Raw genomic sequence first — 144,179 nt, forward strand, 5'->3', positions numbered from 1 at the left:
TCTTGACTCAGATAAAAGGTCCAAAATTTAATGTTCTATATACATATGTGGTTTTACATAATTTTTGAAGTATTTCTATATTAATCTCAACCATCTTTATTACAGTTCCTGCTCTTAAAATAACATTAAAAACCTTTTATATCATGATTATCCCTGGTTATATAACCTTATTGAGAAAAATATTTGGTTATTAAGTACTGTACCAGAGGGCTTAATTTAATCCTTAACTGCAAAGATTTGACACTAGTTATGATTGAATATCCAACTTATCAAATCAACAACAAGATTTTTCATACAATACAGAGGACAGTGTGAATGTGATTATTGAATTCTCAATAAGGTTTTTACTTAAAAATTACATAACAAGCATTATTCACAGTAGTTGGTGTGCTATCACATTGGATTTGATAAAAAATTCTTCATGAAGACACAGTAAATCAGGCATAAAGAACTTTAAGTATATAAGATAATTATTAAACAAGTGATGTTACACACATGGGATACAACAATTAGAGAAATACATTTCATGAAAAACTTAAAGACACTCTAACTCCAAAGCTTATAAAGAAAATGTTAAGATAATAGAAATATGTGGCTTTTTGCCCCCTCTTTAATTGCAATAGTCTCTAGAAAATAATCCCCTTTGAATTTTGGGAGATGACAGTGTTTTTCATGCCATGGCAGTTCATTTTCTGTAGTACATAAGGTAATAGAAGAGACTTACTAGTATATTACTAGTATTTCCTTTGTTTACATACTGTCTTTTTAAAAAATCTATTATTTTGCTTCATGCCATTTGAAAACTAATTTTGTGCATGACCTAATTGAATGTACTCTTTTTTTGACTTGTAACTTATAGGAAGTAGAAAAGTCATCTGTTATAAAATTAACTAGAATTGAAAAGCTTTCTAAATTGTAATGACTATTCAGATTTTTTGAAATGCAAGTGATTACTATTATGATTTATATCAAGTGAAACATTCTATTATTACACTAGTATGAAAATAATAATAGCCCTCCTCATGAGTTGTGACCAATAAGTGTCTTCAGATTTTGTCATTCTGATATTTCAGGTTTATGTATATCCAAATTATGTTTATAGGCATATTTACCTGTATTAAAACAATGTACACTGGGAATGAAATTCAATATCATTGTGCGTAACACATTTACAATTAACCCATCAATGATTTCTAACAGTTATTTAATATCCAAGAAATGCCTCAAGTTCTATTTTGCCAAGAATAAATAAATTCACGTATTAAACTTTTCATGGGTTTGCAGAAATTCAGAAACAATAAAAATCAAATGAATTCATATTAGATAAAATTATTGATAATAAATTTCAGTAACATTAATGACATTTTACATTACATCTTTGAAATATAAAAAAAAGATACTTATTTTATATATACCATAAAACAGTCACAACACATTCTTTTTATAAGACATCTTCTCATTTGTGTTATTAGCACATAATGAGGTAAGGAGTTGACCCTTTGTTCCATAGATTGGCAGGTTTGGGGAACACTTATTTCTTTACTTTGTTCCATTAAGGTAACCATTAAGATAAGATGATTTAGATCCAGACCTCTTAGAAGGATTCCTATATGAATGTATTGAGAGCAATGTGCACAGTCTGTTATTCCACTCCCTCAGTTTCTCATAAAAATTGGTGTTTGCTTGCTTTTCTTCCCAGGTAATATTTATTCTTAGAAACTACTTCCACAAAAGTAGCCTTAATAACTTAGTGGGGAAAAAGTTGGAAATTGGATGTTTTTTTTATTAGAAACTCGCCATCCAGGTAGCCACAAAGCATACATGGGCTGTAAAATCAGTCTTCTTTCACACTGCACTTGTAGCTCAGGGAAAATTGTTTCATAAACCGTAATCTCTTGAACTGAGATGACATTGGGTGACATTCAACACTGATACTCAGCCTCTTCTTTTAGACCTCCAAGCAGGCTGACAGTGGGGATCACAGTGGTCCCTATTGTAGATAGCTGTGCGTAAACACTTTATATCACATGGATGATAAATAGGTGCCAAGTAGTAATATTTGGAGCAGTGATTTGGTTCTCAATTTTAGGATGCTTCAGAATCACCTGTAGGGCTTTTTAACACACAGATTTCTGATACCACCCTCAAAAGTTTCTGATTCAGCAGATCTAGGATAGGGTGGAAATTTGCATGTCTAATAAAATCTCAGGTGATGCTGATGCTGATGGTTCAGGAACCACACATGGAGAATCACTGATTTAGAACAAAGGAATTCTGACTTCTGAGAATGTCCTTGGCACACAACCACAGAACTGTGAACTAGCTCTCTTCTCTCTCTTCCTCTCTCTTTCTCTCTCTCTTTTCTCTCATTCTTAAATGATAAAAAAACAACAACAAAAACCTTGATATATTAGGGTCTAAAGATTTAGCTCTTACTCTGAGATTTTACTTAGCTATTAAGGCATGTTATCAATAGTATCTGAAGATATCTTCAAACTATTTAAAGTGCTAGCTTCTTTCACAATCTGAACATTACAACTCCCCTGTCATGCAGCATAAACAATAAAAAAGATCTCAGATGTACAAAAAGGAGAAAGAAGAGTTACACTACTTTGATTTTATTGATATTGTTTTGCTAACTAGTAATATCATTTCAATAAACCTCATGTGAGAGTAGTTTTGCTTTAAGCAGTAAAAAAACACAAAGTAGTCCCCAATTCTAAAATTTGAAAATGACTCATGTATAATTTGGTTGTATTACTTCTTTCGAAAAGTGATGAGTTGGGTAAAAGCAAGAAAAGAAGAGGATAATTTTTATCTTCTATGGAAATCTTTCTTAAATATTATTTTCCATGTTTTTGTTTCAATAAATAAGAACACCTGCTCTTATATGAGAAGAGCAAGTTTTTACGAAAAGGCTTTTTACTTTCAATGTAATTTTGAAGGGAACATTTGAATCAGAAAAATTCTGCAGAAAAACAAATTTGAACTACCCAGTGCTTTGAACCCCAGAGCATACATTTGTACAAAACATACTGCTCCTGTTCATCTGTGTGTAGGTTAAGAGCAAGCCCCTCCATTAGTCTAATCACCTGGCTTTCAGCCACAGGCCTAGAGGCATTCACTGGCATCAACAATGTCGCTGTAATTAAGTAGAAACAAAAAAAGTGCCAACCTTGGTAGGAACAGCATCCTGGGTGTCGCTGCTCTGTCGGTGTGGGAACCTGCCCCCCCACCCCCAGAATGCTTTGCTGCCCTGCGGACTGCATCAGCCTGCTCCCTCAGTAGACCTGAGCTCTTTTAAAGGCACATTTATATCCACCCCCACCTCATTTCCTAGCACACAGCGCAGCTGGTGCTTTCTGGTAGGTGTTTGATCAATGTTTACGGAATTTAAACAAAGGCAAATGTTTACCATCAAATCTTCATGGTATTAACCTGTGCAATAGGGAAGCCAGCTGGGATTTAGTGGTCCACTACTTTTCTTTGTAAATTGCATTCTTCATGGAATCCACCAAGGCCGACTACATCATTTTCACTGGTTAGAAGAGTACAATGATGTGATTTTACCTTATTCTTAAATGTTGAAGCTAATCTTAGAAATGGAAATTATTATGTATTCATAGTTACTCCAAAATCTTTATGCTAACACTGTGTCTTACTGGCCGTATGTTGAGATGAAAAATGTTAGCCATGGTAAAGTCACAAACCTGAGAAAATTGTGTTACTGAGTGATAGAATTCATGAAAAATAAAGTTTAATAATATTTGTTTTTATGTGGTTTTGGAAGGTAGCTTTTGAGTTATCTAATATAATATGCTATTCTGTAAATAAATATTCTCTCAGATGTCACATCAGAATGACAGTCCCTTGTGATTTTTTTTTTTAATCAATGAAGTCAACTAACATGTCTTTAATTCAGTTTGTAATTGCTACTTCTTTTAGTTTCTGAAAGAAAATTACAGGAGAACTTTGGGAAATTTTTAGCAACCAGTTTGAATGTGAAATGGGAATAATTCGAATTGGAAATACTTAAGCATTTAATTCACACAAAGTATAATACAGGAAACTGAAAGTGAAATGGCCTGAAATAAATTCACTTGAAAGTTAAACGTCTAACATATTTAAATCAATAGTTGAGAAATTAGTTTAAACTGACTTTTATTCCCAAAGAGCAATAGGTTTTTCTTTTGCAAAAAGAAAACTGGGTCCACAAAGTAACTTTAGCTTCAGATCGGTCAGATCATAAAATTTCCGTGAACAGAGATTTAAAAAAAAAAAAAAAAAAAGAATCATTTTACTCAGGTATCCTTGTAATGTAAATCAATATTCTACCAGTTTTGAAGCAGCCCCGCCCCATTGGCTGCTGGGAGTGTGCTTATACTGGTGAGCACGACTTGCTCTGAGAGTTTTGATATGTTATCAAAGTTGCTGATCTGGGTGGTCAGGGACTTTCTGCTCTCTGTGCTGGTCCGCCCCCTGGCGAGCCGATCCTCCTGGCGATGGTGAACGCCCAGGCAACAGCATGAAAATGCAGCTTTAAATTCCTCTCGAAATTTTCCTGGCAACCGGGGGAGAATGAAAGGAAAAAGAATTGTGCGTAAATATATCTTAACAAATCATGAGTAGGGTACAACTGAGTAGCTCCCTTGAGCCAAACGAACAATGAGGTGCCACATTTTGCAAAGATGGGGAGAATAGGAAAAGGAAATTGCCTTATGGGAAGCTTGGTAGAGTCTTGAAACAATGAGGTATTTTCATAAAATAATGAGACTGCTTTTCATGCTTGTATTTGGAGTCTGTCTCATTCCTGAGTCAAACCTTATATATTTGTGAGTGTGGGTTACTTTTAAGTAGTTAACTATTATAAAAATGATCAGTAGAAGAATGTCCAGAAATATTTAATAATTTCAAAAATGATAAAACTTATGTTGCACACAGCTGAAACTATACAGACTTACCCCTTTTACTCAGAAGAAACTTTTCTACCGAAACAATTGAACAAAATATCTAGAAAAATATACTAAAAGACCTACAAAGCCCAAAGTTTTATAATCTGCATAGGCAGAACAACACTTAAAAAACACACACAACAATTTTAGAAGTTATTCCTTGTCTTTAAAATTACTGACACGGAATTGGAGAGGTAGGAAAATGAAACAATAACCTTTTTAAGGGTAAATGGCAGTGTTGGGAATTATAATTTATTTTTTTCTGAGCCTCAATTACCAAATTGGGTTATTGAGTGATTAAATGTGAAGATGAAGGTTAAGGGATAATACAAGAGCAGGAACATAAGTCCGCCATGATTATCAGCTCACTCTTAACCACATAATAGCATTTTGACTTGTTCTGTGGCTTCTGTTTCAAACATTTCCCCTTACAACCTCCTAATAGGTTTTACCTGCTTAGTGCAAGGCTCAGCGCTTTAGTCATCCCTAACCCCTTGCCAACTGCTTCCTCCCTGCTTTCTAAGTCACAGTTCCACACGCCCCTCTCCCTTCAAACAGCACTGAGCAGTCTTATCTGGTTGTCTCAGACCGAATGCAGTCTTTGTTTTGGAAACTGGAATTGGGTGTGTCAGGGAAGGCAATGAAAAGGGGCACCTGGTCACAAAACAAGCCTCACACACATACCACCTGATTTCCTGAACTCTGAACTAAAGCAGATAATACATATAGGGTATGTGCAATGTTTGAATAAAAAGTTATTTTTAAAAAATCAATTATTGACTAATTTTTATTTTTATAATCCAGAAGGCCAAATATGAAGTTACAAAATGCACATACTTTATTAAGTGTGCAATAAAGTAAGTTGCTTATCACTCCATATATAATTATCAGATATTTGGAAGTAGAAATGAAAAAGAAATAGCCAACCAGTTATAGAATAAGACAATGTAAAGACATAGCTAATTAAAACACAGTTCTAAAAGTCAATCAGACAAAAATGTTTGTAAATAACAATAATAAGCTAAATAATTTTAATCATTGTATGGATTCATAAACAGGTTAAATAATTTATAGATGTGTGTGTGGTGTGCCACTTAGCTTAGGTGTTATTTAGGAGGAATATCATTTTTTGTGGTCTGTGAGGAATCTTGAGAAAAACCCGAGATGTTACACACAAGATTAATGTGAATAGAAAAGTTCCTAAAAGTGGAAGGGTTTCAATTCAATCTCAATTAGGCTACAAATGTTGGCCAAGAAAATAATGTAGCATGGCTGTTTTATTTCAGACAAATTTATTTCACATTTTTAGAAATTAACCTGTAATGTAGGACAAGCAAGATTCTGTGGTCTTCAGGTCTCAATTTTCACTTTCTTCCTATTGCAACATTTCTTCTAAATGTTATGGGTTGGAGGGAGGGTGGATCCCGTAGATAATTTTCTCTATTAACCTAGGTAGTGTGTTCCTGCTCATAAGGGGAAAACCTCAAGACAAATCACATCAGTAAAAAAAATTCTCACTGTATAGCACCTAAGCTCTTCATCGAGTTCAAGAGTGTTCAAAGCCTCTGGTCATTTCCCTCACCCTTGGTTAGAACTATGGCTTATATAGAAGAAGCAGTTGCAAACTTACCACTGAGAAAATTATAAATAATTGGGTTCGCAGCACTATTGGCATATACAAGCCAGTGTGAAAATGTAAACCAGGCATATACAGTCTCTCTGTTTTCTGTGTGGTTAAACATCCCAAATACTCTGTAAGCAAAGAAAGGACAACAGGAAATCTAGTGTGATTCTGGTGAATGAATATCTTTTCAATAATTATATTATGCAAGAGCAAACAAAAAAGATATACATTTGAAGAAAATGTTTTGTGTGGTAAAGAGAAAATGATTTTTGAGGTTATTTATTTATTTTGTGGAAAAGAGCAGAATGCTCAAAAAATTGAAAATATTCTAAATTAAACATGGACTTTCTCCTTAGAAAGCAATTTCCTTTCCTTGAAAAGGAAGGTATTTAAGTTGGAAGAATAAGAGAAATACTGCGGACGTGTAGGTATTTGGAAGTAGCTTAAGGAAAGTACAAGTGCTGAGATGCAGGAAATCCAAATGAGCATTCCAGAGAGCAGTAAATCTAATTTTCATTGAATTTAGACTGACTAAAATGAAAGTACAAAAAGAAAGAAAGAAAAAAAGAAGAAAAAAGCGAGGAGAAAACCCATCCATTTTCACAGCATATTTACAAAGTTCTTAGGGGCAGAAAACGTCATTTGGCATAAGATCACAATAAATGTGTATAGGATTGCTATGGGCAAGAAAAAATAAGAAGGAAATTATGGAATGATAGGGAGAGTCAAGTCGCTCATTTATTTGTGACCCAGTATATGTCTCAAGGATCCAGGCGGCTGAAATCTTTTACATTTAAAACTGTGCCTGCAGTAAATAATGTTACTAAACAAAAGTGCTTTTTCCACTTTTTCGCCATTGAAAAAGCCACGAAGCAATCAATAAAAGGGCCAAAGAGAATGAGAAATCTTTGCAGCTGATTCTACCACCTTTTGTCTGCGCGACTCCAGCCAAAGCTCTCTCCAGAGTCCCCAGCTGCGAGGAACATGATATTGACCATGAATCAGGGAAAAGTGAGAGCAGCAAACCTAGTTGTAGTTCTAAGTCTATTATAAACAGAATTAGAATTACTTTGGGACCAGTCGACGTGCAACAGTTCTGATGATTCCCAATAAAGTTGGCTGGCGATGAAGTTCAAGTGTACCATTCATTGCTCCTGCATTGGCTGTGTTTGTGTTGATCAATTGTGTTAACAGTGTATCTGCAGGGTAACACATGACAGACTTTCCCTGGCTGAAAAATTTTGAACTGATTTTTTTTTAATTAATATTCACCCTGAGTTTGATTCGATGACTTTAAGAAATGGATTTTCTTTCTTTCTGTTTAAACATTCAAACACAGTATGTGCCATGAGTTCATTTTCTGTGCATGTGCTCACACATATACGTTTAAGCATAATTAGAATGCTAACAAAACATTCTTTTCTCTTTTTTAGCCTTTAGATGGAATTCTGTCACAGTTCCCCGTGTCTTTGAAAACTTTGGAAAACCCATTTGTTCTGATCAAAAGAGAACTCCAAGCTGTAAATGAGTTTTTTTGCATTAGAACTTTTTTTTCTGCAATTAGATTGAAGAGATCAGGGAACATCTGCTTTGTGTCTGCCATTCAACAGTGAATTTGCATGCACAAGAGCATTTACAGTCTGAGCACTCCAAAAGGATGTTTGCCTTACCTGCTGGTAACAACACAGTTATCAAGCCTGACAAGCTATCTAGACAGAGGGCTTCAGTTTTTCTCTGGCTTAAAAAAAGAAGTTCTTAAGAAGCAAGAAATGGCAGTTCACTTTATTTTCAAATAATAGGTAAACTGTACCTCTTTAGCACGTTGAGGATGCTAATTGGTAGATAGCAAATTGCAAACACCAAAAGCACCACCATCAGCATCCGGGCTGTTTTTCGTCTGGCTCGGATCTGCTTTATTTCAGCAGCCACGGCGCTAATCCTGGACTTGGTCTGCTGTCCTGACCCTCGAGGCTGTGAAACAGGCTGCAGGGGCTTCCATTTCTTCTGAACCACAGATGATGTTCCAGGGATCTGAAAGAAGCGGAGAACATCTATTGCTATCTGACTTTGGAAAGTTCCACTTTGGAGAAGTAATTATATGACAATAGTAAGGAGCGTGTCCCAGACACCCATGGTCTGAGAGGTTCAAGAGCCTGTTTCCCCTAGAATGTTTGAATGGAGCATGTTCTTGAATAATGCATCCAAATGCCAAGTAGGAGTTTGAATAGAAAAGAAAAATGTGGAAACACCACACATTTGTCAAGGTCTAAAGAGAGCTACAAATGGAAAAGATATCTCTTTATTAAAAGAGAAGTCATATATCCAGACAATGGAATATTATTCAGTGCTATAAAGAAATCAGCTATCGCCCTAGCTGGTTTGGCTTAGTGGATAGAGCATCCTGCCTGCAGACTGAAGGGTCCCAGGTTCGATTCAGGCCTGGGGGCACATGCTTGCATGACCCCTCCCCCCCCCAGTAGGGGGCATGCAGGAGGCAGCCGATCAGTGATTCTCATCATTGATGTTTCTATCTCTCCCTCTCCCTTCCTCTCTGAAATCAATAAAAATATATTTTTCAAAATAGCTATCAAGCTATAAAAAAAGAGAAACTTTAAATGCATATTACTAAAAGGAGCTAATCTAAAAATGCTGCATATTATATAATTCAATTACAATATACCTTGGAAAAGATAAAACTATGAATACACTAAAAAGGTCAGTGATTGGCTAAAGGGAGGAGGGATGAATAGGCAAGTATAGAGGATTTTTAAAACAGTGAAAATATTTTGTATGATGCCATAATAATGGATACATGTCATTATATATTATACAATGTATTTGGATATAGTGTCCAAACCCATAGAATGTACAGCATCAAGAGAGAACCCTAAGGTAAACTATAGACTTTGGGTGGTTATGATGTGCCAGTGCAGGTTTTTCAATTGTAACCACTCCTCTGGGGGATGTCGATAATGGGGAAGCTGTGCCTAAGTGGAACTGGGACAAGTAGGAATTCCCAGTATCTTCTAGTCAACTTTGCTGTGAGCCAAAATTGCTCTAAACAAAACAAAAACAAAATAAAAACAAACTTTTAATTAAAAAAAAAAGAGGAAAATGAAAACTGGGTAAAACAGTAAAGAGATGACAACTCCATTATCGTCTTAGGAATCCTGGTTCAGCTCAGATACCTAAGTTTAAAGAGAAGGAAAAACACAGGTAACTGCATTCAATCCACCTGAATGGATTTTCCATGTATCACTACTGCCATCTGCTGCCAGCTGGAGAGATAGGACTTAACTACCTTTTGCTTTTTATTAGGTTTTTCGGCTTCTCAAGTTTGGCCAATGCAAACCTTTGAATGAAGGGAATAAAAAATATTCTTTGTTGCTTACTATGTATTGTTATGAAATTATTTGAAACCAGTTTTATGGTTTGGCACTTTAACATGAACACAAAAACACTGAGAATCCCTTGTGGTCTTATATTAACATTTCAAATACCTGGAATTTGTAAAGACAGTTATACAACTTGTACTTTTCCATTTCTTTTCAAAGTTACTTGATAAAAGCAGGGAGTCCCTCCAAGTATAATATTTTCTTAATTATAAGCTCATGGAGATTGATAGGGTTTAGTGAGCAAAACAATAAAATTCAGCATGTGTAATTTTTTAAAAAGGAAAATGTGCCAGCAAGCACACCATAAGGCCATCTTAGTTCTATTAAGATCATTCAGCTGTTGCTTTTATGTCTGTGCGGCAAACCCTGACAGATCAATGTGTCCCTGTGGCCTCTGCGAATGGATGTTGGATGGGTTTTGTTGCTTTGTACATCACAAGAGCCAAGCGTGTTAGATAATTTCTAATTTGAGAAGAGACTTTTACTTTGATGCTCACACAGATGAATGAGCATGATGCTCCTTTTGGCCATAACTATTCTCTCAAACGGAAGCAAAAGAAGTTAATAGAAACCTGCCCTCAATTAGAAAAAAAAAAAAAAAAAAGATAATGATTTATCTTCTGATTCTACCTATCCTGTCATGAAGACTGACCTTTTCATATAGGCCCCCTCAAAATTCTTACCATTGGTTGGCAGGAGGCAGGAGCTGAGAATCTTTCCTATTCTGTGAGTCTCTTTTTAAATAGACATTTAAAAATATAATTGAGAAGAAGCTGCAATGGAAAGTTCCAGAAGACCTTTAGTATGAATAACTCTATAAATGTCTGCTAAATGGCCTTGAACTGTTTTCTAAATGATCTCTGAGAGATCACTTGAACCTTAGCAGTTGTGTTACTGAGTGCTCCCCTGAAGGAGAGGTTCAACAGTCTGCATCTGATGACTTCTGCAGCCATCAGAAACAGTCCCCATGATGGGGATCTGTCCCAGCGAGCATGGCGCTGGTCCTTGTCACCAGAAAAAACTACAAAAAGATGTGATAACATCTCCTCTTGTTTCCTGGCTAATTTAGTTAAAGGTTTGTCATTATGTCTGATCTTTTAAAAGAACTTCCAGTTTTATTGATTTTTTTGTTTTTATTTTTAATAAAGTATGCTTATTTATTTAGGTGCAGTTGTTATACAATATTGTATCAGATTCAGGTGCACAGCATTGTGATTCAACATTTATAGACCTTACCATGTGATCACCACAATAAGTCTAGTAACCAGCTGTTACCGTATAGTTATCACAGTATTGCTGACTATATTCCTCTCCACCTTTTTTCACCCATCCCTCCATCCCACTCTCCTCTGGCAACCATCAGTTTTATTTTTTTTAAAATGTTCATTTCCTTTCTGTTGACTTTATTGCTGTGACATTGGTTAATAAAATTATGTAGGTTTCAGATGTACAATTCTATAATACATCATCTGTATATTGTAGGCTCATTACCCCAAGTCAAGTCTCCTTCCTTTACAATTTATCCCTATGCCCTCCACCACCTCCCCGCCCCCTCCCCAATCACCACTAATCTTCTGACTAGTGTTTCTACCTACTGCTGAAAAGGGGGGATTAAAATTTTTAACTATTACTGTTGTCTGTGTCACTTTGAAAGTTTTATTTCTTTTATTATACTTTATTTGCACTCTAATCTTTATCATTTACTTCCTACTATTGGCTTTCGTTTTTAATATTTTTTTCTATTTATAATTTCTGAAGGTAGAATGATATATTCCTAATTTGAGATTTTTTTTTAATACAGCAAATTACAGCTGTAAATTTCCTTCCAAACACTTCTTTGGCTGCATTTCATAAATTTTGGTGTATTGTGCTTTCATTTTCGTTCATCTCAGAATGAACAGAAGTATTTTCTAATTTCTCTTGAGATTTCTTCTCTTACTGATGGGTTATTTAAAAGTGTAATGTTTAATTTCCATATATTTGTGAATTTCCTAATTTTATTTCTATGGTTTATTTTTTGTGTAAATCCATGGTAGTAGAAAAATGTACTTTTTATTATTTCAATCATTTCATTAATTGCGAGAACCAACTCCAGCATGTAATACTTACAAGAGTTTTACCAAAAGGTTGGTGAAGCTTGGGGAGCTCAACAGGGTTGAGTCACATGTAGTTTACCTGTTGGAAACGGCTAAGAGGCATCTCCCCCAAACCTGAATAGGATTGTTAGCTGCCAGACAGCTCAGGGCATTTTATTGCCTCCTGTTGGCCAAACACCTGAACAGCTGTAGGCTATTCCCGAAACTGACAATCTCTGTAAACCCTTTGATACTGTACCCTTTGAAGTGTATATTTCCACCTTGCCTTGGGACAAATTGTGTTTAACAAAAGCACGGGTCCTTAGTCAAGGGAGAGTCTTCTAGCTCCTTCAGCTGGAAGCTCCTCTGACCCCCAAGGCCTTTCAAAAATACCTTTCGTCCACGGACTCCTTCTTAATCATCTACGCACAGCCCCTTTCTCCAGAATGCTGAACCCTTTGTAAGGCTGGGGAAAAGAACCCCGGCAATTAATGTACATTTTTATTATTTCAATCACTTTAAGTGACTTTAGGCTTACTTTATGGCCTATCATATGGTCTTACCTGGAGAGGATTCTATGTGCTCTTGGGATTCCATGGGCTACTGGGATGAATGTGTATTCTGATTTTTGAACAATTTGTTGCAGATATTTCTAGGTCCATTAGGTTGGTAGTTTTAAGTCTTATGTTTCCTTATTGATCTTCTGACTAGTGTTTCTACCTACTGCTGAAAAAGGGAAATTAACATTGTTAACTATTATTGTTGAATTGTCAGTTTCTCCCTCCAGTTCTGTAGTGCTTGCTACATGTGCTGTTGGTTTCAGTTGTTATGTGCAGAGAAGTTTAAAATTTTTATATTTTCCTGATGGACTGACTTGTCATTATGAAATGTCCCTGTTTATCACAATAATTTTTGTTAAAGTCTCTTTTGTCTCATTAATATTATGGCTACTCCAGCTTTCTTTTTGGTTACAATATTTTACATATAACCTATTTTTTTTTTTTTTTTAACATGAGCTGTGTCTCTTATAGATAGCATAGAGTTGGATCATGGTTTTTTGCTTGTTTCACATATCCAGCCAGTCTCTGGAGTGTTTGATTCATTTATATTTAATGTAATTATTAAGAAGATATACTTTACATCTGCCATTTTGCTACTTGTTCTCTCTATATAGTATGTCTATTTTAGTCCTCTTTTCTCCCATTGCTGCTTTATTTGTGTTAAGTAGACATTTTCTAGTATAGCAATTTAATTATCTTACTGATTCTTTCTGTTTACATTAATGCCAACATTTTTTCATCTACTTTTCTTATTATGGTTAAACCTACATAACAAAACTTAAAATTTTACCATTTTTAAAAATAAGACTTAAAATATTATTCTTCAATTACAGTTGAAATACAACATTATTTTATTTTCAGGTGTATGACATTTTATTTTCAGTGATTGATGTTTATATACCTTTACCAAATGATCATTGCAATAAATAGTTATTATAAGATTACTGACTATATTTCCTGTGCTATATATCCTCATTTACATTTTTATAACTGGAGATCTGTACTTCCTAATCTCTTTCACCATTTTCACTCATCCCCCAAATCATCCTCCCATCTGGAGACCATCAATTTGTTCTCTGTGTCTATGAGTTTGCTTTTGTTTTATTTATTTTGTTTTTTAGATTCTAGTTAACATTGGTCTTAGTAATATTTTGTTGGATATGTCTCCTAGAGTTTGCCCTAGGAGACATCAAACTAAAAAGACATCAAACTAAGTGGGACTACATCAAACTAAAAAGCTTTTGCACCAAAACAAACAAACAAACAAAAAACAACAACAACAACAACAAAAAAAAAAACACCTAACAATAAAACACAAAAGCAACCCACTAAATGGGAAAATATATTTGTAAATGATATATCTGATAAGGGATTAATATCCAAAATATATAAATAACTCAGACAGCTCAACATCAAAAAACAAACAAGTGATTTAAAAATGGTCAGAGGACATGAATCGACATATCTCCAGACAGCCAACAGACATGTGAAAAGATGCTCAACATCACTAATCATCAGGAAAATGCAAATAAAAACCACAGTGATATATCACCTCACACCTGTCTGAATGGCTATCACTAATAAATCAATAAACAAGTGTTAGGGAGGATGTGGTAGAATAAGAACCCTAGTATATTGTTTGTGAGATGGTAAATTGGTGCAGCCACTATGGAAAACAGTATGGAGGTTACTCAAAAAATTAAAAATGAAACTCGTATGACCCAGAAATTCCACTTTGGTTATTTACCTGAAGAAATCCAAAACACTAATTCAAAAAGATACATTCACTCCTATGTTCATTGAAACATTATTTACAATAGCTAAGATATGGAAGCAATCTAGGTGTTCATCTACAGACAAATGGATAAAGAAGATTGAGTACATATGGACAATAGAATATTATTCAGTCATAAAAAGAATGAAATCTTGCCATTTGCAGCAACATAGATGGACCTAGAGTATATTATGCTAAGTGAAATAAGGCAAAAACAGAAAGACTAATACCACAGATTAATTCTAACTTTCAATAATTTGCAAAAACTTTTCTCAAATATAGTTTAATTCTCTTTTTTCTTTGAATTACAACTTTTTAAAATACATTTTTATTGATTTCTGAGAGGAAGGGAGGGAGAGAGAGAGAGAGAGAGAGAGAATGAGATATCAATGATGAGAGAGAATCATTGATTGGCTGCCTCCTGCTCGCCCCCAGGCATGTGCCTTGACCTAGAATTGAACCCTGACCTCCTTATAGGTCAAACCACTGAGCAACACCAGCTGGGCTAAATTACATCTTTATACATTGTAAGCTGAATCTTCAGAGTTTTATAATTATTGCTTCATGCTATTGTCTTTTAAAGTCAAATAGGAGAAAATAATTACAAACAAAAATACACTTATACTCTCTTCTATATTTACACACATAATTACCTTTACTGATGCTCTTTATTTCTATGTGTGGACTTGTGTTACTGTCTTTTCATTCTGCCTCTGCAATTAAAATTTTCTGTTTATTTCTTCACATTAGATTGACTTGTCATCATCTAATATTAATTACTGGTAAGTTCTCTTAAAAGAGTGTTAAAGAATAAAGGGAAGTAGAAGAGACTGATAAAAGTTGAGAAGGGAAGGTCTTTCAAAATTGGAAAGAACTTTGAATGTTGAAATTTAGTGTCAGACTCAAATATTTATCATATTTCATCTACATTTCCATACAGAGTACCAGACACATAGTAGGTGCTTTTTAAATATTTGCAGAATAAATGAACATGAGTCCACATGTTGATTAAGATCCAAGTATTATAATATGTGAGGGCTAGAACTGGAAAGAATGCTTATATGCACACAGGACCAAGTAAACTAAGATTAAGCAGGTCTTTAAAAAGAGGAATTTTAGAAAAGAGTCTATAGAATTTCAAGACTGAGTTCAAGACTGTCAAAGAGAGAATTGAAGTCATTGATTGTAGCAAAGCATTGGATAATTCTTTTAATGATGCTTAAAGGTCTTGGAAAAAGTCAGACAAGGGCACACACATTGGGCGCTAATAATCTTACGCTTACTAATTCCGATGTATGTAACAGAGTCCATGCATCTTTGTAATATGAGTAAATAGGACAGGCATTCATTAACGGCCCACTTTAGTCTATGGCACTCCATGCCTTGCAACGTTGTTTATAGACATTAACAGTTGGACTTTTAAGAGCTGCTCAAGCAGAATTCCATATAATCACTCACTTGGGGTTAATTTACTTCATTTTAGCTGCTAAAGTGAACTCAGCTGGACTTCCCATATTCTGATATGTTTGTAAATGTCTTTAGTTTCACAACCCAGGAGTTTTACGGTGAATCTTCTGAATCATGTGGCTTGTACCAAACAGGACAATCCATCAAAAGAGTGTAAAGAGATTATTTCTAAACTTGTAATCCAATTTTGAACTTATTTTAGAGCTTGAGAAATGGAGAACTATGAACTTAAACAACCAAGAAGTAAATTGGCTGGGTTTGGTAGATATCTAATTATTCAACAGACATTTTTTTAATACTTTCTTTAGGCAAGGTACCATGTTAATTGTTGGGGTTGCAACTATGAACAAGATAGATTCAGGTATCCCCAAGTAGTTTTAAAGTTAGGTCAATCTATAAGTAAATGAATAAAACATAAGCACCTATTATATGTAATGCACACTAACCAGTAAAGAGATAGATCTAGGAAATGCTCTTAACACTGAATATCTAAACCTCAGTCTAAATCTAAAATATTTTTATTCTTACACTAGAGGCCCGGTGCACAAAACTCATGCACAGGGGAGGGGGGTGTCCCTCAGCCCAGCCTGCACCCTCTCCAATCTGGGACCCTCAAGGGATGTCCGACTGCCCATTTAAACCCCATCCCAGTGGGATCGGGCTTAAACGGGCAGTCGGACATCCCTCTCACAATCCAGGACTTCTGGCTCCCAACTGCTCGCCTTCCTGCCTTGCTGATTGCCCCTAACCGCTTCTGCCTGCCAGCCTGATCACCCCCTAACTGCTCCCCTGCCAGCCTGTTTTCCCCTAACTGCCCTCCCCTGCAGGCCTGGTCACCCCCAACTTCCCTCCTCTGCTGGCTTGGTCACCCCTAACTGCCCTCCCCTGCAGGCTTGATCGCCCACAACTGCCCTCCCCTGCAGGCCTGGTCCCTCCCAACTGCCCTCCCCTGCTGGCCTGATCACCCACAACTGCCCTCCCCTGCAGGCCTGGTCCCTCCAACAGCCCTCCCTTGCTGTCCATCTTGTGGTGGCCATCTTGTGTCCACATGGGGGTAGGATCTTTGACCACATGGGGGCAGCCATCTTGTGTGTTGGAGTGATGGTCAATCTGCATATAACTCTTTTATTAGATAGGATAGAGGCCTGGTGCATGGGTGGGGGCCAGCTGGTTTGCCCTGAAGGGTGTCCCGGATCAGGGTGGGGGTTCGGTTCCCTTGGGGCATGGGGCGGCCTGGGCAAGGGGCCTGTGGTGGTTTGCAGGCCGGCCACTCCCCCTGGCGATCCAAGCGGAGGCCCTGGTATCTGGGGTTTATTTATCTTCTACAATTGAAACTTTGTAGCCTGGAGCGGAGCCAAGCCTTCTGCTTGCTCCATGGCAGCAGCCATTTTTTGGGGGATTTATGTATCTTCTATAATTGAAACTTTGTAGCCTTAAGCGGAGGCCTGGGCCGGCCAGGGTGTGGGGAAAGCTTGGCTTCCTCCATCGCCGGGGAAACCCAAGCCTCCCTCCTGCTCCCTGAGGCCGAAGCCATCTTGGTTGGGTTTATTTGCATATTCACTCCTGATTGGCTGGTGGGCGTGGCTGGTGGGCATGGCTTATGGGTGTAGCAGAGTGATGGTCAATTTGCATATTACTCTTTTATTATATAGGATGCTCAATAAAATTTTTCTTCTCTAAGAATATTTTCAAATTCTAATTTTCCTCTGAACCTTTTTTTTTTTTTTTTATGAATAACTGGGCAATGGATTCCCCTTGTTTTCCTGTATCTAACTTTTTTTTTTAGCATTTATTTTTTTACTCACTTTTTTTTTTCTCATAAACTATTTATTGAGCAACTGATATGGGCTAAGCATGTACTAATGGAAGGATATAAGATGAAGGTGAGAGTGTACTGTCTTCAACGTAGTAGAGTAAGGAAGATAGACAAATAAAAAAGTCATTATAATGTTAGTTAAAAGTGCTACAAAAAGAAGTCTAATGAAAAAAGTAGTCATATAGTACATTAATTCAACCTATGCTTGTTATTTTAGAAATACACACATTAGTTAAAAGTCTGTATAATAGCATATACTATTCAAATATTTTATTTATTGAACACTTTCCATATAGTAGGCACTTGAATTAATTAATCTACTAAATGTAACAACACTGTGATGTAGATGCTACATAACCACACTTTAAAGAGGGAGAAAGAGAGGCACAGAAGTGGAAGTATGTAATTAACAAAATTCATCTATCAATTAAGTTGTAGAGTCAGGATTGAAACTCATAGTCTGGACCTTGAGTCTATGTTTATGACATGTCGGTCATTTCCAGTTATTCACTCCCCAGCTTCTAAGAAGATCCCCATTGCCCTTTGTGAGTAAAGGGTACTTCCCTTCTTCATGGTCAAGCTTAACCACATGACTTGTTTTGACTACTGAAAACTGGGGAGACATAACATATGACAGTTCAAAGCAGAATTTTAAGAGACATTACATATTTCTTCCAGCTTTCTAGTTCTTTCCCTCAGTCCCAGAATGGAATGTTCCAGGAAGTGATGGTCCTTCAGATTGTGTGGACAAATAGAGCATAGTTTCTGCCCATCCTCACCACTGATATGGAACACGAGTGAGACAAACTACTATTACAAGCCACACACTTGGGGTTGTTTTTCACAGCAGAATAACCTAGCTAACACTGACTAATATGCCCCGGCTGGACTGCTCACTTGGTTAGAGCATCGTCTCATACGCCAAAAAGGTTTCGGATTTGATTCCTGGTCAGGGCACATAGCTAGGTTGTAGGTTCCATCCTGGTTGGGGCGCATATGGGAGGCAATCAATTGATGTTTCTTTCTCACATTGATGCTTCTTTCTCTCCCCCCACTCCCACCCCTTCCTTTATCTCTAAAATCAATGAAAAAATATCCTTGGGAGAGGATTTAAAAAAAAAAAATCCATATGCTTTGTGGTGATGGGTCTTTTAAAAAATAAATAAAAACTGACTAGTATGATAATAGTTATCAAGAAGTGGGGTATAACAGTAACAGCTTAAAATATGTGGCATTGGCTTTGTGGTCAGTGGAGAGTGTTGAGGAAACCATCATTAGGATTTGGAAAATCACCACCTATGTTTTACAGTGGCATGCATTTGTTACTTTAGTTGAAAAGGTCGGGGAACAGAATGATAATAAGTGTTGGCACTGGTTGCATTTATGAGATCATAAAAGAAAGGACTTCTTTGCAAAAATAGAGGAATAGAAAATTTGGAATTATGAGACATACGGGGCTGAAAAATGCAGCTGTTGCTCATATCCAGCCACTAAAAGATGAACTCGAAAATTGCTTTGGATAACAGGGGATGAAGAAGATTCAAATTAAGACTCATCCTCAGACAAAAAACAAATAAAAGGTTTGTGAAATTATTTTAATGAATTGAAGTGGCCCAACAAATTCTTTCAGTTGGGTAAAATGTGTCAGAGCAAACAGACTAAAGGAATGGCTTTTCACAAGCCAGGTAAGCTCAAAGTACTGGCAATAAATTTAGAGACAGAGATATTGTAAGTAATGTCATTTAAATATACAATTTACAAGTAGAAAAGGCTGAGCTTTATCCTTTGTCTATACCTTTATAAACTGCTACATGTGTTTTTTTGTGATATCCTACAAATCAAGGTTTAGCTTAAATGCTACCTGCTTTGACTTAGATTCCCCTCCACTAAGCCTTCCTCTGATTCCCTGTGCTTATATTTATTAAGGTAATTTTCATTCTGTATCTGATTGTCTCCCTTCTGTAGGCTATGAATTTATCAATGACATAGACATTTAGCTTTTAATCAGATATGCATACAAAAAATACAATAAATGTTTGATGAATGAACCACTGAGTGATTTACTATATAAACTGGAAAAAGCAACATTACCTAACAAATTTTAGTATTCCCAAATCAGCACTATCAACAGTTTCTAAAACACTGAATTCTGCTGGAACCTTCTATTGTTCTAAAAACAACAACTTTGAAGTTGATTTAACCCATATAATAAAAATGCATCAGGAAAGTTTAATGGAATTTTAATTTGTTATTTCTCATAAAAAGTAAAATTCATAGTATCAGTCCTAGACAAAAATCAAGTCAATTAATCACAGAGGTTTAAATTTAAAGTCATGAAGGCAGTTCATAAAATACATTCCATAACTATCACTCTAAAGAAATGCCTGGACACATTGCCAGGGCCAGAGAGCCTCAGTGTTTTAGAAAAATGCACAATACTTTGCTAAGGATCCTCTCTTAAATTTTGTTTTTAAGCACATCCTGAAGAAAGCACAAGGACATTGTTTGAAATACATACCTGTCGGCACCAGAGTTTACGAAATATCTGCAGATAGGCCAACACCATGAGACACAGAGGTGCCATGTATGTCACCAGAAAGAAACAGATGTGATACATCTTGGGATAAATTTCACCTGGAATGAAAGTCAAAATAATAAAATCTTATAATCCATAGATATTTTTAAAGGTAACTTTGTTATTGTTGAGATTTACCTTCTATATAATTTCACTGGCACATCTATATACAAAGGGGAAAAATAATTTACATTAACTACTTACATTTATTCAGTGTATGTATGTACAAAATGTGAAGTCTTAATTTCATTTAATGACCCAGAGAGGAATAACAATTAGCTATTTCTTAATTTGTGCTGTCAGAGTCTATCCAGTCAAGTGTTCATTTATTGAAAGCCCTTATTTGTTTTGATTACATGGGGCTAATTAAAAAAAATTAAATTGGATTGTCCTACTCACATTTACAAGAAGGGACATGACTCAATCAAAACCTAATTACCAATGCTTTTGTTAAAATAGCAAGAGAGTGTAAACTCAGTTGATTTCTTCTTATTAAAATATAACCTGTACCTTCAAATGTGGAAAAAAATTAAAAAAATAAATACAACAAACATTTGATAAATAGAACACATACAAAATTAATTGTTAAGTATGTTGTGTGTATATGTATGTATGTATGCATCTACTTTTAATAAAAATGAGATTTTTAAGGGATTTTAAAGTTAGTATTTTTTATAAGTGTTTTTAAAATATATTTTATTGATTTCAGACAGGAAGGGAGAGGGAGAGACATTGATGATGAGAGCGACTCATCCATAGGCTGCCTCCTGCATGACCCCACCAGGTACCCTGGCCATAAATCGAACCATGACCTCCTGGTTCATAGGTTGACACTCAACCCCTGAGCCATGCTGGCCAGGCAAAGTTAGTTTTTAAAATGGCATGGGTGTTGTCTTTTTTACATTCATCTCACTTATTAGTCACTAGAGGCCGGATGCACGAAACTCGTGCAAGAATAGGCCTTCCTTCTTATGGCTGCCAGCACCAGCTTAGACTCTGGCACCGGGACCCAGGCTTCCCTGTGGTTGCCAGCAGGCACCTGGGACCTGGGCTTCCCTTGCAGCCCTCGCTTCATCTGGAAGGTCATCTGGAAGGACATCCGGTCTAATTAGCATATTATGCTTTTATTATTATAGATTATTATAGATAAGCATCTGTAGAAGTATAACTATTTCTTATCATTAATTCTATGAACACAAGTAAATCTTATCTCAGATTAGACATTTATTAAATAATCAGTTAATAAATTAATGAATGGCATTGTGGCTTAACATTATTACTATTATTATTATTATTATTATTATTATTATTATTATTATTACTAGAGGCCCAGAGCATGAAATTTGTGCATGGTTAGGGTCCCTAGCGGCTGCTGGCTGCCAGCTGGGGCCTCCCTTCCCTGGCTGTTGGCTGCCGGCTGGGGCCTTCCTGTTTAACACCACCCCCTGGTGGTCAGTGCACATCATAGTGAGCAATCAAACTCCTGGTTGGTTAAACTCCTGAGGGAACACTTTGCATATTAGGCTTTTATATATATACTAGGGGCGCGTTGCACGATATTCGTGCAAGAATAGGCCCCTGGCTTCACTCCCAGCCGTCTGGGACCCAGCAAGTCCTCGCTCCCCACCCCAGCCGCCCGGGAGCAGGCAAGTCCCCACTCCCTGGCCGCCCAGGAGCCGGCAAGTCCCCGCTCCCCGGCCACCCGGAGCCGGCAAGTCCTCGCTTCTGTCTAGAGCACCACTCCAGTAGCTCCCTCCGCTGCCGCGCTTCCCCTCATAGCAGGCTTCACACCGCTCTGCGCCTGCATATGCAAATTAACCTCCATCTTTGTTGGGTTAATTTGCATACTCACTCTGATTGGCTGTGGGCATAGAGGAGGGATGGTTAATTTGCATGTTTCTCTTTTATTAGGTAAGATACTAGAGGCCCAATACATGAAGATTCGTGCAAGAATGGGCCTTTCTTCCCCTGGATGCCAGTACTGCCTTGGCTCTGGCAGGAACCACCTTCCCACCTTCCCACACTGCCAGAGGCCCGGAGCGGCTCGGGTGGTGCGGAACGCCTGTGTCATCACCATGGTGAGGACGCAAGCGTCCCACCCTGCCCCTGGCTGCTCGGTGCCTGTGTATGCAAATTAACTCGCCATCTTTGTTGGGTTAATTTGCATGCTCACTCCTGATTGGCTGGTGGGCATCGCAAAGGTATGGTCAATTAGCATGTTACTCTTTTATTAGTGTAGATTATTTTGCTTTCCTAAAATAAATATATTACTGCTTTTTTAAATGCTTTAAAGGATATTTTTCTTACACTAGTATTTGAATATATTACTTTTACTTAAATGTAAAACAAAAACCAGAAAACTATCCTGCATGGATTCCATAGACATTAAATGCAAAAATTTTAGAAATAATTCAAACTAAAAGCTAAAAACACAAAGGGTTTTTAAAATTCATTTCTAAAACTTACACAAGTCATTTTGACTTTGATACTGACAATGGGGTTGGTTCCATACTGTCACTGAGGGATAATTCTATCTCCACCATGCATTTTATTATTTTCATTACTTCACAAAGGGCATATTGTATAGAAGCATGAAGACTCAAGTATGCCATCAAATGTGTTAAGGGCAATAATAGTCAGGATCAATGAATAATAATTGTGATGGTCACCATCCTAATAACATTTACTGAACAATCTTTCAATTCTTACTGAATATATTTTAGACATATCTTTAAGTTGAATATCCTCCACTTGATTTCATAGCCTTATCTTCTAGAGTTGGTTGAGTTTAATATTCGCCTTATTCTTCCTTCTAAAACTCGGTCTTCTTTCTCTGATAGAAATATTTTCCTACCATAATCTTCAGAGGAGACAGCAGGGGGTGTGTGCAGTTAAGGGGTCTAAGAGTGCAATGAGTCATTTTTAGCTTCTCTTTGGCCCAAGTGGCTTACACCTAGCTCATCAGTTTCCAACTCCCTTTCAAGCTTATCCTGTAAAACAGGCCAGCTACATAAAAAGTGCTGGAACCCAAGCAGCCGGACTAGAGGAATAACAAACAGCCATTCCCTTTGAAGTGCCACAGCCCCAGCAGCATTTGGTGAGCCAATTTCCAAGAAGAGTGACTTCAGCGCTTTCCAGGCACCTAAGTGGCTTTGAACTTTTGTTTGTTTTAAAGAAGGTGTCACATGAGCTCCCCACATAAAGATATAGCTTTGAAGCTTGCATACCTGGGAGGCCTTGATGTCTGCATCAGACTAACTGAATTGAGTGTGTGGAGGAAGGTAGATTTTAATGGGCTTTTTTTTTTTTTTTTAACTGTAGCTATGGTTCCCATCACTGTGATAACAGTCTGAAGTTTTAAACAGATGGAAGAGAAAGCTCATTCAGAGGTCGGTATATTTATATAAATACTTGGGAAAATATGTAATTGGCTGGTAAATACACAGAAAAGCTGATCAAGCAAAATTATACTTTCAGGCTGGGATAGTAGTTTGTTTCAATAAAGATATTATTATACATAATTGGGGTAGCATGATAATCTTAAATTACTCATTTCATGCTTAGAGTCTAAGCTGATCAGAAACCCAGAAATACCATGGAAATGTTAAATTGTCTGTGTTGAAGTTGTCTTTGTAGTCTCTCTGCACTTGACGAGCAATGTCTTAAATATATTTTAAAACGTTTATATACAACCTAGAATGTAGCTGCATGAAACTTGTCCCACTAAAGGATAATCTAAGTTAGAAAACAGCATTTTGAAGATTGACAACCATTAAAAATTGGTGTTTCTACTTAACTGATGAATAGGCATATCTGAATAAATTCTTGCATACATATTAAACCAACAAAAAAAAACAGGATATGTGGATATTTATTTCAGCTTTTAAATCAGAGATTAAAGAATAATATCATATATTAGACAAAACTTAATTTCTTTTTTTTTTAGAGAGAGTAGAAGGGAGGGGGAGAGACAGAAACATCTATTGGTTGCAATCAAGAATTGAACCTGAGACCCTGCAGTCTGGGTGCGGACACTCTATCCACTGAGCCAGACTGGCTAAGGAAAACTTAATTTCCCTCAGATGAGTTAATGTCCATTTGTGAGCCAACATGTTAATCTAATTATCTAAAAACTACAAACATTTTCTACTTCATGGTACTCCTATCAGGGATTTAATGGCAAGTAAATTAAAAATAATTTCCCAAATATTTAATTTGAACCACCTTATCAAAGTTTATAGATCGATTAAAGTTTATCTGAATCTTTAATATATTTTAGTATCTTCTCCCTAATAAACATTTTAATAAATGTTCCTATTAATATATATACATACATATTTCTAGATTTTCAAAATCTCATGAAGACCAGATGCCATAGTGAATTTGGCCGTAAAGAAGAGATCCATTATTATGTTTGTTCAGACCATTAAAGAACAATTTGGCAATAAAATCCAAAAGGAGAGAATTATATATTCCCAGTGTCCAGAACTATGTTTGACAAATAGTGCCTGCTTAATAAATACTGGATGATTGAATAATGAGACAATTACATCACTGTTTGAGTGCAAAAAAAAAAGTTGCTTTCCTCCCAATAGGATCATCCTGTGAAACTATGCATTTATAAACCAATCAATCAAAAACGTATGGGTATAATTCTGGAAGAATTTTTAAGTTTTAGAAATGTGAATTGATGTGACTGAAGCAAACAATGAACATATACAAATACATATTTTAAGATCATCAAAATAAATATTAACACATTTTGTTTGTTTTTGAGTGTCAAGTGTGCCTACCAAAAGTTCTGGTTTGTGGTTGTTTTCTCTTCTTCTCATCAAGCCATAGGCAATGATGAATATAATGACTTCCATAAAATATTACCACATCTTTCTGGTAATATTTTCAGTATGACAGAGTTCTCAGTTATTTTGCACAATGAATGAGACAGCATTTTCCAAAGGTTATTTGATAGATATGAATCAAGAGACCACAATGTTTATTGTCTCTTTTCACACTGAATATTGGTTGTAAAACAATTATGATATCACTGTCTGCTTTTATAATTACATTACTGATATAACTTAGAATAAAGAGAAAAAAACACAGTTCACAACACATTTTTAAAAATTGTGCAAAATGGTATTCAGATTTTAAAAATGTTTAAACTTTAGAGAGCTGACAATGTAAAATATAATTCCTATGATGTTTTTAAGGTTGTATCATACATGTATCTGAGTTATAACATTTTAAGTTGAATATGGACTTATAAATAGCCTAAATTAGTAAAGCTCATGCTATGTAAAAATTATCATAAACTAAATGTCTAATGAGCAAAATAAAAACCTACTTTGGATTCTTTCAGATTCTTCTTGAAAAATTGTGATTAAAAATTTCATTTAATATTGTCTCATTCATTGTGCAAAATAACTGAGAACTCTGTCATACTGAAAATATTACTGGATTCATGGACCAGTCCCTTAGCCTAGCCTGCGAGACCGGCTCTTCGACATCCCCTGAGGGGTCTTGGATTGTGAGAGGGACCAGGCCAGGCTGAGGGACCCCACTGGTGTATGATCAGGGCCGGGGAGGGACACGGGAGGTTAGCCAGCCGGGGAGGGACTGCAGGAGGGCTCCAGGGTGTGTCTGGCCCATCTCGCTCAGTTCCAATCAGCCGGACCCCAGCAGCTAGCTAACCTATGGGTTGGAGAATATGCCCCTGGTGGTCAGTGCATGTCATAGCAACTGGTCAACCGGTCGACTGTTTGCCCCCTGGTGGTCAGTGCACATCATACCAAGCGGTTGAGCGACCTTAGCATATCATTAGTGTATTACGTTTTGATTGGTTGAATGGCCAACCAGACAACCAGACACTTAGCATATTAGGCTTTTATTATATAGAATTTGAAAAAGCCCATTTTTTAGATTTTATTGTTTGATTTTGAGGATGATCAAATTCAATTTGGAGCCACTTAATTTTAGCCTTTATAATAATTTTAAGTAATTATGGGCTAATATAAAATCACTTTTAAGTAATTTTCCTAAATGACTTCTGAAGGCTGAGTTTAGATTTTTAGGTACTCAACAATAATTGCTTTTTAAAAAAATATTTTTGAAAATGTCCCTGCTAGAGCTAGGTAATAAAAATACTCAAGGTTGAAATTATATATATACTAGAGGCCCGGTGCACAAAATTCCTGCATGGAGGGGTGGGTGGTGGGGGTGACCCTCAGCCCAGCCTGCACCATCTCCAATCTGGGACTCCTCGAGGGATGTCCGACTGCCCGTTTAGGCCCCATCCCAGTAGGATTGGGCCTAAACTGGCAGTCGGACATCCCTCTCACAATCCAGGACTGTGGGCTCCCAACTGCTCACTTGCTTGCCTTCCTGATTGCCCCTAACCACTTCTGCCTGCCAGCATGATCACCCCCTAACCACTCCCCTGCCAGCCTGACTGATGCCTAACTGCTCCCCTGCCAGCCCGATTGCCCCTAACTTCCCTCCCCTGCCATCCTGGTCCCCCCCAACTGCCCTCCCCTGCTGACCTGGTCACCCCTAATTGCCCTCCCGTGCAGGCTGGGGTCCCCCCCAACTGCCCTTTCCTGATGACCTGGTCACCCCTAACTGCCCTCCCCTGCCAGCCTCATTGCCCCTAACTGCTTTCCCCTGATGGTTTGCCTCCCCCTCAACTGCCCTCCCCTGCAGGCCTGGTCCCCCCCAACTGCCCTCCCCTGTTGGCCTGATCGTCCATGACTGCCCTCCCCTGCTGGCCATCTTGTGGCAGCCATATTGTGTCCACATGGGGGCAGCCATCTTGTATGTTGGAGTGCCAGTCAATTTGCATATTACTCTTTTATTAGACAGGGTATATTGCTCAAACATAATTAGAACATGATGTGGCTATTAATTGTAACAACTGTCAAAATTCACTACCTTTGCATACTGTTTGTTAATGGGAATTAACATTACCTGATTATACATGGCAATATAAAAAAGGAAAAGTGTATAAAAACTTCCTATAAACTTATAAATGAAACTCCTAAAATACTTTAGTAAAAATATTATTAAGTATTTGAATAGTAAGTGGGTGTTTTATCTAGTTGACATAATGAATAGTAAGTGGGTGTTATATCTAATTACCATTTCCATAAAATTAAAAAATCTCAACTTTGAACTGAAAGCTTAGATTTACATTTATCTGTTTGCTTCATAATATTGACCAAAGAATTTATGGTTCAATTTCATCATGAATTAATTAAAGAATTCTGACCAAGAGATTTTTAGGATATTTCCAAATATACGTTGTTATAAAGCAATTGCATAAGAGATATATCACAATTGGCCCCAAACCACTTTCTATCCAAATACAATTCATTCATAAATCTACATAGCCCTACATTCCCGAAACTGTCAGTTGGGACCCTCTTCCTTTCTTCTGCCCATTGTGTAGGTTTTCTTGCTTCCTGGGACATCCTTTTACCTCTTCCCTGTCTGAAGAAACCCTACTCATCTTTAACACATTGCAGAAATGTTAGCCCCTCTGAAAACTTTTTTCCAAATGTTAGAAGAGTAAATCTCAGCAACAAAAATGATATTTAATATTTGGGATAATAGAAAAAGCGAATTGTGAAATATAGCTATCATAGGACTTTAGAAAATGTACATTATCCTAGTGACTTTTAAACTTTATCTTGCTATAGTGAAAGCATATGCCTAATTTCTCAGTTGTTGACTTTTTCTCTTTTCAGTGTTCTAATAAAGTACCAAGGTAGGAATTAACATAAATTAATTCAAATGCTTGAAAATATCATATTCATAAGGTATCCCATTGGTGCACTGCTTGTTTTGGGGTACATCTTTCTTTCTTTCTTTCTTTTTAAATATATTTTATTGATTTTTTACAGAGAGGAAGGGAGAGGAATAGAGAGTTAGAAACATTGATGGGAGAGAAACATCGATCGGCTGCCTCCTGCACACCCCCTACTGGGGACTGAGCCTGCAACCAAGGTACATGCTCTTGACCGGAATCAACCCTGGGACCCTTTAGTCCACAGGCCAACGCTCTATCCACTGAGCCAAACCAGTCAGGGTGGGGTACATCTTTCTAATAGGCATACATGTATAGCTTTCTAATAAACCAATGTTTTCCTAATGTTTAAATTCCGTAATTATGAGCCATTGTTATACACTTATTCAGAAGAGGACAGATTTTTTTTCTTCAAATTTTATGCAGTCATTTTGGAACTAGTGCATGCTATGCTAAAATGCAGGATTTTTAAAATTTCCAGTCATTCTTTGCTGGGTTCTGATTTGTGTCACCACCCAGCACTGATTGAAGTGTTTCCACTGTTACAGAAAAACCTTAGACTGCCACTGAGAGTTTTGGACCAAAGGAGCATAAACCTCTAAGCTTCTGCTTATTTAAAATGAACTGCCTTACATATCATATAGGAGGGAAAAGGATTCATAATTCATATAATTCCTAAATTATGTCATAATTATGCCAGACATAAACTTTATTAATTTAACTAGAGGCCCGGTGCACAAAAGTTCGTGCACTCAGAGGGGTCCCTCAGCCTGGCCTGAACCCTCTCACAATCTGGGACCCCTCAGGTAGGGTCCCTAGGCCTGGCCTGAGATCAGGGCCTATCGGGGCTTTCCTTCCTTGGGCTGCAGGCAGCTGGCCCCACCCCCACCACTGCCACTGCTTGCCATCTTTGCAGCATTGCTCCCTCTCCCCTACCACCGGTGCCCTCCCTCTGCAGGCGACAGGCTGGGGAGCAATGGCTTGGCTGGCCTGGGCCTCCCTCTTTCTTTGCTGGGGGCGGGGCCAGCCCTGTGAGGGGCCGTCTGCCTACCTGATCTCCCCTAACCACTTGCCTGCCTACCTGACCACCCCTAACAGCTGGTCTGCCTACCTGATCACCCCTAACCACTGATCTGCCTACCTGATCACCCCTAACCACTCTGCCTGCCTGCCTGCCTTATTGCCCCTAAGCACTTGCTTAAGGGTGGGGCCAGCCCTGCGAGAGGCTGTCTGCCTACCTGATCTCCCCTAACCACTTGCTTGCCTAGCTGATCACCCCTAACCACTGGTCTCCTACCTGATGACCCCTAACCCCTCTTCCTTCCTGCCTGATTGCCTCTTTCCGCTTGCTTGGGGGAGGAGCCAGCACTGACTTCCGGTTGGTCAGCCTCTAGTTGTTACTGGTCCTTACAACCCAGGGTTTTTATATATTAGGATATGTTATGAACAGAGAAAGCAAACTTAGATATTTTGACACAGAGAACAGCATTGGTCCTCGTACTCAACTCCAGTCGAGTGTCCAGTTAGCATATGGTTTTCAAATGAAAAATTCAGTTATATTTGAAGCCCATTGGGGAACTTGACCCTTGAGGCAAGATAATGCTGTGCCATCTTATAAAATGTGAATCATTCCAGAATTCATATTTGTATTCATATAAATGAGTCCTTTTCATTTTAGAGAATTTAAGAAAAGGTAACATAACCAGATCTGAATTGCGGAATAAACTCCTTCTTCCATTTCCTATCTGAAAACTAGATCATAATACATAGCATTTCTAAAGGATCAGGACAGGTGGAGTTATGCTGTGAAACTATTTTAGTTTTCCACTTGGTTTTCATGCTTTTACAAAACTATGAACAAATGGCAATAAAACACACAAGGCCAGCTTTACAGTGGCTATGCAACTGACATTTTCAGTGTGCAGCTGTAACAGAAATGCCAGCTTGTGGGCCATGATGCACTTACCTCCCCAGTGCTCTTCACACACTGTGAAGAGGGTAGTTTTATTGGCCAAGAATCCGGGCATCGTGGTGTTGCACTCCATGACGATGGCCTGAGGGATCATTATAATGCAGGAGACAATCCAGATGATGACGATGCTGTTCCGGGCCCGCTTGGCTGTGCTCTTAAACATCAAAGGATGACAGATCGCATACCATCGATCCAGGGCAATGCAGCTCAGTGTGAGGACAGACACAGACACTGACACGGTCTAGAGAAAGAAGGACAGAGTACAAGAGAGGCACCTGGTATTACATGGATCACTCTTAATATTTTTACCTTATTAGAAAGGCAGTCACAACAAATAACCATATTTAAAATTGCCAAAAAACATTCCATGCAGTGATTTCCAATTAAAAAAAATCTCTGCCAAAAATAATATTAAACATATTTTAGGAAAAAAATCATATTTCTTATTGAACATGCAAAAGGTATGATGAAAGCATTGCAACTTTTTCAATGCAAAATGTTTTAATTTATAATCTAGCAGTCTTTGAGTGATTACTATCCTTATATTATCTTGAAACTTTTCCATTGATAGAGAAAATCATATCCTCAACTGGAAAAAATAAGACACATATGATTAATTTGAACTGGAAAACTCTCTAATTTCACTTTATAAGTATAATCTTAAAGGGCTATGCTCTATCAGTGTAGGCTTAGATTAGTTGATAATGCCTGGGAATTTCTTGGTGTTACTTACAGTGTATTCAGACCTCTTTCCCAAACCAATCCCTTTCTCTTACCAACCTCTATTGCTTCCCTGCCAATATGTCTAGCACCCAAGGCCCCTCAATACTATTACTAAATTGGGGGTAGAATTGTTATGGTCTTGATCTGCACACTTGACCTTTCATAGATGCTGTTCAGAGCTATATTTAGCCAGTCAAGAAATTAGAAGTGTAAAATGTTCAACAAGGTTTAGTGATTTATTATTCATGAATTCTAATCAATGTGGGTGAAAGAGCTAGACATAGTATGGTTCAAATTACAGAGTCATTTCTAGTGTTTCTCTCTACTTTTAAATAGTAAGAATCTATTCAAAACAGTTCTGAAAGCCTGAAAGACTGCCACCCAGTGCCTACAGTTAGCCAAAGTACAGTGCCTTCTCTGTTGGGGGGCATTGTGTGAGAGACTATGCTGCATGTCTGATCCATCAGTAGAATCCCCTGAATGGACCCTTGACAATCAGTGATTTAATATGTACTGTTTGATGACTATATTTATTGGTGTTATACACACTAGCATTCAATTTACTTGATTTTCTTGGGGGGATATAAAATTCTTTCATATCATAAGTGATTATAAATGAAGAGTTTTGTTACTGCTTTTCACTTCAAGGAATGCTCTTCTGAGTGCCTTTTCCATTTAGATTTTGATATTAGTTCAAATCAACCAGATTGTTAATCATTTCAAAAATGAACCTTGTGGGGGTTACGAATGTTGATAATGAAGTGAAGTGAGATGATGTGAATTTCTTCTGTTGTCAGGTGCTTGGTCATTCACTCTTCCTGTGGGCATCCTGTGGTCAGGGTGATGCTGGAGGCTTTCTTTGGTAGAGAATGAGTCTGTTTTATATTTGCACATAGAAATGACAAAAGAACCTCAGAGATCCATGACAGGTAGAAGTAGAAATTTTGCCACATCACAGATTTGGATGACAGGCACTAATAGATTGGAAGGTGGGAATGTGTGACTGTGAGTGAAAGAGCCTGTCTGACCATCAAGCACCCACAACCCACATCTCTATTGGCTTCTGTTCTTTTCCTGGCATTTCCTGTGCAGAACCATTTCTGTGCTCATAAAAAATAATCACTCGGACTTGGGGGGATGGGAGGGGCTGGGAAGAGGGTAGTAAAGAGGGGGAATGAGAGATATCTGTAATACTATCAACAATAAAAAAATATTAGAAAAATAGTCAGAAAAAGAAGCCAACTACTGCTGTAAGTGAAAAAAAAAAGTTAAAAATTAAATTATATATACATATAATTTTTAAAAAATCATAGTAATTATTTAGCAACTAGCCTAATAAATGTTAATGGTCTTATATTTGTATAATTATTAAATACTAGAGGCCTCGTGCACGAAATTTATGCACTGTGTGTGGGGGGGTGTCCCTCAGCCCAGCTTGCACCCTCTCCAATCTGGGATCCCTTGGTGGATGTTTGACTGCCGGGTTAGGTCGGATCCCACATCGGGCCCACAAGAATCGGGCCTAAATCAACAGTTGGACATCCCTCTCACCATCCGGGACTGCTGGCTCCCAACCGCTCACCTGCCTGCCAGCCTGATCGCCCCCTAACCACTCCCCTGCCAGCCTGATTGATGCCTAACTGCTCCCCTGCCAGCCTGATTGCCCCCAACTGCCCTCCCCTGCTGGCCCGATCACCCCCAACTGCCCTCCCCTGCCAGCCTGGTCCCCCCCAACTGCCCTTCCCTACTGGCCTGATCACCCGCAGCTACCCTCCCCTACTGACCATCTTGTGGTGGCCATCTGTGACCACATGGTTGCGGCCAACTTGTGCGATGGCATGAGGGTCAATTTGCATAATATAGGATACTAGAGGCCCAGTGCATGAAATTCGTGCACAGTGCGGGGGGGGGGGGTGGGGAGGTGTCCCTCAGCCCAGCCTGCACCCTCTCCAATCTGGGATCCCTCTCACAATCCAGGACTGCTGGCTCCCAACTGCTCACCTGCCTGCCTGCCTGATTGTCCCTAACCGCTTCTGCCTGCCAGCCTGATCACCCCCTAACCACTCCCCTGCCAGCCTGATTGATGTCTAACTGCTCCCCTGTAGGCCTGGTTGCCCCCAACTTCCCTCTTCTGCCAGCCTGGTCACCCCTAACTGCCCTCCCCTGCAGGCCTGGTCCCTCCCAACTGCCCTCCCCTGCTGGCCTGATCACCCACAACTGCCCTCCCCTGCTGGCCATCTTGTGGTGGCCATCTTGTGTCCACATGGGGGCAGGATCTTTGACCACATGGGGGCAGCCATCTTGTGTGTTGGAGTGATGGTCAATCCGCATATTACTCTTTTATTAGATAGGCTAGAGGCCTGGTGCATGGGTGGGGGCCAGCTGGTTTGCCCTGAAGGGTGTCCCAGATCAGGGTGGGGGTTCCCTTGGGGCGTGGGGTGGCCTGGGCGAGGGGCCTGTGGTAGTTTGCAGGCCGGCCATGTCCCTCAGTGACCCAAGCAGAGGCCCTGGGATCTGGGGCTTATTTATCTTCTACAACTGAAACTTTGTAGCCTGAAGTGGAGCCAAGCCTTCTGCTCGCTCCGTGGCAGCAGCCATTTCTGTTGGAATTTATTTATCTTCTATAATTGAAACTTTGTAGCCTTAAGCGGAGGCCTGGGCTGGCCAGGGTGTGTGGAAAGCTTGGCTTCCTCCATCGCTGGGGAAACCCAAGCCTCCCTCCTGCTCTCTCTGTGGCTGCAGCCATCTTGGTTGGGTTAATTTGCATACTCACTCCTGATTGGCTGGTGGGCGTGGCTTGAGGGTGTAGTGGGGTAATGGTTAATTTGCATCTTACTCTTTTATTAGAAAGGATTAAAAATGTCATTTTAATTATTCATCTAAGACTTGTTATATTTGTGGGATTTTAAAGATTTTTGAGCATTTGCCAAAGTGTTATAGTACATCATTCATAAATCTAAAGGTTGCATAGTATTATATTTAGTAGAAAAAGAACCTATAAATTATAGAGAATTAGCAAATGTCCAAAGAATCTTAAACATAACCAAATAACCTTAAAAACTGGCTGGGCATTCTGTAATATGTTTTAAAATATTCAGTAGGACAAAAGTATCCTCTTAGGTGCAAAAACCATCAGTTTCAGAATATTATAATTAAGGAAAAGAACTACTTAAATGTAAGTTATTGGCTTATTGACCATTGACACTGTTTATTCCACTTGGGAAAATGCTATGGAAAATGAGTAATTAATAATGCAGGAATTTGGAGATACTAGTTTTACCAGTGTGTCAATATTTTTTTGCATTTGCAACTTTCCACCAACAAGTAATATTGAATGAGATAATGAATAGATCTGGTCTTTTCCATCTGACTCAGATCTTGTGGTTACTCTGTAGTTGTCTCCTTGGCCTATGGAGAAGAGGATCAATTGAGGAGTTGATTAGATTGGACATTGTTTAAGGAGAAGCAGAATCTATTAGGAGGTGACTGTTCCTTCAACTGTAGGACTTAGTAAGTTGTGCTGTGTAGATGATTATTGTCCATGACTTTCAGAGAGATGGATATCCTGCATCATTCACTGTTTCCCACTGCTTCCAGTCAGTCCTCGAGTGTTAGAAGTAGAATCTGGAATACCCAGTCTACAACAAGGGGTCATTGTGCATTAGAGCAGGACTGCGTTATCACCGCATGATCCACACCTCACGCATCACCTCACTCTTAACAAGGGACTGTTCTATTTCATAAAGAGAGCGTGAAATCATCTCTCCCAGCAAAGAGAAGATTCTGGGCAACTAAAGCCATCTTGAAACTTAATAGGATTCCCCAATTTGCCCCCCGGATAGTTATTGGAACCAAGAGAAATACAAAGCTTGCTGGAAGTAGCACAGCAATGGTGACATATTAGAATTCTCTGCTAGTATGATTTCCCCTCTGTTTCTATGAAAACACCAAAAGACCCCTTTCTTACGGAATTTTTTTTTAATGTTGTTAAATGTAGTATTTCTCTGGAAGAGTTTTGCTGCAGTGTATTTTTGTAACCCATTCATGGTTTTCAGCCAACTGACTCAAACTAATCCTATTAAACTTAATGCCTGTCATGAAGCTTATAATTTCCACTTACTATTTCCCACTTACAATTCTATCAAGAATCTGACCTAAAAAAATGATCACTTCTCTATATAAGAGGTCATTGAAACACTACTGGGCTACAAATATTTTTATAACATTTCAGATCCAAATTAGTATAATTTCTACTAATGAGCTATTTGTAGTCTCCCCCAACTTGTGTTTTTTGTCAAGACTTTGTGTTTTTGGAATACTTTTAAGATCACATCAAAATTTTGGAGAAGATACAGAGATTTCCAATATACCTTGGGCACCCCCCCATATCCATAGCCTGTCCTGTTATTAACACCCCCACCAGAGTGGTACACCTGTTATAATTGATGAAACAATGTTGCACATCCTAATCATCCAAAGTTCATAGTTTACGTTATGATTCACTCTTGATGTTATACATTCCATGATTTTAAATAAAGGTATTACAACATGTATCCACCATTATATATTATCATTGTACTGCCTTAAAAATCCTCTGTGTTCTGCCTATTCAACCTTTCCCATCCTTGATAACTTCCGATCTTTTTTACTTTCTCCATAATTTTGCCTTTTTCAGAATGCCATCGTATTGGAATCATACAGAATATACTTAGTCTCCTTAGACTGTCTTTTTTCATTTAGTAATAAGGACTATCTTTATAATTTCATGGCTTGATAGTTCATTTCTTTTTAGTGCTGAATGACATTCTATTGTCTATATGTACCACCGTTTATTTATTCATTCATCTACTGAAGGACATCTTGGTGGCTTCCAAGTTTTAATAATTATAAATAAAGCTGCTATACAAATTTGTGTGCAAGTTTTTGTGTGGGCATACATTTTCAATTCCTTTGGGAAATACCAAGAAATTCAATTGCTGGATGATATGGTGAGACTATGTTTAATTGTGCAACAAACCACCAAACCATCTTCCAAAGTGGTTGTCCCATTTTGCATTCCCAGCAGCAGCAATGGATAAGCGTTAGTATTACTCCACATTGTCACCAGCATTTGGTGTTGCTAGTGTTCCAGAATTTGTCCATTCTAACAGTTGTGTAGTGATATTTCGTTGCTGTTTTAATTTGCATTTTGCTGGTGACATATGAGGATGAACATCTTTACAGATGCTTCTTTGCCATCTGTATAACTTCTTTGGTGTGGTGTTCATTAAGGTCTTTGGCCTATTTTTAATTTGGGTGTTTATTTCCTTATTAATTAGTTTTAAAAGTTCTCTTAATTTTACATAGCAGTACTTTATTATGTTTATCTTTTTACAAATATTTTCTCTATCTGTAGCTTGTCTTTTCATTGTCTTGATATTGTCTTTTACAGAGCAGAATTTTTGAATTTTGAAAAAGTCAGCTTATCAGTTATTTCTTTCATATATAATGCTTTTGGTGTTGTATCTAAAAAATCATCAACATACTGAAGGTCATCTAAGTTTTATATTCTCTTCTGGAGTTTTATGGTTTTGTATTTTACGTTCAGATCTATGATACATCTTGAGCTACTTTTTCTGAAGGGTGTAAGGTCTGTATCTAGATTAATATTTTTGCTTGTTCTGCTTATAGGAATTTTTTTATAATTAGAAGCACATTTTTGTTTCCTCCAAATACTATGATCAATCTCTGGGAGACTGGATGGAGTATGAACTGAGATGGTGGAGGACGGATATGGGTATGGGGTTTGGGAACACAAGAAGAGAATGGCCAGCATTTTATTCACAGCCCAATTGCTAAAGGGCATCCATGCCTTTGAGTATTATGGCTGGGGCCCCTAGCTTAGGAATTTTTTTTTGTTCAAAGATTTTAGAGCTATCAGAATATCATTTAAAATGTACTCTCTGAAAGTATTTGTTCTTATCTTCTTGTAGGGCAATTAATCATAGGAAAGCTACTTTTATTACTGAACAATAAAGAATCTAATGATGATGATGATGACTGATAGTTACTGAGAACATACTGTTTTTATTTATTTTTATTTATTATATAAATATTTTGTTATTGATTTCAGAGAGGAAAGGAGAAGGAGAGAGAGAGAGAAACATCAACAATGAGAGAGAATTATTGATAGGCTGCCTCCTGCACGCTCCCTACTGGGGATCGAGCCCACAACCTGGGCATGTGCCCTTGACCAGAATTGAACCCGGGACCCTTCAGTCTGCAGGCTGATGCTCTATCCACTGAGCCAAACCAGCCAAGGCCTAATTTTTTATAATATCCACCAGAGGGTAATCACTATGCCAAGTGATTTATATAAATTATGTAAGTAGACTAACAACAACCATAGACTATAGCTATAATTAAAATTATTATCTTTTTTTAAATAGGTGAATCACAAAGAGCTTATGTATTTGGCTTGATAGCATACAGTTGGTGAATGGCAGAACAGATATTCCAAACCTGGTGGTTTTATTCAGAAACTATACTAAAACCTGTGTACTCTACTGCTTTGATCACATGGTTCCTAATTTTTCAGCATGAAATGCTACCACTTATAAAAACAGACAGCTGTCTATTATTTGGACTGGGAGAATTTCAGTCATTACTTTGTTCATATTCCTTATTTTATCATCAGAAAATTAGAGGTGAACGAAGTAAAAAGTTTATGCAGCATCTAATAATGACTTGAGGATTCTGTTGCTTTATGTTAACCCAAAACTTAACTTGTTTACGTAGAAAGTCTCAAGTATTTCTTTCCTTAGGTTTGCTGGTTCCTTTGTTTTCCTTATTTGTCAATTCCTTGGGCAAGTATATTTCTTTCTTAGCTAACTAGTCAATAGAGCACTATGACTGTAATTGAAAGTAATTTTTCAGTAGCTCTGTATTTGGACCAAAAATGTATCAAAAACCATTACCTGTAAGTAAGGAATCACTTTACAGAGGGACTGTCCAAAGAACCAGGTCTCAGTGATGTCCACAACCAGTGTGGCCGGAAGGCAGGTGATGGTCACGAGCACGTCAGCCAGAGAAAGGTTGACTATGAAGTAGTTGGTTACCGTCCTCATGTGGTGATTCTTCCACACTGCCACACACACTAATATGGAAAGAAAAAGGAATAGTAACTATTATGGACTAAATGCTTGTATCCTCCCAGAATTCATGTGTTTACCTCCTAACCCTCAATGTGATGGTATTAGGAGGTGGGCCTTTGGGTGGTGATTACATCATAAGCGTGGAGCCCTGGTGAATGGGATTCATGTCCTTATCTCTGACTACTTGTAAGGACTCAGCAAAAAGTTCTATGGTCTATAAATTAGGAAGTGGTCCTTCACCAGGCCCAAATGTGCCAACACTTTGATCTTGGACTTTCTGGCCTCTAGAACTGTGAGAAATAAATTTCTATCATTTGTAAACCATCCAGATGATGGTATTCTGTTATAGTCGCCTAGAGAGAATAAGACAGTAAACTAAACAAAGAAACAAAATAGATACTCATGAGGAAACACTGTCGAGCTAATTAATATTCTTATAAAGTCCACAAACAAATATTGAAAAGGAAAGATAATTTAAGGTTGTGCTGAATTTTCATTGAATTCATCAATCTGTGTGAATGCTGAATATATACTTAAAATTAGTTCACTTGCCTTGCAAGACATTTCTCAATGGATCATAAGACTGTGTTAATTTTACTTCATGTTGAATTGTGATTCCCAGAAGTTATAGAATAACCTTTGACTTTTCTTGATGTTCCCTCAGTGCTCAACATGTAGTAGATATTCAAGAAATATTTACTGGATTGAGTTGAATTAGGAGCTAGCTATTTCCAGTGAACTGTAGTTTGCCTCATCCGTGACTTTTACCCTTATCTGATCTCAAACGCTGTGTCTGGAACTTCAATAGATGAAGAGGCTTCAAAGACAAAAGTCAGTAATTATTCAGCTCCTATTATTGCCAAACACTGAGCGAGATGGTTTGTATGCTGAGGTCATTTAATTTGAATAACAAACCCAAAGGCAGGACATCATGACCAACATGAGGTAATTGAGACACAGGGAATTCATGGAACTTGTCAAAGGACAAATGGCTCATAAAGCAGAAGAACTGGGATGAAACACCAAGGGAAGAGCTGACCTTTCACCACACTGACCGCCTTCTTTTGGAAAAATAAAGAAGTTATAACAAAGCCCATGTAAATTCTAGAAATGCAATCCTTCTTTCTCTTACTCTTCATGGCCTCTAAACATCACCTAACGCAAACATACTTTTCAGTCTTTCACAGCTGAGCCTGCCTCATTGCCGTTCAGTATACACTTATGTTTAAGAGCTGCGCTATCTCACCGACTTGCTCTTTATGGAAGGAACAACCAGTCCTTGATCCTCTGCCCTCCCTCTGTCTGGTGTATCTAACAGTTACATAATCACTGACTTCAGAATTATATAGTTGCAAGCACTGCTACCACATTTATTGATGGTTTGTTTCACAGAAGGTAACTGTGAATTTGCCTGGAGTATCATTAACCTGCCAGAGCTGTCTCCCATGCACCCAAATGATGCAGTGATTAGTAACCTTATATAGTGAAGAAACAAAAGCACATTTTGTTAAATTTAAGTCACTGAATGATGATTTTTTTTGGCAATTATGTATCATTTATTAAGAGTTTCATATACTGAAAAAATGCTTTCACTAGCTCCTGAAGCTGAAATTACCCTTCAGTCACCAACAGATGCTAATTTAATAGGGTTAAACTTCCCAGGGTTTAATTTTGCAAAAAAACTTCACATCTTTATCTAACTCCATCAACCTAGGACTCACAAACTCACGTGAACTTTGTTAGGGTGAACTGTAGTTTTTAGTATCTGAAAATGATGCTGCAGAATTATTTGTTTCTCAGAAACACTTGAATTCTCTCTCTCTCTCTCTCTCTCTCTCTCTCTCTCTCTCTCTCTCTCTCTCTCTTCCCCCCACCCCCCCATGCACAAACCCGTCCTAGCAGGGACTAACACATTATCAAGACTTGTTATAAGGAAATTGTCAAAAGCGTCATACCACTGATACTTGGTCAATAAATGGTCCAAATAGTATAATTTTGAATTGACAAAAAAACAACAACACAAACAACAACAACAAAACATATAAAAAACAAACAAAACCCCACAATACTTAAAAAAAAAAAAAGCAGTTCTGGTTCTCTTTTTTTATTTATTTTTTTGTTAAAAGTATTACATGTGTCTCCTTTTTCCCCAACTGACTGCCCCCTCCCCCCCCCGAGTTCTCTTAATTCTCTATATTTTGGAGGTGAGAAATAACAGTGATGGAAAGAAAGACAGTGTTAATGCATTCTGTTTAACCAATATGAAAGCAAGTTTTTTTTCCAACCAACACTTTTATACTATTTTCTATTGCTATGCACTCTTCTAATCAGTTTAAGTTACTAACTAGTTTAAACCTCATAATAACACTATGAAGTAATAACTATTAATATTCATATTTAATAGGTGGGAAACTGAGGCTAGAGAAGTTATGAAACCTACCTAAGGACAAATAGCTATAAGTGCTAGAGCTTAGGTTTAACTCGTATCTACCATGCTATGCCATTATATTATGCCCTCTATTGAAGCAGAAGATGAAAAGGAAGTGGCCAACACCTATCTGACAAGACTTCAACAGAGATCATTCAATCTAACCTGCCATTTGATGCATAAGTCACCTCAGTTACCTGCCTGATCTATCCAGCTTGGACATTTTTAATAGTAGGAAACTCATGACTTGCTAAAGAACTTGCGTTCATTTTGTGGTGGCTTTAACTACTAGCAATTATGTTGAGTTAATAACTGCTTCCCTTTCCTTTCTGTTCATGGGTTTTAAATTCTTTCCAGGTATGGAAGGAATAAACCTTATCTGTTTTTTTCTACATCATAACTCTATTAGTTTCCTAGGGCTGCTACAATAGAGTACAATAAATGGGGTCTCTTAAAACAGAAATGTATTGTCTCACAGCTCTGGAGGTTAGAAGTCCAAAATCAAGGAATCAACAGGGCCTTGCTCCCTCTGAAACCTGTAGGGAAATGCTTTGACTGTCTCCTAGCCTCTGGTTGTTTGCGGCTGCATAACCCTAATCTCTACCTTCATCATCACATGGCATTCTTCTGTGTCTCCACCTTCACACGGCTGTCTTCTTATCAGGACACCAGTCGTATTGGATTAGGAACCCACACCACTCCAGTAGGATTTCATCTGAACTAATTTCATCTGCAGTGACTCTATTTTCAAATAAGGGGTCACTGCTCTAGAGTAAGTTTGCAACTCATCAGGACAGGGCCACTGCCCTGCTGGGCTAGGGGAACAGAGCACCAAGCCTCAGAGAATTATTCCTAAACCTTAAAACTAATGAGTGCATTTACCCATTTCTCTGCTTTAAAGGGAGAGAAAAGCCCACTAGCTGAAGAAAGCATTTATATTCTTCATTCCTCTTTGAGTAAACTCTGACAGCTGACATAACGTAATTGCATGGCAATTATTCTCTTGGCTCACAACTATCCATACACTACATTCTGATGAGCTTTGGTAGGACCCAAGACATGAACTTGGCATTATTTTTAAAACTAGTTTTCTGAATGATCATGATCCATCAATATTCAAGTTCATTTGTAGTGAATTTGAACTGAAAAGTCTGCCCTCATTAACCATGATCACAAGAGGAATAGTTGAGAACACAGGGATGAAAGGCCATCACTGAAGGCAAGAATGCAATCAATGACACTCCAGCTCTAGCACAGACTTTATTGAAGTAGAGATTTTTTGAGATGCAGAGGTGCCGAGAAGATAAAAATCTGTTTATTCCCTCCACTCTTGCCCTTCTGTAAGGTTACCTTCACTCCTTCTGTAAAAATCTGATTGTATATATCCATCTTTTCTCCACAGGACTGACAGAGGGAAAGGTGGCTCAAGATGTGTGGCAACATCTGCAGCTTGTGTTGCAAAGAGGGATTTTAAAAATAATATATAGATGCAGTCATTAGATATAACCTTAATCATTGTATGGGTCAAATGTTTAACTGACTTGCAAATAGTAGAAGGAAATATTAGTTTAAAAACACCTTTGCCATTTTATTCTGCACTTATAATAAACTGTTTCCTTTTAGTTTAATATCAGACCCAGATATGGAAAATGTTTCTCTCTCAAATTGACACTTGTACTTGGAAAAATTTAAACTAATACTACATAAGGTGACATACTGTCAATCTGTTGGTGATACGACAATTAAAAACATGTAAACTTCAGAGGTGGGATTGCAACTCTTATTAAACATACACTTATGTCTTCAAATGTCAAGTAATAATCAATTTTGTGATATCAAGAGGTAATTAAGCATGATATAGTGTGTTACTGCGCATCTTGAAAATATTTGTATTAAGTATATCAATTTTATTTTACACATTTTCAAATTTATTTAATTTTGTAACATTAAAACAAGGTTTAGATGTTATACTAAGCAAAATAAGCCAGACACAAAAGGATAATGATTGTGTAGTTCTACTTATGTTATGTACTGAGTCAAATTCATTACTATAGAAAGAAGAATGGTGGTTGCCAGGGGCTGGGAGGAGGAGAGGTTAAGGTATTATTGTTTAAGGTGACTAAAGGTTCAGTTTTACAACATGAAAAAAGTTCTGGAAATGTATAGTGGGGATGGTTGTCCAACAATGTTAATGTACTTAGTGTCATGGAACTGTACCATTAGAAATAGTGAAAATGGCAAATTTTCAGTTATGTATATCGTATCAAAATTTAAAAATAAACTATTAAAAAGGATGCTATAAAATTGAAAAGAAAATTTTGAACTATAATGATGTCTCTCAATAATCCTAAACACAGAATGGAATTGCCAAGGAGCAATCTTAATTACTCATTTTATGAATTTTTAAAATTCACAAACAGCTAAAAGAGTTCATGAAAACACAATGTTTCAAAAATACTGTAGTTCCACAATATTAATGGCAGTGTTAAAAAGAAGTAACTGCAAAAAAAAGTAACTACATGATTTTTATATATAATTTTAATTATTTGTACATTATGATATAATTTAGATATGCTAATAAAAGATTGTCCAGTTTCTAGGGTTTTTAAAATTTAACCTATAAATACATGCATATAGATATGTAAGATAATTCCTTGATGGTTATTTGTTGTATTACATAAAATGATCAATAGATATGTCAGGAAATAGCTTTAGAAAAATACTGTAGTTCCACCCTTTGCCACACCGTGTCAGTGAAAGCCTTTGAAACTGCTTACTTTGTCACTTCAGGGATGAATTCTAAACATCAAGTAAATTGTAATATTCTTAATAATGAGGAAATGAATACATTTTTCCAAGTGAGATTTTTTAGACCAAAAATAATTTTTACAAAGGATAAAATAGGCACCATCTTCTCAATTAAATACAAATGAATGAGGTAAGGTGAAATTAAACAGTTTTTCTTACTGAAAAACAACAAATAAAGCAATTGAATACACATGGAAAATACTAGTAGCCTAAACTTAGCTCCCATAAGAAAGCAAATAGACATAAAGTCATCCGGAAACACTACAGAATGTAGACTTTAGAAACAGGGAAGTTGACTTGGAGTCCTAAAAAGGTATTACAAACTCTGCATGAAGTCCTAAGACACCCGCCTCCCTTTTTCTCACTCTCTTTGCACCCCACACTCTGGCATTGGCCCTCCTTCCTAATTTTAGTATTGTGTCCTTCTCTTCCTGGGCCAATATGCCAAGCTCAATCTTCCATTCTCCACCTCCACACCTTGGCCAGGCTGTCTATAAATCTCTCTGTCTGCACCCAGAAGAACAGCAGGCAAATGTGCCACTTCTTTTTTTTTTTGTTTGTTTTTACAAGTCTGACAGATGGGCTACTGCCAAGAATCACATCTGTAGTACGAAATATTCCACCCAAAAGGTTATCTAATAGCAACAGAAAGCAAACTTTTGAAAAAGTGATTACATATGCATACACAACAATATGTCTAAAATATATTTCAGTTTTTGTTTCCCTGAGAAAATATAAAAGTCTATCATTTGACAAATACATTTTCATCGGCACCTGCTCATTATGTTAATATGGGTGGGAAATCGCATGGAGACTAGCTGATGTCACTGTGGTGTTGATATCAGCGAGGCAGTGTGGGGAATAATTAAGACACCACAATTAACAATTCATCTGGAAAGGGATTTAGGAAAACAGTCTCTTCACACACACAGATGGGCAGGGAAACACTGTGCATAGAAGAATGTTATAAAATGAAACACAGAGAAGATAATTTATGGAAATCAAATAAAAAAAATTCTTCAGAGAGGAAAAACACAGTGGGGAAAGTGGAAAACTAGGGGTGACTCTTCACCTGTCTGTGAGTGGCATGATTCCTCTCAGGGAGGGCCTCAACCTCCTTGGCACCGAGGCTCTGTACAGGAAGTAGCTGTCAAAGACCAAAATGGTGCTGTTATTAATAGGTATTCCTAGTTAAGGCTGGTCTGCGGAGAAGTTTAGGGGAGCAGAAGGCCCCAGGGTCTTAGAATCTGCAGTTCTAATGATGGTTACATCTAGTAGCTGTAATTTCACTTCAGTAGGATTTGTTTACAGAGGAATTTCCTGTTGCCCTTGTCTTTTTATTCATTACAGGTAAGTCACTACAAGTACTTGTTCCCAGTGCAGCCTCTCAGAGTTGCATCTGGGTCTCTCCCTGTCCTCAGAGCCGCTCGGAGACATATGGTCCATCCTCATCCTTGACCCTTTTGTACCAATTAACAAAATGCAGCCTATCCTGTGACATTTGACTTCTGTTTTTCTTCCTGTTTGATTGCTGCCTGCACACATCCCGACCTGGGCTGAGGATCAAACCTCCAACCTTGGTACGTGCCCTTGACTGGGAATCGAACCTGCGACCCTTCGGTGTGTGGGGCCCACATTCTAACCACTGAACGACATTGGTCAGGACACAATGTACTTATTTTTGTTCTTCCTTAAGGAAATGCATTACCTCTCTCACCTCTTATCTTTTTTCTTCTATATTCTCTTTTCTCTATTATTTACTCTCACAACTGCAATTCTCATCTCTAGGAGACTAATTTCCAAAATGATAAGTCTGTATTGTGTTCTCTTTTCCTTTCCATACCAATATTTCTAACTACACTTTTTTTTACCTTCTAGAGGTTCAATCTTTATTTCATATTCAACTCATGAATCATGAACTGCATTTATACCACGTTAAACCACTTGGGTATTGTCCTACAGGTTATGAAGAATCACTGAAGGCTTTTACTAGTAAGCAAGGGAGTCGCAAGATCCTAATTTTATTTTCCAAAGATGACTTAGGGGGAATGTGTATATTATATACACTCTTGAACTGGAAACAGGGGGGGCAATTTTTAGAGTGTTTTCTAATTCCAAGGAAACAAGGTGCTGACAAAAGAAAGGGGAAAATGAATGAATTCAAGAAACAATAATGAGGTTGAAATATGAGGCCTCAGTGAGGAATTACTTATGAGGGTAAGGGGACATCAAGAACTGAGGGTGGTTACTAGGTATATTGCTTGGCATTTTAGGAGAAGATCATGTTGCTCACCCACCTATGGAGCACAGGAGAATGAGGTGGCTTTATTTGTAAATAGGAGTAGAAGATGAGGAACTCCATTTTGTACATATGAGTTTGAAACACTTGTGAGTTATCCTACTGTCAGTATCAATTTGGCATTTGGATTTGTGGATCTATATTTCAGGAGATAGATTTCAGATATAGATAAATATTGGGGGTTCATCAGAATAAAGATAATAATTAAAACCAGTTTAGTGGATATGATCAACCAGGGTAGAGTTTCAGTAAGAGAAAAATGTATCTATAGAACTCTGCAATTTTAGGCATATATATTGTTAGTTGGTAAATATTCAAGAAGGGCTAATTTTTCTCTGAAGTAATAAATATTATAGCACTGAAGGGTACATTGGTTTTATGATTACAAAGTGTTTGCATTTTTTGTAATGGCAGATAAGCTTGCTGCAGAGCAAACCTCCCACCTAAAACAACCAGAAGTGGCACACATCTCTTCAGGACATTGGAAAGCTGCCAAGGCAGTGAGGACTTGAGGGTCAATGTCCTGGAGAAAATGACAGCCAGCACCCCTTCTCTTCTCAAAGCTGTTGGCCATTTGGAAGCACCAGCTAAGGACTGAGAAGGAAAAGCAATAGGAATGTAGAAGCTGAGTAGGAACTTGAGTAGTCTTGTTGAACAGAGGTAACACTGGAGATAAGTCAGCAACCTTGGCCTTCTGCTAACTAGTAGGAATAAACCTGAAGGAGACAAGGTCTCCTAAAGAATAAAACCTGGCTTCAAATGCCTTCATTTACTGACTGGATTGAGGTTTTTTTGTCCCAAAACTGTCTGCCAAAGAAAAGGCAAATTGTATATGGAAGAAGATAACTATCAAGAGCATGAAATGATTTCTACAAATTTTCATACAAAATGTCACTCATTCAATAAAAAACCATCAGGCATACAAGATGGCAATAGCACATGACAAAAAGTCTCTATAAAAAAAGAAAAAGAATAAATCTTTCTGAAATTTTTTAAATAATTGGACTAAGTTCAAGTATTTGCATAATATTATGCAAAATATTAATAAAGAATTGGAAAAATGTTCAAAGGGAAATTGTAGAACCTAAAAATATTTTAACTAGACACACAGCTGACATATTTAACAGGCGGTAAAGCCACCTAATAAAACTAACCAATCAAAAATATTTAAAATAAAAATATATGCCACAGAGTGAGAGAAGATATTTTCAATGTATTTATTTCAAAAAGTTCAATTTGTATAATTGTCTCTTGTAGTTAATTGACTCTTTCTGCTACTGTTCTTGTTTCTTTCAATATACTTTTTATTGAAGTATCACATGTAGAAAAGTATACTAGCAAAAACCATAAATATATCACTAGAAAAATTATACAGACACTTGTTTGTAGACCAAGAAATAAAATATTATTAGAATACTCACCATTATGTTTGTGAGATCATCCATGTTGTATGTGTAGATATAATTCTACTAGAGGCCCAGTGCACGAAATTCATGCACTGGGGAGGGTGTCCCTCGGCCCAGCCTGCACCCTCTCCAATCTGGGGCTCCTCGGGGGATGTCCGACTGCAGGTTTAGGCCCTGGGATTGGGCCTAAACCTGCAGTCGGACATCACTCTCACAATCCGGGACTGATGGCTCCCAACCACTTGCCTGCCTGCCAGCCTGATCACCCCCTAACCACTCCCCTGCCAGCCTGATTGAAGCCTAACAGCTCCCCTACCGACCCAATTGCCCCCAACTGCCCTCCCCTGCTGGCCTGTTTGCCCCCAACTGCCCTCCCCTGCTGGCCCGTTCGCCCCCAACTGCCCTCCCCTGCAGACCTGGTCCCCGCCCAACTGCCCTCCCCTGCCAGCCTAGTCGCTCCTAACTTCCCTCCCCTGCAGGCCTGGTCCCCCCAACTGCCCTCTCCTGCTGGCCTGGTCACCCCTAACTACCCTCCCCTGCAGGCCTGGTCACCCCCAACTGCCCTCCCCTGCCAGCCTGGTTGCCCCTAATTGCCCTCTCCTGCAGACCTGATCTCCCCCAACTGCCCTCCTCTGCTGGCCTGATCGCCCACAACTACCCTCCTCTGCTAGCCATCTTGTGGCAGCCATCTTTGACCACATGGGGATGGCCATCTTGTGCGAGGGCATGAGGGTCAATTTGCATATTACCTCTTTATTATATAGGACTATAGTGGGGGTCCCTCAGCCTGACCTGCCCTCTCTCACAGTCTGGGAGCCCTCAGGGGTGGGAGGTGACCCAGCCATCAGGGGAAGGTGATGCCCCCATCACACCTCTGCTGCTGCCACTGCCAGCAGCGCAAGCCTCAGCTGGCCCTGGTTACCTGAACCTCGGGAGGCCCTGGGCAGCTGGGCAGCCGCCATCCAAGGCTTGCCTGCGCCTCGGGCTGGCCCTGGGCAGCTGGGGGGCTGAGGGGACTGGGCACCACCATCTTGTGGCTGTGGGCACTGCCATCTTTGAGGGCGTGGCAGTAAATTAGCATATTCCCTCCTTATTGGCTCTGGGCACCACCATCTTTGTGAGGGCATGATGGTCAATTAGCATATTCCCTCTTTATTAGATAGGATAATTTTCATTACTGTACAGTATTTCAATATGAATTAGATTACCATTTATCTACTATTGATGGACATTTTGGTTGGTTCTAATTTAGGACTTTTGTAAGCAAGGCTGTTATTAACATTCTTCTATATGCCTTTGACAGTTATATGTGTAGGTCTCTGTTAGTTATATATCTTAGACTGAAATTGCTATCATAGACTGTGTATATGACCACCATTATGACATAATTGCCAAAGAGTTCCAAAACACTGTTGCAGTGTCAGTTTGTACTCTCACAAAAAAGGTGCGTGTCTCAGTCACTCTATATGTTCGCCAACACTGTCAGTCTCTTTTCATGTTAGATTCAAGTTTAACATTCTTATTTTTATTGGCTATTTGGAAATGGGAGAGCCCGTTACTCTCCAGGGCTTTGTTATTTTAAAGAATTCTTATTCAAAATTTTATAGGGCAATTTGATGGCTACTGTAGATACAATTTATTTTAAAATTAACATGATGGAGCCTTGATTTAAATCTGGACTTGTTTTAAAACTTGGTATTAAATCTGGACTTGTTTTAAAACTTGGTATCCCTCAAATTGTTCTAGCCATTTCTCTCCCTTCTTACTCTAGTAGTTTGTCAACTTTCATATTTTTACCATCGAATATAGTTTATCTGTCCTAAAATTGTGTCATCTTAAGGAACTATATTTTACTCTTTATCTTCTAAAGGCAGGGCCTCTGTTCTGAATATAGTAAGTGTCCAATAAATGGTTGCTGAGTGATTTCTTGATTGCATAAAATTTGCATGATTCAGATTTTGTTTTTTACATTAGAGAATTTATCATGACTATTTAATCCTGGAGAGAAAAAAATAATTCAATATATGTAAATCAGAGTACTTCCTTTCACTGTGGTACTTCATGTCATTCTGCTCATCCCTGATAGAGTTAGTATCTGAGAGTGTCTTGAATGAAGACTGAAAACAATGGAATGACCTTTAGATAATAGAATGGACCACATTAAATGTGTTTGCAACTCAGAGACTGAAGGAAAACCTTTCTGCTGGGGCATAGGTACATTATAATTAGAAAAACTCCAATCTCTGCTACAAACCATATTGATTTCTATTTTATAGCAATTTATATTTAACTAGAGACCCGGTGTACAAATTCATGCATGGGTGGGGTCTGGCCACTTGCCCTGATGGGGGCCAATCAGGGGCGGGGTGGGCCAGCCCTGCCCCAATCATGGTGGGGGGGGGGGCTGATCAGGGGTGGGATTGGCAGGGGTGGGTCATGGGAGGTTGGCCAGCCAGCCCCACCCCCAATTGGGGTTAGGGGACTGATTGGTGTGGGGGGGTCAATCAGGGTGGGCTGGCTTGGGGGGAAGGGCCACAGGAAGTTGGAGGGGCCGATTGGGGCCCCAAGTGGGCCTGTTGGCCGCCAAAGTGCATGTCATAGTGACTGGTTGTTCGGGTCACTTGGCTTTTATATATGTAGATGAACATAAGTGAATCTGCTACATGCTTAACTTTACTAAAAAATTTTAAATTGTATTTCACTTGTTAGCTCTGACTATAGTTGCAATAACTGAATAAGTGGAAGGGAATACTATTTGTATCTTCCCCCACTATTACTAATTTTAGGCTTGTTCAGGATTATGACTTTCAAGTAAATTTTATAATACTGTATAATAATCCTTTATTTAAAAACTAGCTAATTAATTTTTAAAAATGCACCTTTGTCTATAAAATGTATCTCACGTTTCTTAGATCACAAAACATTAAATTCTTTAACTCACTGCTAAAAGTATGGAAGGGTATAAAATATTATTTCCTGAAAGGAATATAGAAGAAAGCCTTGTTCTTAAATGATCAAGCTATTTGTATTATAAATTTCTCTTCAAACAAAAATAGGTTTTATGGAGGTAAAAATCATATTTTGGAGTTTAAAAACCTAACTGAAATTACAGCTTCAATAGCCTTTAACCTTGGGAAACTTACTTAACCTCTCTGGGCTTCAGATTTGACATATATCAGATTGAGATACCTGTCTGTACCTATCTCCTAGAACTGTCTTAATGACCATAATAGTACTTGGTATAGAGCTTACCACATGAATCAGCTAAAAAAAATATATACTTTTAACAGAGTAAAACTTAATAAAATTCTCTATCATCCAACAACAAAACTATAACACTGGCTATTTTAAAAATTTCACTGAAGATTCTGATCTTTGTTCTATACTTACAATTTGGCTTGCAATCAGTGATGGAGCCCCTATTGAGTAAGGTAAGATAACATCCTTTTAGACAGCATATCAGAGAAAGTGAGATTTTTTAAAATTTCAACTCAAGGCAAAGAGAGAAAACAGAAAATGAACGTCCACCTGGCTCTTCTGTACAACAAGAGCAAACACATAAATGGCTGCAGCTGTTCAAAATCCACATCCCACGGCTTCAGTGAGAACTCCCAAGGAAATAGGAATTGTGCAGTGCATTTTAATAAGTGAATATGTAAAGATTGTATTAATTAATTGCCCAGTTGACTAAGTAATATTCATACCCCAGTGAATGGGTATGAAAGTGAATTGCATGCAAATGAATGTAAATAGCTGCACATTGACAAAGAGGGGATGTTTTTTGAAGCAACTATTAGTGTTGTTAAGCTTTTAATTATATGCTGAGGCCAAATGTTTCTGTTAGAATAGATCTTGGAAATAAAAAAGGAAATAATTTGATATACCAAATTGTGTTCAGGAAAATGGACTAGGACACATCTGTTCTGTGGAAGATGTCGGACAATTAACAGAGATGAAGAAATGAATCACAGCAGGAGGGGCAGGGTGGAGGTGAGAAGATTATGAGTTTCATTGTGGACATTTAAATTTGATGTGCCTAAGCAACTTATATCAGGAAATTTTCTGTGGTGTACTGAAATGTAGAGCAACAACAAAATATATTATTAAAGATAGATACGTGCCTAGAATAATGGAGCATTTATTAAAGGGATGGCTTGTCAATATAGACTATGTTGGCTTGTTTTTAGGTTGTCATTTCACCAGCTAATAATTTCGCAAGCTTTGACAATCTTTTTCTTTTAATAGCCAAGTTCCTTGCTCTTTCTTCTTTCCTTTCATATTTTTTGGTTAAATAATATTTTTTAATAACTGAGCCTGCCATACTAGAGTCATGCATTTCTACTTTGAAAATACACAAAATAGACAATTGTTTTTACAAATCTTTGCTTCCTTTCCTTAAAAAAAATGCAAATATCATAGTTTAAATTAGAAATCAACAACCCTGGCACCTTTAGTTGTTAAAGTGGGTGTTCCTTTTTATTCTGTTCTCCATTATAACACAAAATATGATCCATTGTATAATGTTATATAGATATTTCATTTTTGGTTCTCTTCTTTAAAGAGAGTATTTGCTCCATGCATGTTTAACTTTGCTCCACCAACTTAAAAATTAATAAAAATGAATATTAAAATTTTTGCTGGTCAAAGATTAAAAAGTACCCCTAATAGAATATCCCAAGTCTATGTCTATTATTAAAAAACTAGAGGCCCAGTGCACAGACTCATGCACTGGTGGGGTCCCTCAGCCTGGTCTGCGCCTCTCACAATCCGGGACTCCTTGGGAGATGTCGGACTGCCGGTTTCAGCCCGATCCCCTCAGGCCAGGCTGAGAGACCCCACCGGTGCACAAATCCGTGAACCATGCTGGTTTCAGCCCAATCCCCGTAGGCCAGGCCAAAGGACCCCACTAGTGCACGAATCCATGCACTGGGCCTCTAGTATGCATATAAGATCTTTGGTTAATCTCTTCCCACCTCCCCCATCCCCCTGATCCCTCTGAGGTTCATCAGTCTGTATCAGTCTGTTCCATGTTTCCATGCCTGTGCATTGAGCGTCTGCCTCCTGGTGGTCAGTGCACATCATAGCTACCAATTGAGGGTAGAATAGTTTAATGGTCACTTAGGCATATATATATATATATATATATATATATATATATATATATATATATATATATATATATTCTAGAGGCCCAGTGCACAAAATTCATGCACAGGGGTGGGTCCCCTCAGCCAAGCCTGCACCCTCTCCAATCTGGGACCCCTCAGGGGATGTCCAACTGCTGGTTTAGGCCTGATCCTGGGGATCAGGCCTAAACTGGCAGTCAGACATCCCTCTCACAATCCAGGACTGCTGGCTCCTAACCAATCACCTGCCTGCCTACCTGATTGCCCCTAACTGCCCCCTCTGCCAGCCTGATCACCCCTAACTGCATCTGTCTGCTGGCCTGGTTGCCCCCAACTGCTCCACTCTGCTGGCCTGGTAGCCCCTAACTGTCCCCCCCACCACCAGCCTGGCCACCCCTTACTGCCTGCCCTGACAGCCTGGTTGCCCCCAACTGCCCCCCTGCCAGCCTGGTTGCCCCAACTGCCACCCTGCCAGCCTGGTCACCCCCAACTGCCCGCCCCCCCACCAGCCTTGTCACACCACACAGCCTGCTGTTCACTGTTCAGTCGTTTGGTTGTCCCTCACTAACTCCCCTGCTGACCTTGTCACCCCATCCTGCTGTTCAGTTGTTACTGTTACTGTGACGGTGTCCTGGACAATTTGCATATTCCTCTATTATTAGATAGATAAGAAATTGTTATCTATAAATTTTATGCACTTTTGCTTAGTTACTGATACATGTGTAAATGAGTAGTATAATTAGGATGTTGATTGGAATATGACTTTTAGGGGGAAATAAGTATCTTTTTCCTGGAGCTTACTCATACATCTCTGAATGACACTTTAGTCTGAGAGTGGTATGGGAAAGAGCCTAGGAACATAGAGGTTATGGGAAGCAGTAATTACCTGGGCTAATTCTGGAAAATATTGAATTACCTAATTTTTCTCACAGCTCTCAATAAGGGATTTTATACAGAGGTGAAGTAAATTCTCTGTCACTCCAGGCATATGTGCAGAATTTAGAGAAAAGGGTGAATGGATGGTTCTGAAGACAGGAAAGTACTACACATGATTCAACATATGAGTGTTCATTTTGTGCAAAACACAAAACTATATACTGTGGTTTGGATTTAAACAATCTGCTTTCACGTATTCATGTATTCATTCATATAAAGTTGGAATTTATATAGTAACTAAAATATGCTATTATGCTGTGCATCACCATGCTAAGTGATGGTGAAAATGTGCTGATGGTATCTTTTCAATAATTCTGCCTCCACATCATTGGATATATATTCAGAAAAAAAAATAATGTCATTTCTATATCTCATTATTTTGTTAATTCATATCATACATTTTAAAATTTACTTTCATTCATTTAAATGAATTTCATTTAAATTCATGCATAAATTCAACTTTTCTTTAACCCATATTATACATTTTGAAGAAATTCTCAAAGTTTTTGGATTAGGGAATTACTGTTATTGGTCTGTGAACTATATATTCTGAATAAGGTGGCTCTAAGGACCCTGTCATCCCCATCTCTTTCTTGTTGCTTTATTAGTGTTACTAGAGATATTAGTGTAAACAGCACCCATAAAAACAAACCATTTATTAAATTTATGGTCACTGGTCAAATAATTGTAGTTTATTATATCTAGACTAGAGGTACACAAAATTCGTGCATGGGTAGGGTCCCTAGGCCTGGCCTGCAATCAGGGCCGATTTTCACTGACTGCCGGCAGCTGGCCCTGCCCCCCACTCCCACTATCACCAGTCACCCTGTGTGTGGGATGACTGGCAGGATGATCAGGGCGATCAGGGCCCCAGCGCCGCCCATGTCAGCCACCACCCACTCCCGGTTTCCGGTTCTTTATCAGGCTATTGGAGCCTGCCGGCCGGGGGGAAGGACTAAGAAGTTGGCTGGCAGTCCCCAAATGGGCAATGGGGGCCTGTGGGCTGGGGGCAGCTCCTGTGTTGAGCGTCTGCCCCCTGGTGGTCAGTGCGTGTCATAGCCGACTGGTCATTCCACTGTCCGGTCGATTTGCATATTACACTTTAATATAGAGAGATGTATACTACAGAATTTATAAAGGAAATAGAGAGCCCTTAGAAATGTTTCAGTTGTTATGATATTAAAGAAAGTCATTTTAGAAAAACGATACAGACATTGAATTAAACAATCTACAATGGTTTAAGAATACAAATAAACTTATTGTTTTAGAAAGTTGCTTCCACTTGATCCAGCAAGTTGAATGAGACCTCAACAGACAAATGGAACGTAGACAAGATTTCAGGAGTTAACTGATTGCTACAAATGATTAGGACCTGTTATTGGGAAAAAATTTTGATTCACTTAGAATGTCTATCAACATTACAACCAGTAGTTCCCTGAAGAAATCATGTGGTTCCAAAGAGAAAAAATGAATATTATGGCCCTGACTTCTCAATAGTCACAGGCTGTAAGATACAGAAAGCCTTATATTTCAATCTACATTTCAAGCTAACGATGCTATGAAACAGTGTCATAAACTGAATTCATGTGCTCAGGGTGTCCAAATCCTACAATGTCACATATCAAACTTTTACATTTTGATTTTGCTTACTAAACTTTCTTCTTTCCAAATTGGAAGTTAACATTATTTGTTTTCCAGGTTTTAACTTCCTTTTTGAATTTCTACATACAAGTTGCAAACCTTTTTCTTCCCATTCTGCTTGACTTATTTTCCCCTGGTCCTATCATTATTCATGTTATGATATAAGTCCACATATTCTTTCTGCTGTGATTCTGTTATTCATCACTGTCCTGGTAATCCTCTTACTACTTCATCCATGACTTCTGCATTTGTTCTGAGTCTTAACTGTCTCCTCCCTTACTGTCTGTTTTCACCAAAGTGCCTTCGGCCCAAACAAACTCACCTACCGAATCATCTTTCAGACTCTAACCAGTGCCTAAGTAATCTCCTGTCTGCCAACTGTCAAGTTACTACTTATTTGGATTAATAATAATATGATCACCTTTATATATCTTCTTTGTACTCTCTGACCAGGATTTTGATATCTTCATTATATAGATTTATCTATACTTCTAAATCACAATTTAACTTTCAGTTCATTTCCATTTATCTTTCCTTTTTCTCCTTTTGTTGTTCACAATGGAAATTGACTCATTTTTTATACCACCACCACTATTTTCCTCACCAAGTGTAAACAAGACCATCTACTTTTTTTAAAAAATGAATTTATTGGGGTGACATTGGTTAATAAAATCCTATACATTTCAGGTGTACAAGTCTATAACATATCATCTGTATATTATATTGTGTGTTCACTGCACCAAGTCATCTCTTATATCACCATTTATCCCCCCTTTTATCCTCTGGTAATCAATATATGGTTGTTTGTGTCTATGAGGATTTTTTTGTTTATTTGTTTGTTTGTATTGCTTAATCCCTTCACATTTTTTTACCCAGTCCAACAACCTCCTCCCTTAAGAGCATCTACTTAGAATCATGTACTGTGTACCATAATGAAGTACCTGTCCGCAGAATAGTGTGGTTTTCATGGGAATAGGAAAGTACTGTAGAAACATACAAGGACAGTCAATAGTCAAATAATAGTTGTGTGATTGGCTAGGTATATTGTTCAAGATAGCTTTTTACACAGTACCAAATTCCCCTCTCAAACACATATCTGAAAACATTAATGCTTTTTGTGTTGGAATGGTTTTTTCATGTTGTATGCACACATACACACACACACACATTTAAGAAATGGGGGAGAAAAAATGCAGTCAGACAGAACTGGATTCTAATTCAGGTTCCAATATGTAATAGCTCTGTGACTTTAGTAAACCTATTTTAATGTCCTAAAACTAATGGAGACACTACTTTCTACCCCCATGGAATTAATGTAAAAATTAATTGAAATAACACATGTTGATATCTCCATGCCTGACTCCCAGTAAACAATCAATAAATACTTGCCAACTGGGTGGGTATCAAGGACATTATTAGAGTGTCACCTTGGCTAGTCACTTAAACCTCTCTATGCCCGATCTCTAACTTTGGATTAAAAATAGTACTGACCTCATAGAATGCTCTAAGGGCTAAGTCAGTGGTCGGCAAACTGCAGCTCGCGAGCCATGGTTTGCCATTCTGTTGACTAATGAGTTTGCCAACCACTGGGCTAAGTAATGAAATCCAAGTATCAGAACAATCCCTGGCATCTAATGAAACACTCAGTAAACATCAATTATAATTATTACTGGATTTTTTTGTTTTTCTCTTGTTTTACATTACCCAAATTTTAACATTTAATTCTATCCCCTTTGTAAAATAGACACATTAAATTCGAACTAGAAAAAATTACATTTTTAATGTGAAAGAAATTTCAATAATCTACATCCTGTTTTCATGAGCTCTTTTATATTGCACAAAATCCTCTGGGATTTGATATCAGTCCACAACTCATATAGCTCAGACATTGAACATAACTACAGTGAGTTTAGGTGTCCTTATACTTTATTAATGCCATAAGAATCATTGTTTTTTTCTTTTGGAGTCCATCCTGAACAAATAGAAAGTACTTTAGGGTACTTGAATTCATCTTACATTGTAATATGGATTTAATGAGGCCCATAAAGCCACAGAGGGAAAAAGAAGGAGGAGAATCAGAAAGGAGGAAATCAAGAAATTAGCCAAAGAACATATATGTACAACCCATAGCCACAGACAATAATGTGGTGATGAGCAGAGCCGGCAGGGGGTGGGGGCGGTGCAGAGCAGGGACTGGATGAAGGTGGACAAGGAGGGGGAAATGAGGACATATGTAATGGTGCCAATAATAAAAATAAAGTTTAAAAATAAAATAAATGGGTGTTTAAAAAAAGAATAATGGAGAAGGCATGAGGATCAGCACATTCTATACATGCATTGGTAACATTTGATAACTATTGCTCTTATAAATCTCCCAAGGATTCCACAACCCAATGTCCCTGACCTTAAAACCATCTTATTTACCCCCTCTCATTACACACTGATGCTCAATTAGGGAAGAAGCACAAAACAGCCTAGCCTGTCTCTCTCGGTGTCGCCATGGGGATCATATACAACTAATGTTTTTGATGATAAGCATATGAAATAGGACTTACCAAACATTTCAAGTACATAGACCCTTCTATAAGGCAAAGAATGTCAAAGGGATTTAATAAAAGCTATACTTAAAAGAAGTTATACTTAACAGACATTATACTTTTAGTTATTTCTGTTGATAAAAAGCTATTATAATTTGATTATAGTGAAACCTTTAAATGCATTTACAACATTATTCTTTGTACATCTAAAAAATATAAGTATATTATATGGAATTAAAATACACCGCACTGGCATTTCCAGGTACTGGAACATGGTGAATGAAGAAATAGGAGTGACTGTTCACATTTTTATTCTCTGTGCTTGTGCAGCTTTTGGAACATATCATAGTAGAATCTTTCAAGAAGCATTTGCTGAGTTATTTATTTTGCCTACAGAGACCATGCTTACAACAACTCATGCCTTTGACTCACCATTTATAGTGGAGCACTACACCGCTACTCTGGATTATGGTCAATAATTCATCTCATAGGAGGCTGGGAGCGAGAATCAGAACATGTTTTATTTAAGTTAAAAAAAAAGGATTCAAGATAAAATAAAAATAACTGTGGTGATAAGTGACGAAAGGCACCATTTTGTAAAGTTATGTTTCTGTTTGCATCCTATTCTGTACAATAAAAGGCTAATATGCAAATTGTCCCCTGGGGAGTTCGACCAACCGGGAGTTCAACCATTCATTATGGCATGCGCTGACCATCAGGGGGCGGCGTGGAAGGAAGGAAGGCCCCAGCCAGGAGCCAGAAGGCTGTAGAGACACTTATGTGAACATAGACTAATAGCATACAATACATAATTTTCACATTCTAATTTCTAACTTTTTCATTTATCAATATTAGTGTTTAGAAACCAAAATTATGTAAGAAAAATAGAACATTATAAATTAACTTTAAATTAAGACTAAAGAATACAAGATAACACTAAATCTGAATAAAAACCTCATCATCTAAATAGAGGATAAGATTATATATATGAAAAAGTGTCAACAACTATCTCTAAAATGTGAGTTACAGAAAATGCACCCACTTATATTTGTTCAACTATTACTTATGCTCAGCAGGCAGAGATCTGGCTTACAAGCTTCACTGCTTATTGATGAAGCTAAATGAGCAATTTCTTCCTTATTCATAATGAACAAAATTATTCTAAAATGATCAATTAAGTAAAAGTGAATGGGTGATGTATATGAATTATGATTACATTTTATGCAAGGTGAACTGTCAGATTTTTTTCTTCAACTTTCTTAATGAGAACTAGAATTTTAATTGAATCTGCAGTTTACCTAAATCTGAAGAAGTTGCACACCACATAGAAATTTGACAAACTATAGCATGAAAAGTATAATGAAGTGATAAAAGATCAATAGGTAACAAACCTAAAGCTAAGTATAAAACCCATTGTTAACATAAATAACAAAAGTAATGACAAATACATAGTCAGAAAAAAATCCCTCCTGAACCCAGTCAGCTAATAGTGATTTTGCAAACATACTTTGGTTCTAAAAGTTAATTTGGATCAAAGAACACCAAACAGAGGGAATTTATCTCATTTGCTGATGTAAAAGCCCCTTCAGGAAGTTTCATAATGATGCTGTATTTTTAACTCGTGCTCACAAGATAATCATGATTCTGGGAAGGCACGAAAGAGAATTGAGTAAGGACCTATTCACCAAAGTAACCAGATGGACTGTTGTCACAAATTAACCAAATCTACTAGCTGCTTGGCATCACATAGATGTAGCTGAAAGGGTTCCAGCTGCTAACAAAGAATTTAACAAAATATCAAATATGGTGTCAATAATTTAGGAAAATTAACTAGCCGTTCAAAAAAAAAGAGAAATAAACCAGAAAAAAATGAGTCATTACAACGAAAAGATACTTTATATAGTCTGCTTCACTAAAAATCCCCTAAAATAACAAGATTTATATTGACAAAGTAAGTAGACTCTACTATTTACTTTTTCTTTTGTTTTTTTGCAGCATTTTATGAAACTCAAATTAGTGCAAGTACATTTAGCAACTTCTTTGGCAACTGGTTCTTTTTTAAATTATAGTAAAAACACACAGCATAAAATCCATCATCTTAATAAAAATTTAATGTAGAGTCTGAAACATTGGACACACACTCTAACTAATTCCTTTCTCAGGAAGAAACTGGGTATTGGGGTTTTTCTCAAGTTCCTGGGGGAGGGACTACAGTGAGTGACTAAGTGATACTCCAAACACTGCCACTGTTCTCAGAGGCCTCCACCCGTGCCCTTCCCCATCAGTGCTTACATTCAGGCCAGACAGAAACAATTCTCGTGCACAGCCCCCTGAAATGTGAATGCCATGTGCATGTTTCAGTCTTCTCTTTTTTCCCCAGAGAGCAATCAAAATCGGGGAATTTCCTTCCAATTGCTCTGTGGTGTACCAACAGGGTAAACCTATGGTGAGTAAATACCACAAACTTTCCTGCCAGTTCCGATTTGGCTCACTTCATGTTTGCCTGGGATGCAGGAGCTTCTTAATAATTGGTTTCTAAAGTTCTCTCAAAAGGGATTGGTCCATGTACGATGGTTGAGTTGGTGCAGAAGAGTCTGAGGCTTCCTATTCTGCTTCCTAGCTGATGGCACCATCCGGTTGCTGGTTCATGTTTAATTCTTCCCCCAAATTTCACTAGGTGGCAAGACCCACTAAAACTCATGTAAATAATTGTTGTTTTCTTTACATGTTGAGAACGTTAAGATGTCACAAGATTGATCGTCACCTTATTGAAACCTAGCATTTACTAAAAAGTCCAGCACCCTCTGCACTTCACAGGGTTCCACATGCTGCATTTCACGCTCTTTTCTCTCATTCCATTCAACCTTCCCAAGTTCCCCAACACCTCAGGCCTTTACAGTCCACACTGGCTTTTGTCTTCCCTCTCTCCTCCTGCCTCTCTTCCCTTTCATGTACTTTAATTTTCTACCCTCCCCCACTCCCGAAAGTAATCTAGCCACAATCTGATTCACACTGAATGGAAACTAAGATTTATAGTCACAACACCAGTGACATATCATAGGAAGATATCCCCTAGAACACATGAGCACCTTGGTAGTATCTTTTCTGATGTTTTAAAATGAGGTGGCCCCTTGTCAGGTACATTTTGGTTGGACCAAAGGATTGCATCACTTATGATGTGTTGAATTATAGAGAATAGCTTAAACTACAAGGACACATCATTTAACAAGAATCTCAATAAATTCTGTCTCAGGTTCAGGTCAGCAGTTCATGAAGTAAAAAGAATCCAATTTCTTGCTTTTCTTCACTCTGACATTTCAGCATATGATTCTTTTTTTCAAGTTAGTCATCAGATAATTTAAATATATCTGCCTCAAATCTCGGTATCAGATTTTCTCCACACATTGACGCCAGGAAGAGAAAAATGGTCTTAAGAAAGGATCTTTTCCTGATGCTACTTTGTTTTTCATTAAAGAGCAAAGTATTTTATTTATTGATTGGTTATAGAGAATGGGGGAGGGAGAGAGAAAGAGAAACATTGATTTATTCTTATACATATTGATACATTCATTGGTTGACTGTGCCCTGACCAGAGATCAAACCTGCAACCTTGGCATATCAGGATGACCTCTAACCATGGAGCTATATGGCCAGGATGAGGAGAGTAAATTCTTTATCCAAATGTCCAAAACTGAACTCCTGTTAAATGCCATTGGCTAGAAGTTATTGGTATACCCAACTCCATTCCATTATTTGGGAAAAAGAAAGAGGACTCATATGGTTGCTTTGGAAAAATCATGATTCATCACTGAAGCTGCTCATATTACCACTTGAACAAGGTTGAGATGCCTATAATAAGGAAAAAGATGAAATGACATGTGAAGGTATCTAACCATGTCCACCTTAGTGTCATTTCCAGACATGTGCAGTCTTGAGGGATCAAAATTCTTCCAATCGCACTAGAAGCAAACCTCACACTCAGGATAGAACTTCAGCCATGATGAGGTTCTAGGAAGATGTCATTTTCATCTTTCATCCTCAGTACTGGCCTAGGGATATATGAACAAATGCAGGATATTCAGCATATTCATGGGATGTCAGTAAAGGCAGGTATTTATTCTGTTAATGTTAATTAATTTAGCATTTGTTGTTTTGTTGTTGAGCACTTCCTTATAGAGAGACCTTGTGCTAAACAGGGCACAGGACAGTGTCATTCTGCTCTAACAGTACTCATGGCCTAGCTGGAAGACATCATTGAATAAATAATAACAATAAAACGCGGTGGTATTGTGACACATAGTCCAGCACACTGTGGGGGTACATATCCCAGCACCTTGGAAATCACAGAAAGCTTCCCAGGTGCAGTGATATTCAAACTGTACCCTGAAGGAATAGGAATTGGCCAAGAAGCTCTACATCAGGAACGTTATATGTGCAAAGGCTCAAAGTTTAGGGAGACATGTTGTATTAAACAATCTGAGAGATATCTACAGGGTGGAGAACAGAGTTGGAAAGGGAAGTCATAAAAGATAGACTAGACCATGCAAGGCTTTTACACATACCAAGATATTGGGAATGTGTCTCCACTCACGAGCAGATAGGGACAGGCAACACACAGCCCCTAAATTAAATGAAGTACTGAGCAAAATGAAGGGATGGGGGGGAAGCTCCAGCTTCTCCTATAAACATTTAGGCAACATGCCTTTTCCAGAACCAAGCAGAGTATCACTTGCAGGTATTTTAGCAGGAATATGAAGTATAAACATTTTATGCTTTGCAAAATACATGTGAGATTGATGGTCCAGATCATTCACTGTGAACATTTACTGTAAGTTTAAAAATTGAATTTATTTTTAATGACCTCATGATCAAATTAAATGGTATAAAATAAAAGACTTCGTAATACTCTTAAAGTAAAAACAATGCCAATTGATGTCCCAAAGGGCTTTTAAATCTGGGACATTGTGACAAAGTCAGGTTGCACTGGTCAAGGTCTTTTTGTTGCATTAAAGAAACCAACTCCAACATATGAAAATAAGTAGGAAAGCTTAGAAAGATACAAGCATGCCTTTCAGAGCCCTGAGACCTGTTTATATCTGGCCACAGGAAGGGAATGTGATCAGAATATAGAAAACCATTGGGGCCATCTATTTCCTTCCTTTCTTAACTATTTTCTTCTCTTCTTTTGCAGTCCCTGTGGGCTGGGTTTCTCAGATCCACCCTGAAAGAGTAGAATATGAGTGTTGGTCTTAGTCTAATGTAAGTGATGGAAGATATTACCTACAGCCTCCCAGTTCACACCATAAATTTAAAGAATAAATCATCTGAGGGCCCCAGGGTAGATGTTCACCCCTGAGCTATTCAGCAAGGGTCAGAATTACAGGGTTACAGAGTATGTCTGCAGGCTACTCAGTCCTATGGTTTTGGAGAGCAGGTCCCCCCAAAAGGTGTTATACTGAGCTAGGAATACACCCCAAAGTTTCAGTACAGCACTAACAAAGACTTCTCCTATTCTAATAATTGTGTGATTAATTGTATTTAGTAATTTAAGGTATGTAGCCAAACAATATCTATTATATCAGCTTAAAAAATAACACATTTCTACCTCAATTGTGGCTCAGTTGGTTGAGCATTGTGGCTCAGTTGGTTGAGCATTGTCCCATGCACCAGGAGCTCACCAGTTGGAGGTTTGATTCCAGGTCAGGGTACATGCCTGGGTGCGGGTTTGATCACCAGTAGGGGGCGTGCATGAGGCAGCTGATTGATGTTTCTCTCTCATGGATATTTCTATTTCTCTCTCCCTTTCCCTTGCTCTCTCTAAAATCAATAAAAACATTTTAAAAAATAACAAACCTTTGTAATAATTCTTATCTACCGCATTCTAGTTAACATCAAAGAAGCTATGCTGAGTTAGATAGTTTCCAATGGAATCATTCTAAAAAATAAACCAAAGGACATTTTCTGGAAAAACTGTTGAATTCAATGAGGTATTCTATAATCTTTTTCTAGGTAAATCTTCTTGATCAACAAGCCTTTTCAATGACACCTTAATAGCATGATTAAGCCTCTTTTAATATATTATTCTTTAGTATGTGATTTCAGGTAGCCTAGAGATTAAATTGTATGTCATGAAGCATACCAATAACATATGGTAGAATTGTTTATAACTCCCTTAGAGGCCTCTAATTTAATGGATTTAAAAGACAGTGTGGATTATTTTATCATTATGTTAACATAGCACAAATGTTAATATGCAAAGAGTTAACTTAGAAAATACATTTATAATAAAAGATACATGGTAAGTAAAATGAAAATAATTTTAAACTTGCTAATATTCTGCAGTACTTCACATCTCCCTTCTTAGTGATGCCTTGGCAACAGTACCCATATTCGGGCCTTGAGTTAGGGCCAGAGACATGATTTAAGTGACAATGTAATTCAAGATTGTTCTAAGTACTCTTCTTACCTCCATGTGAACTTCAGTAAGTAATACTTTTGCATGAATGTCAACTTAACAACTTTCATTTACATAGTTTATCTAAGACTGATGGTGATTGAAACAGCTCATCATTGAGTCCATCTATATACAGCTATAAATATTTGTTATTGCCGGATTCTATTACAGATTTAATTTGGAGGTCCTGAAATGCACATATCAACATATCACACACACACACACACACACACACACACACACACACACACACACACACATGGGAAGAATGACACCAGCTCAAAGTGTGAGGTGCAGATTTATCCATATGTATCAGAGCAGAAATCGATAGCTGGAAATCAATAACAAATAGAAAAACAACCTCAAATAACTTTCCTGCTCTCATCAAAATGATAAGGGTTAACTAACTAGCTTAATCAGGAAGACAGGAAGGGAGGGGGTCCAGAGAGGAAAGAGGCATCTTGGCCTGAGCAATTAAAGCAGACATAAGTTAGATCAAAGCAGCCCTGACCTTAGCAGCTGGGAGAGCCATAAGGGCAGTAAAACATCTCAGACCAGGACAACTGGCCAGCCATAAGGTAGATCAAAAGCAACTCCAACCTGAACAGATAAGATGGATATATGAAGGACAGAGAAATGCCACAGGATAAGGGGGGAGGAAGACATACATTCATAGAGGATAAAGAAAAGTAACAGGATATAGGGAAGAAGGAAACATATTTTCATAGAGGATAGAGGAATGTTGCAAGATAAGGGAGAGAAAAAGGGGGGCACCATGTGGGCTTTGAGCTTTGAAACTAATACTATGTAGCAGAATGACCAATGAGGAAAGCACAGGGTCCCAAATTAAGGAAAGGGACCAGTTAGAAAAGGTCATGTTCATACAAAGAGCTATAGCCTTTATAAACCAAAGACAAACAGACTTAGTAGAGTCAGATTATTTAGATACTAGTGGCCCAGTGCACAAAATTCATGGACCAGGGGGAGGGGTTCCCCTCAGCTCAGCCTGCACCCTCTCCATTCGGGGACCCCCCGTGGGATTGGGCCTAAACTGGCAGTCGGACATCCCTCTTGCAATCTGGGACCGCAGGCTCCTAACCGCTCACCTGCCTGCCTGCCTGATCACTCCTAACTGCCTCTGGCTGCCTGCCTGATTGCCCCTAACCCCTCTGCCTGCCTGCCTGATCGCCCCTAACCTCTCTGTTTGCCTGCCTGATCACCCCTAACTGCCCTCCCCTGCTGGACTGATCTTGCCCCCAACTGCCCTCCCCTGCCGGCCTGATCTCGCCCAGTCTCTGTCTCTCTTTGTTTTTCTCAGTAGTCCTCCAGGCCTCCTTGCCTCCCTATCTCCCTCTTCCTCTTTCCCGGCTGGGAGGGGGCAGGGCAAGTGGGGGCCACTCCACTCTCTGCCCACCCTCCCTTCCATCCAGGCCTCTTCAGGCCCAGTCTGTTTTGTTTCCTCATTCTGAGAGAGGCTCCGAAAGTGAGCTGGGAGGGAGGGAAAGAAAGGGAGAAAAGGCTGTGAGCTGGTGAGCGCTGTGTGTGTTTGTGTGTGTATTTGCGGTTGTGAGTGTGAGTGCCGGCCCTGCTTCCTCATCCTCATCTCTGCTGCCACAAGTCCCCACCTACCAGAGCCTACTGCACGTGCAGCCTGGGTGTTAGGTTGAGCCTCTGGTTGTTGTGGACATGATGGACCCAGAGCTTTTATATATTAGGATTTACCATTGGAGAGAGAGAGCAGGCCTTTCCCATTTGGGGTCCCTTCCTCAGGGAGTCCCCTTCCAGGACACCCCTGCCCAAATGGAGTTTGTATATGCTTCCACTAAACTTCTACATTTTTATTAAAGAAATCTGTTAGTCCATGAGTTTATTCTTCAAACTTTGTCGGACAAGAATCCATGAGAAGTCTGCACCCCAAACCCCACATTTCAAAAATATATATGCCTGATGGTTTAGATCTAATCAGCAATTAGGCAAATTTGTGAGTAATGCATTCTTAAGTGGAGGTTTACAGATAAAATTCAGAATTCTGCCTATTTTGGTAAACAAAAAATAGCTATTGTTAAAAAGATTGAATGTCCTGCCTCATTAAGGTAGCAATCATGGTTGTTCAAAGATTTTGAAAATACAAATCTCAAGCCATATTTCATGATGATGTCATTAAAGCTCAACTAGGTCCAAAAAAGATATATTAAGACAAGAAAGATTGGCATGGTTTTAAAGCTAAATTTGTTCTAGTATTACAAAGATTACAAAATGTGTGCTTTTTCCAATATCTGGAGTTGTAGCAGATTTTTTTCATAAAAAAACCAGATGATTGACATTTCAGCAATAGTCTATTGCATGAATACTCTTGATACTAGATATTTTTAGAGGATGAAACACAGTGAATAATACTATGTTACTGTTAGAAGAAACTTTATGGGTCACCATTTTGATCTTGTAGTCAAGGCAAAAATCTTTAGTAAAATACCCATTACAGTGAATTGTTTAAACATTTAAAGCATTTAGGAACTGAAGTCGTTTTTTCAGCTTTCTTACATTATTTGCAATAATTCTTAGGAGTTCTTCCCTAAGTTAAGTGAAAATTTTCTCCCTATTGTTTCTATCCTTTTTTCCTAAAATGACCCTATGAAAGCATTAATTTGGTCCTTGTCTCGTACATATTCATAATCTAACTGGACTTTTCAGTTTTTTTCAAATGGTAAGTTTAAAAGACATAACATCCATATTTTTCAGACTTTATATGAAAACCATTGAAAAGTGTAGGGAGTGGCTAAAAGCCGCAAACAAGTCCCAGCTTAGAGGGCACAGCCCTCTTAGCATAATTAAGCTTGATCTTGTGACTGCTCCCTAGATCTTTCCTGGGTAGCTAATGGGCTGTGGGAGGTGCAGCAAGTGCTGCCAAAACAAGTGAAACTTACAAGAACATTGTAAATTACCTTGTTTACCTCTGACTATAAAATAAAGCATCAGCTTGCAGTCTGGATCTGTTCTGTGGTCTCAGTCATGCACAGAAGATCCACCTAGACCCAGCTTATTCTCTTTGTCTGTCTTTTCTTCATCCTTCACTGGCCCTCCCTCAGGCTCGCCGAACCCTTGGCTGTGCTGGCACGGCACAAGTGGCACCCAATGTGGGGCTGAGTTAGGCCCAAGTGGCACTCAATGCAGACCTGAGTGTGAGGGAACTGCAATTGTCAGGTGAAAGGAGGCCCCAAGGCGTGCACACGCAGTAAGTAAGGTAGGGGTGTAGTACTAGCTAGGTGTAAAACATGGGAAATTCAGGATCGCAGGGAAAGAATGTATATCCATGCTTAAGGCTATGCTCCAAGCAAGGGGCTGTTCTGTGAGGTATGAACAGCTTTTTGATTTTTTGGATTTTGTGAGTAAAACCTGCCCATGGTCTTCTGAGGAAGAAAAGGTAAATATAGAGGCATGGGAGAAGGTAGGAAAACAACTTTGCAATCATTATATAGCTGAAGGTCCAGAGGAAATGCCTGCCTCTACTTTCAGTCTGTGGACCCTGATTCGGGACTGCCTAGAGCCCACTCCAGAAGGGAAGTGGAGGAATGTGGCAGGGGAATTAAGACAGATGGGGGAAGGTTACCAAAGGCTTCTGACTCCACCATCGGAGCCTCCGCCGCCTCCTCCAGTCCCTGGGGCTACAGCTCCTGTAGGAGAGAGCCCTCCGGATGATGCGTTTCCTCCCAAATATGAGCAAGGATTGGGGGAAGCAAGGGAACAGTGCTGGCAGGTTTGGGATGATGGGGGTCTGATACAAACATTTGGAGAGCTTACTGTTGCTCATAAGCCTCTCCTTTTACCCACTAAACAACCAGAAACAAAGATAGCACATATTCTCCTTCTGCCCTACTATCCAGAAGGGCGGCCTTTAACTGGTCAGCCCCATGGTGCAGCGGGCTTTGGGTCCAGTGACGCGTTATACTGGGCAAGATTAGTTAAGCAGGGCCAGCCTGAGTTAGAACTAAGGGTTAATGGGAAGCCTTTTAAAGGGGTTATAGATACTGGAGCTGATGTGTCAGTCATTGCTTTCAGACACTGGCCGCAGGCATGGCCTTTAAACCCCACGGCTTCTGAATTGCAAGGAGTGGGGCATGTTACTCAACCCTTGCAGAGTGCGCAACTCCTTCGATGGGAAGATCCAGATGGAAATACAGGCTATTTTCAACCTTACGTATTGCAACATTTGCCTGTTAACTTATGTGGTTGCGATATTCTGGAGCAGATGGGGGTTTTAATAACAAGTCCCAGTTCCATTGTGACATCTCAAATGCTTACTCAAGAATTTCACCCCCTAAGAGGAGTAGGAAAGAATCAGCAAGGAAGGCATTTATCTATCCCATTGTCCACTCAAAAGGGGAGGCATGGATTAGGTTACCAGAATTTTCAGCAGGGGCCTTGATTGTCTCTCCGACCCAGCATACAGCAGCTAAAATGACCTGGCTTGCAGATACCCCTGTCTGGGTTGACCAATGGCCCCTATTAGGAGAGAAGTTAAAAGCTGCACAAGAATTGGTTTGAGTACAGCTTGAGGCAGGGCATATTGAACCCACTCACAGTCCATGGAACACACCCATATTTGTAATAAAGAAAAAGTCTGATCAATGGAGACTATTGCAAGACCTAAGAGCAATTAATAAAACCATGGAGATTATGGGGCTCCTTCAGCCTGGGTTACCATCCCCGACAGGTATCCCATTGAAATATCATTTACTGGTCTTAGATCTTAAGGACTGTTTTTTTACTATTCTTCTCCATCATGAGGATTGCAAAAGATTTGCATTTAGTGTCCCTGCGATAAATTTTAAGGAGCCCATAAAGAGGTATTAATGGAAAGTATTGCCTCAGGGCATGGCCAATAGTCCTACCTTATGTCAGGATTTTGTGGCTGCAGCCATACATCCTATAAGGAAAAAATATCCTGAGGCTTATATTATTCATTATATGGATGACATTGTCTTAGCTCATAAAAAATGAAATGCATCTAAACATTATCTATATAGATTTTCAGGATTCCCTGCATTGTGCTGGATTATGCATAGCACCTGAAAAAGTTCAAAGGACATTTCCTTTTTCTTATCTTGGCAGCATTATTGAGGGAAAAACAATAAAACTTCAGAAAATTCAAATTCGGACTGACACTTTACTTACATTAAATGACTTCCAAAAATTATTAGGAGATATTAACTGGGTTCGACCTGCTTTAAAATTAACCACTGCTAACTTAAGCCCTTTATTTCATATACTAAGGGGAGATTCATCTCCGTCATCCCCATGCTGCTTGACAGAGGAAGTCAAGACAGCCTTACATAAAGTTGAGGATTCCTTAAGTTCAGCACAACTTACTAGAATTGATTACTCCCTTCTCTTACAGGTTTTAATTTTCCCTACGACACATACACCCACTGGGGTCATTTGGCAAGCTCCTGGAGTTGTTGAATGGCTATATTTGGCTCATTCTCCAACTAAGGTATTAACTCCTTTCCATGATTCGGTTTCCCAGCTAATAGCTCGAGCCCACCTTCGAACAGGCCAATTAGTGGGCCAAGACCCTGACCTTATTGTAGTGCCATTTACAGCAATACAGCAAGACTGGCTCCGGCAACGATCAACAAATTGGCAAGTTGCACTTGCTAATTTCTCCGGACAGGTTGGTAACCATTATCCAGCAAATAAGGTTTTACAATTTCTCTCAGTTACTACCTTTACCTTCCCAAAGATAGTGAAGTCACAACCTATACCTCAGGCACTAACCATTTTCACAGATGGATCCAGTTCTGGAAAGGCTGGGTACTACTGCAGCAGAGGTGCAAAGGTCCTTCAAACCCCTCATATTTCAGCACAACGGGTAGAAATACAAGCTCTTATTTATGCCTTGACAGATTTTGCTATGGAGCCCATTAACCTATATAGTGATAGTGCCTATGTGGTAAGTATGGCCAAACTAATTAAAACGGCTACTATAGGGCACACTAATTCAGAGGAACTCTTTCATTTATTTTGCAACCTTCAAAAAGTCATTAGAGAATGACAATTTCCCTGCTTTATTGGTCATATCCGATCTCATTCAGGTCTCCCTGGTCCATTAGCTATATGCAATGATGCTATTGATTGCCTCCTTGCTGTAATGCAAGAGGCTACCCCAATTTCTCTTGCCCAGTCCTCCCATGCTTTGCATTATCAAAATGCTGCTGCCTTACACAAACAATTCTGTATTTGTAGGAAGCAAGCTCGTCAAATTGTTAAGCAGTGCTCTCAGTGTGTAATTCATTGCCCTGTACAATCATTGGGGGTTAATCCTAGGGGTGTTAAACCTAATCAAATTTGGCAAATGGATGTCACCCACATACCGGAATTTGGTAAGCATAGATGGGTACATGTTAATGTAGATACCTGCTCCTGTTTTATCTTTGCAACTCCCCAAACGGGAGAGAGTGCCAAGCATGTAATTAATCATTGCCTAGCTGCCTTTGTGGTACTAGGTCCTCCCTTAGAGCTAAAGACAGACAATGGACCCACATACACTAGTTCTGCTTTTCAACATTTTTGTCAGCAATATCAAATTTGTCATAAAACTGGTATCCCTTACAACCCTCAAGGTCAAGCAATAGTGGAAAGAGCAAATTGTACTCTTAAAATGCAATTACTAAAACAGAAAGGGGGAAACAGATGTTATGTGTCACCTCAAAACAAACTCAGTCATGTTCTTTATACTTTAAATTTTTTGAATTGCAATGCAGAGGGTCATACAGCAGCCGAAAGGCATCGGGCCTCCTGTACAATAGCTTCTGCAGGGTTAGCCTGATGGAAGGATGCACAAACTGGACAATGGTTTGGACCAGGTCCAGTAATGATGTGGGGAAGAGGTTGTGTTTGCATATTTCCAAAAGGAGCAGCGCAGCCAATTTGGGTGCCAGAGCGTTACGTACGTCACCACAATGGACCCAGAGAAGCTCCTTATCCCATCGTTCAAAAAACTGAGAGTTGCCCCGATGACAGCAAAGCAGAAAAGGAAGATGACGAAGGCTATACAAAAGACCAAGGTGCCAACATGGGGTCAGCTGAAGAAGTTAACAACTGAGGCCCAGCACATGGCAGAAAAGCAAGAAGTGGAAGCTACTCCCTCAGTCATGTTTCTGGCCATGCTAGCATTGGTTAGCTGCCAGTCTTCTGCAAACTCTTGCGCAGCCAAGTCCGAGGACTCTTGAGTAAATCAGCAAAAGAAACTTTCATTTAGTAGAAAAATGTTACTGTAGTTTGACTTCTCTATTATTATAGTGTTGCATTGGCATTGTTTTATTAATAACCATGTCTGGGTTTTACATTGGCATTGTTTTGTTATTGGGTTGTGCATTGGCATTGTTTTGTTAATATTTTAATAGTCAGAACTTTGTTCTTGATGTTTAAGTTTTACTTCCATTATTAGTAGCTTAAAATTAAAAGAAGGGCAAGATGTAGGGAGTGGCTATAGGGTTAAGCCTCGGACTGACCTGCTGGCAAAGCCGCAAACAAGTCCCAGCTTAGAGGGCACAGCCCTCTTAGCATAATTAAGCTTGATCTTGTGACTGCTCCCTAGATCTTTCCTGCGTAGTTCATGGGCTGTGGGAGGTGCAGCAAGTGCTGCCAAAACAAGTAAAACTTACAAGAACATTGTAAATTACCTTGTTTACCTCTGACTATAAAATAAAGCATCAGCTTGCAGTCTGGATCTGTGGTCTCAGTCATGCACAGAAGATCCACCTAGACCCAGCTTATTCTCTTTGTCTATCTTTTCTTCATCCTTCACCGGCCCTCCCTCAGGCTCGCCGAACCCTTGGCTGTGCTGGCGCGGCACAGAAAAGAGACAAAATAATCATTAGACTCATGAAAAACTCAAATCCTTAACTTATTAACTTCTACATATAACTGAGTTCAAAACAAAGAAAACATTACCTTTCATATATTACATATTTCATTTGAAATGTCAAGAATTGCTTTCATAATTAAGTGTTTTTATTTTACAAGTTAGGAACACACTTAAAATAAATTCTCTTACTCTTTCAGTAAAATGTATTTGTTTATTTATTTATTTATTTTAAATATATATTTTATTGATTTTTTACAGAGAGGAAGGGAGAGGGAGAGTTAGAAACATCGATGGGAGAGAAACATCAATCAGCTTCCTCCTGCACACCCCCTGCTGGGGATGTGCCTGCAACCAAGGTACATGCCCTTGACCAGAATCAAACCTGGGACCCTTGAGTCCGCAGGCTGATGCTCTATCCACTGAGCCAAACTGGTTAGGGCAAAATGTGTTTATTTATTGATTAATATAAATTTTCATACCTAAATAAAAGGGTTTCTTGAGTTATAATTTGGACATTTTCCTGAATCCTCCCATTTTATAGAAAACAAACCAAGGCCAAGAAGGTTAGCATACTTTATATGGTCATACATCGATTAGTTTTAAAGACAGGAATATAATGAAACTCCTGTCTTCTGGATTATTTTTCACTGCACAATAAATCCTGAACTTGGAAACTGACCCTATGTTGATAACACTCACAAAAAATTATCCCACTCTAATCATTCAGTCATTTTTCCCTTTTCTGATGTGATCTTTACAAGAGGAACAAGTCATGTTAAATTTTTTGAAATTAATTAAAAGATAAAATCTTTCTGATATGTAATAATGCATATAAAACCTTTCTTATTTTCAATCAATGTCACATATCTTATTATTGCAGCCATTATTTTGATCTAGGTAGAATGAGCCAAGGACATGAACCTGAATTCTTGGTAGTTGACATTTTCAAAAGTAATGCTGGCTTTGCAAATTCTGATAGGTAGATATCATTTTCACCATATTCCTTGTAGTCACTTTTCTTTTCAAATAAACCAAATGCTTATTAATTTTTATTAGCCTCACATAGTTTCCATTTCTTCCAGTTTCTGTTTCTCATGCTTTATCTTAGTTTAGTGTTTGAACACATAAATAGTTCCATAAAAGGAATATAAATAGGAGATTAAATATTGTTCTTTTAAAGAAGGTGAAGAAAATTCCCAGGTGTAATCTCAGTCATGAGATCATTTCTTGTTTATAAGTATCTTAAAATATTAAATTTTTATAATTGTAGCCAAAAGTTCTCTAATTTTCAAATTGTTTCAATGATTATACATTCAAATAAATATTTTAATTTTTATAAAAATTGATAATTTGTATAACTATTCCCACACACTTTTATTTAAACAGGTTGAGCCATAACTTAGTCCTTTCTGTTATTAAAATATCTGAAATTTTCTTCAATCAATACTTGGCCTTCCTTTAGTCTTACTAAATGTTTCTCAGAGCCATATTAAATACTAATCTAGGCCTCAGTCTTCCCCCAAAAGGAGAATGGTTTCAATAAGTGATAAAGTTAATAGATATGATTAACAAACATAAAAATATTACAAAAAGTTTTATAAAAGACAGTGCAAACATAATAAGTGCATGAGAAAATATAGGCTGGGTAAACTGTAAAAGATTAACAATAAATATGGATGTGCTATAGCAAGCAGCCAGAGCAAGAATAAAAGCATGGATATAAATACAAATGATGATATTTCTCCCACCTGAAAAGCAAAGATATGAACCAACCAACAAAAAAATCTCCAGAAATCATTCGAGACTATTCTGCTATTGAAGCACTACCAATTTCTTGCTTCTTACTTTAATTGTAAGTCTTATTGAAGTTATTGCCTATGTCAGCAATTTTCAACCTTTTTCATCTCATGGCACAAATAAACTAATTATTAAAGTTCTGCAGTACACCAAAAATATATATTTTTTTGCCTATCTGACAAAAAATTGTTATAATTTTGATTCATTCACATTGGATGACTATTGTGCTGGCTGTTACTATTTTATATTTGACAAGCTAAGAGAAAAGAGGTCAGTACCTTTAACTAAATAGTCAATAATTGTATGACTTAAAATTCTTATAACCTGGCCATTGAGGCTCAGTTGGTTGGCGTTGTCCTGTTCACCAAAAGGTTGCCAGTTCAATTCCTGGTCAGGGTTCATGCCTGGGTCGTGGGCTTGATCCCTCTTAGCGGGTATGTATGAGGCAGCAACTGATGTTTCACTCTCACATCAAAGTTTCTCTCTCCCATGATCCCCTCCTCTTTCTCTAAGCATCAATTAAAAAAAAAATATTGAGGCACACAGGTTGAAAATCACTGATCTATATCAATGTCTCTAATTCATCTCTTTCTATGTTCTCTCGAATCCACTCTACTTATTGCTCCCCTATCCCCTTACTACCCCAAAAGCATTCTCCTTAAGGTTATTAATGATCCTCACAGTGCCAAACCTCATGGTCCATTCTCATTCCACATCTCACTTAGTAACACTTGATATAGCTAAATATCTTAGCTCTTAAAACAGTTAAATACCTTGGCTCCCTTAGATTTCTTCTCCACTGGTTATTCTTTTCAGTCTCCTCTCATGTTTTTTTTGTTTTCCTAACATTTATTCAAATACTCTACATCTCAGTCCTTGGATGTTTTCTCTTCTTTATCTATATTCATTTACTTAGTGATCTCATCTGGGTTCTTCACTAAATATCAAGTAGTTGCTGACACTTTCCAAATACATAACTTCAACCTGGACTTCTCCACCAAATTCCACTCTCATAAGTACCTAGTTGGCCTCTGTACTTGATATCTAATAGACATCTCAAATTCGAATAGCTGAAAGTAAAATTTTGGTATTCTTGAATTTGAACATTTGAATCTCCAAATTCAGGCTTCCACTTGCTTAGGGCAGCAACTTTAATGATGTTATTTCTCTCTCTCTCTCCCTCTCTCTCTCTCCCTCTCTCTCTCTCTCTCCCTGGCCCCAGTCTCAGTTCAGGTTCCCCAAGAAAAAAATTCTAAAAAAATGATTCAAGCAAATGTAATTTATTTGGAAAGTGTTCCCCATAAATACTGTTGAGAAATAGAGAAGTGAGGTTGGGAGGAGAGAAAATTAATAAAAATAATGTCATGTGGCAAGATACTGATGTCAGTAAGTTGAGCTTAATTAAGAGGGGGCGGGCTCATGGTGATACTGTAGAACACACATCTCACATTTTTCTCACCCAGGAGGGAGAGAAAGTTGAGGTATTTATCCACCAATTACTATGAGTCATATGTTGAGAGTGCTTCTGGCATGTGGTCCATGGTATTTCCATTCTACTGGGAATTGAGAGACAATGAAGAAAAGCAGTAAGAAAAATATGAACAACCCTTACGAGAAAGCACAGAAAAAGCATTTGTGCAAAATGTCACACAAATTGGAAGTCAAACTGGAGAGCTAGTCATTGAGATATAGTTGAGGACTCTATGGAACATCTGATAAGAACTTGTAAGCAATCGTAAGAACTTGTTTCCTTCTCAACGAGCACTTCTCTAACTATCCAATTGTAAGGTGAACCTATATCCACCAGGCATTCCCTAACTCCTTTCCCATTTTTTTTCATAGCACTTAATTTCATCTAAAAATGTAATGTGCAGGTTTATTTACTGCTTTTGTTCATTGTGTCTGCTTGTTCATGTCTCCGCCCCTGTACTTCTAGCACAAACAGGCACAGGTTAGGCCCACAAGGGAAAAGCAAAAAACAGAAAACCCAAATCATGACCACAATATAGAATACCAGTGTTTAATTAGAGATTGCAATAATAAAAAAAATAACACACTATTTCTCAAGCTTTGAGCTATGCATGTTATTTGTCAAATGAGTTTTTATATATAGGACAAAGGACAAATTTCTATCCTGAGAGGAATTTTATTTTATACACTCATCCATAGGGAGAATGTAATGTTTAGGGCACAGTTTCTCTCTTTATAGAGGCAATTTTAGAGAGGGAGTTTTTAGGGTATTGATCTAATTATGTTGGTGCTTCCAATTCTAATTTTGACATATCAGTAATACTTGGAGAACTCTGAATAATGGAAGATGACTTTTTCTTCTAAACCACTTGTTTTTACTTTATAAAAGGAATAGAAATATATTTAAAACAACTTTGATGTTGAACCAAATATTACATTAATAAACTAAACTTTGAGCCTCTGAAATTTAAATTTTGTGTGTGTATAAGGGGTGTTGCCCCTCATATCATTTGTTCCTGTCATGCTTTTAGCAGAGCTTTATCCAGAGAAAAGTCATTTCATAAAATCAGCTCATGAAGTCAGACATGTATGTTAAGGGCAAGATGATGAAGGCTGGATTTAGATGGACTCTTCCTTTAATGGGGATATCACCTCCACAAATACTATATTCAATAAATACTATTCAAAGAGATTGAATTTTGTGAATGGGCAAAAAAGGAGTTAGCAAGAATTGGTGGTAGAAAGAAAAGAAACAGATCTATGTAGCTAGAAAGTATTATTTTCTGCTGAAATAGCAAAAATAGAAATGAAAGAAATCTTATTTTATTCAGATTATCAAAGCTTTGCTTTAAAATTTAATTACCATATTATTTTATTTGAAATATTTTATCTACCCTTATTCCCAAATCTGAGAGGCTTTGGGCTCTCATATAGTCTTTATCTTACCTTTACTGTGAACGCAGAAACTTCTGTTTAATTTTTAATATTGTTTTATCCCTAGTTCTTTTCTTATACCAGCTTAAGATTGTTTCTGAAATAAATTTAGTATTTAGGTCTATGGTCAAAATTATTTCAAAAACAGTAATCATGTCATAAATCTGAGCAATATAAGTAGATGTTAATAGATGTTTCTGGCTTAATTTTCTAAATACTTACTATAAAATTTCAGTTTGTGTATCTAAATAATCTGGTAAAACTAAATCTGCCACAAATTTTCTTGAAGTATAGAATATCACATTAACCTCCAGGTAAGTAGGAGGTGAAATATAACTCTCAAATTTATGTAAAGTTCTCCTAAGCATTCTATATATAATTAATGGGTTTATTTATACCCATGGCAAATTATTTTTGCTTGAGATTTTATTTTACTATTAATAGATCAATGCTACTAAGCAAGAAAAATAATAATTTATGTATGAATTCTACTATTTCATAAGATATTTATAAATGCACACAAATCATCTCATTTTTCTCATTATAAATTAGAATTGTGTCATTAAAATTTACTTTTAGAATTTCACATGTGTTTTTGAAGTGAACACATGTATTTTTATACATCTTCTCTAAGCTTTCTGTTCATGATTGTCTGAATAGTTAGCATGACCTAAACACAAAGAAAAAAGAACAGCAAAGTTCTAAGTCTGAATGGAATTTTACTAACTGCATCACTGATGCAGCTGGATGGAAGTTCCTGGGCTACATATGCTTCTCTGCCTAAAGCACAACAGGACAAATGGCACTAAGGGAGAAAGAGAAAGTCTGATACATCTGCTCTGTCTGCACCCAATTCCAAGATATAAAAAGCTTCAATGACCAAGAAAAGAAGATGGTCATCCTCTAAAATTTTAGAAAACTTACCAAATATGTCTCCCTTCATTGCTACAAATTTTTGTGAAGTATAGAACTGTCATCAGTTCCACTCTTTCTGTACCTATAAAGCACTCAACATGTAGGCAAACAGAAGGGAATGAAAAGAAATGTTTATTTATCCAAGTAAAAAAATACAAATGGTACTCAAGAAAGTGAGAGTGAGGTGGGGTCAATGTTTGCTGAATGATTCAGTCCTCTAGACTCAACTTTATACTAAGAATTAAAAACCACATCTAATTCTAGTTAAGTTAGAGTATCACGTAATTTGTAGAGAAAACACTTCAATACTAGCCCAGAAAGCCCACCTTATGAATTTCATACATTTAGGTAGGTTCTGTGCTCATAAACTTGACATTGTGGATTGAATCTGAGAAGGAAAAGTTGCCAGCACTCAAGTGAACAGGAAGGAAAGTAAAACTCCCCTGAAAAAAAAATAATTATGGGGGGAGGCTATATCTCAGTATGTAAATATAAAAATGAATTGTGAGATGAGGAAAGAAAGATATATGACTAAAACCCAAACATTGCACAGACGACTCACAAACAAGGCAGAGTTAAATATTATTCTAAGAAACATTTTGGTGAAAATTTTGGAAAACATTTTGTTTGAGCTTTTCCAAAAATGAAGGAATATGGTGACTCCTCTGGAAGAAGAGTAAGGATTCATGAATGAGCTAAGACGAAAACAGAGAACAAAAGGTAGATGAATTAAAAATAGTACAATGAGACTATTATCCTTACTCTTCTTCCAGAGGAGTCACCATATACCTTCATTTTTGGAAAAGCTCAAACAAAATGTTTTCCAAAATTTTCACCAAAATGTTTCCCAAAATGTTTCTTAGAATAATATTTAACTCTGCCTTGTTTGTGAGTCGTCTGTGCAATGTTTGGGTTTTAGTCATATATCTTTCTTTCCTCATGGTGACTCCTCTGGAAGAAGAGTAAGGATTCATGAATGAGCTAAGACGAAAACAGAGAACAAAAGGTAGATGAATTAAAAATAGTACAATGAGACTAAGTTCAAGGGAAGGATTTAAACACACTGTAGAGGCGCTATAACCTAGAATCAACACTGTGAAGAGAAACATCCCAGAATTCAGTAGAAAAAGAGAATGAGATAAAACTATGTAAGAGGAGATAATAGAGCAGACTCTGATACAGTTTAAGAATTATATGCACTATTACAAAAATAAAGCACTAAGAAAAGAATAGAAATATTTCCTAAATATGAGACTCAGATCAGATGGCATATATTCATAAAATTTCATATAATATGAATGATTACTAGGGAGGGAGAAAAACATGTTACTTCTCAGAGAGAAAAATGAGCAGGTTTTACTAAAATTATTTCTTCACAGCACTAAAGTGCAAAGACATTTGGGCAAATGTGTATAGAATCAGACATTAAAACTTTATTACTAAAGAATTTCATCTCCAATCAATCTTATGTTCACTCACAAAGCTAATAAAATTATACTGTCTGCCAGGAAAGAGGAATATGGATCCACAAAACCAATACGTATATCAAAATCAAGACACCAACCCTGAAAAAACAAAGTATGAATAACTATAGTTGAATAGTGTAACCAATTATAGTATATTATTAAAAACAACAAGTAATTTGTCAATATGCATTCAGAATTCAAAGGAAATGCTGAAAGCTATTATACAGAGTATTTATAGAATATATAATATTACGTAAAATATATTGAGCCTGTAATTATAGATAAGAAGAGCCAAAATTACACTAAATGTCTTCTCATGAATGGCAAAAAAATAAAAATTACTCCATAGATTTTAATTTTGAGAACAGAATCAGGAAAATTAAAAATAGATACAAGGAAAAATGGAAAATTATAAGCAGGGCAGAGGGAGAAAGAGCAATGGATGCCATTACTAAACAATTGATATATTTTAAAACAACCATTGTAGAATTAAGCTGGCAACTTCCACTTTGAAAAATCGCTAATAAAGATTTTAGGAAACAAGAAAACAAACAGGCACTAAAAATATAGTACAATTGAATGTTTTAAAAAAGAACATTATAGCCCTAACTGGTTTGGCTCAGTGGATAGAGTGTTGGCCTGCGGACTCAAGGGTCCCAGGTTCAATTCTGGTCAAGGGCATGTACCTTGGTTGCAGGTACATTCCCAGCAGGAAATGTGCAGGAGGCAACTGATCGATGTTTCTCTCTCATTGATGTTTCTAACTCTCTATCCCTCTCCCTTTCTCTCTGTAAAAAATTAATAAAATATATATATTTTTAAAAAAGAACATTATAAGGATAGAGAATACATGTAGTAAAAGAGCATCTAGATTCACCTAAAATTTTTTACAAAAGGATCATAAATGATAAACATTTTCCTCTTGATTGCTGCAATCAGAGTGGATCTTCCAGGTGGAGAAAGCAGATGAATGGGAATGTTCACCTGGGGCAGCGAGTGGCAGAGCCCAGGTTCCTCAGGCACCAAAGAACAATCGTTAACCACTACTGTTCTCATTCATGTTCATAGCACAGTGTAGATTTTTAAAATGCATTCATTCAAGTCCGGAACACATGGAGAGTGTGCAGTGAATGAATAATGTTGTGATGGATTTAGATTGTTGACAGGCTGATTAGATCCTTCCCTTATGAATTTTTCATTTCATTCACAGAAACAGAGGAGAAACCTGGAATTTTAATGTAATATTCTTCTCACATCATCAATTATAGTGAATGGTTTTTTTTCACTAGCTTTAAATTATCCAATTACATCTTCTTGTTAATTTTTTAAAAATAAAACAAAGGTAAATTTTTCAAGTGCATAAAGGAGACATTGAAAACTATTATCCTTAAATTCATGATTTTATTTTGTATAGACCTTCCCATTGCTTTTTAAAATAATGTTCTTACCAGAAAAATCAATCTAATGCATAAATTTGGATCTGTATGCTTGGGATAGATAAATTAGCAAAAGAAAGGAAATAAATTTATACACAAAAAAGTAGTGTTCAGATTTAGAAAGAGGCTGACAAGTGTGTCTCAGCATCCACCTATAAACCAGGGGGTCACGGCAGATTCTCACTCAGGCACATACCCAGGTTTCAGACTCAATCCCCGGTAGATGGCATGCAGGAGGTGGCCCGTCAGTGATTTTTTTCTCATCATTGGTGTTTCTATCTCTCCCTCTCCCTTCTTCTCTTAAATCAATAAAAATCTCTTTAAAATCTTAGAAAGAAAATGAAGTCATGAGTCAGCTTTTCTTAGCAAACACCTATATTACCCAAAATAGGACACTGTTTACATTCCTGAAACTATTCAATCCTTTCCTAAGCATCTTTAGTTAATCAGTCTCCAAATTTTCAAGATGCTGATCCATCCCCAGATTTGTGAAACGTTGCATTAAAATAATGGTCAAATCTACAATATCCTCATAAAATGACAAAGTTGGGCTAGAGATAATGAAGAAAAATTCTTCCTCAAAACTTGTAGTGGACATTAGTGGGTTTTGCCATCCAGCATCTGTTTCTCTTTCTCCTATTAGCAGTACCTTTCTTTTCCTTTTGGGGAACCCCCCAAGCCTCCCACTTTTCATATAAATACCTCTAATGCCATTACTCTCCTCGATTCCTGTCTCTGAGAGTGGGCATTATTCATTTATTTATTTATTCATTCATATTATATTTATTGGGGTGACATTGGCCAACATGAACGTGTGGGTGTCTATGTTGCAAGATCTGTGTATTGCACCCTGTGTCCACCACCCAAAATCAAATCTTCTCCTGTCATCATATATTAGGACCCCTTTCTCCCCCCACCCCCTTCCCTCTGGCAACCACCACACTGCTATTTGTGGTCACGAGTTTCAGTTTTATATCCCACATATGAGTGAAATAATATGGTTCTTAGCTTTTGCTGACTGACTTATTTCAGTTAGCATAATGTTCTCAAGGTCCATCCATATCGTTGCAAATGGCGCTATTTCATCCTTTTCTATGGCTAAGTAGTATACCATTGTGTATATGCACCACATCTTCTTTATCCAGTCCTGTTATCATGGGACACTTTAGTTGTTTCCATGCCTTAGTACCTTGAATAATGCTGCAATGAACATAGGGGTGCATGTAGTTTTTGTGAACATATAATTTTGAGTTTTTTGGGGTATAAACCCAGGAGTGGGATTGCTGGGTCTTATGGTAGGGCTATTCTTAATTTTTTGAGACATCACCAGACTTCTTTCCATAGTAGCTGCACCAGTCTACATTCCCACCAGCAGTGCATGAGGGTTCCCTTTTCTCCACAACCTCTCCAACACTTGTTATTGCTTGTCTTGCCAATAATGGCCACTGTAACAGGTGTGAGGTGGTATCTCATTGTAGTTTTGATTTGCATTTCCCTAATTGCCTGTGAGGTTGAGCTTCTTTTCATATATCTATTGCCTGTTTATATGTCTTCTTGGAAGAAGTGTATTTTCAGGTCCTCTGCCCATTTTTTATTGTTTTTGTTTTCGTTGTTGTTTGTTTGTTTGGTGTTTGTTTGTTTGGTGTTGAGTTTAATGAGTTCTTTATATATTTTGGAAATTAAACCTTGTCTGTTTGCAAATATCATCTCCCATCTGGTTGGCTGCCATAGAGAACATTTTATGAACTTGACTCCAAAGGCAAGTAAAGTAAAGGTAGAAATAAAGAAATGGGACTATATCAAACTAAAAAGCTTCTGTACAACAAAATAAACTGACAACAAAACAAAAAGTTGGTATCACTTACAGCTGGCCAAGCAGATCATAATTTCAATGTAGTCATGATTAGTTATGAATGGCAATTTGACCCAAGCAAAATCAACTAGGTTCAATCTAAACTTATACTGGGATTCATATTTGAACAACCAGAAAAAAAGGAGGACTCTTTTTTTAAAAAAAAATGATTTGAGAGAGAGGGACAGACAGACAGACATCAATTTATGGTTCCACTTATTCATGCATTCACTGGTCAATTCTTTTTTTTTTTTTTTTTTCTTTTCAAATTTTTATTAAGGTATTATATGTGTACATATCTTACCATTGCCCCCCACCCCCACCCCACTCCCATACATGCCCTCACCCCCCAATGTTTTGCATCCGTTGGTTACTCTTATATACATGCATATAAGTCCTTCAGTTGATCTCTTATTTCCCCCACCTCTCCCTAACCTTACCCCTGTAATTTGACAGTCTGTTTGATGCTTTACTGCCTCTGTAACTATCTTTTTGTTCATCAGTTTATAATGTTTTTCATTATCCCCAAATGAGTGGGATCATGTGGTATTTTTCTTTCATTGACTGGCTTATTTCACTTAGCATAATGTTCTCTAATTCCATCCAAGTGCCTACAAATGGTAGTAATTCCTTCTTTTTTACGGCAGCATAGTATTCCATTGTGTAGATGTACCATAGTTTTCTGATCCAGTCATCTGCTGATGGGCACCTAGGCTGTTTCCAAATCTTAGCTATTGTAAATTGTGCTGCTATGAACATAGGGGTGCATATATCCTTTCTGATTGGTGTTTCTGGTTTCTTAGGATATATTCCTAGGAGTGGGATTACTGGGTCAAATGGGAGTTCCATTTTCAGTTTTGTGAGGAAACTCCATACTGTTCTCCACAGTGGCTGCACCAGTCTGCATTCCCACCAGCAGTGCACGAGGGTTCCTTTTTCTCCGCATCCTCGCCAACACTTGTCATTTGTTGATTTGTTGATGATAGCCATTCTGACAGGTGTGAGATGGTATCGCATTGTTGTTTTGATTTGCATCTCTCGGATAATTAGTGACTTTGAGCATGTTTTCATGTGTCTCTTGGCCTTCCTTCTGTCTTCTTTCGAAAAGATTCTATTTAGGTCCGTTGCCCATTTTTTTATTGGATCCTTTATCTTCCTTTTATTAAGTTGTATAAGCTGCCTGTAGATGTTGGAAATTAAACCTTTATCAGTGATACCATTTGCAAATATGTTCTCCCATACAGTGGGGTTTCTTGTTGTTTTGTTGATGGTTTCTTTTGCTGTGCAAAAGCTTTTTATTTTGATGTAGTCCCATTTGTTTATTTTCTGTTTGGCTTCCATTGCCCTAGGGGCAGTATCACTGAAAAAGTTCTTTTGGCATATGTCTGAGATTTTGCTGCCTGTGGATTCCTCTAGTATTTTTATGGTTTCCCATCTTATATTTAAGTCCTGTACCCATTTTGAGTTTATTTTTGTGTATGGTGTAAGTTGGTGATCTAGTTTCATTTTTTTGCATGTATCTGTCCAATTTTCCCAACACCATTTATTAAAGAGACTGTCTTGACTCCATTGTATGCTCATTCCTCCTTTGTCAAATATTAAATGCGCATATTGGTTTGGGTCGATATCTGGATTCTCTATTCTGTTCCATTGATCTATATGTCTGTTCTTGTGCCAGTACCAGGCTGTTTTGAGGACAGTGGCTTTGTAATACAGCTTGAAATCTGGTATTGAGATCCCTCCTACTTTATTCTTCTTTCTCAGGATTGCTGTGGCTATTCGGGGTCTTTTTTTATTCCAGATGAATTTTTGGAGAGTTCTTTCTAGGTCTGTGAAATACGCCATTGGTATTTTAATGGGGAGTGCATTGAATCTATAGATTGCTTTGGGTAGTATGGACATTTTAATGATGTTGATTCTACCAATCCATGAACATGGTATGTTCTTCCATCTGTTTACATCTTCCTCTATCTCTTTTTTCAGTGTCCTGTAGTTTTCCGCATATAGGTCTTTTACCTCCTTGGTTAGGTTTATTCCTAAGTATCTTAATTTTTTTGGTGCGATGGAAAATGGGATTGCTTTTTTAGTCTCTCTTTCTGTAAGTTCATTGTTGGTGTATAGAAATGCCATAGATTTCTTGGTGTTAATTTTGTATCCTGCTACATTGCCGAATTCATTTATTAAGTCTGTTAGTTTTTTGATGGAGTCTTTCGGGTTTTTTATGTACAATATCATGTCATCTGCAAATAAGGACAGCTTTACTTCTTCTTTTCCAATTTGGATGCCTTTTATTTCTTCTTCTTGTCTAATTGCAGTGGCTAATACTTCCAGTACTATGTCAAACAGGAGTGGTGAGAGTGGGCATCCCTGTCTTGTTCCTGTTCTTAGGGGAAATGGTTTTAGTTTTTGCCCATTGAGTATGATGTTAGCTGTGGGTTTATCATATATAGCTTTTATTATGTTGAGGTATGATCCTTCTATTTCCACCTTGTTGAGAGTTTTTATCAAGAAAGGGTGTTGGATTTTGTCAAATGCTTTTTCTGCATCAATTGATATGACTATGTGATTTTTATCTCTCAATTTGTTTATGTGATGTATCACATTTATTGATTTGCGGATATTGAACCATCCTTGCATTCCTGGGATAAATCCTACTTGGTCATGGTGTATGATCTTTCTGATGTACTGCTGGATCCTATTTGCTAGAATTTTATTGAGGATTTTGGCATCTACATTCATGAGGGATATTGGCCTGTAATTCTCCTTCATTGTGTTGTCTTTATCTGGTTTTGGTATTAGGGTGATGCTGGCTTCATAGAAGGAGCTTGGAAGTGTTCCTTCCTCTTGAATTTTTTGGAATAGTCTGAGGAGGATAGGTTTTAGTTCTTCCTTGAATGTTTGGTAGAACTCTCCTGTGAAGCCGTCTGGCCCCGGGCTTTTGTTTGCTGGAAGCTCTTTGATGACTGCTTCAATTTCTTCCATAGTTACTGGCATGTTGAGCTGTTTAGATTCTTCCTGATTGAGTTTTGGAAGGTTATATTTTTCTAGGAATATGTCCATTTCCTCCAGGTTGTCCAGTTTGTTGGAATAGAGTTGTTCATAGTATTTTTTAACAATCCTTTGTATTTCGGCGGGATCTGTTGTTATTTCACCTCTTTCATTTCTGATCTTATTTATTTGGGTCCTCTCTCTTTGCTTCTTGGTGAGCCTGGCTAGAGGTTCATCAATCTTGTTTATCCTTTCAAAGAACCAGCTCTTGGTTTTGTTGATCTTTTGTATTGTTTCTTTGGTCTCTATGTCGTTTATCTGTGCTCTGATCTTTATTATTTCCTTCCTTCTGCTTACACTGGGCTTTTCTTGTTGCTCTTTTTCTAACTCTTTGAGTTGTTGGGTTAGGTAATTTATTACCCCTGTTTCTTGTTTTTTGCAGTAGGCTTGCAGAGCTATGAACTTCCCTCTCAGGACTGCTTTCGCTGTGTCCCATAGATTTTGGATTGTAGTGTTTTCATTGTCATTTGTTGTCATTATGTTTTTTTATTTCTTCTTTGATCTCTCTGGTAACCCAGTCATGGTTTAATAGCATGCTGTTTAGTCTCCATGTGTTTGATTTCTTTGGGTTGTTTTTATTGTAGTTGATTTCCAGTTTTATGCCACTGTGGTCTGAGAAGATGCTTGATATGATTTCTATCTTCTTGAATTTGAAGAGACTTTGCCTATGTCCCAACATATGGTCTATCTTTGAAAATGACCCATGTGCACTTGAGAAGAATGTATATTCTGTGGCTTTGGGGTGAAATGTTCTGAAGATGTCAATTAATTCCATCTGGTCTAGTGAGTCATTTAGGATTGATGTTTCTTTGCTGATGTTTTGTTTAGAGGATTTGTCCAATGGTGATAGTGGGGTATTAAAGTCCCCTACTATGATTGTATTGCTGTCAATCTCTCCCTTGATATCCTCCAGGAGTTTTTTTATGTATTTGGGTGCTCCTGTATTGGGTGCATATATGTTTACCAGAGTTATTTCTTCTTGTTGGATTGCTCCCTTTAGTATTATGAAATGGCCTTCCTTATCTCTTGTTATGTCCTTCAGTTTGAGATCTAATTTGTCAGAAATAAGTATTGCTACCCCAGCTTTTTTTTCAGTTCCATTTGCCTGGGAAACCTTTTTCCATCCCTTCACCCTCAGTCTGTGTGCGTCTTTTTTTCTGAGGTGGGTTTCTTGTAGACAGCAGATATATGGGTCGTGTTTTCTTATCCAATCCGTTACCCTATGTCTTTTGATTGGGGCATTTAATCCATTTACATTTAAAGTTATTATTGATAGGTACTTATTTGTCGCCATTCCTATTCTTTACCCCTGTGTTACTTCTTCGCTTCCTGTTTCTTTCTTTCTTTCTTTTTTTTTTTTTTTTTACAGCAGACCCTTTAGCATTTCTTGCATTGCTGGTTTGGTGGTAATAAATTCCCTTAGTCCTTTTTTGTCTGTGAAGCTCCTGATTTCACCTTCAATTTTGATTGACAGCCTTGCTGGGTACAGTATTCTTGGATTCAGACCCTTCCTTTGCATGACTTTGTATATTTCATTCCATTCCCTTCTGGCCTGATGAGTTTCTGTTGAGAAATCAGTTGCTAGTCTGATGGGGGTTCCTTTGTATGTAACTTTCTGTCTCTCTCTTGCTGCTTTTAAGATTCTTACTTTGTCATTGGTGTTTGCCAATTTAATTATAATGTGCCTTGGTGTCGGTCTTTTGGGGTTCATTTTGCTTGGGACTCTGTGAGCTTCTTGGATTTGTGTGTGTTTTTTCTTCCCTATATCTGGGAAATTTTCTGTCATTATTTCTTCAAAGAGGTTTTCTATTCCTTGCTCAGCTTCCTTTCCTTCTGGAACCCCTATTATGCGGATGTTGTTTTGTTTCGTGTTGTCCCAAAGTTCCCTTAGACTCTCCTCCTGCCTTTTAATTTTTTTTTCTAGAAGTTGCTTTTCTTGGGTATTTTTTTCCATCTTGTCTTCTAGCTCACTGATGCGGTCCTCTGCTTCTTCTAGTCTACTCTTGATGCTTTCTATTGAGTTCTTTACAGCAGCGATGTCATTTTTCATTTCTTCTTGGTTCTTCTTCATTTCCTCTTGGTTCTTGCTCATATTGTCGAATTTGTCTTCCATTCTTTTTAGCCACCTTATGACCATTTCCCTGAATTCTTTCTCTGACAGGTTGCTTGCCTCCATTTTGTTTACTTCCTTTTCTGGTGATGCCTGCTTTTCTTTCATATGCAGACTGCTTCTTTGTCTCCCCATGGTCTCTCTTCTCTGGGTGTCTGGTTATGTAGTTCTCTCTCTCCTGGGTTGATTTAAAGGCACAAACTACAGCACTACCAGGTACAACTCACAAGGCACTGAACAGGAATGTATTCATGATATTAATAACCTCCAATAAAGGTGACCACCAGAGAAAGGCAAATTAGGTGATAGGAGAGAAAGAAGAAGAGGAAAAAGGAAAGAAAGAAAGAAAGAAAAAAAGAAAAAAGGAGTGAGAAAATGAAATTGGGAAAAGGGAAAGTAAAGAGAAAGAAAAAAAAAAGTAAGAGAGATAAGAAAGTGACTAAGAGAGAAAGGGGAACAGACTATATATATTGGGGATAAAACTCCAATAGAACAATCACTAATCCCAGCAAATGCCAGCAACAAGTGCCTGGGGATTAGTACAAACTACCACACCAACTAATATGGAGTGAGGCAAGGGAAAGCTGAAGCACAAAACAAACAAAAAAATAAACATAAGAAGAATAAGCAAAACAATCTCACAAAAAAGCATAAAAATTGGATATAATCTACATTCAAGCAAACAACAACAAAAGGACAGAGAGAAGGACAAGTTTATGGATAGCTCAGACAGCGAAGGGAGAGGTGTATGTGGACTTGGAGCAGAGGATTGGAGATTAGATATGTAAGTAGGGTGAAATTTTAACAAGGGGTAAACAGAAAGAATAGGGAAAATCTAAAGCAGTAAAAGGGTAATATAAACAGGACACTGAAAAGGGGGAGGTTAGGAAGAGAGTGATGGCCTAAAGGTAGAGTTGAGATAGAGTAAAACGATGCTAAAGGAAAGATATAAATAGAATGTAGAACCCTAATCCCAAAATAAAATGAAGAGAAAATAAAATGACACTTTAAAAAAAAAAAAAAAAGATAAAATAGCAGTAGTAATAATACAGATTGAAAGTAAAAATGTAATCATTAAAAAGGTAAAATCAAGTGATGAAAAAAGAAAAAAAAAGTTTCTTGATTAAAAGATGCAAAAAATGAAAATAAAAAAAAAATAAAAAAAAATAAAAAAATAAAAGGTAAAAATAAAATGTGAAGTAGTGAAGGTCATTCACTTCCTCTGTTTTTCTGTTTGGCACGCCTGTTTCTCAGTCCAGACAGTATTGCAGTTCCCTGCGATCCACTGCTCTTCGGTGTTGTAAGCCAGTCCTGATTTTAAGCAGGCGGTGTGTCTTAATTTCTCGTATTCCTTTATTTTTGATTACACAAGAGTCGATTTGTGATTCAGCCCGTGGGTGGCAGTGTTTCTGGATTAACTTCCGGGTCTATCTATGGCCTCTCTAGGCAGTGTTAGAGCCTTCTTTCTCTGTGGCACTCGTCACCGGCCTGTGGGAGTGGTCTGCCTCAGAGCTGACTCTCTGATGGTCACTCCCCGCTCCGATCCCCAGGTTCCAGAAAAACAACCTTCCCCTGCAGTCTCCCAGGGTGTCCCCAACTGGGTGATCCTATGTATTGGGCTTAGTAATCAGAAGCAAGAATTTCAAGAGGAAAAAGCCCAGTTGTGCGTACTCCGGGACTCCGCGTAAGCCCAGGCACCCAGGGAACGCAGGGGCTGCGCGTAAGTCTGGACTGCCTGAAATTCTTAGGGTGTCCCTGCACTTCAGATCAAAATGGGTTGCTTTTTAGAGTGCCCTTCTCTTAGCAGCTCTGAGGACCCCTTTCCACAATCACAGATCACGCCAGCCCCTACAGCCACGGATTTTTCTAGGCACAGACTTCCCTGGTCCTCCAGCTCCCGCAAAACGCGCGTTTCTCTCTCCCGCCGGGACCAGAGACCTCACCTTATCCCAGGCGAAATCTGACCTTTCCGTGGTGGAGTGTAGAGCTCCTCTGAACCCGTGTGCTTGCGCCAGTTGGGGAGCGTTGTTCTGGGGCTCGCAGCTGTTCCTGGGGTGCCGCCGGTGTGGATTCTCAGGCTTCAGATAAGCTCCACTTTCCGGATCAAGATGGCGCAGACTCCGCGTCCAACCCCGCAGCTCCGGGAGGGGACCCAGCCACAGTTGGTGCTGCCAGGTCAGGGGAACCCCGTTCAGCAGTCCCCCACCTCCTTCTGGAATTCAGCTGTCTCCCAACCAGCCAACAAACACTCCTTGTGCAACCCTCAGCTGTTCTTTCTTTCTGCTCCGGGACAAGGCTCAGAACACGTCTGTCTATTCCGCCGCCATTATTCCCTCTCTCCAATTCTTGTATGGTGATCTAAGCCGAGGCCTAAGTGTGCAGGGACAAGGGATGGCGCTCTAACCAATTGAGCAACTCAGCCAGGGCCAAAAGGAGTACTCTTAACCACAGGAGTTGGTCCAGGTAAGTCACAGTCCCAGAGTTGTTGACAGCCATGTTGTCACAGGAAACTTGAAAATGAAGCCAACAGCCAGAAGAGTCTGGAGTTGGAGACAGACCAAAGCATGTATTGGGACCTTCAAATCCAGCTATCTCTGAATCCAGGCCACCAGTTCCTTGAGCCAGTTACCCTGCCCCTTGCCCTACCTCAAAACATGCACATTTACTTCCTTTTGTTAGGCTAATTTTTGTGTTTTCTCACTTGCAGCAAAACAAATCCTGGATAATGCAGTAGTTCTAAGACCCTGACACCACAGTGCTATTTTTTGATTCATTATCAAATTAAAGTGAGAAAAGTCAAAAGAGAATAAAACAAAGCAGTGATTCCCAGAACACTAGTGGATGCTAAGATAAATTATGGGTCAAGTTTGGAATTATGGTTGGGATTAAGGCAGGATTTGGGTTCGTTAGAGGTAGGTTTGAGGTTAATGTTAGGATTAGAGTTAGAAATAATGTTGGGGTAAATTTTAAGGTTAGGATAAGAATTAAGTTTGGGCTTTGTTTTAGAGTTAGACATAGAGCTAAAAATAGGGGTTAATGTCAGGGTTGGGATTAGAGATAGGTTTGGAGTTACTTTGAAATTTAAGGTTAGTATAAAAAACAGGGTTGTGAATAGAGATTAGAGTTGGTGTTAGTTTTATGGTTAGATTTATTGGTAGATATGGGATTAGGTTAATAGGTAGGATTTGGGTCATGGTTAAGGCTACATTTTGAGGTAAATTCTGTCTTGGGTGTGCAGTTGGTGTGGGACTGGAGGTAGGCCTGAATTTTTTGAAAGGGTTAAAGATAGATAGATCCTGGGTTAGTCATGGGGATAGGTTTAGAATTAGAATTAGAATTAGATTTAGTGTTAGCATTAGCATAAAAAAGGTTAGGATTACTTTTAGGGCGTAGTTTGAGGAAGAATTGGATTATAATTAAAATTAGAGTTATTTTTGAGATTAGTTTAGAGGTAAGGTTATAGATGGTGTTAGAGATATGTTTGGTGCCAATATTTGAGTTAGGATTATAGAGAGAATTGAGGTTAGTATAAGAGTTGGAGCTCAAGATAGGGTTGTGTTTAGTTTTAGATTATCAGTTACAGATATATTTGGACTATCAATTAGATATACATGTAGTGTCAGAGTTAGGGTAAGGAGTAGGATTGAAATTTATATTATGGTTGGGGTCTGAGGTAGGTTTGGGCTTAACAGTAGTGTTGGGGCAGGTTGGAGTTTAGTTATAACTGAAGTAGAGGTAAGTTTGAGGTTAGCATTATGATTAGGTTAGTTAGTGAAAAATAGGTTTCGGGTACATGTTTGGGTTATGGTTAGAGGCAGGATAAGAGACAGGTTTGGGGTTAGTGTTAAGGTTTGAGTTAGAGTTATGGCTGGGGTTAGTTTTATGATGAGATATAGAGATAAGATTGTGGTTAGTTTTAGGATTAAATTTTAAAGGTAAGATTGGTTTAGCTTTACAGTTGATTTTCAGGTCAAAGTTGGGGGACAATGAGGTAACGGCTATAATCAGAATCAGAGTTAGTTTTGGGGTTAGCTTAGGGTTAGCTAGGATTTTTAGTGTTAGGGTGCAGTTAGTGTTATAGGCAGGATCAGGTTTCTTGTTAGTGTTCAGTAAGGTTAGACTTAAAGGTAGATCTAAGGTTCCTGAGGAAACAATGTACTCATTCAGCCATGGCTCTCTGGAGGACCACCCAAGCTATAAGCATATGTATCATCTTCATCCTTCTATATAACCCTCGCTGAGGAGTGTAAACTATGTCAAATAAAAAAGTTGGTCAGAGTTTCTCACGTTCCTTCTCCATGTTTCCCTTCATTTTATTCTTTCACTCTCATATTCTGATTTCCTCCTTCTCACTACTTGTATCACACAGGTTGGTTCCTGTTTTAGTCAGTACTTTGCAGAAATACCATCCAAAGCTAATGAAAGTAAACAAAGAAAGCTCATGTACCTGGAAAGGGGTGGTCTAACTAGATCTAGGGATTCCAATAATATCATGAGGGTTCTCTCCATCTCTTGGTCTATGTCTCTGGAAGCTGGTTTAATTCTCCCACAAGAGATGATTTTCTTCTCTGTGGCAAAGGGGAAGATCTTAGGCATCTCTAGGTCTAATCATCCCAAGTAGCAAAAAATAAACAAGCTAGTTATTTGTATTTGGATCAGATTATCATCCCTTTGCCAAGCACTGTGGTTGGGGAGTAGGTGATGCTGTGATTGATATTTTCTTTCCTCTTTCCACCACATTTACATGGAATAGCAAAGGGGCAATTTCCTAAAGGAAGAGGTAATGCTGCTATGTGAAGAAGGGGAGATGTGGTAATTGGGAAGACAAAAAGCAACCGGTATCTATAATAGATCCCTATGGTATTGATATTTAGGCATTTTGGGGATATACAGAAATGCGTTTCTTTATATTTTCTGTACTCTTTCTATGCCTGTTTTAGCTATTATAGTTCTCTCTGATTTTAATTTAAGCCATTTCCCCTATTTTATCTTGAGTCTGTGCCAGAGCACCTTGATACAACATTTTCCTCATGAAACTTTACCTAAATATATTTCAAAAATTTTAAGTCAGGCCCTAGCCGGTTTGGCTGTGATTGAGCATTGGCCTGTGGACTATCCAGGTTTGATTCCAGTCAAGGACACATACGTGGGTTTCAGTGTCTCTCTCACATAAATGTTTCTCTCTCTCTTCCCCTCCCTTCCACTCTCTCTAAAAATTAATGGAAAAATATCATCAGATGAGGATTAACAACAAAAAAAAGTTTTAAATCAGTGTTCAGATCATTTTGGCATGCTTTTCCTCTTGTCTTATTATTCTGGGGCTGTGTGTGTGTGTGTAATGCACCCCCCCCCCCCCTGAGGTGTTTTATATTGTGATGTTTCTGTCTTTTAAAAACGTCAATATCCTATTGAATTTGTATTTTATCTTCATTAATGCTTTTGTTCTATATTATTACTGGCTACCTTTTTCATGTATTCTTTTCTAGTCCTGCCCTTTATTCTGAAAGTTAATGACTTCATAATTACTATTTTGACAGTGTTTTTGGTGAGACATTTACTGGAAAACATGACTAGAGGAAACAATGTGTTTCTGTCTGAATTATTAGATTTTAAATATTTTACGACTCATTTCATGTTTGTTTGTAATCTAATCTTTTCTTCTCATATGATTATATTTTAATTAAAAGCCACAATTTCTTCATAGAAATTCAAGAGGCCAATAGCTCTTTCATTGAGAAAGCATCAGATTTAAAGATAAAGAATTATCAATATCTCATTGATTTGGTGTTTCAATGGTCATAAATACCAAATTTATTGAATTAAATATTATGATGCTGAACAGAACAGAATTTCCCAAAGTAAATCTCAAGTTTATTTCTGACTTTGTTCATCAGGTTTATTTTAAAATTAGACCCTAATATTAATATTTTAAGACCTATCATGTTAGTGAAGTAGAAATAACACATAATTTGCCGATTGGTTAGCATCTCAGTTATATTTTCTAATTTGAAAATAAACATCCATGTTTAATTATATATTAAGTTATTTTCTAACTTTCACTAAGTGATCAGTATTTCCAGATGACATACTTGTTATTTTTAAAAAGAGAATGGTTCAATATGAAGAACATGTTTAAAATGAATTCTACTTCATTTACTATTGTTGTTAAAAAATAAAGCATTATTGTCTTTTAAAGGGAAGTCACATAGATAATTAACATAAATCAGGCTTGGGCAACAGTAGGTTTACAGTTGTTCTTATGGAAAAAGACATGCAGATTATGATTATAGTAACACAAGAATAAACTCAGTGTTTCGCGTAGTCACAACTGTAAACTTACTTTTGCCTACCTCTGTATGTCCTCCTATTAGAATTTTGAGTAAATGAACTTCCAAATAACCAATGCTTCCAATAATAGTATATTCATCCCAAAGCTAAGCAAAGCCGAAGCCTTTACCCTAGCAATAGGAACCACATTCTAAGATTTGTAACATTCTATTACCTTTCCTAACAATGTTAAGTTAGTAATAGAAATTAGGAAACACTGTCCTTGTAACTCAACTATCTATGACCATGGAAAATAAAGGGAATTTAGACAAAGGAAGCAAAACATTTTTAGGTCACTATTTTTAAACCTATTTTGAAAAATAAATAAATAAATAAAACTTTGCCTAATGTTATTGGGGCAGACAACGAACTTAAGATTTTTACCCATTTATGTACCATTGCTGAGGATGTAAAAGTTGAGAACCAGTCCTCAGGCAGCAACAGAAGAAGAAAAGACATGCACAAGTCAGAAAGCAAAGGATATAAGCATTCATTCATGGCACTAACTCTGAAGTATTGTAATCCTACATTGATAAAATTAATGACGCTAACTCTAAATGACTTACTTTTTTTAAATCACTTAAAAGAAAGTAATAATAAAACAACCAAACCATTACATTTGATGAGAAATTTGGAGATAATGATACTTTCATCAAGTCTCACAGGTAGCCCTAGCCATTTTGCTCAGTGGTTAGAGCATCAGCCCAAGGACTGAAGAGCCCCGCCCCGGGTTTGATTCTGGACAAGGGCATGTACCTCGGTTGCAGGCTCAATCCAGGCCCCAGTCCAAGCGTGTGTAGGAGGTAACTAGTCTATGTGTCTCACATTGATGTCTCTCTCTCTCTGTCTCTCCCCCTCCCTTCCACTTTCTCTGAAAATCAGTGGAAAAAAAGATTAAAAGATTATCCTCCGGTGAGGATTAACAACAACAAAAAGTATCACAGATAAATACGAGTTTGGGATGAAGACAGTGGGAATTCCCACATAAATTGTGGTTTGCCAGAGAGGTGAATAAACTGCAAGGTTTTCTGCATGGAGAGAAAGGGAAAAACAATTCTCAAGGGCACAGATGTTTTTTGTGTATGTGTCTTTCTGAGATACTAAGAGCTGGAGGTAGCAAACGTTTGGCTTGCTTCTACCCTGCCTCAGTAGCATTTTTTTGCTTTACCTTTTGTCCTTCCTGTCATTTATTTCCTTGATGCTCAGGGCTCCAGTGTTAATGTTTTCTTCTCATTCATTAAGTTAATTTTATACATTAGATCTTACATTTCACTACACTATTCATATCTATTTAATAGTAGATATAACATTGTTTTTTTTAATATGTTGCATTTCTGTCCTTTCCAGGACACTGCTAACTCCTTGAAGAAATGGTATATTTCTTATATTTGTTCTTTCTGGTGTCAAGGAGAGTGTCTGGCAATAAGTAGATGCCTAATAATTGTTTTAAGAATGAATTAATGAATTAATATTTTTTATTTCTCATATTTCATTTATACCTATTCAACAGCAGCAGAGCATCCATATTAGATCTCTGGAGAACATCAGGATTCAGGCTGCATAGGCTGACATTTTCCCTCAAGAAAATGGCAGTCCATGACCTTCCGAATGAATCAGTCTCTATGACCTTGTATCATTATTGAGAAACCCTCAGTAAATTTTGTTTACTTTTTAAATCTGAGCACAGATCATGTTTTCTTATGCTCATACAATGCTAAAAATAGAACTTTAAGCATTTAATTAGAATGTTGAATAGAAAGATGCTCATAAAACTACATGTATCCTGTTCAGAAGATATATTGAGGGCATTCAGATTAACATATAATACTTAGAGATTGCTTGCAAAGAGGAAGACAATTAGATTTAGTAAAGACTGAGTTTAATATGTTTTATCAATCAATACTTAATCAGTACTCAGTAAATCAGTAAATAAAAAATAATAATAACCTGAGATCCAGTTGCAGGAGAGTTGAAGATAATGGCTTTCTTCATAAAAGCCAAGATAGATCCTAAATATTTTTCTTGAAATGCAAATGAAAATTTTAAATTTGAATCACTTCAACTGAATATAAAGGAGAATTAAATTATCTATAACTAATGCCACTAACTCCTTAAAATACATAGGAGTATACCCAAGTTTTTATGTTTATATGCAACATATATGTAATGTATAGGCAAAAATTTAGACTTACATATTCCAAATCTGAACTGTTATTGTCCATAATAAAAATGACTCTTCTCTAACCAACTGTAACCAAATATATCTCGTCTTATAAATTTTACCAATATTTTTGTAAAACCTACTTTTTGGAAGCAGAATATTTGCAAACTTCAATATATTGAAGAAAAGGGTAGGTAACCATCTGTCCGCAGTGGATTTAGATGGAGCTTCCCAGTGGCTTATGTTTTCTCCTTGTTTATATCTGGAGGATTAAGCCTAATTCAGTGAAAAGCTGAATTTCTGAAACCTTAGTGTGGACAAGCCCTTGGAGGAAAGTTTGTATTCCTTGTCTTCATCTGTATCCACCCAGTATTTCCATATCTTCAATATTATGGCCAAAAAGTTGTTGATGTTCTTAGAATTTCACATCATCCTAGTTTCTATTCTGTGACTAACAACTCCTCACACTTATAATTTAATAAATCAGAATCACTGAACTAAATCAAAGGCAGGCTTTCATGTGGTTTGTGTTGTCAAACACCTTTTCATAGCAAACCTCAGATTCCTTCCATGATATAACTGATTAACTACATTTATTAGGCATAAAATATATATGTGTAGATTTTATTTAATGGTTCCAGGGACACAGGAATAGGAAGTAAATTTTATTTCAAGTCTGAAAGAATGACTTTAGATAGAAAATCATAAATTAAAAAATGCAAAAGAAAGAAAGAAAAACCTTTGCAGTACTAATTCTATTTTCCTCTAGAATTTTTCTAAATCATTGCATTACTAATTCTGTTTGCAGTGAATTCTGCTTATCATGCCACACTTCTGAAATGTCCTTTTTTGGTAAGTTGGGTAAAAAACAATGTGTACTGACTACAACAATGATAAATTGAGCCAATGTGCCCACTGCTACCTCTGCTCAAAATGTTAAGTAACTATTACTTCAAAGTTATCACTGGATTTTTGTGACTCCCACACTCTAGATGCTTCATTTTTTTCTCATTTAACACCTCCTTGCTGCATTTTCTGTCTAATCCCATTTTAAGTCAAGTCTTTTAATCTCTCTTCTGATAGCTCTTTATAGGCACTCTTTAATTTGTGTCAAATATAAAATTACCTGGTTTTCTAGCTCACCTCTAAGTATAGGAGACATATAACAGGATGCTTACTTTACCTTTTCCTATGGCAGGGATTCTCACGGCTCTTTTGAAAATGTTGATTCTAGCCCTAGCTGGTTTGGCTCAGTGGATAGAATGTCAGCCTGCAGACTGAAGGGTCCCAGGTTCGATTGTGGTCAAGGGCACATGCCCTGAATGCAGGCTCGATCCCCAGGAGGGGGCGTGTAGGAGGCAGCCAATCAATAATGCTCTCTCATCATTGATGTTTCTATCTCTCTCTCCCTCTCTTTCTCTGTTCCTCTCTAAAATCAATAAAGATATATTTTAAAAAAGAAAGAAAATGTCGATTCTAGAGTTACCACCCCATAAACCTGACTCAATAAGTCTGGCATGGGCCCTGAAACAAAATTTTTACTATGCACCCTAATTGTTTCTTCATACATGGCTCAAGGTGATCCTTTTTCCAATTTAAGGAAACATATCTGTGATAATATCATACAGGAGAAAGCCAAGAATAAAATAACATGTAGGAAAAATAAAATAAAATAACCAGTTCCTTCTATAGTCTTTGATTTCTATGGGGGATATGTAAAAAAAATGGACATAAAAGATGACTGATTATAAATCACAGGTTTATTTCATCTGACTTAATGCTTAAACTCCTGATTTTATATTCAAACTAGAGGCCCAGTGCACAAAGATTCATGCACTCGGGGGAGGGGGGGTGGTTGTCCCTCAGCCCGGCCTGCACCCTCTCACAATCCAGAACCCCTTGGGTAGGGCCCCTAGGCCTAGCCTGAGATCAGGGCCTATCAGGGCTTTCCTTCCCCCAGCTGCAGGCAACTAGCCCCACCCCCACCACTGCCACTGTTTGCCATCTGTGCAGCGCTGTCCCCTCTCCCCTGCCACTGGTGGCCTCCCTCTGCAGGTGACAGGCTGGGGTGCAATGGCTTGGCTGCTTTGGGCCTCCCTCTTTCTTTGCTGGGGAGACAAGGCCAGCCCAGCGAGGGGCCATCTGCCTACCTGATCGCCCCTAACTGCTGGCCTGCCTACCTGATTGCCCCTAACCACTCTGCCTGCCTGCCTGCCTGATTGCTGCTAACTGCTTGCTTGGGGGGGCCAGCCCAGCGAGGCGCTGTCTGCCTACCTGATTGCCCCTAACCACCGGCCTGCCTACCTTTTTGCCCCTAACCACTTGCCTGACTACCTGATTACCCCTAACCATTCTACCTGCCTGCCTGATTGCCCCTAACTGCTTGCTTGGGGGGGGGGCAGCCTGGTGAGGGGCCTTGGTGTTCTGGTCTCTGGTCATCCTGGTCGTGATGCTTATGGCCTCCGGCCTTTTATTATATAGGATGCTCACCGTACACCTCCCTGAAGTATCTCAAAATGTATAGTTCTTTCGATTTTCTCCCCTTCCCTACTTCACACCTGCTCCTCCCCAGCATCCCACTTCTCAATATTACACCAACATGCATTTACTTGTCATGATAACGTTTACTTCTCTCTTTTTCTCACACCCATATGCAATCCATTAGCAAATCCTATTGGCCTTACTGTCAAAATATATCTTAAATGACACTACTAGAATATAAATTTCCTAAGGGAAGGAGTTTTGCCTATTTCATTTAGCTGCTAAGGATACAGAATAGCTATTTTTGAGCCAATAAATTTTAGTATTGCAAAAAAGAACTTGCCACTTGATTCACCTATTAACAAATTTATACTTCCTTGAATGCTTTTAATTACCCCAGAAGACATTGCCTAAGTAATTCTCACATAAACTGTGTAGATTACTTGCTTATCCAAGAAAAAAAAAATCTCTGAGTAGCAAACTAATTGTGAATGGCATGTGGCAAAGCAAGTCCTACTTCCTATTGAACAGCTACACATATATATTCCTCTAGTAATTCTAACTCAACCTGCCTTAGTCAAATTCATGATTACCCCTCTCCTCACAACACTTGCTTTTCTTTCTATTGTTTCTATGTTAAGAAAAAGACAAATGAGATGATCAATATTCTTTCTTTTGGCAAAAATATCTATTACTCAGAAGATTATTTTCTGTTCCCATCAAATCCTTACATTTGATGGGTTGCCAATATCTATCCCCAGAGTGTCCTGTATATTTGTTTCACTGTTTTTCCTATTCAACTCCACTGCTTTGGTTTTATCCTTATAATCACTTTCGTGAAAAGTCTCAACAGGCTCTGAACTGGTTTCCCAATAAGTGGTCTCGCATAACTTTCCATTGCCCTAGACCAGTGGTCGGCAAACTCATTAGTCAACAGAGCCAAATATCACCAACGATTGAAATTTCTTTTGAGAGCCAAATTTTTTAAACTTAAACTTCTTCTAACGCCACTTCTTCAAAACAGACTCACCCAGGCCTTGGTATTTTGTGGAAGAGCCACACTCAAGGGGCCAAAGAGCCGCATGTGGCTTGCGAGCCACAGTTTGCCAACCACGGGCCTAGACTATCTTCCTTTGGGCACTCTGATACATCAGAACTTATTTTCAAATAACTCCAGGATTTTAATTTTTTTTACATTGAATCTACCATGATGTAACAACAGGTATCTGTGTGGCAGATACCCACAGAATAAAGAAGGCAAGAAAAGCAATACAAACATCAGAGGAGATTACTTGAAGTCTCTGTTCCTTGAAATTACCCAGAAACATTCATGAAAGTCTGTATTTTACTGGAATTCCCTGAATGAAATTTTCAGCATAATTATTTCTATATTTGCAAGCAACCATAAATTTACTCCGGTGACTTCATCAAATTAGTACAATTTCTTTCCATCCTTTGGAACTTTTCAAAATTATACTTACATGCCAACAATTCTTCAATGCTACCTACTAAGCGAAAGAGTACTTCCTACCCCAAGTCAGATCCAATTTTTACGTTTCCATGTTCTAACACTTAGCATATATACCTCTTCTGTAACCCTCATACTGTCGTCTATTATTTACCTGCTAGTCTCTCCCACAAGATTATAAATTCCTTGTAGGTAAGCAGCATGTCTCATTCACTTCTGTGCTTCCTCCACAGAATGTAATAGAACAGATTACACGTTGTGGGTGTTCAATAAATATTTGCTGAATGAAATAAAAAAGAAAATAGCTCCAAATTAGATAAGCCCTAGAAAACCTGTGTGTTGATTCAGGTTGCTTTATTTTTGTGTGTGCACATTTTGCTGCTACCGTTGGACTGAATCCTTTGCTTTTCTATGTTGCTTTTACCTCCTTTTGGATGATAAAGATCTATTTTCATGACTTCAAACCAACAATCTGTAGATGCTGCCATTGTTGCTGATTGTGACTGGGCACTCAGAGAAGTCTTATGCACTCCTGTTCGCCAGGAGAGAAAATCTATGCCAGGTTTGACTTTTGCTGCCACTCCTCTTCCCCTCTCTGTGGCCAGGTACCTACAATGAGTTACAGATCCCCGGGGCAGTGGTGATTAGTCCCTGAAACTCCAGACCCTTTCAGCTGAGTTTACAAAAATGCACATGAATATTTGTGGGTTTTTAACTACCCACTTTATATTTTTATTACGCACACTAGAATAGTTTCACTATCCAAGGAGAAATGGAAATGGGGAACAAAACACTGTATTTATTTAGTGTTCTCATCCTTTGAGGAAGCAAAGTGGTAATATGGGAGACTGTTCCAAGAGCACAATAGCAGCTCTCTAATATTAAATGGGAATATTTAATATTACTTACTACCTGGGAAAAAGAGTGACTAATAGCCAAATCACATAGGTTGTTGTAGGATTGACTAAAACGTTAAAGAGTTATGTAATTAGAGAAATATAACAGCTCCAAAAAGTTTAATGTGTAAATTCTACTGGAATTTACAATAATGAGAAAGATTGATAAAATTGGTTTAATTGGTTAAGTGTTTGCCAAAATTACCAATGCCTCCCTTCTCCAGGCAAGACAGCACTTTGATTTTTAATATAAATTGATGAATATTTCAGGAAACTGAGGTCCATAGTTAGTAAAAATTATTTTTTTCTTACTCCTCATTAAATAGTGTCTAGAACTATTTAGCTATTCCCAACACTGCTCTTGTGCTCCATCTCAAAGTAAGCAGAATTGTTATGTCACTGGCAATGGGCAGAATGACAAAGGATAGCTAATGCTGAGGCTCTGTGGGCATTCCTGAAACCTCCTGGAATGAGGATATGTTTGGCCTTTTTTATTGCAGAAAGTGTTGGACTCCTGTTAACTTTCAGTCTCAGCTTCTTATTGCATCTGGGTCACAAATGTTTCCTTAGACTTTAAAACAACAACAACAACAAATAAGAATTACTTTGAAACAAAGAGGGCTTAAATAAGAATTTTGTACATTACATATTCTCCTCAGTTATTACAGAAATATATCATGTTATTTAGAAGGATCTTGGTATAACTTTCTGGAGGGGGGGGGGAGAAAAACTTGCACTGTTGGTAAATCCCACTTGTTTTTCATGACAAGAGCCAAACAGTTTCGTGTTAATGTCCAGGGGATTTCAGTGCTGGCGAGAGATTTGCAAATGTTCTCCGGAATCATTACTTTAGTCATTATATAATATTCATTTTATGTGTGTGTTCCTTATGATATTGACCAAAATTATCACAAACATAATTCAAATTACTGAATTTTTATTTTAAATGTTTATATCAAAGGCATTTAAAGCCCACAATGCCTTTTTTTAAAAAAATGTACTCATCACTAAAGTATTTCTCCTGGTGGAGGTCTAATTTATTTGGTAGCTAACAATTGCTACATGCCTAGCAATGTTCCAGACACTGAGGATGCACCTGCTAGAAAGACAAATAAAGGATCTCTCCTCATGGGACTTACATGATACTTAAGGGACACACAGAAAAATGAACAAGTAAATCAAGAGTATAATTGCAAATAGTAATACATGCAATGCCAAATATAAAATGGGATGGTATCATAGCACAAGGGAGGGGGTGATGATTCTGACTGGGCCTTCATAGAGACCTTGTCTGAAGGTGTGACATGTGACCTGAGAAGGAGCCAGCCATGAGAGGGTCAGAGCGGTTAGAGATTGTGAGCAGGAATATATTGAGTCTGTCCAAGGGAATTAACTTATGCTATAATGATTCAAGAGATCGAGATGCTCCTTCTTGTGTGAATGCTAATTCAAGGACTTACTCATCTCTACTGTATTAATCCTTTTTGCTTCCCTAAAAGCTAGTTCTTTTACTCAGAGAATAATTGAAAATATATTTTGACTTTGGAAAAGTCAAGGCCAGTTTTGGCATTTTTAAAGTTCAGAGGGTAGCTTCTTAAATCTGCATGAAAAAACTAAGGTGTATTAAAATCCTATTAGCTATATAACGTAATCCCCCAAATGTGTCTCTGTGTATGTGTGTGCATGCACATTTTTATTTATGATTTTTAAGTTATTATTTATCTTTTCCACTGAGATAGTTTGGCTTCCTTTCACTGATTAGTTGCAAAGTCCATTATGCCCAGGAAAAATAAACCATATAAGTCTATGAACTAGGGTTACTGACTTTCAGGAATCTATGAGTCACCATCACCATCTCTGATGACTTTAAAAAAGAAGGTCATTCTAGGCTTCTGTTGTCTGAAATATATATCAAGACCAAGCATGTAACTGTCCCAATAATTATGAAGTCCTTTCTTATACCAGCTAGTGAGATTTGTTAATGTATTTTCTTAAAGCTTTCTAAAATTGGAGAACTTTTACATGAAGTATTCTCATTAAAGAGATTAAGTTTTAAGATATTTTATCATAACGAAAAGTTAACTCAGTTTCACCCAGTGTCAAATGGTTTCATAAGCACTTAACTATATCTTCATACTTCTATCCAGAAAGATTAGCACAATCTGCACATTTGAAAAAAGATGAATTGGCTTTAAAATGGTATTTATAAGCAATGTAGTTCTCTACAAAAGTGGTTAACTCGTCAAATTTACTCTAAACTGATGAAATGAATTCTTATAGACAGTGGCTTTTTGACTCCATTTCTAGCAATGTACTGATAAAATCAAGGCCACACATGGTTATAAACTATGTCCTTTATGAATTCATTTTAGAGTCACTCAGTAGGAATAAAAAAACTTACTAAAAAATCTAGAAAAAAACTTTGCAGCCTGCTCAATGGTTAGAGCATTGAACTTTACACCAAAGGGTTGCAGATTCAATCCTGGGCCCTGGTTGGGGCTCCTGAGGATGTAACCAACCAATGTGTGTCTCTCACATTGATGTTTCTCTCTATATATTTTGTTTTTTCTCTCTCTCTCCCTCTCATCCTCCCTCTACACTCTCTAAAAATCAATGGAAAACATATCCTTGGGTGAGGATTAACAAAGCAAACAAAAAAAAGTATATCACAATATTTAATCCCACCACTGTATTCCCAATGTGAACTAGAAATAGCAAATAAAAGTGTTTTTTAAATATATTTTTTTGTTTCCAGTTTTAAAATTTTGTATATATTTTTTATTTTAATTTTTAAAAATAAATTTATTGGTTTTAACATTGGTTAATAACATTATATAAATTTCAGGTGTTAACTTTATAAAACAACATCTCTATACTCTATTGTGTAAAATTTTTAAACTAACCATAGTTTTAGAAATTTTGAAGTGTTACCATGTCAACTTGTAGAGAAATGTTCCTGTAATTCCCTTAGGAATGACCTGGGGTCAATGTGATATCTCTTTTGATTATTTGAATGATAAAAATGCCATTTAGAATAAATTTTCAAGTAAGCATTAGAAAATTGCAATTGAGTTGGAGCAAAAATTGGGGATTTCATTCGAATATATAAAAAATTATTAGATCTCAAATTTTTCATCTTTTGGGTCTTAGTATGAGGCTAAAAAAAGATCTAAAGGCCAAGGTGGCTAGGAGTACAATAACTTTTTGAAATCCCCACAATAAGTTACTATAAAAATGATTTTAGTGAAAACTGTATAGAATATTGGAAAATATTAATAAAGCCATGACATGTAATATTCATACATCCATCTTTCAGGAAAATAATATGAAAAATTATGTAAACAGAAATTTCTCAAATTTAAATATTCAGCAAAGCAAAACTAGCAACAGTTTTTCCTATATTTTAGTCTTCTTCCTTTTCCCTTCCTTTAGTTTGTTCTCTGTTTTCTCCCTTTCTTCTTTTCTCCTTTCCTTTCTTATACTAGTACAGCATGTAGAAAACTTCATAGAAATAATTACTTAGATAATTTTGATTGTCTTTTATTATCAATTTTTTTTTTCATTGAAGTAGACTTGATTTAATGAGCCCCAAACAGGACTCAAACTCCAGTGTAAAACCTTCACAAGTCTTCCTCCTTTTGGGTTTATTCTTTACATTAAGCCCAGAATGCTCTCATGAAAAAATGCAAACCAATGGCAGCACTCTCTTTACAAACTTTTAAGGCTCACTTTAAATTACAGTGTCAAAGCCAGCCAAGATCCTCAGTCTGGTACACAAGGCCTTTCGAAACCCAACCCTTATCTAATGCTCCAGCCTTACCTCTAGACTCCTCATCTGCAGTTACACTTGAGTTACCCAATTGCTTAACACTCTCTTCATAGCCCATGCTATTTCACGCATCTTTGATTTTGCTCATGTTGTTTCCTCTGCTTAGAACATCCTTACCCAATTTCCTTCACCTGTATAACTTGTATTTATGCATTAGAACTCAGTGTAGGTGTCATCTCTTCCTGGGTCTTTCTCTAATCTTCCATTTGGAATAAAGTGCCCTTCTTATAGGCTTTCACTATATCCTATAACAATCTGTCAGAACACTTGCCACATTATATTGAAATAATCTATTGATATGTTTCTCTCACTAACTGGAGTGTAGGTTCCTTGGCTTCTAATATCTTTGTACCCTAGATTTTTAGCATAGTAATTGATTTAGCAAAGTTTCCAAATATTTTAAGTTAATTTTATTGGCAGAGATTCAAAATGTGAAGTGGATATATTTATCAGCTTATTTTAGCCATTAAGTACAATTCCTCTAAATTTCCTTGTTCTGAATCTATTCAAGTTAAAAATTATTTTAACTATTGTATGGTTTCCATGACAGATATAAGATTCCTTTACACTTTTCAGCTGCTCTTGCAATTAGGGTTATAGAATGTGATTGGTTTTGGCCAAGTGATCATGGGTAAAATTGACATGTGTAGCTTCTGGGCAAAAGCAGTTAGAAGCCAGTATATTTTTTACTAGTTCACACTTCTCCTACCATGACAACTTAAGACACTATATGACAACTTATCTCCAAATTTAAAAATCCTATGTAATAAAAGGCTAATATGAAAATTGTCCCCTTAGGAGTTTGACCGACTGGGAGTTCGACCGCTCTCTATGACATGCACTAACCACCAGGGGGCAGCATGGAATGAAGGAAGGTCCTGGCCAGCAGCCAGAAGGCCCCAATTGGCCCTGATCACCGGCTAGGCCTCGGGACCCTATCTGTGCACAAATTTCGTGAACTGGGCCTCTAGTAATAATAAAATAACACATGTATTATCTTACCCTTCTAAAGGGTCAGGAACCTGCGAAAAACTTAATCAGACTGTTCTGTCTCAGAGCCTGTTAAGTTTCAGTCAAGGAGCAATCACAGTCATTTCAAGACTCAATCTGGCTGAAGGATTTGCTTTCAAGATCATACATGTGGTTTTTAGAGGCCATATTTCCTCTATGGATATTGGATGGATATTTTAATTTCTTATTATATAGGTAACTCTCAATGAGGCATCTTACTTCCAAGAGCAAGAGAGAGAGTGGGAACTCAAAGCAGAAGCTGTGACCTCTTATAAAAGCTCTAATCTTAAAAGATACAAACTATCACTTGTGCTGTATGTTGTCGGTCACCCAGAGCAATCCTGGAAAAATGTGGAAAAGGACTACACAAGGATGGGGAGACCAGAAAATGAAGGAATGTCAGGAGCTACCTTGGAGGCTGGTTACCAAGGAGGCCACCTTTAAGGTGGTATATAAAACACGAGAGCACCTGGACCATCAGTTATTGGATGGAACAGACTCTTCAACCCACATTTGATATTAAATAAGCAAGACATAAACTTTTGTGATACTAAGCCAATGAGAATTCAGGGTCTAGTATGGCATTGTCCAGCTATTCAGACCAATAAAGCTCTCATAAAGATTCCTTTACAGAAAGAGGCTGTGATGATTAAAAGGACTTCAGGTATTCTAGGACTTGCAAGAGTGACTTCCTATTGTATATTTAACACTGGAACTCTATTTTGTTTTATTTTTGCCAGGTGTGTGAATTTGGTTAATAAACAACTGAACACAGAATGTTGCCAAAATCAGGTATCAAAGACATCACAGCTGAAGGCCAGGCAAAGGTAGTTAGCATCCCTCATCCTGTTATCTTCTAATACAGGAAAATGGCAAACTTTCCCAAAGTGAGACAAAACCCCTTGATATTTCCATGTACTCAAACTTTTCTTTTAAGGTGATTTTAAATCACTTCAAGTACTTGATTTCTTCCCCCCACTAAATAAGACCTACTCAATACAATTGTTGTGAAGAATAAATGAGATAAGTAACAATATCTTCTGAAGAGTGAAATACTATATAAATATTAAACATTGTTTATATGTGTTTAATATTGAAAGCAAATTACTGGAAAAGACTTAATGTTAATAATCCCAAAATATTGTAAAGAATAAAGTATATATCTATTCTGGACAGTTTTTTGTTGTTGTTTATTAGAAAACAGTTCTACTGGCAATAAAGTTAACACTATTTTAAATATGTATGAAATCCATTTACTTGGTTAAGAGATCATCTCTCTTTGAGAACAAAGGTAAAATTAACAAATTCAGTCCAATGAATCATCTATTCAAATACTGGCCATATATGTCATGTATTTCATCTCAAAATGTTCTATTGTTAAAGTCTATGGTCATTTCATATCTGGTGTGATGGGTTATGCCTTTGGACATATGTAACACCATTATGCTCCAGGAACAATATTGTATGATATAAAGATTGACCTATGCAGTTAAATAAAAATAAATTTATAATTTTTAAAAGTTAACATCCTATCTAATAAAGAGGGAATATGCTAATTGACCCACATGCCATCGCAAAGATGGCAATGCCCACAGCCAATAAGGAGGGAATATGCTAACTGACTGCCCCGCCCTCAAAGATGGTGGCACCCACAGCCAATAAGGAGGGAATATGCTAATTAACTGCCACACCCTCAAAGATGGTGGTGCTCACAGCCACAAGATGGTGGCGCCCAGTCCCCTCAATCCAGCCTGGGTGGCAGGCTTGCAGGAAGGCCGGGCCTGATCCCAGGCGGGCTTGGCCACTCTGCACGCCTGCCTCCAGAGTCCCCCAGTCTTCTCAGCCCCTCAGCCGCTCAGGGCCAGCCTGAGGTGCAGGCAAGCCTCGATGGCAGCTGCCCAGCCGCCCAGGGCAGGCCCAAGGCGCAGGCAAGCCTCGGATGGCAGCTGCCTAGCCGCCCAGTGCCACCTGAGGCTCAGGTAACCAGGGCTGGCCGAGGCTTGCACTTCTGGCAGTGCAGCAGTAGAGGTGTGATGGGGCATTGCCTTCCCCTGATTGCTGGGTTGCCTCCCACCCCTGAGGGCTCCTGGACTGTGAGAGGGGGCAGGCCAGGCTGAGGGACACCCCCTCCAGTGCATTAATTTTCATGCACTGGGCCTCTAGTTAATTATAATGTAGGATGAAAAAAAATAAAATGCATGTGTAAGTTTGAAAATTTAAAAAGAAAAAAAAAGCTTTAGGTCATGTAAGATATTGAATGATAGAACCTCAGTCTTAACTTATTCCTAAACCCAGCACCTTCAATAACAAAATAATACTTGGCCACAATTACCTAACCTGTATCCAATGAATCACCCCCTGACCAGGCAAAAGTATTTTTGGCAATGCCTATAAAACCTTGAATTTTTCTCTTGTGAAGTAACTGTAGCCTGACCTTGATTAGCTTATCAGATGAGCTCACAGCTATAGTCTGTCAGAGAAATGCCATGGCAACATGCCAGAACAACTCTGTAAATTGTCTAGAGGGCACACCTAAGTATCATTTCCACTTTCCTTTCTTTTGTGTTTCTTAATCAGAATTAGAAGCAAAGGAGAGAGACAGGATGAAGTAATGGAACACAAGTGAGCCATGGAACCTATGGATTCTTATTTGCAGCCTAATGCTGCTACTTACTGTAGGACTAAACTTTGGAACACATTAAAATAGCTTTTTGAATTTCATTTATCTCATTTATGAAACAAAGCTATTAAATTCCTCAGTAAAAGCTTGTTATGAGGCATCAATGAAATACATTCATTGTGGAGCCTGGCATATAGTATGCAATAAATATTCTTCCTTTCTCTTTGCAGTGAGGAAAGGAACTAGAAATGAATACCCCCAGCTTTGTCCATCACATGACATTGACTGAACCTTACTAGTGAGCCATTACTTAATGGAGCCAACAGCACTAAGGCTTTGGGATATGTCAGGATGCTATAGGAAGAAAGATGGAAACATCTTCTTTCATCAGTGAAACAATAACAGCAGTGCCTATTCCTGAAATTTGAGGAGCTGAGTGAGAATTGAGGGACTTTGGAATGCTAAAATAGCTGCAGTACATGAGGATTCGGAAATATATTCTAAAATATGAAATAATTAAAATCACATCTATACTAATAAAAGGGTAATATGCTAATTAGACCAGGAGACCTTCCGGACGTCCTTCCAGACAAAGCCATGGTGGTGGGGCCAAGGCACAGGCAGTTAGGGGTGATCAGGCGGGCAGGGGAGGGCAGTTGGGGATGAGCAGGCCAGCGGGGGGTGGGGGGCAGTTGGGGGCGAGCTAGCTGGCAGGGTGGGTGCAGTTGGGGGCGATCAGGTTGTCCGGGGCAGTTGGGGGCGAGCAGGCTGGCATGGGTGGGCAGTTAGGGGTGATCAGGCTGGAAGGGGGGGCAGTTGGGGTTGATCAGGCTGGCAGGCAGGTGAGCAGTTAGGAGCCAGTGGTCCCAGATTGCGTGAGGAATGTCCGACTGCCGGTTTAGGCCCAATCCCACATATTGGGCGTAAACTGGCAGTCGGACATCCTCTGAGGGGTCCCAGATTGCACAGGGTGCAGGCCAGGCTGAGGGACACCTCCCTCCACCCCCCTCCCATGCATGAATTTCATGCACCGGGCCACTAGTAAATATATAAAATGCATATGTATGCCCTAATACATATCAAGAAAAAAAATTAAAACTGGAATACTCATTTATAAAACAAATTTGTATTTGAGTATCAGATTGGTCATTTTTTTGCAAATTGGTATTATTTTGATACTTCACTTTACTCATATATTTTTTCTTAATGTAGGAAGAATCCATTACATGCAAATTATCAGTACCAATTGTTATTCATTAGTGCCTGTTCATGATAAATGTTGCTGTTATCTATGAAATGGACATTTAAAAAATCATCACTGAGATTTTGTTCAAGTAAAAAAACATGATTTATTTTACCCAGTAAAACTAACTAGTTATAATTTTAATAAAAAGGTGGAGGCACACTTTAACTCCTATTCGAATAAGTCTGTTTTGCATTCTGTAACTAAAAACATACACGTTCAAAGCTTAATGACGATATTAATATTACCTTTTACAGTCACTATTCATGACTTCTATGGAGTCCTGGAGGAGATGAATAAGGTATTATCTCCAACCTCTTTCTGCTCCCTGTGTAGGAAAGCCTGGGTTTACGCATACCCACAGAGCTGAAGTGGGCACCAGAAGAAGCATCAAAGAAATGTCTCTTAGTTTTAGAAATAGAGAGAACTTGTAACTCTGCCATTTCCACATCTGGGACATAAGATTGGCTTTGTAAGAAGCAACCCTATTACAGATATTCTTCCCATCCCACCAACCCAACTTAGCTTAACTGCTACTGGGTAAACTCTTAATGAGCAGTGTGCTTTAACTCAGTTAAATCAACATATTATTGCCATTTTTTGTGTCTGTGTGTACATGGGTTCCATTTAAAACACTAACAGTGATAGACCAACCAACTAACAATTTAAAAATTCTGTGAATGGACCCAGTGCAGGCAAATTGAAACCATGAAAGAGAGAGAAAAAATTATCATGATAGGAATGACTTGCACAGAGAGGTGGGATGGCAATGCAAATCCCTCAGTATAAAGGCACTAAGCACCTGTTAGGGAATGGGTGGGTGGAGCTGGGATGGAAAAGAAGAGTAACGTGTGCCAACTCCATTTTATGAATAGCTGATAGCAAAATCCTCAATTGAGAAAAAGGGCAGATCCATTTTACTAATACCTTTCAGTTAAATACTCAATTCAGAAGAAGGCTAGAGCAGAGGCCATAAAGAGCTACAGAACTACAGACTGCCCATGGAGGCAGAAGACAGCTGCAAACCACATTGGGGAGATACTTCAACAATGGGAATGAAGGGAGAGAAATTGGCATTTAGTGTTTACTATGTGTTGGTGAATATATATAAGTATATATATTCTATATCTATATATTACATCCTCATCAGATTTCTATAAGGCAGGCATTACCACCCTTAATTTTCAATTGAAAAAACCAGACTTGGAGAACTTAATAACTTGTTAATGGTCACACAAGAAGCAAGAAGCACAGCTGGACTCATGTCATTTGTTGAATGTTCTCCTTATTTTTCATGTGGCAACACCAGCAGGAAAATAGAAGCATTCCAGGTAAAAAATAAGATACCTTTAAATGCAGAAGAAAGGCAGATAATTGCTCACTTCCTCCAAATGTTGAATGTTTAAACTGATTAGAACCCATCTCTCAGTTTCAACTACAAAAATAACATGTAGGACTTAAAGAGTTTCCTTTGAGTTGTCCTCAAGAGCCCTTCTCCCCCAAAATATGTAATTTAAAAAAAAACATAATATTGCTCAAAATGTACTAGTCAAATAATTGGCTATAGTATAAGATACACATAGGAATAGGTTTTATGGGGAATAATTTAATGCTGACAAGCACTGCTTTCAAAAAGAACACTGTCCCACCTTCACCCCTAGGACTTAAATTATATAATGAAATGTGTGTGCCTTATATTAGAGTGATTATACTTATGAAACTCCATGTAGAGTAATATTTGACTTATTTTTTATGACTTTTGTCACTTTTTTTTCCAGAAAACTTCTTTCCGTCTCTGGGAAGTATCACCTGATAGTGGAGAGGTCATATAATGAGAGAGGAACTGTGGACTAAAGAAAATAAGGTGGGAATGATCAAGACTTTATCATCCTGGTACATCACTTCACAAAAGGGCATTGTGCTAGAAATGCCTTCTAGCTGGTACGTTATATTTGTAAGTTCAACAAGGTTGATATTTTCCAAGTAGTCAGTTACATGCAAGTGCAAATGGTGAATGAACTTAAAGGGTCAGTGATTACATCTGCTACTTACATTATGGTATTTCACCTTCAAACCTAAGTTTGCCTCTTTATCTTGAAGAATAATATGATTTTTTGTCCTGCCAATCTCTGAATAAAATTACTGATACCAGAGGGGCAAAAAAGCAGTCCTCAATCTAATCTGTTTTGCAAATTTGACAGTGACTTCAAAGAGCAGGAAGTTGTCTGTGAGTAATGACACTGCTCATTTGTTTAAATGTCAAACTTAACCTCATCAACTTTCAGAATATGTCAGTAAAGAATGAATTTCAGTTCAGCCAGAAAGGATTTCAGTATCATTCAGTGCTGAACAAAATAGCTGTCAGTATCTTAAAAGCAGAGGGCTTTGATTAAAGCTTTCTTTGTAAGCTAAATGGAAATGGTCATTTCAGCACTTGGAGCTATGGACAGTACTCTCTTCCTTAGATAATGAAACAAGTTGTCCTACTTCTTGAGATTAAAACATTCCCCTGATTAGCAAGCATGTGCCCCTAAACTATTCAATTAGGATATAAAGAGTATGCATCACAGGTCTGTGCAAAGCCAGAATGAAATAATAGCAAAGAGGAGCAAATTTTATCACAGAGATTAAGCCTGAAATAAAATTAGAGAAGGGAAATATGATTTGTAGCTATCCCTTCAAGACATATCAAAATTCTACTGCAATACAATAACATTTCCCTAAGGAAAGTTTTTTTTTGTTGGAGAGAAACATAAATCCATTAATCCCTTGTGGTAAATTACTAGCATTGGACATAGGTGCAGAAGAGAACAGGAAATATATTTAATAGACTTGCAGACAATCAGGTGTAAGGAATTCATTCTCTATATGCTTTCTAGCTCTAGAGTAGAAAATTCTTGAAGAATTCTGGATATGAGGTCAGAAAAAAATGGAATTGAATCTGAAGCATGTTCCTTAATGAGTAATTTTATTTCTCTAAGTCTTGCTTCTTCTGTCAAATGTAGGCTACTTTGAGGTTTAAGTGAGAGAGTGTATATGAAGGGGTCTGGCACACATTAGGTCCTCAACAGATTTTCAGTTGGGATTATTCACTTATTATTAAGTGTTGGCAAATGCAGTTCAGTGTTCCTATAGTGGTGGCCATGTGTCTGAATAGTTGTAACACTAAAGGATGGATGACAAGAAGAAGAAAAACAAGAAAGGCATTGTTATTAACAGATGTGTCCTTAAAACAAAGGGCCCTAGTCATGTGTATTTGCACCTTCATCTACCTTGTTGGCATCCCCAAAATATTCCCTTATGTTTATATTTTAAAAAACCAACAAAAGAAAAAAAGACTAAAATAATACAGGAAGAGCAAACTAAAGTTCTCAGAGGAGTCTTATTTCTCTTATCAAATACTAAGTCTACCAACTTTCTCCAGAACACCTCTCAGTCATATACTGCCAACTACTCTCACTACCTGCTAAACTGATGAGAGACTACTTTTTGAGTGCCTCCTACCCAGACTGGCACACTTGGAGAGAGAAGGTAAAAATGAGATGAATGCTGAAAGCCTGATAAGTTCCTTATCATCCTCCATTGAAGCTACAGATTATTTGCTTTGGACTTCAAAGCCTCCCAGACTATTTCACATCACTCCTCTTCTTCCCTTTCATAACCATAACCGAGAGAGCATCTTCTTCTAGCCTCCCCCCTCTCCTCCTGTTCTTTTCAACAGAGATTCCCTCCACACTGCCCTCTGCATATGAACTGCCTCCCACTCTCCATTCATCAAGGCACATGCTTGGTCCATTCACAATTCGTGTTAAGTCCTCAAGGCCCTCCTAAAGCTCTTTTTAAGTGGATTCCCCAGCTGCTTAATAAACTCCACCACCACAGCCATCATATCACCATTACACCCACTCCCCAAAACTCAGAAATTGTGCAGAGGTGGGGAATGGGCTGGTTTTGCATGCAAATCTAGACAGGGACAAATAGAGATAAGCCTAGCATTAAAATTGGTCTTGTTTGAGGGGGGAAACACACACACAACAACCAATTACAAATATTTCTGAAGCGTGGCAACAAGCATGTTCTGGGGGGGGGGGGCGGATATTGGTTGAGTGTATGAATGAATGAATGATGAATGAATGGATGGATGATTGAGATCTCTTTGGCACTTTTCTCAGATGCCCCTCCTTCTCGCTTGCTCCCAGCATGGTTCCTCTATAATTAAGCCTCAGTGCCTGAGTGCACCTCGCTGCTTCGCCTTGGTCTCCACTCCCTGCCCTTTTATGCCCACCTCCAGACAGAGCCTAAACCTCCTCGCCAAAGGGCACTCCACCTCGCCGCCCACAAATCCTCAGTGACTTCAAAAGCCGAAGCAACCTTGCTCCGTATAGGCACAGCTTTTCATTCTGCCAGCTTTACTTCTCCCCAAAGCCCCTGAAACCGCCAGCCACGCTACACAAAAGGGTGGATCATTTCCCCTCACTCGAAATCCACCTGGCGACAGCCCTCGCTGCCCCTCTACTGGCACTTGTAACCCAGGTGCTCATAAGAGAAACGCGGTTCCCCGCTTCTCTCTGCAGAAAAAAAAACCCCAAAACAAAACAAAACAAACAAAAAAAAGAATCACCATTCCAAGGCTCCGTCCTGGTTCCTAAAATCAGAAAACTTATTTTTTTGTTGTAATAAAAACCCCACCCCGAGAGCAGGGACCTCTTTGTTTGCATCCCAGCGGGAGGGAGGGGTCTCAGAGCTTTTGCAGCCTGGGGTGAAGGGTACGTGACAGCCCTCTGGAGGGCTGCAGGGGACAGGACTCACCCAGGATGTTCCCAATGAGAGCCACCACGAACACGATGATGTACCCCGCGATCAGGACCCACTCATATTCTTTCGGGTGTAGGTATTCCCTCCACAGGTACCGCAGGAATTCCTCGTCGTCATAATCGGTGGGGCTTAAAAAGGGCTCTTGAGTTTCATTAAGCTCCGAAGCGGATGACCAGTTGCGACAAGGGGGTGAGTCCTCCAGTTTGGTGCCGGACATCACGGGCTCGAGTCCGGTTCGGCTCAGTGCTGCAAGCGGCTCTTCCCCTGCCCCATGAGCAATGGGATTCGCGGTGGGAACGGCTGCGCGGAGAGGCGAGAAGGGGCTCCGAGCAGAAATGACGTGAAAAGTTAACGAGCCAATGCCTCCGGAGTCCTGTGCCCCGCAACTTCTGGGCGCCCGGGCTGTCTTTGCAGGGCGCTTCTGCACCGGGGAGCGAGGTGGCTGACTTAGGGACCCGGCACTGGAGCCGCAGCAATGACACCGGGAGGAGACGCTACCTCGGCTGGGCTCAAGCTCAATTACTCCTCATTCCAGCACTGAGTCCGCAGCCCACAGCCTCCTCCCGCGCTGATGGAGAGCTGGAGTGGGAGGGGAAAAAGTAATGAAAATGATTTTAACCTGTTTCTCTGTGGGTCCAATCTTCGTCTTTTCTACTTTCTATTTCCTTCTCCATGTCTCACCTGCAGTTTCTCTAAACCATACATGTGTAGGTCTGTGCACATGGCAACATGTCAACGCATGGTTAACTCGGGATGTATGGACGCCTTTGTCTCTGTGATGTCAATATAAAGGGGATGAGGAGGAGTCGCTGTGTTCCTCCAGCAGGACTCCGCACAAGTCATTTCAGGCAAATAGTTTAACATTTGTTTGGCTTTTCCAATTTAGCACTTTCAGGCATCTCTCCCTCGAAACTGGGAAATGAGACTCTTTGTAAGACATATTGAGTTAGAATTTGTGTTTGCAACAGCAAGTGTCATGTGAAATAGAGCAGCAGAGTCTTAAAGGACACTGAGGGTCATAAGTGCGCTCACAGTTAAATGTGCTCAAGCGAAGGAGCCACACCAACCAGCACGAACGGGGTTCCCAGCTGGATGGAGTGGATGAAGCAGGATTGCTCTCTCCTGTGATTGCCACACCCGCTGGTCTTGCTTCTCACGGACTCACCACTGATATCACCTGTCATTCTCTCACTGATTGATTTGATCTCTAAGAAAAGTGTTTGGGGATGTGTCTGAGTTTGAGTTCATGATCCTTTCGTTCTCAGTAAGCCTGATAGAAATTTTGCATTTGATTGATTATAATCTCGGACTTGGGAAGGACCTTGGGATCATCTAGGTTAGACTCTAGTGGAATAGTAGAAGCCTCTTGATAACATTGCTGATGTGTCCCTGGTTTGGACGTGACACCGTAATTTATTACACCCACCATTATGGGACTGCTCTAAAGTTTAGAAAACTGTGCCACACATTGAAACAAGGTCTTTAACCAATATTTGTCTTTCTCAGTCTTTTATATCTAATTCCTAGTTGGCATCTTAGTGCTACATGGAGTAAGTCTTCCATGTGACGATTCTTCACATATTCAAAATAAGCACCACAACCAAAGGACTTGTATGCATGCATATAAGCCTAACCAATGGACACAGACACCAGGGGGGTGAGGGCATGAGTGTGGGGGGAATAGGACACATATGTAATAACATAATCAATAAAGAAAAAAAATACAGAATATTGAAAAAAATAAGCACCACAGTCCCCTCCCCTTCCCATGCTCCCTAAGATCACTTTCCCCCCAATTATTTCCATTGTTTTACAAATGACATTATCTCTACAACCTATATTTGCTTGGTCTCCTTTAGACATTTGTCAATACCTTGAATAACATGCAGCTAAGAGGAAATACAATTATCTGGATTGGGTCTTGCCAGTACAAACTGTATACTATTATTTCCAATGTTTGTATCTTACTATTTTTTCAAAAGTCACAAGACACTGAGGTTCATATTGAGCATTTATTCAACCCCATACCTGGACCCCCAATCATAATTCTTCACTTTTGTTTTGTACATTATAGTTTATAAAGTTATTTTATACACATTATTATAAAACCTCTGAGGGGCTATTATCAGCCTTGTTCACAGACGAGTAAACTGTTTCTGAAGAAATTACAAAAGGTCAAATGACTACTCAGTGGCAAAACCACCCAGTACTTTTGATCCCACCTTAGTGCTTCTATTATTCTACAGATGCCCTATTTCTTAAGAAATACTGTTGTTGGATTTACCCATCCTTTCCTTGTCAAATTTCTTTTTAAGAGAAGAGAAAAAAAATAGGCATTTTATTTTTTGACATATGTTTATTTAGTGCTCCTGTTTCACTCTCGGTGATACAATTTAATCAGGGTTACTCCTGCATGCATTTTACTTTCCAGTGAAGTTAGAAAGAAAACAAACTAATAAGTACATAAGCAAAGTATTAGGAAAGGATACATGCTATGTTGAAAACTAAATAGAGTGAAGTAATGGTGAGTGGAGAATACCAAAGGCCATATTAGAAATAGATCATCAAAGGAGGCCTGTGTGAAAAGGTAACGTATAAGTAGGATATCCAAATGATATACACATATATTAATTTAATTTTGTTAATTTGAGGTTTAACCAGAATTTCTTAAATGCTGATCCTATTATCTAAAGCATTAGTCATTTCTCTAGACCTCTTGTTATCAGTAAATTTGACAAGCAGGCCTTCTGTAGCTTCATTCAAGTTCATTGATACAACTCTGCCAACTTTATCCAGTGGTATATGTATCCCTCTGATTTATTAATATCTGTGTTTTCCTTCTCCATGTACTATTCTTTTCAAAATGGGAAAGGTTGTTGCAACTTTAGTACCAATCTATATTCATTAATGTGTGCAAATTCCTTGTCATTGACAGTTGGTTCATAAATATGGACCAGTATGCTATTGCTAAGGACTCAGTGTGCTTAGCTTTCATTTTGTAGCACTTCAACTTGTCTATACTTCAATCTGCTCTCTTTAAGTCTTCTATCTGCAATTAATCACTCTTGACTAAAAGTGTAAATAAGGAGAAGACTATTTTCAAGATTTTGTTCTGTTATCTGCTTTATGTTGTGACAAGCCTGGAATTATCTTGATCCTACGAGTATTCTATTGCTTTCTGTCCATTATTTATCAGGTGATTTATTTTAAATATGTGGTACTCCAAGGTCATACAAAAATTCCACTCAAAACTCCAATTTATTATTTGTTTTCCCTTTTGCAAGTACATTAGAGATGATAATTATTGCAGTACTCATTTTGATGTGATCTTATTCCTTAGATCTTTTGATACCTTTTAGGACATTTGAAAATAATTTTTAGTTCTGTAGATACTAGTATTCTCTTCAATTTAAAATCTTTCTGCTGGAGGTTGGGAAAAGGAATCATCTTATTATCACAGGTCAGTAAAGAAATCCCAAATTGGTCCTATGATGACATCTTAAGGCTGTTATAAGAATTAAATGAATTGATATTTTTAGAACTGTGTCTGTTATATAGAAAGTGATATGAAAAACGATTGTTGAAAAAAATGTAAAACTATATGCTCTTGTGATGTGAATATTATTTGCTACACATATCAATTATTCTAAGTGTTAAAATATTTTTAAATGTTGCTCACAATAGTCTGAGTACTTCTGTTTGTCTACCACTTTTAGCTCTCCCACTAGCCTGAATATATTAAAAATGATAAATAAAAGAAAATAATACTCAACACCGTTTTGTTTTTTTTTCTCTTGCAGTGGTTGGAGTTAGGTTGCTTAGAGATCTCAGATTATTGGGCTGTCCTAGATTTTACATTCTTAAACTGGGTGTGAGACCACATTTTTTGCAGCTCTATAATCATTTTATAGATTCATTTCAATAAATATTTTGGAGTATGTTCATGTGTCCAGGAGTTTTACTAAGAGCTGGGGGCATGAAGATCAATAAGATATAACCCAGCATCAGTTATATCACAGTCCACTGATGGATTATATGAGAGAATTACTGTGAATTTCTAGGGTAGAGCCGTGGTTTGCCGCTCTGTTGACTAATGAGTTTGCCGACAACTGTCATAATACAATAAGGAAGCTGCTGTTATCTTTCCTCATTTTCTGAGATGGTACTTGAAGTCTGGATAAATTTTCCAAGATCATACAGATCATAAGTCATGGAAAATCAGTTAAATCTGTTTCAGAGTACTACCCATAACATTTGTCATTTTTCACTCTCATCCAGGAGTTGCTCTCATGTTTATGTAAATAAGAATAAAATGTTATTTAAATATTATTTCAAAACTTTATGGGTTTCCTGAAATGCCTGGGCTGAAATTAAAATGAGAATGAGTCCATTTAATTTTTCTATCACTTTGAAAACATTTTTAAAAACTGTTTTCTATACAGCTGGAATGAATTAACATTATGCATGTTAAAAATGTCTACACCCTCACACACCTCTTCAATGAATAGTTCTTAGGCCTTGGCAATTCAAACAAGTGTTTCTAAAATAAAACACTATGAATGTATATAAAACATTTAATACCAATGGTTGAATATCTTCCCTAAAATCAACAAAGCCATTATTTAATTTTTTATTTTTATTATTATTGTTATTTTTTTTTAGATTTCTAGTCATGATATGAATTGGGGTTGATTTAAACATCCTTGACTGGTTTTTGTCCTAACATGTAAGACATTATTTAAATACAAATTTGACAACTGAAAGAGACTCAATTCTAAGATACTTCTGTTTTTAACTGGGTTTTTTATTTAGTATTTCATATAAAATTAGGGACAAGACTTTTAAATTTAATAAAGGCAAATCATTAAAATAAAATACAACATGTATGACAGTAAAACCACCAATTAGTTTAATCCCTTTACATATATGGCATTACATGTATGTGGTCAATATGTTCCCAGTGCAATACAGGTGAGTTTACTTATTCTTTTACAAAAGTATGTTTGGGGGTTGTACCCTGCGCATTGACATTGACTTGAGTGAGACATCATCACTGGTAATGTTCCTTGGTGCCTCTATCAAAGGCAGGGTCCTTAATAAATTACAATCACTTTTTTATTAAAGACGGTGCTTAGAATCAAGAAATTAAAGTTTAGCAAAGTACAGCATTGAAGTGCTCCAGTCTTATCAAGTGCTCTAAATGACTTTCAATTAGAAGTTCTGAGAGCCAAGTGCATTTACTTTGCTTAAATAATGTATTCCAAACAATTTCTGAAAATATGCATATTTTATATAGATATAATTAAAGATTGATAGGGGTCCAGGACAGGTAAGTACTCTCCTCTCTTAGAACATACTGTAAATTTTTTAAATGCCTTTTCATCATTTTTTAAATTGCTTATATAGTTGAGACATTAATACCAACGATATCAAAGTATGAGTGATGGTTGGCACACTTTATTTGAAACTTGTGTTTAAAGAGTGTATGTTTAATTTCTAATTTGTTGTTCATTTAACGATGGCTTGTTTGGCTTTGTCAAGATGTTTTGATGTCCTCACTTGACCTTTCTTGTATTTATGCTTGATGAAAAAGAGCATAAGCACAGTTAAAATTAATCATAATAGCAACTTCCCCGCCTCACTTCCTACTCTCAGTTGTGTCCATTACATTTGTTGGTAAGATGCTGAAAAAATAGTGGCCACATCTGCACTATATCAGAGAAAAGCCCTTCTGTGTAATATGAAAGCCTGTGGGGTACCCGCACTAGTCTAAATATTAGGTCCATTGATGATCTCTTTTGAAATAAAATATAAATTATGAGCAATCAGATTTGGACTCTTAACATTAAAGTACTTTTTTCCTACAAAATAAATTTAGTATTTGATTGAAAGAAAATAAACCAGAATTTTAGAATAATTACCAACATAAGAAATGACAGGGAACAAAAAGATTTGAAGGTCTGTAAGACAGGAAAGTTTTCTTTTTATAAGGTCCTCTAGTTATGTTCACACAAATCAATTAGATAATCAATTAGATAATTGTCTTAGGTGTCAAGTACTCATGCAAATATTTTTGAATAAAAATATTAACTTTCCACACTCCTGACAATATCTAAATTTACAAATAAAAAAAATAAAGTAGGTAAAAAATGTTTCTACCAGAAACGGGCATTTTGTTTTCTTATACTTCAAGTTTCCTGTTTATAAAATGGCATTTGAATGAAGTTATTTCTCTAAGTAGTAGTTCTTCAAAGTGGTGATTCCCACACACATTTAAGTCTTTAATGAAATCCAGTGGATCCTATTCCCATTGAAATGTTCATGTAGACATACATACTGACTACCTGAAATCCATCTATGAACTTTCAAATCCAGAACCTAGTGCTGTAAAGTCTTTGCAATTGGAAGCATTTCAGAGACATACCATTTTTTGCCATAAATTAAGGGACACCCATAAACTAAAATTACACAGGAGTAAGGAAGTGGCTTCCCATTGCAACTCAGAGTTAGGTTTCCCTAGCAACCATCCTGCGGGCTAAGTTAGCCCCCTGCTTCTGAAACAATTGCTTCACCAAGTTTTATGTAAACACCTGGAGAAGAGGATGGTAGGTGGTAAGAAGGTAAACTGTCAATGCCTGAAAGTTACTTGATATAAGAAGAAATAATTCCTTTTCCTATAATTTCCAATCAACAACTATTTGTGTGTGCCTGTGTATGTGCAGACTTAATGTAATCTTTTTAGTAAGCCAACAACTTTCATTATTAGTTAAATGAACATATATTTCCCCACATACTCACTATAAGAGAACCATGGCATCATATTTATTTTAATCAATTATCTAGATTTTGGGGGAAATGTCATGAATCAATTCATATTTTATACTTTATTCACAATATTGGTTCATAGATATACTACAAATATAATAAATGAATATAACCAAAATAAAGAATTAACTTATTTTGTGAGAAAATGAGTATGCATTAGTTTTGAATATCTTCTAATCTGGTGGTTTCACAAATTTACTGCCTATTAGAAACCTGGGCATTTAAAAAATCACAATGACCAGGTAAATCCCATGTAAATAAAATGTCTTACAATTAAAGCCAGACTCTAGTATTTTTTTTTTATCAGTAAATATTTTATTTAGGATCTGTATATGTTTACAATTGAAATGAATCCATCTTTTTATTGAATACATTTGAAATATATTGTATAAATTTAAAATGTTTAATGTGTTAATTTGATACATTTAAATATTATAATCCTAGTAGCTCTGTGCTCGAATCCATGTGCCAGTAGCTTGCCAGTAGCTCACTGCCACCCTCCAGTAGTTCTACGCCTGCTACCATGCCCTCCTGTAGCTCCCCTGCCCCCTCTCATAACTTGCTGCCCTGCCCCCTCCTTAGCTCTCCACTGCCCCGCTTGTAACTCTCTGCCCCACCCTCCTGCTGATCTGTGATCCAGTCGTTATGCGGTCGGTCATTACGCTTCACGGTGTAACATCCATTTGCATATTACATCTTTATTATATAGGATGATTGCCATTGTAGTGATATTTAGCACTGCTATCACATTATATAACTACTAGTGACCCGGTGCACGAAATTCGTGCACATTAAAAGGGGATTAATTAGAGGAAATAATTTAATATTGCTATTTGCCCTTTCTCTATAATAGGAATGTCAGAGATGAAAGAAAATTAGTAAAATGTATATGAAAACCTTCCTCCTGTCAGAGTCTGGGGCTCACCGTGGGACCCAGAGTCAAGTCCCCGCCCACCCACATGTGCCTCAAAATCACATGAGACCCAGACTGGGCCAGCCCCCCCACATTGGGATAGATCCAGACCCGGCCAGTCCCAACCTTGTCAAGCCCTGACAGGCAGGGGACATAGCCTCAGGTCCCCTGGCCCGGCGCCAGGACAGGGTTCACGGCCTGAGGTCCCCAAGCCCAGACCGGGGTGGGGGGCATGCTTGGAGGTCCCTGTCAAGCCCCGCCAGGTGGAGGGGCACAGCCTCAGGTCCCCCTGACCAGCACCTGGGAGGTGGGCACAGCCTCAGGTCCCCCATCAAGCCCCACCGGCAGGGAGGCACAGCCTCAGGTCCCTTGTCAAGCCCTGCTGGGTGGGGGTGCGGTCTATGTTCCTCTGACCCAGCACTGGGGGTGCACCTTGAGGTCCCCCGTCAAACCCTGCTGGGTGGGGGGCACAGACTGAAGTCCCCGGTCAAGCCCAGCCAGGCAGGGGGGCACAGCCTCAGGTCCCTTGGCCCGGCGCCAGAACAGGGGGTGTGGTCTAAGTTCCCCCAGCCCAGACCAGGGCGGGGGGCATGCCTTGAGGTATCACATCAAGGCCTGCCAGGTGGGGGATACAGCCTGAGATCCCCTGTCAAGCCCCATGGGGGCGGGGGAGGGCATAGCCTCAGGTCCCTGATGATTGCTAGTTAAGGCTCCTTATGGGAACTTGGCCTCAGCTGTGGGTGCAGCCCATTTTTGTGATGGAGTGATGGTCAATTAGCATATTTCCTCTTTATTAGATAGGATACTTTCCTTTTCATGGTTGGGAAAATTAAGCTTTAGTCTCCCAGCAAGTTCAATGATTATAGAAGGACATTGTTGTCCATATTTATTATACTGTACATTATATCTCTATGGCTTACTTACTACTTAATGCAGGTTTATACACTGAAACATTATTCTCCCCACCCATCCCTTAGTGACCATTTTTTAAGAGTGACTTTTTTAGATTCCAGTTATGTGATATAATATAGTACTATCATTCTCTGACTTACCTCACTTAACCTAATGCACGCAAGATCTATTCGTGTTCTTGCAAATGGCAGGATAACCTCCTTTCTCGTGGCTAAATAATATTCCTTCAGATCTTTTTTATCCACTCATCTGTTAATGGGCATTTAGGTTGTTTCCATATCTTGGCTATTGTGAATAATGTTGTAATCAACATGAGAGCCCATATATATTTTCAAAATCCAGTTTTCATTTCCTTTGGGTCTATACCCAGAAGTGGGATTACCGGACCATATGGTAGATCTATGTTTAATTTTTTGAGAAATCTTTATATGTTTTCATAGTGGTTGGACCAATTTTCATTCCCACCAACAATGTATGTGTGTTTCCTTTTGACTATGTTCTCAACAGCAACTGTTACCTTTTGTCTTCTTAATGATAGCCATTCTTATAGGTATGAGGTGATATCTCATTATGGTTTTGATTTGCATTTTCCAATGATTAGTAATGTTGAATGTTTTTTCATGTGTCTGTTTGCCATCTGCAGTCCTCTTTGGAAAAATGTCAATTTAGTTCTTCTGCCCATTTTTAATTGGATTGTTTCTTTTCTTGCTATTGACTTGTATGAGTTCCTTATATATTTTGTATCTTAATCCTTTCTCAGATATGTGGTTTACAAATATTTTCTCCATTCAGTAAGTTACTTTTAATTTAATTGTTTCTCTTGCTGTGCAGAAGCTTTTGAATTTGATGTAGTCCCAGTTGTTGATTTTTGCTTTTATAGTTTGGTACCAGTAATTTTTAAAGATTATCTAGTTATACCAATGTGCAACAAAAGCTAGAACCACAGTCCTAAATCCTCTCCATTGAAACTGTCTTCAGACCAGCAGCATTGGAATCACCTGGCAGCTGAAACATGGGCCCTACACTAGACCTACTAAATCAGAGTCTATATTATTAGCAATATCTCCATGTGATTAATATACATGCTGAAATTTAAAAAACACTGACAGAAATTTGAAAGATAAACTAACCAAAATTCCTAAGTAGAATAACATATACAGAAAATAGTCTGAGAAAAATATTGGCCTCAAAAGTGTCTGTAACAGTAATCTTAAAGAGAAAAGAAATATTTAATTCTTTTTTCACTAACCTTTACCCTAAGCTGATATTCTGATTTTATTAATCCGTCAGGTACTTTATCTGGAAGATTAATTATTCCAACTTCTTTTCAATAAGGCATCTTGCATTTGCCCAAGATTCAATTAGCATATCTGACCTTAAAATGTCAGTTTTGTTATAGATCTGTATTGTGAAAATTAATGTCTGCAAGTCTTTTCAGCGTAGTAATAAGAATTTTATAACAATGTGGAGTTTTTTGCTATTATGTGAATAAATTATTGCCTTTGCATTGATGCAAGTGTCCTTTTCTCAGGTTTTATAGCATCCAAAATTAGATATCTTATATTGTATTTTGTTGCTCTCTGAGATAAATATTAAATATATGCCAACTTCATGCAAATCATAATTATTATCTACTACTCAATCATTTTTATCTTGATAATGTTGGCTGCTTGTCTACTATGTACCGAAAAATAATTTTACAGGGAAGTTTTCACAAAGTCTGTACTATTAATACCATATACTCTTTATCTTAAAACTTAGTTATATATAAAGCAAGCATTAAAGACCAAAAGGAAGAAATAGACAGAAATATAATAATGATAGAGCATTTAAATTCTGTACTTTCATAAAATGGATAGTTCTTCCAGACAGAAAATATAGGACTTAAACAACATGTTAGACCATAGATTTAGCAGACATTCCATCCCAAAACAGCAGAATTCATGTACTTTTGAAGTGCATATGGAACTTTCCCCAGGAGGGATCATATGTTAAGTCATAAAACAATTCTTTATAAATTAAATAAAATAGAAATCATTTCAAAACTTCTTCCAAACACAGCAGTATGAAACTAGAAATCAATTACAAGAAAGAAACTGAAATAATTAAATTGGTGAAGACTAAACAACATTTCACTAAATAAACAATGGATCAAAGAAGAAATCAAACAGAACTTTAAAAATAACTTGATACAAATGAAAATACAACATACCAAAACTTTGAGCCACACAGAAACAGTTCTAAGGGGACAGTTCATAGCAATAAATGCCTACAGTAAGAACAAGAATGATCTCAAGTAAACAACATAGTTTTACACCTCAAGAACTAGAAAAAGAACACACTAAGCCCAAAGTTAGAATAAAAGAAATAACAAAAAGTGAAAATAAAATAGAGACTAAGAAGACAATGGAAAAGATTAATAAAACAGAGTAGTTTTTAAGATAACAAAAATAGAGAACCTGATAGCCAGACTCACCAAAAAAAAAGAGAGAAGACTCAAATAAATAAAATTAGTTCTAAAAGAGATGTTACAACTAATACCATGGAAATACAAAGTATCATAAGAAATAAAAAGGATCATCTCTATAATCATATGCCAACAAATTGGAACAGCTAAAAGAAATAGATAAATTTCTAGAAATATACAACCTACAAAGACTGAATCACAAAAAAAAGAGAATATCTGAACACACCAATTATAAGTAAGAACACTGAATCAGTAACCAAATAAATCCCAATAAACAAAAGTCCAATACCAGATGGTTTCACAGGTGAATTATATAAAAATTTTAAAGAATAAATAATATCAAACCTTTTTAAACTCTTAAAAAAATAGGAGATATTGGAACACTTCCAAACTCACTTTAGGAGGATAACATTGCTGTGATACTAAACCAGAAGAGAACTCTGCAAGAAAAGAAAATTATAAGCCATACTGTCGTTTGTGTCCATGAGCTAAGCATTCCTTTTAGAAGGGCCTTATCCTATATAATAAAAGCCTAATATGCTAGTTGTCTGGTCATCCGGTTGGCCATTCAACCAATCAAAGTGTAATATGCTAATGATATGCTAAGGCCACTCAACTGCTCACTATGACGTGCACTGACCACCAGGGGGCAGACATTCGACTGGTCGACCAGTCACTATGACTGTGCAGTGACCACTAGAGGGCAGACACTCTGACTGGTAGGTTAGCTTGCTGCTGGGGTCCGGCCGATCTGGACTGAGCGAGACAGGCTGGACATGCCCTGGAGCTTTCCTGTAGTCCCTCCCTGGCTGGCCAACCTCCCGCATCCCTCCCCGGCCTTGATCCTGCACCAGTGTGGTCCCTCAGCCTAGCCTGTGCCCTCTCACAATCCGGGCTGAGGGATACCCCCCTCAAGTGCACAAATTTCGTGCACTGGGCCTCTAGTAATTACATAAAACCAATACAACAGCCTAGATATAACAAAAATCCTTAGTGACTACATCAGTGCTGCCTACATTGGCTTTAACCCATATCACAGAACAGTCTGAGTGAGGCTGTTAGGCAAGAAGACCAGTGCCAGGCTACCTGGGTTCATAGCTTGGCTCTACCCATTGCATTAGTGGTCCTGTGTACAGTACCTACCCTCTAAGTCTCCCTTCCCCATGTATTAAGTGGATATCATTGTTACCAACCTCCATACAACTATTGGGGATTAAATGGGATGCTAAAGGTCAAGCATTTAGAAAGAGTTGGCACAAAACACATGCATGATTATTGTAAACAAAACGTTTCATTAGCTTGGATAGGATCCTTCAAGGTTATATCAGTCACACAATTCCAAATAAAACAAAAACCAACAAGAAATAGAAAACATTTTCTAAGCAAGTCAGTAAGTTTCTGGTAAACCTATCTTGTTAATTATGTTTATTTATTTATTTTTATTTACTTATTTTAATTCTCACCTGAGGATATTTTCCCATTGATTTTTAGAGAGAGTGGAAGAAAAAGGGCAAGGCAGAGGAAATATCGATGTGAGAGAGACACGTGGATTGGTTCTTTCCTGCATGAGCCCCAACCAGGGTCGAGGCCAGGGAGGAGCCTGCAACCAAGATATGTGCCTTTGACCGGAATCGAACCCTGAACTCTTTGGTCCTTCTGCAGGCCAACGTTCTACCCACTGAGCCAAACCTGCTAAGGCTATTTTTATTTTTAAGCTGGCATTTGGAAAGACATTGACATTTAAGATGAAAGTATCAATAGCAGGACCCAAATGGTGGGCCTGTGGGCTCCACTTTACTGAGATAATTACAGAAATTGGAGGAAAGCACTTTATTCTGTCTTCTAAGGAAAAATACAAAATAAGACAGGGTAGGTGAGGATAGCAGAGTTCCTAAACTACAAATTCGCATTTCTAGAACATACTATGTGAAGTTAAGAGAACCAAACTCATCAAATTATTTACATTAAAAATGTATACAGTTCTTTTTATGTTATATCTCAATAAAGCTGTTGCATTAAAAAAATTGATGGATGACCTTTCAAGCTATTTAGAACATTGTTTACTTAGCTGGTAATTGAAAAATGCTGGAAACTGCTATACTACTAACTTTTAAAAAAAGTATTTTTAAAGTGGCACATTTTGTCTATTAGTTTTAAACTCCAACTGATTATCTAGAAATAAATTTTTACACAATGTTTTATCTACAATGCAAGGGCCTCTTTATCTATTTATTTGTAGATTGGGCAGAGGTTATGAGATGTTATGGGAATAGAAGTATGTGCATTTCAAAAATGTTATCTTCTTACTTCAAAATATTATCTCTGTTGGCCAGTTTTAATGGGCTTGAATCATAGGTATTTACTTGAGTAGGAATAATGTGAATGACTCAGAATTGTAGGCCTGGTAATACACACAGCTGGAAAAGTATACTTTATTATTAAATTTTGATGTGTCCATTTTAGTTTGGTGCTACTACTTTAATTTAAAAAATGCAAAATCAAACACTTGGAGAACTATGCCAAAAATAAAACCAAAAACAAAAATTCATATTCCTCTTCTACCAACTACCCATATTTTGAGGTTTGCAAAAGTCCTTGACACCCAGATTTGTGTACAAGAAAATAAACATGCCACTAATGTCTCCTTTAGAAAATTAAATGGTTAGAGAAAATGTACTTTTATAGATGCTAACATTTTTCTTAAAGATTCCTTAATTTCCTTTATTAAAATTTTTAAGATTTGCTGAAGATAAATCTCACTATGTAATTTACTTTGTGTACTGTTTGATATACATCACATCCTACTTTTACTCCTTAATGAACTACATTGGATTTTTCTGTCCTTCAATGATTATAATGTAAAACATTTCTCTGACACGATTTTACAATATATTTTCCATTTCTTTGTTTTCTGTCTTATAAGCTATGAAGAAAAATTCTTGGATTTTATATGGCTTTTGATAACTTTTATTGCTGTTTTGGCAATGGCTTTTCTCTCTATAGCTCATGTTTGAATGCTCTAAATGTGTATGTATAGCAGTCACCATTAATATGTTATCTGTTAAAATAATTGTTTATTTCCTGATTTTTTTTTTTTGCTAACTACTGTGTACTGGGGGTTAAGAATAGATGTTACAGATTTTTAAACATCCAACAGCTTGATCTAAACATTCCATAAACTGTTTTGTCCATATATATATGACTTTTGCAAAGATTTATTGCTTTAAATCAATATATATATGTGTATATATACTAATATATATATATATTAGTGTATATATATATATATATATTAGTATATATTGATTTAAAGCAATAAATCTTTGCAAAAGTCATATTCTTTAAAAAATAAAATTAGTCTACATGGTTGGGCAAAAGTAGATTTACAGTTGCTCATTTGGACAATCATAACTCAATAACTAATTAATAATACAAGAATAAGCTCTGGGTTTTGTGTAGTCACAGCTATAAGTCTACTTTGGCCCCACCCTATATTTACTAGCATTTGGACCTCCGTGTGCCATATGGACAGCGAATTACACTGGAATTCAGGAGCATTTCCTTCTCCTGACTTCACTTTCTACATTTCAGCAATTTGCTTTTCTTTTCTGGTTTTCTCATCTAGAAAATGAGAGCCTTGGCTGTTTCTGGCACATGTTTATGTCACAGTGCCAATTAGTTGATAAGTAACCAATACATACTTTTGAATCAATAAGAATGTATTAAAAAGCTAGTGGGGAAAGGGGCAGGGACTCCAGCCCAGATGCAGCCATCCCCTGAAGCCATCCTCTATGTTCCTAATCTCTGTCAAGGCAGATATACCTACAGATGATTTAAAATATTTAAATTATTTGTGAGTATACATTTGCAAGACTGTACTAGCATACTTTTTCTAGGTAACTATGATTCAGTGGGAAAAACTGGAATAAAAATTGAAAGGTTAATTTTCTAGTTTTACCACTTACTTCTGCATACATGCTTCAGTCTGTGTCTGTGTGTGTGTATCTATGTTGTTGTTTTTTATTAAAAAACATAATACATTAAAAGCATTTTGTAAAAACTGAAACTTCATAAATATGAATTCTGTTTGCAAATAATGTTATGTGATGCTATCTATAAAACGCTTGATGGGAGGGAAGGGCAATATTTTAAAAATGGTTTTCTCTTTCCTTCCTTTCTCCCTTGAAATGAAAGGCTTTTGATTGTGGAGTCATCTCCTGGGAAACCGTGACAAGAAGATCTGAGTGAGGAAAGCTTGGAGAAAGGACTGAATCTAATTATGAGGAAATAATTAGTCAAATACAGAGGAAGGGACACCCTTATTATAAGTTCTCAAAAATAGGCTGGAATTCCTTAAGCAGTCATTGTAACTTCTCTGTATGCCTTAATATTTTCAATACAGTGAGAGGAAAAAAGGAGAGTGGACAAACAAGATGAAAGGAAGAATGGAGAGATTGTGAGAAACATCCTTTTGCTTCTCTGGTCACTTAAAAAAGATGATTAAATTCTTCAAAAGTAGGAGCACCATTTTATGAGCTTTGTTGTTTGGACAGGAGGTCCCAATACCCAGGCACAGACAGATGTCTGACTGTTCTGAAATGTAGCTATAATTCCAATGTACTGCAGTCAATGAAGCCACCATGGCTCACTGTTATAATGAAAAGAGTGACATTTCACAGAAATACCTTTTAAAAGTTACCCCACCAGATTTAAGTATTTCTAATGGTCAATTTTATATCTCCCAAATTTCAAGGAAAGACACCTTTTTTTCTGAAGAAAAAAAAAGGGAAGGGGGATATTAACTGATCATCTTCAGATTCCACTTACTTTTCTTGTGGTACTAGGTAGCAAGATTTGATTGTACTTTAAAATGAGGTTGTGTTTCTCTTGGACCGTTCTCAAGAAAACACAGTTCTTTGCTGAAAATCAAATCAGGACTAATAATTATGCATAATAATACTAGCATTTGAAGAGCAGCATGCTTTGAAGTTTATGTTTTACCCAGTGCTTTGATTATACAGTCTCTCCTTTGATACTGTTACCATTATATAGGAACGGAAAGTTGGGTACCTTTTTATTTTACTGATACATGGAACTAAGAATTTAAAGGTTTTAGAACTTTTGAACTTCTCCAAACAATATTAAACAAGTAACCAAACAGAGTCACAAAGTTCAGCCACATCAAAACAGGGCTTTTTGAGCTTCCAGACGTTAGATAATTTAGCATCTTAATCTGCCTCTTAAATCACGGTCCTTAATGTCTTTGGTATATGGAGACGGGCTTCTGGCTTGCCCCGGTTGTTCTCTAACTGGTTTCCCTGCTTGAATACTAATCCTTTTTAGTCTCGTCTTTAGATTGCAGCCAGGGCATCCCTTAGAACACAAATGTAGTCATGTCCCTCTCTTCTACCTCAAAACATTCAGTAGCTGCCATTATATCTCAAAGTGAACCCACAGTTCTCATTCTGATGGATGAGGCCCTCCAGGATCTAGCTTCAAGGACCCAACTTTCACTTCCTCATGCCAAGGTAGCCATATGTGCTTCTTTTTCAAACACACAAAGGACACTCTGACCTTGGGTTTTTGTGTGGAACACTCTCCTTCCAGACACAAATGCAATTTGTGCTTCCAAATTTGCACTTTCAATGTTGTATGGCTAATTGATTTAGGTGTCTGTTTGCGCTCAGCTCCTCAAAGAAACCCTCCTTCTGTCTCTGAAGAGTCCCCACTCCCACATTCACTTTCTATCCTCTTACCTGCAATATTCCCAGCACCTGGAAGAGTGCCCCGCTGAAAAAAGCTTAAACATACATTGAATGAATGAACAAATGAATGAATAAATGAACAAATCCAGTTGAGAGGAAAGTGATATAGCAAGGCTGAGTTTTGTCATAGGAAAATATGCATAGTGTGCTGGAGATATGAGCAACTACCTGCTCTTTGGAGCACTGTATCCAGAAAATCTCTAACCCTCTGGTTGTTTAGGCAATTTAAAATGGTACTTGTTAAATTTTCAGTTCTAGAAAAAAAGTGAAAGTGAGGATTATACTTCAGAAGAAATTAGTTCATATAAAGCAGTGTTTATTACCCCAAAACACAGTTTTTCAATGTCTGTTGTTCAACCCATTAGCTAACTAAAACTCTAATGCCCTGGTAGCATAGACATTGCTTTGCAACACTGGGCACATATTTTATCTAGTAAAGATTTAATTTTAATTAATTACTCATTTCTTTATTTATTTGATTTATTCATGTATTTGACCCAGTTCGCCTCTACAGTTTAAATTGCAGGATCCTACCCATATACATACTGTTTAAAATAATTCATGTTACTTGATGAAGACAAATATGTAAACTACATCTTCCTTAAAATGGATTAATCTTATCATTTGATCATATGGAATATCTTTATTTTTTGTTAATCCTCACCCAAGGATATTTTTTTCCATTGATTTTTAGAGAGAGTGGAAGGGAGAGAGGAAGGAGGAGAGAGAGAAACATGGATGTGAGAGAGAGACATTGATTGGTTGCCTCCTGCACACATCCTGACTGGGACTGGGGATCAAACCTGCAACCCAGCTATGTGCCCTTGACCGGAAATTGAACCTGTGACCCTTTGGTGCATGGGCTGATGCTATAACCACTGAGAAACACCGACCAGGGCTGGAATACCTTTATAGGCAAATGTTTCAGGACAAAATAACTTTATCATTTAATCTTTTCAGCATGATTGAAAACTTAAAGCTTCTTCCTTTCTTTTATTTCCCCTACATAAATGGATACTTTTACTGATTATGTAAAATTAAATTCAGGAAAAAAAAATGGTTCTAAAAGTGATCATTGTTCCTAGCCATAAAATTTCTTGAACCTGCATAGAAGAAGGAAGAATAGAGTGTACCATGTTTAGAATACAAGCAATAAGAACTAAGCAAAAAACAAACTTAAGAACTGAAAATTTCTCTGGCCACATTTTCAGTGGTCAGACCATGGTTTTCATGTGTTATAGAATTTGTGTATTTCCTCTGTACCAACCCAACACATTTTGAATAACAACTAAGTTTTATTTTAGTCCTTTGCAGCCCAGAGAGTGATTTCATTAAAAATATATATATATATTCCATTGGTTTCTCACAATTACCCAGTAAGACAGGTGTTAATGTTTATATCTTTTTTATATTGAATCAGCCTGAGGCTCAATGAATGGCAGAATCAAGAAACAAAGCAAGAACATTTGATTGTGCAGTTCACCCTTTTTCTATTAAATCATGCTGTTTCTTTGATTTCCAAGAAATGCTCTAGTCATTTACCTAGCTACTTTTTCCAGCTTCCTGAGTTTAGGGCAATACTGAATGATAACCCTTCCTTATAATGGCCCATTGTAATTGCTCAATACTTCTAGCTACAAAATATAGCACAGCTCTACCTAGCTGTAGTAATATAGATCTTGGGAGTTGTAATGTTTTGCTATCAGGAAAAAAATAATTAATTAATAAGCAAACCTGCTGCTATATTTATTCTGTTTCACATTAAGTTGGATCCACCTAGAAGTTCAGTCCTAAACAAGGATTGTCAGTAATCTCAGGACAATCCAGGCTGTTGTTTTTTTCAGAGTACAGGGAAGTTTTTGAGGGTTTTTTAAATTTTTTTTTCTTTTTCCCATCACTATTTATCCCCTCTATATCCTCTTCCTCTTCCACCTCCTCACTTAGATGTGTTTTGGATTTAAATACATTTTATTCCTTAATTCTAACACTTGTATACATAAAACTAATTGCAGAAAACTGGGGTATGAAGTTATTTCATAATCTTTTTTCATGCTCATTTTCATACCTGTGAGCATTATTCATCCAAGGTCACCATGACAGAAGTTTCTAGTGCTTACTCACATCCAATTCTCCACCCCTTTTGGCCTTACAGAAGGCTGAGACTTTGTATCATGTGACTATGTCTGACTAATATCTTTATGAGAAGAAATGAGGAGGTATGGTATTTAACTGCTGGTCTGAGACCCTTCAGTGCTTTGTTTCTTTGCTTCAGCAACTGAGGAGACATCAAGTTCCAGATGGCGAAGCTCCAAGGTAGAGAAGCTTCATCAGCCAAGGTACCCATATGGAGCAGAACACCCTGCCAAACCATGTGGGCCATATAAGCATGAGTGAGAAAGGAAGCTTTTTGGGGTAAGCTACTGAGATTTGGGTGTTGTTTTTTTTCTGCCTATCCTAATTAAAAATCCTAAGGCTGTAGTCAAAGGAGCATAGGAATCGGATCAGAAGATCTGGATAACAACCAACTTAATAGCTTTGTTTACTTGGGTAAGTCACTTAAATATGTCGAGTTCCATTTCTAAAATAGAGATGATAGCCGAAACCGGTTTGGCTCAGTGGATAGAGCGTCGGCCTGCGGACTGAAGGGTCCCGGGTTCGATTCCGGTCAAGGGCATGTACCTTGGTTGCGGGCACATCCCCAGTGGGAGGTGTGCAGGAGGCAGCTGATCGATGTTTCTCTCTCATCTATGTTTCTAGCTCTCTATCCCTCTCCCTTCCTCTCTGTAAAAATATCAATAAAATATATTAAAAAATAAAAAAATAAAATAAAAAAAAATAAAATAGAGATGATAAAATATTTTCTATCTACTTAAAGGAGTGACTATGAAAATCAAATCGCCTAATGTAGTTTGAGTCACTCTGCAATTTATATTCATAAATGTGGTGACATATTTTTGATTTCTTTGAAATTGTGATTTCCTGATTATGAAATTTCTCTTACCAATCTGTCCCCCTAAAAAAAGTAGACAGGAAGACCAAAGTTAGAGTGTGGGAGTGAGCAAGCGGCCATTATTTATTTGCTTTAATCCATTATTATAATCATACTGTAACTTGGGTAATTAAAATTAAGATTTCTTAGAATCAGCTGTTCCAGACTCAGGTTCGATTCCATGACATTTCTCAGTTTCAAATTTGACTATATATTTTTCTTCTTTAACTAGCTTTGAGCACCAGTGAATGAAGACACTTGTCTTATATATTTTTTCATGCAATGTGGAGTATAAAGTCAACTATGTGTGAAGGAGCACCAAATCATTTTCTATTGTTCCTTGGATTCTTAAACCTGATTGGGCAGTCTAATAAAGCAAGACAGGCAAAACCAGTACATAGTGACTGGGTATTTCCTTCACTGATTGAGTTGGCACAATTAACTTTCCACATTTTGAGCTGTGAAATGTGATCATGTTTTCTGTTTTTTCAACATAAGAGGCGATGGGGCTAGCATGTGACCCTTCAAGCTCTCATCCAATAGTCTCTCCATTGAAAAAAATGAAGATAGTACCATCATTAGAAAGAGAGAATCTAGATAGTGGCTGAAAGTGGGCTTTCTAAAGCTGGACTGAACTCCAGCTCCACAGCTCATTGAGTTGCCTTGAGCATGTAACTTCTTTGTGCCTCAGATTTCATATTTTTAAAGTGGGTATAACAACAGCATATAACTTACAACACAGTAGTTTTAAAAATTAATGATAATATATGTAAAGTGTTTAGAATAAGACCCCAGGCAGTGAACACTATAAGGCTTATTTACTTTTGTCTTCTTTTCATCAAATACCAAGCTATTCTAACACAGGGAATTGGGTAGTCTAAAAAACTGGGAAGAATTTGTGGGAAGAGAGAGGAATAACTTTTTGAGCAACTTTCATGAATACATTAAGCAATAGAAGATGAGTAAAGATGCTGCTACAAACATTTTATGATTTCATGATTGACTAGAGGTTTACAGAACTCTTCAATCTTTTGGAACCAGATTTGTGTTTCTGGAACACAAATTTAAGGGAACCAATTATGTTTTATGTCTAAACTGAAATCTAATTTTCCACAAAATCATCTCTTCGCTTATTTCTTATAAAAGTCTATATATTTTCCTGGTTACTCAAACATGAGACCTCAGTGTCATTTTTTGATTCAGTACATCTCCCACTTTTAAACCCAATCAGTGGACAAAACTGGTCAAATATCTCACTGTCATCTTTTGTACTTGCTTTCTGTTGTCATTTTACAAATGCAGGCCCTCATCTTCCCACTGCATCATTGCCTGGGCTTTCCACCACACTCTTTGCTACCAGTGAGCCTCACCACACCCTTCCTAGAGCAAATAGAAGAGCTGGTTTTTATTTTTATCTTTAAAGATATAGATTTCAGAAAATAGCCCTATGGGGTCACTTCTACCACTACATTTTTTATTTAAGAAAGAAATCAATAAAGCAACCAAGTGGTAGTTTTATTCCTAATACAAGAAGCCGTGTATGAATTTAAAAGAATAGCAATGTCCCATTTATATAATTGGAAATTAAGTGGGGACACACACATAAATATATAGACACACGTATATATGTGTGTATATATACTGTTTTTTTTCATTCTGAGAAACTACAATAATTCTTAACCAATCAATAGATACTTATACTAGCATGAAAAAGATGTTTATAGTGAGTTCAGATCCAATAAGAAATTCCTGTCTTTCTGATTGCTATGCAATAATTAAAGAAAGCTTTGAAATGAATATCATACTTTTACTTTGGACATTTCTTATTTCTGACATGATGCATACTCTTTCTGAATGTTATAAGAGCTGCTGTACTTCTGTATACATGCACATGCTTTCTATGGAAAGAAAGCAAGTGGGAGCAATGTGTTTGTCAGCATCAATTTTGTATGCATACAAATACATGAGGAAAAGGACTAAAAATGTAAGAGCAAAGAGAGAAGAAATGTCAAGCTTGATAGGTTATGGTGAGGGAAAAATTTACTCTAAAAATAGGTCCTACCATTTAACCTACTGGTGTTAATTTGACTCTATCTTCAGCATGAATATTGTGTCTATCAGTGGTTAAATCTAGATTGTTAGTCTACAAAATTAAGACTTCTGTTGTTCAGTGGAGCTCAGCATTTCAAGGCCCTTAATCTGTGATTGTCATCCATGCCAGTCTTAAAAAAAATGTTTGAATGTAACTGCACAACACACTATTTTGTCCCCTGTTCTTGCCCTTAAAGTCTCCTGAGACTTAAAATCTATGGCCACATGAATCTGTGCTGTCTAGCAAAAAGCTGTTTTCTCCCCTAAGAATGACTCATGAAAATCACCCCACCCAAACAAAGAGCAATACACCTCCAGTCTTTTGTTTTTCCTCAGGATTTGCAGGTTCAACAGGAATGAGAGGTAAATGGAGTTGGTCTGCAGGAGGACTCCATTGTCCCTCAACTATTTCCTTCCTTTCCTCATGCATGAGAGCTGACTCCTCTGAGGAGGTGTTCTACTGGATGGCTCCTCTTGGAATATGTTCATAACTAATTTTCCCCAGCACCATTTAATTTTAATGTGCTATACTGCCTCTGCTTCTTTGTTCTTTTTGTTGTTGTTGTTAATCTTCACCCACGGATATTTTCTAATGATCTTTTAGAGAGTGGAAGGGAGAGGGAAAGACAGAGAGAAACATCGATGTGAGAGAAACACACCGGTTGGTTGCCTCCTGCATGTGCCCGACCAGGGCCCAGGCCAGGGAGGAGCCTGCAACCAAGGTATGTGCCCTTGACCATATTGAACACGGGATCCTTTGGTCTGCAGGCCGACGCTCTATCCACTGAGCCAAACTGGCTAGGGTGTTGTTCTTGGTACTAAATCATGTAGGATTTCTGTTGTTAACCCACTCCAGGGAGGGTGTGCGCAGTATCAATATCCCACTTCCCTGTGCCATGGCACTTACAGATAATCAATAACTACATTCTCTTATTCCAGACATCTTTAGAATTCTCATTACCATTGCACTTCAAATAGTCTTCAGCAATCAATCAGGGCTAAAACCTACTCATTACTCCCAGGTTACTCATTTTCATTTAAAATATGTCTATTGAAAAAAGAAAAATTATGTCTATTTGAAAAAGAAAAATTCAGGAAACATAATAATGGATCTCTATTTTTATTAGTATTCCTTATTAAATTAACAAATATATATACACTAGAGGCCCGGTGCACGAAATTCGTGCATGGGGGGGGGGGGTTGTCCCTCAGCCCAGCCTGCACCCTCTCCAATCTGGGACCCCTCGAGGGATGTCCGACTGCCCATTTAAATGGGCAGTCGGACATCCCTCTCACAATCCAGGACTGCTGGCTCCCAACTGCTCGCCTGCCTGCCAGCCTGATTGCCCCTAACCGCTTCTGCCTGCCAGCCTGATCACCCCTAACCACTCCCCTGCCAGCCTGATTGATGTCTAACTGCTCCCCTGCAGGCCTAGTCGCCCCAACTTCCCTCTTCTGCCAGCCCGGTCACCCCTAACTGCCCTCCCCTGCAGGATTGATTACCCCCAACTGCCCTCCCTTGCAGGCCTGGTCCCTCCCAACTGCCCTCCCCTGCTGGCCATCTTGTGGTGGCCATCTTGTGTCCACATGGGGGCAGCCATCTTTGACCACATGGGGGCAGCCATCTTGTGTGTTGGAGTGATGGTCAATCTACATGTTACTCTTTATTAGATAGGATAGAGGCCTGGTGCATGGGTGGGGGCCAGCTGGTTTGCCCTGAAGGGTGTCCTGGATGAGGGTGGGGGTTCCCTTGGGGTGTGGGGTGGCCTGGGTGAGGGGCCTGTGGTGGTTTGCAGGCTGGCCACACCTCTCAGTGACCCAAGCGGAGGCCCTGGTATCTGGGGTTTATTTATCTTCTACAATTGAAACTTTGTAGCCTGGAGCGGAGCCAAGCCTTCTGCTCGCTCCGTGGCGGCAGCCATTTCTGTTGGAATTTATTGATCTTCTATAATTGAAACTTTGTAGCCTTAAGTGGAGGCCTGGGCCAGCCAGGGTGTTTGGAAAGCTTGGCTTCCTCCATCGCCGGGGAAACCCAAGCCTCCCTCCTGCTCTCTCTGTGGCTGCAGCCATCTTGGTTGGGTCAATTTGCATACTCACTCTTGATTGGCTGGTGGGCGTGGCTGGTGAGTGTGGCTTGTGGCTGTAGCAGAGTGATTGTTAATTTGCATATTACTCTTTTATTAGAAAGGATATATTGATTTATGATATAGAATCATCCTTATGACAGTCATTGACTTTCAGATGTTTACCCAAAATATTATGACATGAAAATGCTATGGATGATTGTTAATTTTATTAAAGAGACATATATCTATGCTTTAAAAAAGCCACGTATACATATGCAAATTATATTATTTACTCTTCAGAAAAAGCTGGCTTTTCTGTAGACTAAATAATAGTCTACAGAGGATGGATTTAAGGCAACATTCTTTTCTTTATGCTCCCTAAATGCATTGTACTTACTGGTAGCTTGATTAGGACACCTACCAGGATGTTTTGTAATTGCTTCCTTTTCTGTTTCCCTGACCAACTCCTTGAAGCAGGAGTCCTCACCTCTCTGCATCCTTAGCATCCTGTGCAGAGTTTTTCCACATAATATTGGTTTGATAAATGTTTATAGATTAAATAGCTGATTGAATGAGCAAGAGATTCTATCTTCTAACAAGTGGCTTTATATTACTCTGCTGTCATGAGTTAATTCTATTCTAAGCACATCTAAAGCATTTAAATTTTCTTATCCTGATGAAATTTTGTTTATAACTATTTTCAAATTTATATTTTCCCTTAAGAAAATTCTATTTTTTTGCTTGTTGAAATATTAAATAAACTGACCTAATTGTTAATTCTTTTAATGACTTAATTTAATGTTACTAATTAAATTAAATTGCAAAATTAATGTTTAATAGCTAAAATTCTTAAAATATATATGTAATTAAATTGGCCTAGGAGTCTAAAAGCTTAATAGTCACACAAGAATTTATACTTGCAATATCTTTGGAGGAGTTCAAAACCCATTTTTAATAAATTACATCATCTTTGGACCTTCTGAGAAAAATTTAGAATTTGAATTTTTAAAATAAATATTATTAAAAGTAAATTACATTTCCAGTTCTTTTCACAATCCAATTATATTCCCACATCAGGAAAAAATTGAAAAGTTAGAATCTTATAAAAGGTGGATTATTGTGTACTTATTATCCTATCTAATAAAGACTTAATATGCTAATTGACCATCACACCCTCACAAAGATGATGGTGCCCACAGCCAATAAGGGGGAAAATGCTAATTGACTGCCACACCCTCAAAGATGGTGGCGCCCACAGCGACAAGATGGTGGTGCCCAGTCCCCTCAGCCTCCCAGTTGCCCAGGACTGGCCCGAGAAACAGGCAAGCCTTGGATGTTGGCTGCCCAGCCACCCAGGGTGGGCCCAAGGCTCAGGGCCGGCCGAGCCTTGCACTGTTGTCAGTGGCAGCAGCAGAAATGTGATGGGGGTGTCGCTTCCCACCCCTGAGGGCTTCCGGACTGTGGCAGGCCGGGCTGCGGGACCGCCCCCCCTCCAGTGCATGAATTTTCACACACCAGGCCTCTAGTCAATAATAATAATCAATGTAAAATCACTCATAGTCTACTCTTAAAGGTGTGGATTTATTGATATCATCAAAGTAAATATTTTTAATTGCAGAAAATTCTGGCATGAATTAGGTATATTTGAAGTTGTCCCTTAAACCTTGTTGATTAATGATATGGATTTTTTTTCAAGTTAACGTCACTCTGTCTGAATCCTGAACTTAAACTTACCACTTGGAATCTTATTTTGTGTTTTGAAATTGAGCTAGCACTGCTCCTGTCCAGTCCCTCCTTAGGTACCCACATTGTTAAATCTTGATGGCTATGATTCATGAATCTCAAAAATATTTCTTTTGCACATGAAGATCTATCTAAGTCAAAATGTGGTCTTTGAGGAAATAACTGACCTGATATACTAAAACAGAGTATTTTTAAAAAATACAAAATGTCCAAGTGTTTCTTCTGGATGATAGGGTTCTAGGTAATTTTTTTTTCTATTTGCTTGATAACATTTTCTATATCTGATAAAATAAATATTTATTAATTATATAAAAAATAAAAATTAGTTAATAAACCTATGGAGATAAAGAAATGTCTAATAGCATTACAATTGTACAATAATATTATTAAGAGTACTGTACAATTCTATATTAGATGCTTAATCCAATTATTTCCTATAATCTACTAATGGAGTGACTACATTAAAAAAAGAATAGTATTACAAATTATTTCTGTGTCTGTGTATTGTGATAGCGGATTAATAATGAAAGGAGAAAACACATACACACCCCATATAGAAAAACTCTGGTGTATGTGGGAACATTGGATCTTCAAGGATGAGGCTAGAGATTTAAAGGTAGGTCATGGTCTATAGACCCTGTAAAGACTGTTTGTCTTTATTCTAAGATTAATGAGCTGTCATTGAAATACTGTAAGATTGATACCATTAGACTTGCACTTTCAAAGTATCATTCTGGCTCTAGCATGGGAAATGAACAGAAGGGACAGAGGAGTGGATGAAGAAGAGCCAGGGCCCAGGGGGTGGATGATGATGACTTTGAAAGAAATAGAAATGAGTCCAGGAATATACTGTAGATGAGATTCATAGGCTCCAGTATTGGGATGCTTTTAGGAAATAAAAAAAAGATCCGAAGTTTCCTCTTGGTATAAGTGGCTACATGGTGGTGACACTCACCAGCTGGAACATTAGAGGAGGGTCATAATTGGGAGCAAAGATTACAAATTGCATGTTAGCCACACTAAATTTGTGCTGCCTTTGGGATTCATAAGTGAAGAGGACATGTAGGAGATTAGACATAGAGATCCATAATTTAGAAAAAGGTCTTGGATTAGAGACCAAAACTTGTCAGTAACTAGGTATAGATTAATGCCTCTGACACAAATGAGGGTCAGAGTACTGATAGATAAGAGATTAAGCCTTCCTTGAATCCAACTACAATGACATCTAAAATAGGTTTTTAAACATTAGTAAGGGCTATTCAGATGAAGATATGGTGGTGTGAAATCCCATTGTAGGTCCAGGTAAAATATATGTGGGTTAGTGTTACTTTAATACAAGGTGAGAAAAAGAAATTTAAATAAACGTGGGTACATGCACTAATTAGTTAAGGAGAACTTGCCCTCAAAGACAACTTGCATGCAAGTCAGAATGCCATTTTGCAGAATTAGAATAATTGAAGAATATTGGCTGAGAAGATCCATGACCAGATTTGTATTTGATAAGTGGACACACTGACTGGAGCCTAGAGGATGGAGTTAAGAGCAAAACTACTGGAATGAGAAAAACCTGATAAGTGTCTATTGCATTTGTCTGCACTAAGTGCTGAGAGAAGGGGTAACTGGATTGCAGAAATGATAGGTTGAAAAATATTTAGGAAACATGACACTGCATTGGAGAGTATGCAGAGTGAAAAGGAAGAGACTGTGGCATGACTTTCAGGTTTCTAGTTTTGATGACTAAGCAGATTACAGTGCCATTAATGGAGGTTGGCAATTTGGGGAGGATTTCCCATTGTGGACATGTTGATTTTGAGATGAGGATGGGCTAACTAAGGGAGTATGATTAACCAACCTTTTGAAACATGAGCGAGAAAAATTTGGATGTAGTTTGGGCTGGAGAGAAATATTTATGAGTCATCAGCATATAATTAATTGCCAAAAGTAGAAAAATTAATGAAATTGCATAATTAGTATCAACAAAGCAGGGGGTCAAAGATAGTTTACTAGAGGACACGGATTTTAAGGGTTAGCTGAGAAAAAGAAGAGATGTCCAAAATGAAAACAAGACAAAACACAGATTGGTGTTGAAGAGAACCACAGAAAAACAGCATTTTCAGGATGTGATGTCCAGAGTGTCAGAGGCAGAGGGGAAGCCTTGGATTTGAAAGCATGACGTGTTTGGGACATTGCATCTCTCATCTGATTTGGAGGTTTTCAATTTTTTTTAATATCACCTGAGGATATTTTTTTCCATTGATTTTTAGAGAGAGTGGAAGAGAGAGGGAAAGACAGAGAGAAATATCGTTGTGAGAGAAACACATCAATTGGTTGCCTCCAGCATAAGCCCTGACCAGGGCCCGTGCTGGGAAGGAACCTGCAACCCAGGTATATGACCTTGACTGAAATCTAACTTCAGTCCACAAGTGCATCCTCTATACACTGAGCCAAACAGGTTATGGCTCAAATTTTTTTATGATGATGCTATTCTATTAAATCAATAGGAATTTCTAGCATGCTTGTAGTTGTGAAAAGACCTAGAACACCTTTTTCCTTCTGCTGAATATAACTTAAAAAAACTATACAAAATCAAAACACCTACCTGGGTAGTCTAAAACAGTAAATAAATATGGGCAGATTGTGGAGGGGAGTCAAAATTTGGAGGAGTGACTGACAATGAGGTGGGTTTTTTATTGTCTGTACTCTTGTGGCTTTATCACAAGAGCAGGCGATTGTAAAACAGTGACAGTATGGTAACTGAAACCTTAATAGAAACTTCAGTTTCTAGAGAAAGAAACCAGGAAATAGACCCCAATGGGTGGAAAGTGTATTGAAACTGATTGAATTTCTATATCATTAAAAAGAGCACTTATCTGAGATTCAGGAGACCTGATTCTAATCCCTAATTCACCAATTTAGTTCCATTTGAGTTAATCTCTTTGAACATTTATGTTACCCCCAAAATTACTATCATGACACTTTCCTGTTTAATTTCTCAGAACTGTAATAAATATCAAATACAGCAATGTCCTCAAGAGTGCTTTAAAAGATCATAAATTTGTACTTAACTATAAGTTATTAGTATTACTCATATTTAAACTTCTGTTGGCTTATAATCTTCGACATTTTTACAATATGGGTTCATATTTCAGACATCAGCTGAACAGTGTCCAAGTTCAGATAATGATCATGATTCAGCTTATCTCAGTACCTTTAATGCAATTGTTATTTGATCAGCTGACATCATACTGTAAATGTAGTTTTTTTCTTGATTCTATCTATCCTCCATATGCAATTGTAGATGTAGTATTCTAGTCTTTGTCTGTCAGATGTGTTATTTAAATGTCTCCTGAGCGAGTGAAACTCATTTAGCAATGATGGAAATGTGCTCTCTATGGCCTGTGACTTCACACTTTCCTTTTTCCCCATAATTATAGTTCTGAGAGGTTTGTGAACCAATTTAATCACACGGAATTCATATCATTTAGACTGTTAGTACCTTGGAGTAGTGGTTTCTGAATCAGTGGCACTAGCATAAGAGCTTGATTTTTTCTCTTTATAGTACTATTTGCAATATTACTGGTTTTAATATAATCATTTATAACCAGATGTCCAGGTCTAATTGAATACATCACTATGAATTCCTTTTGAATCAACTGTATTCTTGGTATTTCAAAAGAAATAATTTCAATTGTACCCACAAATTGGAGGTTCTCTCCTCTCCTCTCTTTGTTTTCTTCTTCTCTTTCCCCTCCTCCTCCCCCTTTTTTGCTCCTTCTCCTCTCTTTCTTTCCCTCTTCTATTTACTCTTTCCCTCTAGAGGCATTATTGCCCCATTTAATGTTTTAAAATAAAGGACCAGCCATTAAAGAATATTTATTCCCTATAATTAAATCTAAACACATCAAGGAAGTTTCAAAATTATACAAACTCAAAATTAGGAGGATTGAAAAGAAAACTAATATGAATTAACAAAATACCTGAAGTCTATATGTATCAGTGAACTATATAATCTATTCCACCTGTTTCACCAACCATTTTATAAAAATAAAGAACCACTATATTCAATCAATAGATTCTAGAGGAGAAAAGTCTCACAACCTCTATGTGATACTCCCATTCTGTTCAAAATCAATAAATTTCTATTACCACAGCACAGATATATTGGCAATATTTTCTGAAAGTTAAAAAATGGAAATACATCTTGATATGAAAAAATTATACATCACTATAAACTACAATATTACTTTGGATTGAAAAAAAATCTTGAATACCTGAGATGACATTTGGAAGCTCTGTGGAAAACAGGCTTAGGTAATTTAATACATCACACACATATACCTCAATAATCAATATAAGCCTGAAATAAAGAGATTTAAAAATGTAAATGTACATATGTACATTTGAACTTAGAGCAATACTTTGGATAAATATATATTTATTATTTATGCTTTCTCCTCTCTTGGTTCAGTTATTATCTTTTTCTGATAAAGCAACAGCTAAAATACCTATAAATTGACTAAATCTACATGTAAACTAGGTTGACATGTCAATTCCACCCCATTTAATAAAGATTATTGAACATTAATAACCCCAACAAAAATGATAGCTACCATTTTAGAGAATACACCTGGCATAGTGCCAAGCAATTCAACTAACACAC

The 144,179-nt window shown here is 37.7% G+C and overlaps 1 protein-coding gene across 1 annotated transcript; it reads right to left on the reverse strand.

The window, feature by feature from the left end:
* Positions 1–3,777: 3,777 nt before the first annotated feature.
* HCRTR2 (hypocretin receptor 2) lies at positions 3,778–114,287 on the reverse strand. Its single transcript, XM_080665051.1, has 7 exons — positions 113,743–114,287; positions 37,691–37,869; positions 30,006–30,252; positions 20,182–20,297; positions 8,387–8,607; positions 6,583–6,704; positions 3,778–4,561 (listed from the first exon to the last, which is right to left on the reverse strand). Exons 1-7 carry the CDS (start codon positions 113,963–113,965, stop codon positions 4,332–4,334), a joined length of 1,338 nt encoding a protein of 445 aa, XP_080521177.1. The 5' UTR covers positions 113,966–114,287; the 3' UTR covers positions 3,778–4,331.
* Positions 114,288–144,179: the final 29,892 nt, after the last annotated feature.

The sequence above is a fragment of the Plecotus auritus genome (genome assembly GCF_963455305.1).
Source record: "Plecotus auritus genome assembly, chromosome: 4".
Lineage (NCBI taxonomy): Eukaryota > Metazoa > Chordata > Mammalia > Chiroptera > Vespertilionidae > Plecotus > Plecotus auritus.

Coding starts and splice junctions, on each gene's coding strand:
- HCRTR2 (XM_080665051.1), bottom strand. CDS start 113,965: ATGTCCGGCACCAAACTGGAGGACTCACCCCCTTGTCGCAACTGGTCA. Junction 37,870..113,742: donor TCTCATTGGGAACATCCTGG/GTGAGTCCTGTC, acceptor TTTCCATATTAG/TGTGTGTGGCAGTGTGGAAG. Junction 6,705..8,386: donor ATCCTCAACGTGCTAAAGAG/GTACAGTTTACC, acceptor CTTTGCTTACAG/AGTATTTGGGATGTTTAACC.